Source organism: Natator depressus, chromosome 6 (genome assembly GCF_965152275.1).
Source record: "Natator depressus isolate rNatDep1 chromosome 6, rNatDep2.hap1, whole genome shotgun sequence".
Taxonomy (NCBI): Eukaryota; Metazoa; Chordata; order Testudines; family Cheloniidae; genus Natator; species Natator depressus.
The window spans coordinates 125,209,200-125,313,981 of NC_134239.1; the positions used below are offsets into that span (position 1 = coordinate 125,209,200).

The 104,782-nt window shown below is 46.9% G+C and overlaps 2 protein-coding genes and 1 long non-coding RNA gene across 4 annotated transcripts; 2 read left to right on the top strand and 1 right to left on the bottom strand.

Annotated features, from left to right (window-relative positions):
• The first annotated feature begins 336 nt into the window (after positions 1-336).
• PYGL (glycogen phosphorylase L) lies at positions 337-36,062 on the top strand. Of its 2 annotated transcripts, none has more exons than XM_074956543.1 (21): positions 337-492; positions 1,341-1,599; positions 4,649-4,750; positions 7,120-7,198; positions 8,345-8,448; positions 18,129-18,260; positions 20,149-20,260; positions 20,667-20,749; positions 22,054-22,197; positions 22,482-22,574; positions 25,042-25,188; positions 27,627-27,790; positions 28,338-28,452; positions 30,142-30,243; positions 30,331-30,478; positions 30,598-30,656; positions 31,086-31,227; positions 32,274-32,481; positions 33,082-33,216; positions 34,276-34,342; positions 35,129-36,062. In XM_074956543.1, the coding sequence occupies exons 2-21, from the start codon at positions 1,357-1,359 to the stop codon at positions 35,327-35,329; spliced, it is 2,580 nt and encodes an 859-aa protein (XP_074812644.1). In that variant the 5' UTR covers positions 337-492; positions 1,341-1,356; the 3' UTR covers positions 35,330-36,062. The 2 variants fall into 2 exon arrangements, with proteins under 2 accessions (XP_074812644.1, XP_074812643.1); XM_074956542.1 differs by lacking the exon at positions 337-492 and adding an exon at positions 727-853 and having other exon boundaries at positions 35,129-36,061.
• On the bottom strand, positions 35,409-71,269 carry ABHD12B (abhydrolase domain containing 12B). The gene is made up of 13 exons (XM_074956699.1): positions 71,136-71,269; positions 58,051-58,172; positions 54,413-54,512; positions 53,361-53,480; positions 50,894-50,924; positions 50,467-50,512; positions 50,238-50,367; positions 47,082-47,122; positions 46,283-46,362; positions 44,390-44,472; positions 42,065-42,143; positions 39,208-39,332; positions 35,409-36,478 (listed from the first exon to the last, which is right to left on the bottom strand). Exons 1-13 carry the CDS (start codon positions 71,267-71,269, stop codon positions 36,454-36,456), a joined length of 1,116 nt encoding a protein of 371 aa, XP_074812800.1. The 3' UTR covers positions 35,409-36,453.
• A 10,966-nt stretch (positions 71,270-82,235) lies between these two features.
• Positions 82,236-94,608, top strand: LOC141990237 (uncharacterized). Its single transcript, XR_012640114.1, has 3 exons — positions 82,236-82,329; positions 82,438-82,660; positions 94,301-94,608. It is a non-coding gene; the product is annotated as an uncharacterized LOC141990237 (long non-coding RNA).
• The last annotated feature ends 10,174 nt before the right edge of the window (positions 94,609-104,782 follow it).

The following is a 104,782-nucleotide window of genomic DNA, read 5'->3' on the forward strand; positions in this document are numbered from 1 at the left end:
TTCCTTAAATTGTAGCTTTGGGCGAAGATTTGATTTTTAATATTTCAGAACATGGAGATAAATCCCTTCTAAGGCTCTTACAGAGACAGGGTGGGTGAGCGAATATCTTTTATCGCTGCAGCGCTTCTGGTGGCGAGACAAACTTTCCAGCTAGACAGGGCTCTTCTTCAGAACTATACCCCTCTGTTCCTTCCTCTCCTGCTTGGCTACGCTGGCAAGAAGCCCAGGTCAGCAATAATCCAGCCGGCAGTTCTTGTTTTGGAAGAAACACTCCGCTCCTCCACAACGTAGGGCTGATTCACTTTCCTGTGCGCCAGGGAGGCGGTGCACTGACCCGTTTGCAAAGAGCCCCTGGAAGGGAGGGCCTCATAAAGCCGCAAGTTGTTTGTTAATGTCACAGGGAGACAAAAGTCCATAGCCGAGGCTGCTGCAAACCCTATTTTTGCCTTCCCCCTTCAAATCCACCCCCAAAGCCACAGATCAGGCTCACAGGTGAGGCTGAGTCCTTGCAAACAGGCCGCCCTGCCCCGTTTGCAGCCCCGGGGTCCTTCAGCAAACACGCCCCAGAGCCCAGGGTGGGTCTGTGCAGGCGGCTGCGCCCTCCAGGCACCGGCTGGGCGGGTTTCCCTGCCGCCCAGGGCTGCAGCCGGCCCCGGGAGGAGGCTGTTTGCACAGCGCGGGGCTGGCCGCCTGCCGCCTGCCCCCGCCCCCGGGAGAGGAACCCGCCAGCCCCGGCCGGGAGTGGCTGCGAGCGGCGCTGGCCGCAGCCAACCGCGGGCCATAAATACCGGCGGGCGGGGCGCCGCCGCTCCCCGAGCCCCGGCAGACGCGCGAGCAGCCGCCCCGAGAGCGGGTAGGTGGCCGCCGGCCCCGCGCTGAGCATCCCTCCCCGGGGGGCGCCCCCCTCCGCCGCGTCCTGCGGGGAGCGCTGGGACCCGCCCCCCCCCAGGCGGGAAAGGGGTTCCCCTCCCTGCCCCCCTGCGCGCCCCACAGCCCTCACCCTGGTTATGGATAGGGGCGCAGGGGGTCGCCCTCCCCCCAACCACCCTGCGTGCACCCATTGGAGGGGGCTGAGGGTCCCCCCCACTCACCATCCAGCCCTGCCCTGTGCATGCGACCCTTTTCTATACCTGGGTGCTCCCCCTTTCTCCCCCATTTATAGGCGGGGGGGGTCCCCTCCCCGGATCACCCTCCCTTCCCCAGTGGGGTGGCGAGGGGTCCTGTCTCCAGCCCCCGGGGGGTGGGGGAGAAGCACCCTGGGCCCCCTTTCCCTGCCAGCTGTGTGTACCCCAGGGAGGGGAGGAGCCCGTGCTGAGCGTGCATCCTGCCCCCCCGCGCAGTCCCGGGCCCAGGGAGATGTCGCGCCCGCTGACCGACCAGGAGAAGAGAAAGCAGATCAGCATCCGCGGGATCGTGGGCGTGGAGAACGTGGCCGAGCTGAAGAAGGGCTTCAACCGGCACCTGCACTTCACCCTGGTCAAGGACCGCAATGTGGCCACCCCCCGCGACTACTACTTCGCCCTGGCGCACACTGTGCGCGACCACCTGGTGGGCAGGTGGATCCGCACCCAGCAGTATTACTACGAGAAGGACCCCAAGGTGAGCTGGGGAGGCACCACGTCGGGGGTGGGGCTGCACTGGGTCTGCTGGCGGCTGGCGGGTAGGTCCCCCAGGTACAGGGAACCCAGTCCAGGATCACCAGGGGTACACAAGCCCCAGATGTGCACCAGGGAGGGCTGCTCAGTAGGTGGGAAGCTAAGGGCCAAGGGGAGCATAGTGGTGTGCAAGGCACAGTGGGGAGGGGGAAGGCACTGTGAGTTTGGGACCACTTCCTTGGGCAGGTCCCCAAGCGGGGACATAGCTGTATAAATCCTGCAAGTTATGGGAAGGGTGAGTAGCTTCTGACTCAAGATCAGGAGTAACTTGTATAGTGGGGGTGCTGAGAGCCATCGAACCAAACTGCAAAACCTGTATAGGACGGCAACCACTTCAAGCTGGGGATGCTGCCACAGCTCTTGGTCCCGCACCTATGCTCAAGACCCTCCCAAGGTTCAGGAGTGGGGAGGCTACTTCATGTCTGGCATGGGGAAGCCCTGACTAGATGCTGGAGATTGGGAGGAGACGTTACTTTCCCATCTTAAACTCCTCATGAGCAAACCTTGCTAAATCTCCCCTTGCTCTTGCTTTGCATTCAGCTGGAACTAGGTGTTTTTAGAGGGAGACGTGTCTGCTTCCTCATTTGTCCCTGATTCCAGGAACTGGGTTTAAACAAACTAGGCCACTTTAACTTGTTTTGCTAGTTGAACAAAACTTGGCTGCAAACACCAATATCCAATGCTTGGAAAGAAAGTGTTTGCTGTATTGTACTGCAGCGTTTCTTCCTGTGTATTCCTGCCCCCTTTTGTATTGTCCAGTGGGTCTGGCCGACCAACAAATATCCGGAAACCCTTTTAGCGTAAATTAGTTTAAGGGATCAAAAAGGTCAGAGTCAGCTCAAAATAAAAGCAAAACTAATTGGCAGTGACAGAACTTCAAAGCTGTACGTGCTTTACTACTAGAGTTTAAAACTTCCTTTGAGCCTGTTAGGAATACTTTACATGAGCTATTGCAAAAGTATAAGGAGCCTCTTTTTATGACTCTGTGAAAGTGCCATGTTAGCCGTCCTTCACAATTGTTTATATATAACTCTCACTTTCTTCTATTGCTCTGAACTTCAACTGAAGAAGACAGTCAAGCCAAAGTACACCTTTCTTACTCCCTGGCTGTATTTCTTAACTCTGATCCTTATAATGTGGCAATAAGAAACCAAAAAGTGCAGAACACGTGTAATCAAAATTTAAAAGGTAATAGACAACTGTCATATCTCAAGAGACTTGTGTAGTGCTTCCTGTGGTCTGCAGCACTGTGCATACAGACTGCATTTTTTCTAGGAAAACCCAGGCCCTGTAATTCAAAATTTTCTAGAGTGGATACATGTACTTCATGGAGACCCAGGGACTTTAGGTACTTGTGGGAACTAGGAGCATTGTAGTGGAGGAGGTTGAGAACGCATGTATCACATGACCAGGTGTGAAATGTCCATCCTCTGAACCCTCAGGCTCCTCTGAGAAGGAAGTGGGACTGAAGTAAAAAGCTCAAGCAGTCTCAAGTGAATTGGCTTAACATTCCTCTAGGGTCATTGCTTGTCCACTTTGGTTTATATTGAACACAGAACTGTGCTTGCTAGTGGATTAAACAGTAATCCTGTTTGTGACATCATTTGAAAGCCCCTCCCAATCTATCAAGTCTAATTACTTATCACAAGGCTGACCCCACCTTTCTCAGCCAATGATGATTTCTCATATGTCTGCTTTTCGACAAGCGCCTTTGCGCTCTTTCCCACACTGTGGCTTACATGTGGAAGGGACCTCCCCCTCCCCCGTCAACATTCACAAAGCTGCCACCTTCTCCTCTTCTAAATCCCTCCTTAAACCCAACCTCTGCTGTGATGCCCACAGATCACTAGCAGGCATTGGCTCGAGTGGCATGTAGCAGTGACCACTGTGACCATTTATGCAAATGTACTTGTCTTTACTGGTACCTTCCCTCCCACCTGTTACATATTGTTACAGTCCTAGATTGTGAGCTCTCTGGGGCAGGGCAACAAGTCTTTCTTTGAGTCATTTGTGCACCACCTAGCGCAGTAGAGCCATGATCCCTGACTAGAGTCTCTTAGCACTACTGCAATAAAAACAATAATCCTTGGAGGAAATTAAATTTCAGGGAACAAAGACTTGTATTATTTAGAATATTTGCATCAAGGGAGATTCTATCTAGATGTTTTGTTCAGGAAGCAGGAGTAGCTCTTGAAAGCACTCTGTGCATCAGAGTCAGGGCAGTTGTTTGGAGTTTTTAAAGCCTGGTTTAATCTGAAATGTCTGCTTCATTTACATTTTAACTCGGTTTCATAAATAGACATAGGGCCACATGCTGCCCCTGATCTGAACATGCATCTCTCCCATTGATGCAATGAAACTGTCGGTCACAGGTTAAGGCTCTTGGAGGAGTTCTGATCTCTTGTTCAAACAAAACTCAACCTCTTCCACCCTGGACCTCTCCTCTCCCTGTGTGAGCATTAATTGTTTAAAACTAGCAGTGAGGGTGTAGAACACAGGGTTGGAGGTAGTTAGGCCTTTCCTCCATCTTGTTGCATGGCATACTTTATAATTTTTTTTCCCAGCATCCGCCCTATTTCCAGCCTTTCCTTTAGTTACATGTACAGCACATAAGGCCTGAAGCAGTCTGTCTGCAGACTCAGGAAGAGAGTGCTGCATGGGGTTATCGCTACAATCCTAAAGGCTGAAAACACCTTTTTTTAAAAAGTGAAATCAGAAATCAGTGGGTTAGGATCCCTCACCCCCTGCCCAAAGTGGCTTATGAATTTTTAAAGCCATGTTTATTTTAAATCAAGGCATCAGCTAATAATCAGGATTTTCTACTCGAGGTGTTACCTTAACAAAGACTTAAGAGTCCTCTTGATGATATAAGCTGGTTTTATTACTCTTGGATTTAGAAGATGCCAAAATAATGTTTCCAGATCTTGAACGTTTTTGAGGAGACTGTTTCTACATGTTTCAGTAAGATTTGCTTTCATTTTTCTTTGTTTCAGAGAGTTTACTATCTCTCTCTGGAATTTTATATGGGCCGTACCTTACAGAACACCATGATAAACCTTGGATTGCAGAATGCTTGTGATGAGGCAATTTATCAGGTAAGTGTGTCTATATTGTGGTTTAGCGGAGTAATATTTAGTCATTAGGGGTTTTTGTTTTGTTTTTGGCACCGGGGTGGGGAGGGGTGGAGGGGGAGAATATTGTAGACCAAGAAGTCAATTGATAGACACAGTCCTAAATGGCCAAAGTAAAGGTCTTGGAAGAATGTTATCTGACTGGGTGTTCAGTGGGTGTTGGCTACATAAGGAAATTCCTATGCTTTTGGCACTATTGGTTGACAGGATGTTACTGAATTTGCAAAATTTCAGCATTAGAATAAACCTCTTGGTGTAAAATTCGACTTCCCCTTTTCACAGGAACAGAAAAATTACTTGTCACTGCTGTTTGAGGCTTGTGGGCTGGTCACAGAGTCAGTGGTGTATAATAGTTACTTTGTAGCTAACGAGCATATATGTAAACTGTTAAGTGCTCTCTAAATCCAGAGTCACTCATGATTGTTCAGTAAAATGGAGGCATGCTGTACATTGATTTATCACTAGCAGAGCTTCAAACCTTAACATTAAATTAGTCCATGTTTTGAGCATAATATTCCAAGACTTTGGGCCAAGTTCCTCCCTGGTGTAAGGAGGCATAACTCCATCCGCGCCAGTGGACCAAGGTTATCGTGGTCACTCATGGCTTGGCTTTGCTCCACCATTCATCGTTGTACAACCGCCACTGTTGTTCCAAAGTTTTGAAAGTGGCTTTATTCCATTCTGCCCTTTGCTGCCCTTGTACTCTCGTTAACAGTATGCTCTCTAGTGCATAGCATTTTTAAGCAGTTACACAGCAGGAGGGATATTCTTCAAACAAATGGCTCTCCTTTTGAAACACGTTTATTTCTGAATTTTTCACTTATACTGCACTCTTTCACAATACAAAGAGAATAGCAGTAAGGTGAGGGACTTGTTTTCGAAGAGGAATGTGTTTAGATTCTTTGTTCAAATACATCTTATGCTAATATACCTCCTGGAGTTACTGGAATGTACTGTTCTGGTTGATTGGAGAAGATATTATTTAAATGTGTTTTTTGTTACATGGATGGTAGGGCCTGTAAGGTTTTATTCTGAGAAATTTTCAGCCGTGGTATTTGATGATTGTTGGTATGAACTGAGTAATAATGATTTTATAAAATATTCTTTGGGTTTTTTCAATACCTAAAAATTAATAATTTAACTAGCAGTAGGTGCTAACTTACATGGATTTTCTGTAGTATCTAAAGAAGTCTTTGTAAAATGTAATGCTGAAATATAACTGTACTCTAGTGCAAATGCTAGGTCCCTGCCCCATATATTGGTAGGCCTAGTTTCATGTGGCATAAACGTCTTTCAGAGTTTTCATACAGAGTACAGCATTTTCAAAAATTTTCTATACGTGGGCACAGCAACTATCTACCCAAAAATGCCTAGCAAAATTCAGTGTTAGAATTCATTTCCAGTGTCCCAAAACTTCTTCGTGGTATGTACCATGAGTTGAGCTGTTACCTTGTTGGGTATAAGCAATGCAGGATCAAATTTAGTCTGTATTTGGATGGGAAACCTTCACAAAAATTGTAAAGTGGTATAGTGTATGTGACACATACTGCCAGAAATAAAGCAATGCCACAGCCAGGTGTGAGGGGGCACTGTGCTTCTGGGGGCACTGTCTTTTGAATGAGATCTAAGACCAATGTCCTGACAGCTTAAGAATATTAAAATTCCCTGGCACTCTTTGGAAGAACAGGTGTTAGCCCTGGTATCCTAGCTAACAGCCAATGAAGTATTGATGCTTTTCATACTTAGTTACTCTAGTAGTTTCAGGTGGATCAGCTATTCTTCATTTAACATCCTGAACTCTTGTGTAGTGCTCTTGTTATAGGTGGTTACCATCCTCCAAAAGTAGCTGTGTTTCACTGGTGGGCGAAATGTTTCTCTTCTGTATTGTGAAGTTTTGATGAGCATGTTGGCACCTTCAGGTGAAAGGTGCTATATAAATCAGCTCTTTAGTTCAAGAACAAAAAGTGCAAGTGGGCTGGGGTTGAGGGGCTTATGTTGCTATTGTCCACGGTGCCTGGAAAGGGTAGAGGGCCAAAGGTGCTTTGGGGGAAATTCACTGTCGCAGCTGCAGAGATGAGTCTGGTTAAGCCTGGAATCCAATAAACAAGTTCCTTCTTGAGCACCTGCCTGCCAGGATAGTAACAAGGGATGACGGTGCAGTGCTGAATTAATTGTGTTCAGAGCTCCTTGTAAATGGGTTCTTTCCAATAGCTCTGTTTGCATCTTAACTCCTGTGTTTCTCCTGCTCCCTCGTGGCAGAGTGGTATTGTAAATGTTCATTCTGCCACTCGGTTTGAGAGCACAGAGCTCATCTCTCTTCTGTCTATATTTAGCTAGGGCTGGATATAGAAGAGCTGGAGGACATTGAAGAGGATGCTGGCCTTGGCAACGGAGGTCTTGGAAGACTGGCTGGTAAGTGAGCTTCCAGGACATTATGATTTGAGAACTTGCCAAGCAGTCCAGTACACATTGGGCATTCTTCCCATGAACGCAAGGAGCACTTGTCTACCTGCCTTGTGGTGGTACCTAATTACAAGTGTAAATTAAATGGCCATGCCTTCTTGTAGTATGAACATTGCGGACAATGCTGGTGGTAGGGAAATGAGTTTAATATGCAGGGCACTAATTTGTCCCATCTATGTGATCTCCCTGCCTTTCCCTCACACCCCTCCCCTAATAAAAAAGATGATTTCCTTTCATTCACTGAGCTGTCTGCCAAATAGTTTAAATATAGTCTGTTTCGCTCTTGGACTCAACCTGTCCTCTTCAGTCTGGCCTCTCCTGCACAGAAGCTATCTCCCCTCTTCTACTAGTGCCTGGCTGTAACTTGCAAAATGTTGACTCCAGAAAATAGACACGCTGGCTGAATAATAGGATAACAACTATGCAGATATGACTTTGCTATTTTTGAACCAGTGGCCCTGCAAATGCTGTTTATAGTACAGGACTATTTAGGAGGAAGGTGTGTGTCGGGGGGGGGGGGGGGAGGGAGGGAGGGACGGACTTTGATACTCTTGGCTTATATTAGTGCAGGGCTGCATATGGGTCTGATGGAAAAGAAAGCGGGACTGACTTCCAGACCCCAGTGATGATCCCCCAGTTGCTTGAGTATCAGATCAACCTTGGGCTTCATTGTCTACTCAGAACGCTCTCCAAGGCCAACTGTATCTTGACTTCCATCCACACCTGCTTTCAATCGGTGTTTCTTTAGTCCTCAAAGTACTTGTTTCCCTAGCATGGGAGGTGGTACGTGTGGTGTGCCAGGCATGGAGTTGGAGCCACATACACAAAGGGGGAGGCGGTATGTGGTGTTGTGTGTTATGCAGACAAGGAGTTGGAGCAATGGGAAGATGTGGAATGGAAAAGAGATTAACTGATGGTCTCTAAGCCATGCCTGCATATGTATGCTGCATAAATGTATCATTCAACTTAGCGCGAAGTAGGGAGCTCTGTTTTTTTATATTTGGGCTGCTTTGTAAGCTTGTCACTTTCAGGGGCTGATGAAACCATAATGGGAAATTTCGCTAAATACGTCCCTAAATTGTCTGTCCTTAACAGCCTGCTTTCTTGACTCAATGGCAACACTTGGGCTTGCTGCATACGGGTATGGCATCAGATATGAATATGGAATCTTCAACCAGAAGATCCGAGATGGATGGCAGGTACACCTAAGCCAAACCCTGCTGTTTCCCTCCCCACCTTTTGGAAGCAAAGAATGTGCTTCCTTTAAACACCGACACTGGGGGCATGGGTCACTTGAGACGTTTTGTCCCGTTTATCACATGTTGTCCAAGTCTGAGTACTTTAGATCTCTTGGTTTAGATTAATTTAGGCAGTGAAGCTGCATTTAAGGGAGCCAATACAAGATGCAGCATTCTGTTAACTGGAGAAACATGCCCTGAAAGTCTGAAATTTGAATTTTATTTGGGGGAGGAGGGTGTTCCCAGTCCCCCAGGGAAAATGTAAAAGCTCTTCGAAATCCCTCCCCCTGCAGTTGGCTTATTGATAAGTATGCCTCAAATCCTAAAACAAGAGTTACTCTCCTGCTTGTAAAATGGGGAAAGAGAGGTCATTCCTCCAGCAAAACAAAAACCAAAACTATGTGTGATGGTTAAGTGGGGATTATGTTGCCTCTTTCTTCCATGTCTATGTCAATACAGAGAGAGAATCCTTTCTACCCACCCTTCTGCAGCCACCCACATAATAACTCAATGGACCAAAACCAAAGTGTACCTGCCCTTGTGTTTGTAGCTATTTAACCCGATGCATTGTCAGGCCGCACTCCATGCTGTTACATTAGATGGCTAGTGTATGGGATCTTAAGCCTTGAGGAAAAAAATGCTAAATTTGAAGTTTCTACCTGTTGCAAAAACATGTGCTTAATCTAGAATTATTAAAGTTTCAGCTGCTTAAGAAGGTGAGTTTTCAGGATGTATTTAACGATAGCCAGGGGACAGGCTGGGCTGCTTGGAATTCAGCCTATCAAAATCAAATACACAATACACACTTTTTTTTTTTTCAGACTCATCTAACCAACTTGCTCCTCCAATGATTTCAAAGTGCCTCCCCTTGCTTCCCCCTGACAGTAGAACAATGTTGAAGCCATGGTGTCAATACAAATATCAGCTGCTCGCTGACCACTGGGGCGAACATGAAATTTAATATCCAAATAAACACCACCCAGGCTTCTGGCTTCTTCTTTTTTTTTTTTTAAATACCGGAGTCATTCAGTCACTATTTAAAGCCTAAATGAAGCTACCTTAGATTCCAGCCTGCCCCACCAAAATGTTATAGAACGCAGGGAGCGTGTGGCAGCTTTTAAATCTAGCTTGCTGGGGAGCGTGTGGTTGGTATTACAGTCGTATCTAGGGACCCTGACTGAAATCAGGGCCCGTTGCATTGATTTAGATGAAATATTTGAGCCAGGGTCAAAGGTATTAACATAATCCAGTCATTGTCCAACATGAACTGGTTTAAAACTAGGTTCAGGGTTTGGTATTTGGGGACCTTAGCCTGCTTAGTACCATGGCAAACATGCTATTAAAAATCCTTATAACCTTTTACTAAAGATCAATCACTTGAAATGTCAAGTATTAAATAAGGCTTTCATTTTAACAACATCCCTTGTTTCCTTTAGCTAGAGAGGTGTTTTTTTTTAAAAGAAATAAACCCCTCCCACTTTTGTTCGACAATGTCTTAGATAGTAATAACTGTCCTTTTTGGTGAAGAAACACAAGTTTGTTGAGATGGGCTGGAGCTGTCCTTGCTGTTTAAAGCCCAATCCAGTCTCCTGGAAGACGAGGCAAAACAACCACAAAAGGGAAAAGAAAAGAACAGCCAAGATAGAAAATGCAGCTTCTGTCTCTGACGTTGACTTTCGCTTGCAATCTCCCTGCTGGAAAAACACAGGCCGAGAAGACTTATCAGCCCCTCCAAGAATGGGCAAATATGTTTATGGCATTGCTTTTAGTTGCAACTCTGGTCAAATGCTTACAGCAATGTTGTAAAATACGCAGTCTTGGCTGGCTAAGCGAGACTCTTATTAAACAGAAGGCAAGAGGAGAGAGAGGAAAGAAATTAAGGTGGGGAAGGAAAAGGACACACTGAAGGGAAAAGGGGACAAAGTCTCACTTCCCAGGTGGTGGTTGGAATTTAGCCAGTGACAATGTCATCTGGGTCCTTCTGTCGCCTGGTCTGATCAGGACATCTCTCAGGATTAGGACAAAGAAGGTCCAAGGTCCCAGGGGATGGTGTGGGTGGCAGCCATGATAAGGCTTGCTGCAGTGTTTGTTGGCAGACAGCTGCTGCTTTTACTAACTTTCCCCAATAGTCTTCTCTTTGTGAGAACCCTGAAAGGGAGTGGTGGATGGAATACTCCATCCTCTCATTACTTTGTTCACCAAATAGGCCTAATTGAGGACGCACCAGTTTTGGAATATTTTTAACCTTACCAGTTACAATTTTAACACAGTCCTTGAGTGGCATTCGTAAAACCCTTTCTAAATTACATCTGTTTTTCTCTCCTTTTTGCATCGTTCTTTTAAACAATTTTATATAAGAAGTCATTGTGACAATTTATGAACTTTCACTCACTCTTAACAGTTGAGCTCACGGTCAGGATAAATTTGTAGGCCCAGTTATAACAGGCCCCACTGTAATAGGCACTGTATGGAGACGCACCCCGTAAGAGACGGCCCTGCCCTGAAGAGTCTGTCTGCCTTGTATATCTAAAGCTGTAAAGGGTGGCAGAAAGGAAGTACCAGCTCTGTTTTACAGATGGGGAGCTGCAGCACAGAGAGATTGAATGACTTGTTTAAGGTCACAAAAAGTTCATGGCAAAGCCAGGACATGGAGCCAGGTCTCCCGAGTCCCGTCCAGTACCTTAACCACAAAACCCGCCTTCTCTCTGTTACGCAGGGTCGGCCCTAAAAGCATGAAACGCCTTAGTAAATGAAAAATGCAGTTCTGTTTGGACACCAGTATTGTAGGTTGGTAACATTGACTTGTTGGTGCTTGCAGAATACTAATCTGTTTACAGCATATCTTGGCATAGCTGCGTTGCACGGAGAAACAATGGGCCCTTTGAGTTCACCCAGACTAATAGTTTGTTCAGCAGCGACTGACCAGGCTGAGGTGTTCCTGCCTCGCTGCTCTGAAATTATACTCCAGGCTGTCAAAAGACGTTTCCTTGTTGAACTTTGCAGCATTTGAATGATAAACGGCTCGTTGATTTTGCCCGTATTTGAAACCTGTGCGCCCACCGCAGTGAAAGGGCAGCTAGATGCCCATGTGTAGCTGTAAACTGTGGGGTTTGGTTAGGAGTGTGCTGTGGAGGAATGGCACCAAAGGAAGATGCCTAGTTGTGGCACTGCCATGCCAGAGAAGCCATTTGTAGTCCTGGGGCCAAATTGAGCCCTAACATAAAAAGGCATAAATCTCATTGACCTCACTGGAAGCTGCACCCACCCATGCAGGGGTTGAATTTGGTCTCTCATGCTCATTGGGGTAGAATTGGAAGAGTGATAAAGGCAGTGCACCTCTTCCTGGGGCAGGGGAAGAGTTACTTTTACATGGCTGAGGAGCAACATTGACTGACACCCCCCCACCGCCCCCAAACAGAAGAATTGTTGTGACCCAGGGCCACAAGGAGGGAAAGGAGAAGATCCTTGGGGCTCTGGCAGACAGAGAAGCCCCCTCTTTCTCTCCATAAAGGAGAAAGCTGTGGCAGGGAGAAAGGTAGATGCACTTGCAGGGGCAAAATATCAGCGCGCACTAGCCTGAGTGGAAAAGAGGTCATGTAGGTTTGAGATGGAAAGACCTAGGCCAGTCCCACCCATCCCTCAAGAAAGGAGGTTCTTTCCTGGCTTCTGAGCTCAAAGGTGCCCATTCTTAGCAGGGGACAGTTTCAGACCTTTGGGTTACGGGCCCAGGTTTCTGGCTCTTTACAAACTGGGAAAGTCCTCTTTCTTTGACAGGCCTAGCTGTTCTCTGCCATCTGCAGTGCTCCAATCTTTCTATTTCTTGTGTGTTGTCAATAAGCTTTCATCTGGAGCTGTAATCTGAAACTCTCCTTTATTAGCACAAATCTGTGGTATCCAGCTCTTCTAATGGCCCTGGAGGGTGCGTGTGTGTGTATGTGTGTGTTTGTGTGTGTAAATAGATATTTATTTTAAAGTGTAGCCAACATTGCATGTTTGGCATGGGCTCTTATCCGCCCTGCAGTTGATTATACAGAATTCCATCTGACTCATGGAAAGGGAACAGTGACTAATCCTATGAACAGCCAGCCTTCCTCAGCGTGCAGTTTATAACTGCTTTCCTATTAAAGATCTGCTAGTTAAACAGCAGGGCAATGATTTTTCTTCCTCACTCTTTGGTTGCTTTGTCTTAACATGGCCCTGTCCTCTACTCCTATGACCTGTACATAATGGCTGTCTCCTCTATAGCTCTCATTCAGCAGCATTAAGGCGGTGTCTAATCTATAGTCTTCCGTTTAGCAGCACTTCTTCACTGAGGTGCCAACCTGCTTCATTAGCAGGTCTCCAGGATGAGGTTTAAATTCTGATTAAATCTATTCCTGTCTCATCACACTCACAAGATCCAGTTGAGTTAGTTAGCGGACAGGGAACCAATTACCTTGTAAACAGATCTGGTCTTAGACTATTGTAATCATCTTTGTCTGGAAAAAAGCATATTAGAAGGAACGCTTCTCTGTCAATGGTCATCTGCCTCTCATGGAGCTCCAGTGCTCTTATAGCTCTAAAAATACTCTGATATACTTGGAGCTATAAGGTCTTGCATTGTTGTGGAAGACCTGGCTTTCAACACCTTTTTTTAAGCAACTGAGTTGTTGAAATTGGGGAAATCATTAACTGAAGATCTTGCAAATGATAACCAGGGTTCAATGTAGAGATTACAAAACAGAGATGCCCAGGCTAACCCATGATTGTCAACATGAGCAGTTACTGGGATGTTAAAAAAACTTGAAATAAAGTATTTTACTGGTTGGTGTTGCATGAAATTAAACATACAACCATGTAAAGATTTCCTAAGTGTTTCTTATTATAGTCTTTTAGTTTTAATTAAAGTGAACAGAAAAGGTCAGATTATAGTTGCCTGGTGTGGGTATAAGTGTTTTTTTGAATTTTCATGTGCAGTTCCCATAACTGCAAATGCAAGTCAGGCTTTGTGCCGGAGAATGCACAGAATTCTAGATGCGCAGTTTGCACATCAGCTCACAGAGTGTGCATTTTTAATGAAAATCTTCAGGCCTCTGTTCTGACAATCTGTCCCCGAATCTCTGAACAACGTGGCTCTCCAACTCTCCTGTTTATGGATTCTCTCAAAGAAATCAGGCTCTCCAGCTAATGAGCTTGGGAGCTCTTTGTGCATCTACAGATCAGCTGCCAAAAAGCCTCATCCAAGAGCCATGTGAACAAATGATTTCACTAATGGTAATGGAATGTTAACCTGTATATACTGGTCAGCCACTCGGTGGCACAGTGTGTAAAATGCCTTATTTAAACGAACCTCACCCCAACCTGCCTTCCTCAGCATGCGCAGTTTATAACTTCTTTTCTATTAAAAGAGCTGTTTAGTTAAACAGCAGGGCAGTGACATTCGTTCCTCACTCTTTGGTTGCTTTGTCTTAACATGGTCTTGTCCTCTACTCCTATGTATTTTAAAGCATCTTATGATGAACTCACCTGGTGTGTATAAGCAAGCTCTGTAGCCAGGCCATATCTGGTACAGGAACGTGACATGGTGTCCGGAGTAAATTGACAACAGAAATAGAAGGAAAACCGCAACAAAGGTTGCCAGGATCTCATCGATATGCCACTCTTCAATGCCCAAGAGAGCTTTAGCAAGCTGTCACAATGGATAGATTAAGCAGTATTTCACAAGAGTCTGAATTGCACACAACCTCCACAATGAACCTGGAGATGTACAGGTATTATCTTTAATTTGTGCTATGGGGAAGCAAGCAGAGCAGATCTTTAAATCTTTTGAGTTTGTGACTGACTTCAGTACAGATGACCATGAAAGGGTTCTGGCTATGTTTGATGCATACTTTATGGAAGAGCATGTTTTCATCGGAGAATTCAAGAACCAGGGGAAATGTTGAATGTTTCATAAGAGCTCTGCGTACATTGGCTCACAACTGATTTTGGGGAATGCAAAACATGAAAACAATCAGATGGAGGCTGGTTATTGGGTTAACAGAAAGGAAAAACCTCTCACAGCAGTGACGGTTGAAAGGAGAGTCACAGCTATACAGAAAGCAAAGCAGTCTGACCTGCTCAGATAGCAAAACTTCTTAGAGCAACTGAAAAGGAGCTTAGAAACTGTAAACAGACACTTCAGTGTTAAGTTGTCATAAAACCCCTGAGGCAAGGGGAGAGAACTCCCAGGCTAAGAGGGACAAATTCTACAAGCTCTGGGGAAAGTCATATCCCAAGAGATTATGCATGTCCAGCCGGAGGCACACGGTGTAATACATGCTAAATGTCCATATTTCATGCAACTGTTTCGTGCACCAAAGCAGTCAGGGAGTTGGCTCACATTACAGACAATCAAGAGCCATTGTTTCTGGGATCTATCGCTTGTGCTGACATAGAGCCTGCCTGGAGAGTGAAACTGAATGTTCATAGCAAGATTATTGACTTCAAAATTGACTCAGGAACTGACATCACAGTCTTCTCAGAAGGGACTTACAATCAACTTCAACCCCATCTGGTGCCGCTCTGGCTTGCCCTGGAGGTATTCTGAACTGCATGGGCCAGTTCAGCACAAAAACTTACCAAGACAAAAGCTTTGCATTCTGTGTGTGAGTGATCAAAGACAGCGAGGCAACCATGATGGGCCTAGTGAGAAAGATGGAAGAACTCAGTGGGGAATTTGATATTGGACTCTTGAGAGAAGATCTAGTACAAATCAAGTTGAGACCATGCTGAACCATACAGTGTACAAACACCCCTACTAGAGAGACGTTGGAAGAGAGAGCTGCACATTTATGCAAATTCAGAGGACATTATTACCTGGTCAGTGTGGAATATTCTTGAATGACATAACATGTTGCAGTGTCATTGAGAAGCTGAAGTGCACTTTTGCTCACTTCGGTATTCCAGAACAACTGTGATGGACAACAGACCACAATTTACTACAGCAGAATGCAAGTCCTTCTGAACAAGATATGATTTTGATCATATTACTAGCAGCGTACATTAGGCACAAATGAAAGGAGAGGCTGAGAGAGCTGTACAGGCAGCCAAGAAAATTCTACAGCAGGAAGATCCATTCCTTGGTCTTCTGAGTTACAGATTGACACCAACAGAGCCACTGGATATAGTCCAGCACAACTCCTGAGGGGAAGGCAACTCAGATTCTTTTCCAAAGTTGGAACAGTAGTTCTGTCTCCAAAGTGGACAGACATGAAGAGAGTAGCCAAGTTGAATAAAAAGGCTAAAGGTGTTTATGAACACTTCTACAACAGACATTCCTCTGAGAACTGCCAGGTCTAGAATCTGGTGACTGTGTTCATGTCTAATTGAATGGAGAAAATGGATGGACAACTCCAGCTGTTGTAAAGAAAAAGAATTTTGTACCCAGATCATGTGATTGAGAGCAACAATGAAGAGTTCAACAGAAACTGTCAACTTCTACAGTTGGCTCTGCTGATGGTTGAGGAACAAACTCTACAGATGGCCGATGCAGAATAAAAAGGATTCCAAGTGAACCGCAGTCAGTCGTTGCAACTAATGGACAGCCAGATGACCATGTTACATATTCAGGTCCATGTGATTAGAAAACCAGTATGATTTAGAGACAGTTAACGGACTGATACATTGAACAGACTATCTTGCTGTCTTTGAGGTTTACAAGTGTAAATGGTGGGAATGTAGAACTTAGAGGAGAGGGAATGGAATGCTAAAGTGTATGAAACTGTTCGGCTACTGGGTGGCGCTGTGTGTAAAATACCTTATTTAAACATAGCTCAGCCATACCTGGCTGAGCACTAAAGGGTCTTATGCTGATCCCATCTGGTGTGTATAAGCAAGCTCTGTGACCAGTCCATATCTGGTACTGGAACATAATACCAGTGGCACTAGACTGTCCCTTACCTTCCATGGCTGCAGCACCCCTTCAGTTTAAGGCTTCCCAAGATGGCGACCTCTTGGGAGGGCTTCCTTTGAAGTATGACCCATGAGAGGGCCAAGAGGCAGGGTGTGTGCTGAGGATCTGCTTAGTCATAACTTTTTAGGAGCTTATCAAAGGCATGAATGGGAGATGGGGGTCCTCTTTCCACTGGCTTTCGATGAAAGATGGGTGTCTAAGGTCTGCACCTAGAAAATTGGGTCGGTATAACTAGATTGCGCGGGTGTGAAAAATGCACACCCCTGAGTGACACAGTTAAACCAACAAGAAAAGGAGGACTTGTGGCACCTTAGAGACTAACCAATTTATTTGAGCATAAGCTTTCGTGAGCTACAGCCCTCTTCATCGGATGCATTCAGTGGAAAATACAGTGGGGAGATTTATATACCCACAAAACATGAAACGATGGGTGTTACCATAAACCCTGTAACGAGAGAGTGATCACTTAAGGTGAGCTATTATTGTATTGGCCAGAGTTTGCTTCAGTTAAGAGACAGTGGGGGGGTAAAAGTCCTCCCCTATTAAAAAAATATTTTTTTACCAAAATAAAATGTAAAAATAGCTGTTGCTTCCCTTCCTCTTCTCCCATGTCCCAGGTAAGAGCGGTACAAAGACACAGTGTAGAGGCTAAACTGGCATAACTCAGTCTTCCAATTCTTTGAGTCCCAACTGCCATGTCCCTTTCACAGTGGCAAATTGTCCCATTTCTCTAAAAGATGAGTGAGTTCCACTTGTCCGCATATATTGAGTCTACTTATCCTTGATTTTAAGTTTTCAGCATCATGCCAGCGCTATGCAGAATTGTCTTCCACTGTTAACACTGGGAAATAAACCACTTTTTTCTTTGTTTTTGGTTCCATTCTGAAATTAATCAAATGCTGAGCGAAACACACCGCTCCAAGGAATAATCTGAAGGACGAATGTCTTTAAAAATTCCCATCCCCTCCCCCCAAATTTTCTTAGGACTGTGCTCAATATTGATAAAATCATCACTGAACAAAAAAGCAGCCCTATTCTCTCCAGGGATCAGTAACTTCCTTGCAATTCTCCGCGCTGTTTAGGCCTCATCCCAGTATCTAAATCAGAAGCAGGAACTGAGGCATTTTTCTCTGGTTGTCTTTGACCCATCACTGCCCTGAGTCCACTTATTAGATCTCTCTGAAAGGGAAGCGTATGAATAAGTTACTTTTATGTTAATGGGCCTGGCTTCGTAGGGTACATCTACACTGCAAAGAGAAACCTGCGGCAGAGTGAGAGCCCAGGTCAGCTGGTTCAGGCTTGTGGGGCTGGGTCTGCAGGGCTAAAAACAGCAGCTGGTGCCTGGGCCCCAAGACACCCCACCCACCCACACACACTGGATTTGAGTACAGGCTCCAGCCTGAGCCCGAACATCTATGCTGCTATTTTTAGCCCTGCAGCCTGAGGCTCGCAAGCCAGTGTCAGTTGACCCAGGCTCTGAGACTCCCCACCGTGAGTTTTTCTTTGCAGTGTAGACATACCTGAAGGGCTGTACAACTCAATCCAAACACATGGATGTACTCCCTCTATTCCAGGCCCTAAAAATATCACCTCTTTGTTCCCAAATGTTTTTGTTGCATTAGCTCAAACGGTGGCATTTAGCTTGTTTGCTTCACCTTGCACAAGGTGGGGGTAAAAAATATTTCTGTTTAACTATCCCCCCTTCTAGGTGGAAGAAGCCGACGACTGGCTTAGACACGGCAACCCCTGGGAGAAAGCCCGTCCCGAGTACATGCTGCCTGTCCACTTTTATGGAAGAGTGGAACACACCAAGAGTGGACAGAAGTGGGTCGATACACAGGTACTGACGTGAGCTGGGTCACGCACAGGCCTGTTGAAGGAGGAAATGCTTTTTTTTTTTTTTCCCCAAAAAACTAGAAACTGAGTATTTTATCCTGAAAGAAAACTTCCCGCAGTTCCAGTGCAGGAAAGCTGATGTCTGTTGTTCCTTTGCTGTTGTGTAAAGGACACTGTGGCTTGCCAGCAGAGTGGTCTGTTTAGGAAGGATATAAAAGGGGATAAATCTGAGGTGGCGCCCACGTCTTGGTCGCTTATTCCTTTCATAAACTTCAAGGAGGCTCAACATGACAGATCTGTGATTACTCGTGAATTCTATTGCAGCTCTTCTTGGCCCCCCCCTTAACCTGGGATCCTCTTTTGAGTTAAATACAAAGTCTGTGGAAACTGCTACAGAGCTTTGAACGTCCCACCTGCATTTACTGGCCAGTTTAAAGTGGGGCAGTCCTATGGTGGCTGCCTGCCACCAGATGAAGAAGCTGTAAACATCTGGGGGGAGGTGGAGAAGGATATTTCTTTAGAAACTACTGTACATGAAGCTTAAAAGAAATAATCTTATTACTTAATGAAATTAGTAGAAATGGATGAAGTTAGTAAGATTCAGCAGGTTGTAAAGTAGCATTCTTTTATTACTTGTCGGTTTATTTGTATTATCGTAGCGTCCTTCTGCACATTTGTTCAGCTGTTTATGTCCACGGAAATGAACTGACACTCTGTACTGTAGTCAGAAAAGAAGTCTGCAAGATGCAGCACATTTGTGCTGCTGACAGGAAACGAACCATAATCATCTAAGAGACCACAGCTGAGCGAAGGCTGGCCTTGCAAAGAAATACTGCTTTTAACCAAACGTTTCAAAGTGCCTCCTAGCCCTTGCCTTGCAGTCTGGGCTGATACCAGTACTGGGAGTAGGAATGAAAACTTCACCTTCACCCCTGAGCACAAACAACCCTGGCATAATATATAGCCAGCTACTGACGGGCAAACCTCTGACCAGGCCTCTGTGCTGGTAACTGCTCAGCCTGCAGATACCATATGGAGTGTCCCGTGCTGACAGTTCCATCTGTCTGTGTGGAGCTGGCAGGGAAATGGGGGGTTCCCCAGAAACCCCATCTTCAGATCAAAGTCTGAGCAACTTCTCTTTGCAGGCTGGAGGGGATGAGTGCTGATTAGTTTTTCCATAACACTAACACTCCCTCTCTTCCTCCCAACCCCGTGTCCTGAATTATAGCACTTTCCAAAATCTAGATGGTTGCAATGGGTGTATAAGGGCAGGGAGCAATGTTCCTGAGCATGTTTCTAGAATATATTCTACACCCCCCCCTTTTAAGGTGTAAATGAGTGATTCCTATTGCTGGAGTTGGAGACCTAGTTGCAAATTCTCCCTTTTAAGGAGATGTCAGTATTCAACTTGGTTAGCCATAACTTGCTTTTCTAATTCTATTTCTAACAGTTTTGTACATTTCAAGCATATTTTTATGGCCACCTTTTCAGGTTTTTTTAAGTTAGCAAAGAATCCCAACAATGTTCTGAGCAACAGATAATTTTGTATAATTAGCAGTGCCAAACTATTAAGGGCCCGATCCGCAGCCTGTTGAAGTCAGTGGAAAGACACTTACTGATACCATTGGGCTTTGAATTCCATGTCGTTTCAACATACGCTTTCTGTGGGCCTGATCCATTGCTCTTTGAAGTCAGTGGGAATCCTTCTATTCAATTCAGCTGGTTTTGGTCAGGCCCCGTGTGTAGCCTTGACTGACACATCTAGGGGCGTGCTGTGTTTCTGGGAATAGTCGGAATATCGCACAAAGTCACGCTTTAATTCCAGCTTCTTCTCTAAAAAAGACCTCCAAATCTGGCTCACTACAGGTCATACTGTAACCCCTGTGTAATAGGTGGTCCTTGCCTTGCCCTACGATACCCCTGTGCCTGGATACATGAATAACACTGTCAACACCATGCGGCTGTGGTCTGCTCGGGCACCTAATGACTTCAACCTCCGAGACTGTGAGTACCTTTTCTGTGACATATTCGCTTCTGTCCTGAATCTCCCCACATCTGAGGCCGATCGCATGCTCTGGAGTGAGCGGGGAGGAGGAGGGCTGCCAGGGAGAGCAGTGAAATAACATGGATGATAGAATGCTGCTGGGACAAGGACTGGAACTTACTATTTAACCAACTGTAAAGGGAAATTACTGGGGGGAGGCAGTCAAGGAGGAAAGATCCAGTTTGAATAGCCCAGTAACTGGGCCTGCTCCTGACTCGCCTGTTACTTTGACAGTCAAGCTTGTGTTGCTTTATTGTCCGATTACCCCTCTTTCTGTCATTCCTCTGACTGTTAACTGTGCTGTGTGCAACCCCTCAAGCCTCTTGTGCAACGTGTGCTTGCACTGACTCAACCCTTCCCTTGTAGTTAACGTTGGAGATTACATTCAAGCCGTCTTGGACAGAAATTTGGCTGAGAACATATCACGTGTCCTCTATCCGAACGATAATGTAAGTCATCCAAAAATTGCTAAAGGTTTCACTGCTAGAGCCTGTTGCTCGTTCGTTTGATTAATTAGCTAAATCAAAACCTCCTCATGCCCAGACAGGGAAACGGATTAATCCTGCTCTCAGTGTCAGACTACTGGAGCAGAGGGCATATCAGAAAAACACCAACAAAAGAACAGTGAGCGTGTAAACAGTGCCTCCGTGCATTGTGGGAAGCAAACACTGAGCCATTTCAATCAGCATTACTTCATGGTTTTCTTAAGTTAGCCTGACATGAAGCTGGGGTTTCAAACACTGCAGAGGAGTATTTTAAAATATTCATTGCCGGGGGAGCGTGGCCGGGGCGTGTTTCAAAAGCATCTAAGAAATTTAGGAGCACAAGTTCTACTGAAAGCTGTGACTTGTGCTCCTCAATCCATGTGGGCACTCGAAAATACCACCCGAAATTTTAAAGAGAGAAATGAAGTTATGCGTGTTGTAAAAGGCGGTCTTTCATAAACCCTGAATTGTGTGACTAATTTGATCTGACAAGGCCCTTTAAAGAGAGAAATCAACAAATCCGGTTTAAGGAAGACTTCTTAAATCCAAAACCAGTCAGGCTGATGCTCCAGCTGAACTCACGCAAGGTCAAAAAATGGCATGAGGTTAAATTAATTGTTCCTCTAATATTCGTGGGCATCGGGTCACTTTTGTTTGGAAACCTAACATTAGGCCCTGGATTTTGAAAATGTTGGCGTAAGATATGTTTGGCTTCCTATGTAGCTTCCTTCATTGGCAGAACTCCCTTTAACTGCCTCAGCAAGGCAGAGAACTGGCTCCAGCAGGGATGGGATTTGACGTGTCATCCAAGCAAGGCATGCTGGGTGCCCTGCTCATGTATGCCTAGGAGTGTGAAGAGTTACTTCCTGCTTCAGTTCAGCACAAGGAGTCAGTAGCTACAGGTTAAACCAATCACAGGGATTATAACACTGAAAAGAATCCTTACAAATGAACTTTCTTCTCGTCCTTTTCTGCCTTTTTCCTTCAGCGATTTCACTCACTGAAAGCAAGGGAAAACAAACTGGACAGCTTCCTTCTTTCTAGTCAGGTTCGGTTTTTCATTCTCATGCATTGGCACAATGCTGCAATGTTGAAGTTGCAAATGCTGCTGGGGAAATACCAAAACCAAAAAGTAATACGCTGCTGTAAGGTTAGAGCAACCCAGATCAATTTAAGCTCAAACCAACTGAGAATTAAACCCTTCTTGTATTGCACCTGTCCCTTAACTGTTCAGGTTATGTAGCATTCCTGTCTGTTCTTGTTTGTAGTTTTTCGAAGGCAAAGAGTTGCGTCTGAAGCAGGAGTACTTCGTCGTGGCTGCCACCCTCCAGGATATCATCCGACGTTTCAAAGCATCCAAATTTGGAAGCACAGAAAGCGTTCGAACTATATTTGATTCTTTTCCAGATCAGGTAAACGTTATGGGATAATGGCCAAGTGAAGTCTGTAATGATTGAGTTTGAAAGCATGCTTTCCACTTCCTCATAAATGTTTTGGTTGTGAAGACCAAGTGATTCTCTCAGGATCTGATATGGTATTTCCTAGACTAAGAACTCACTTTCAAACCCACCCAGCTTCAAAGGAGGGAACAAATCAGTGGAAAGGTAGCACATTTGACATGTCTCGAAGCAGATCGCTGTGGGGCAAAATGAAGGATTACAGGTTTGGTTGCTTGAATTTTGTATTATTTTTATAGGTAGCGATTCAGCTGAATGACACTCATCCTGCACTGGCCATTCCCGAATTGATGAGGGTTTTTGTGGACATTGAAAAACTGCCATGGACTAAGGTTTGGAAAATCATCTCTGTGGTTTTTCTGTGATCGAGAATACCAAACGTTGCAAATGTAGTCTTGCTAAAGAGCAGCTGTCTAGATAATCCCTTACCTTTCTCATGGCATATGATAGAATATTGACAAGACTCTTGGATTTACCCCTGTAATCTAGCTACACTGTGATCAAGACCACAAAGTTGAAGAAAGTGATAGGTAGCAGGCCTTGTCAGGACAGCTTTAGGGACTTATGGAGGCCAATTTTAAACTTGTGATACGCACAGTTATATCTTTAAGTTATAAAACCTTTTGTGAGGTTTCTGTTGTTCAAAAATGGATCTGTTCAGAAATCAATAAAACAAATTACACCTCTACCCCGATATAACGCGGTCCTCGGCCGCCAAAAAATCTTGTGTCATAGGCGAAACTGTGTTATATCGAACTTGCATTGGCCTCGAACATTTCCATTATTAATAGTCACTTCCTGTCCCCTGACTGCCCCGACGCTTATCCACAGCCTCGCCCCATGACAGGCCCCCCGGGACTCCCATGCCCTATCCAACCTGCCCCCCCCCGGTCCCCTGACTGCCCCTATCCACACCCCTGCCTGGTGACAGGCCCCCTGGGACTCCTACGCCCAATTCAACGCCCCCATCTCTTACCGCCCCTCCCCCAGAACCTCCAAACCATCCAACCCCCCCTTCTCCCTGTCTGCCCCCCGAGACCCTCGGCCCCTTAGCCAACCCCTCGGCCCGGCACCCTCAGCATGTCGGAGCCAGACACGCTGAAGCACTGATCCGCCGGAGCACGCAGCCCTGCCCCCCAGAGCGCTGCGTTATCACGTCCTATCCCAATTCGCGTTATATCGGGGTAGAGGTGTACTACTGAAGAGGTCAATCTGCTCCATGCATAGCCCTACATTTTCAAAAGTCTGCTAACACTTTTGCATGTGTCAACATCAGATAGATAGATAGATAGATAGATATTATATATACATATACACACCTTTATTATTATTTTATATATAATATAAAAATAATATGCACAAGTTGGGTTGCATACACACAAGTGCATACACAAATCCTCACACGGTGCTTGCTCAGTGGGTTTGCACACATGCCAGTCAGATGTTCACCGATCTGTATATATTCTTTATACGTACTCTTGTTGCACTTGTAAGCTAACTGACTACCAACCATTTGGAAACTGAATCCTTTCCTGTGCAGCACAAAGCCATCGATGCAGAGATGCTCATTCCGTAATATGGGCACAGCCTGTTAAATAGAGACGATAGTCCTGTGTGCTTCTCTAAACAAAGGCTCACTGTTGTAATGATGATTGTCTGACATTTATGTGGCAAGGATTTGTAAACGTGCTAAAACTTCTTAGATAAAAATAAGTAGCTAAAAGTAGCTATCAGGACACACTACCTTTCTCATGCAGGATATGGAACAGCAGCTGTCTGTAACAACTTCATCAATAATCTGCATCTTTAGAGCAGTAACTAAGCTAGGATTTATGGAACCAATAACTAGCAGCCACAGACTGTAATGTTCTGTTTGACCAGTACAATCTGGAACTCCTATATAAGAGTTTAATAAAATTCCAACATAAAAAAAGTTCACCATTCCATATCAGAATCCATGGGAGTTTGTTTAAAAAGCCTGTTTCTTCTGATCTGAAAGAAACAAGCAGAGCATTAAGGATCTGTAAAATCTGAGTCTTCCTGCTGGAAGCGCCTATTGCAAGGAATGAAATTTCCCTTTATTCAACAATGTTCTTGTTTGTCAGAAAGGCCTGTTTCCTCATAGGTTATGAAGGAGACAATTGGAGTGACCAGCATAGATTGACAAGTTGTTTATTGGTATTAGTCATCCAAGAGGCCCCAAACGAGAACATAGCCCTGTTGTGCCAGGTGCTGTACATTTACCTAGTAAGAGCTGTCCGTTTACACAGAGGAGACACAGGAGGTGGCATCATCCCCACTTTACAGATGGCGAATGCAGATACAGGGCTTGTCTACACTTGAAATGTTACTGCTGCAGCCGCACCACTGTAGGCACTACCCACGCCAATGGGGGGGGTTCTCCAGTCGCTGTATTTAATCCACCTCCCTGAGAGGGGTCTGTCTACATGGCAGGTGAGGGGATTTAGGTCGGCTTAACTCTACCACTCATAGGTGTGGATTTTTCACACACACACACACACCCCCCCACCCCCCCCCCGGTGATGTAGTTAAACTGATTTTAGTGTAGGCCAGGCTGCAGAGATTAAATTACTTTCCAGCTAAGCTTCAGGGAGTCTGCAGCAGACCCAGCCCCCAGGCACATACACCCCTACCCCCGCCTCGTGAGAGGACAATTTGTATCCCAGAAGTGGGTCTGAGTAAAGTTCTGTCAGAGTGGGTAGCACGTGGGTGTTGTACAGGTTTGGGGCGTCCTTGGCTTTACTCTTTTAACCGTTAACCCCCTCTATTAAATGCCAGGCCTGGGATATCACCAAGCAGACCTTTGCCTACACAAACCACACGGTGCTCCCTGAAGCTCTAGAGCGTTGGCCGGTTGATCTTGTGGAGAAGCTGCTCCCGAGACATCTGCAAATAATTTACGAAATAAACCAGAGGCATCTGGACGTAAGTAACTTGAAATGAAAGGGGCACTCGCTCAGTGCCGAACACATCCTGCTGTGGGACGGGAAAGGAAGCATCCGGTATCTTTCTGTGCTGTGCCGGGGCGTGGTGGTTGTAATGGGCTGGCTTCTCTCTGACATGGAATCTGCATGTGTGGTTGTGGGGATCTGTGCTGAATTTCTTTTTCAACAGAGGGTAGGGAAAAGAAGGGGGTCCTTGACATAAGGATTGGGCTAAACCACAGGCAATCCTTTTTTGTGCTTCCTCTTTATCCCATACTGGCTGTTTGATCTATCGATTTTTAACAAGAAGTCCCTCTGAGAAACAAAGTTGTTTTCCTCCTGAAATATTAAGCTCACTCTAGAGAAGATGGAGTGTAAAATAAACAAGGGAGGGCTTAAATCTCAAGGACATTAAGGTCTCTTTGCACTCTGGCAGCACAAAGGGGCCTTAGTGTAAATGTGAAACCAAGCCAGGATGCAGATTAGCAAAATTTCTCTCTACTCCTGCCTCTTCCCCCTACTGCTGTATCAGTGGCCCTATAAGAAAGCTCAGAGTAGGGGGGGAAATCAAACACTAAATTCGTTCCTAAAGGAGAAACTGGTGAATCAAACCACTTTGCCAGTGCGTAAAGATGCTTTGCCCAGACACACAGAATATTTATTTATGGGAGCAGGGGAGACCGGATAATGCTGATTTTGTGGAGCATTGGATTTACCAGAGAGGGCAGAAACAAGTACTTGCAGATGTCAATGATCCAAACTCTTCACAAGGCTTCAAATGCAGCAACTGATGGGGAGGAGAGGAGAGAGGAACAAAACCGCTAGAATGGCAGTGTAACAGAGCACCGCAGCGCCTCCTGCTGGTTGACTTAGGAATTAGCTCTTTCAGTGGTGCACCTTCTCTTGTGGTGTCTCGTTCTGTTACTTTCTCGGTCTCCACCGTCCTCACAGTCGAACCCATGTCACTCCCGGACCGCGGCATCCGCTGCTGGACACTGCCCTCTGACCGTGCCCGCTCCGCTGGCTCTCTTCCCACCCCTTCTGGGGGACTGGCAGCTTCAGATTCTACCACTTGCCTCAGTGGCTAGCCCCTTCCTCCAAGGGCAAACTGCAGTCTGGCTTAGCCACTCTCATCACTGGCAAATGAGGGGAAACGGGAGACCCAGGCCCGTCTGTTACTCTGGGCCCTGACCCAGGGACCCTCTAGCGGCAGCCACTTACTGCCCCCCCTCAAACTCTCCTCTACTGCCTGCTTCCCTGGGCCACTTCCCATCGCCACAGCACCTTCTCTGCCCCTTTGTGTCAGGGCCTCAGAGCAGCAGTTGTCTGCCTAGAGCTGTCCTGTCCTGTCCTGTCCTGTCCTGTCCTGTCTGCTTCTCCCTTCACCCACCAGGGAGAGACTGCACTCCTCTCTGCCCTGCAGCCTTCTTATAGGGCCCAGCCCGGCCCTGATAGGCTGCTTTCAAGCCTCCACTTGATTGGCTGGGGCTCTGCACAGCCTCTCTGGCTTGCTTTAACCCCTTTCATGCCAGAGTGGGGCAGCTACCCTGCTGCAGGCAGCAACAGAGCTCAAAGCAGAATTCAGTTGTGCCGCCATCCGGGCTGCCGGGAACGCGGTGCTGTTAGAGCTCATGTAGAGGATGATACAGTGCGGCTGTTCCTAACAAGGCCCATTACACTGCTTCATCTGGGATGTGCAGCGCACGCTCCGGAGTGGGTCGGCCCTATAGAACGCCTTATTGTTCTGTTCTGGGACTTCTGATGCTGTTGGTCCCATTGTCCATTTCTCTGATGCCTTAGGCCTGGCCCCCCCTCAGTGACCCATGATTCACAGCAGCAGCGCCGCTGGCTGGCTGTAGCTAACCTTAGAGAGACAAGGTGGATGAGGTAATAGCTTTTATTGGACCAGCTTCTCTCCGTGAAAGGGAGAAGCTTTCGAGCTTACACAGAACTCATCAGGTCAAGTATACTTAATCCTGTTTTATACTAGGTGGCTGTTCTTATTTGTGGACAGGGATGGCTTTTTTTGTTCTGGTTATTTTGGGATTGATTGAGTTGTAGCGTGACTGACCTTATTGATGCTCGAACGTATCCACGATCTAGTTGCTGTGGATCTTTTTTCTTAAAAATCATTATTGCACATTTTTGAATTTGTCATCTGGACGATACTTGAATCCCAAATCTGTTTTCCAAAATTTAGATCTATTCCCATATCAAAACTGAAGCTGTTCTTTATAACCTGAATTTTACAAAGGCTTCAGATGGCCCCAGAGACCTACGTAGGATTGGGTTTTACCATATAGCAGTCCAGCATTGATCAGACCCCAGATGCTATTAGGGCAGAGGGTGTGCTTTCCCTCTGCTGGCTAAGAGAGCAGCTGATCTTAATGCCCGATTATAGATATCAAATTTATGACTGGTCTTTATCCCATCTCACAGAAAGTTGCAGCCCTGTTTCCTAATGATCTTGACCGTCTGAGAAGAATGTCCCTGATTGAAGAAGGAGGAGTCAAGAGAATCAACATGGCCCATCTCTGCATCATTGGCTCGCATGCTGTTAATGGCGTAGCAAAGATCCACTCTGATATCGTGAAGACTCAGGTGTAAGTTACAAAAACAATAAATGTGGCTGATGGCAATGGATGAATTGCAAAGTACAGCAGTGCCTGACCCTGTCCAGTAAGATGTCTGAAATCAAGACTGGAGTACAACTAAGTAAAATTCTTATAAAATGGAAAACAGGCGTGGTCTGAGTCAGGATCAAATCAGCACAGTGCAGAGCAGGAGCGCAGATCATTTGTGACGGATGCCGAGAGCAAGCCAGGATTAGCAATTGTTACATTTATTTATGAATGAATGTTAATGTAATAGAAATGGGCTGTAAAATTAGCCTATTTCCCCCTTAATTCCCCACCATTGCAATTCCCACTTGTAATGGTGCAGGAAGGGAGATTCTGACAGTAAGCAACTAGCCCAGAGCCATACAGTGAGTCACCCATTGTCCAAGCTGGGAGTAGAATTTGCAATCTTGTGCTCTAAACACTAGACAACGCTGCCTATATGCATGGATGCCCACTCGGATAACGGCTTCGCACTGAGCATGGAAGAATAGCCTCTCAGAATAAGACCATTACCTTGTCCTTGTCCTAGATTCAAGGACTTTGCTGACCTGGAACCAGAGAAGTTTCAGAATAAGACCAATGGAATCACCCCCAGGCGCTGGCTCTTGCTTTGCAACCCAGGACTAGCAGAGCTCATAGCAGAGGTAACTACAGCACCTCTGTTTGTGCATGTCCTGGGGGCACGTGGGAAAGAGGGCTTGGGCACGGTGTTAAAATGGTAACCGGCTCTTTCTCAAGTGAGGCACGGCTTTGGGAGTGCTCTCTGCACCCTCACGGAACACAGCAGCTGGATGCCTCTGCATCAGGGAGGACTGCTCAGGATGCATCTCTCTCGGGGGGGGGGGGGGGGGTTGGTTTCCCCATGGGGGCAGCACTAGATCCAAGAGCTGGAAACATAGGCACTGACTTCCCCTCTGCCCTGTGGGTGCTCGACCCCCTCTCCTCCATCCTGCCCCCGGACCACCCTTGCCCTGCCCCAATTCCACCCCCAAGCCCCTGCCCCGCCTCTTTACCGCCTCCTCCCCCTCCGTCCCGGAAAGTCCTAAGCGCCGCCAAACATCTGTTAGGGGGCGGGAAGTGCTGGGAGGGGGAGGAGTGGGTACATGGCATGCTCAGGGGAGGAGGAGGCCAGGTGGGGGCGGGGGGAGCTTGGCTGCCGGTGGGGGCGGAGCACCTGCTAATTTTTCCCCGTGAGTGCTCCAGCCCCGCAGCACCCACGGAGTCGGTGCCTATGGCTGGAAATAAAGGAAAAAGCAGCAGCTCCCCTCCAGTTCCACCCGCTGGACACCCTGTCCCCCCTCATCTTCCAGCCCCAGACAGTGAAGCAGAGGCTGAGGGTCTCTTTCAAGGCTGGCATTTGGGGGGAGAGAATTTGTATTGGAAACTGCTTTATTCAGACTGTTTTCTCCCGGCCTGGAATATCTCTGTGTTCCTGGCTGGGAAAACTGCCCAGACTGCCTTCAAAAGCCTGCTTAAAATACTGGTCCCCCATCTCATGAGAAGCTATCAAGGGACTTCCTGTGTCTCTCTTTGAGAGTATTCCTGCCCCCACTCTGCCCTGTACAGTAGCGTCCCCGTGAGCCAGAGAGTGAGTGAGTGCAGGGTGCTCCCACCTTGTTCACTAATGCTGCAGCCAGAGGGAGCAGTGAAAGTGTTTTTTAAAAGACTCCTTAAGATATTTTTTTTATTATTTTTGAGCTTTGGAGAATTGAAAACCACCTTGAGTTTCTTACTCCTTTTCTCTTTGTAGGTGGTACAAGGGCATGCACAGGACTTGGGCCCCGGTACACTTTCCCCAAAGGGAAATAGCTGTGCCTTTCAAAATACTGCTACAGGTTGACAAGCCCAGCATTCAAAAATGTCTGAGGGTCTGCCTTTTAACTCCCATTTGGAGGGACCTCTTAAGAGCAGGGACCTATTGGAATAAACCCTAGTTAGGAGAGTCCAAAATCCCAAGCCACTCAAGCCCAGATCCTAGGCTCTTGACCACGTGACTAGAGAAGCCAAGTTGGCAAATGTGTTCTGAAACTCTCTGTGGGAGAGGGATTGCGGGGGGCTTGACTTTGGACCTCTGACCTCTAACTCTTTCAATTTAAAACTGGCCAACCTTTTCCAAACATTGTTTGTCATTTTAGTTTTCAGCCTGTTGAGTTAAAATTTCTTGAACAAAAGTGCTGTCTATAGAAAATATTGATCTCTCCTGAAGTTAGAACACCCTGGGTTCTGTATCCGTCTGCCTGGACTGAGCTAAATTTGCACCATCTGTGTAAAAAGGCTATTCAGTAACTCTAGAGATGAACGTATTGAATTACTTAATTTTATTCTTATTACAGAAAATAGGAGAGGACTATGTGAAAGATCTAAGTCAGCTGATAAAGCTGCATAAGTTTGTTAATGACGATATCTTCATTCGGGAGGTTTCCAAAGTGAAACAGGTAAGGGATTAGGGAATCTCTGGACAAGCCATGGGATGGTGTGAACTCCGTTGTGTGCAATAATGCCCTTTTTTAACTGCTCCGCAGGAGAATAAAGTCAAGTTTGCCCAGTTCTTGGAGAAGGAATACAAAGTGAAGATTAACCCTTCCTCCATGTTCGATGTGCATGTGAAGAGAATCCATGAATACAAGCGTCAGCTCATGAACTGCCTGCACGTTATCACCCTGTACAACCGTAAGTCACTCACCTGGTCTTTCTGAAGGGGAGAATCTGACCCGGGCAAGCGCGGATAGGTACTGAAAGTCTGCAACACCTGTTCTGAAAACGTTAGGTAATTTCACATTTCCTTTTAGGCATAAAGAGAGATCCTATGAAGCCATTTGTGCCTAGGACAGTTGTTATTGGAGGCAAAGTAAGTTAATCCCACTGGGCTTTGTGTAAGAGGGGGGGTGGTTTGACACTTCATGGGGGAGACTTTCAAAAGCACTTAAGGGATTTAGGAGCATAAAAGTCCCACTCCCTTTTAATGGGATTTTCACCTTTGGAAAAATCTACTTCTTATGGTAGCATCTGAAAGGTTTCAGCCAAGTCAGCGACCCACTGAACTTGGCAAAGCACAAACCTAGAATAATTGACAGTTCCTGCCCCAGAGAGTTTACAGTCAAAATGACAAGATAACTGGTGGACGCAAGAAACAAGCGGGCTGGGGTATGGAGGGGAAAAAGACAAGGTAACAAGGGTGTTCCAACAAACTAGCTGTGTGAGCAAAATGGCAGTCAAAGAATGTGGGTGTACAATTATTAACAGCCTTGCTAGTCTTCAGCCTGTGGCTCTTTTCTAGGCTGCTCCCGGATACCACATGGCTAAAATGATCATCAAACTCATTACAGCTGTGGGTCATGTGGTGAACAATGACCCTGTGGTTGGAAACAAGTTGAAAGTCATCTTTCTGGAGAACTACCGAGTGTCCCTGGCTGAAAAAGGTAAAGTGCTCAGGGCCGTGGGAGAGGCTGCACGCGCAGTATGGTTTGGAGGAGGACGTAACTGCCATTACAATAAAGCTGCCAAGTAATTTTAGATCAGCCTGTCTAATTGGGTGCAGAGTTAAGATTTTTCTTCCCTACCTAGAGCTTGTACACTCTGCTGCTTATATGTAGACCCACGAGCCGAAGCACAGCTGGAAGGGTTAACAGCAGTTTCCCTTTCAGAGTGAGCGAGAGTGTGGGTATGTTCTTCCACTTTGTTACCTGGATTGACAAGCTACTACTTCACCGCTTTTTCTGTGCGTGTGCAGGTGCGTGCGTGCTTTAAAACAAAACAAGGTTCTCCTGTGGAGCTTACAACTGTAGTTTGTCTCTCATAGCTGTGTCAACACTGCAAGAGCTCTTGAGAGAGAGTTGGATCTTCTAGAGTTGGGTTGTCTTGAAAATTCCTTCTCTGTGCACACTGTGGTGGTAAAATAAACCAGCAATTCAAACAGCAAGAATAAGTCTCCTAAACACAAACACTGCCTAAGAACTGCAGAGGAGAATGGTCTCTGATCTAGAGTTCTCCAAGCAGTGTGCAATCTTACCTGGTATAAGTTGTTTTTTTATGATGATTTAGGAATGAAGCTATGGCCAGAATTCTAAGGCCCTGATCCTGCAAGAGGATCTATGCAGACCTCTGTATGGATTCAGCGTTCTATCTACACAGAGCCAGTTGTAGGATCAGGAGCCTAAGTTTGAAAACATGTATTCTGAAGGATGGATTTAAAAAGTGTCCATGTCGATTAGGAAGCTGCAACAGGCTGGTATGTCCTGCCAGTGTCTTTTTAAAGCCAGGTCCCAATCTGCAGCCAACTTTTCAATCAGTATAAATCCCTAGAACTAGGAGCCAACACAACACCAATCCGAGGATGCTAATGGATGCTGCTCTTAAACTGGGCAGTGATGCCAAGGATGGATTCCTGTTTAGACTTTAAATTGACTCTCCTGGAATTAGGAACGAAGCCAGTAATTATGAACCTCTTAATGAATTTTATTGGCAGTGATTCCAGCGACCGACCTGTCTGAACAGATTTCCACAGCAGGCACTGAAGCATCTGGTACAGGAAACATGAAATTCATGCTGAATGGAGCCCTGACCATTGGGACCATGGATGGAGCAAATGTTGAAATGGCAGAGGAGGCTGGAGAAGAGAACTTGTTCATCTTTGGCATGAGGATCCAGGATGTTGCAGAGCTGGACAAGAAAGGGTGAGGTTCTTGTATAGCATTACATGAAGGAGAGCTTTGAGGGAGGGGGGGGAAAAAAAACAAGCCAGTCCCCTGGGCTGGGCCTTTATACCAATGAAGCTTTGAATCACACTGCTGGCCAACAGCTCCAAAACTTGTCTCTCTCATCAGCAGCAGTTGATCCAATAATAGGTATTACCTCACCCACCTTGTGTGTGTCATATCCTGATCCAACATGACTACAATCACTCTGAACTTCAGCCTTTGTGCATTCAGATTGCTGCTTGGCTTGCAAGCCCAGCCTTGGAGGGTAGCTTTGCTCAAAGAAGGGGCATTGCTGTAATCCAGCCTTGGAGGCTGCATAGGCATGGGTTTACCTTGGCAAGGAACAAAGCCATTAGGAAGTGGTGCAACTTCTGAATACCATGCAGGTGGAAAGAGCTGCCCTTAAAGGGCTGTGGCATCAGAAGGACTACAGCAGTAGAGGGCACCAGAGCACCGGACTAGTGAATTAACTGTGGCAGTAGGTGAAATTAGCTTCAGGATTCATCACTGTTAAATTGTTAGAACAAATAGATGTTTAAAATGGCTTGTTAAACATCTTCCCCCTCTGCACCTCAGGTACAATGCTCAGGAATACTATGACAAGCTTCCTGAATTGAAGCAGGCCATTGATCAGATCAAGAGTGGCTTCTTCTCTCCAATGCAACCTGACCTTTTCAATGAAGTGACCAACATGCTGTTCCACCATGACAGGTAGGAACCACCTCTGAGGCAGGAGATGGCTTAGTGGTATCAGCATTCAGTTCAAAATACCTGTGTTCCCTGGCACCAAGTAGAGACCCCAGCAGGGTCCATTTAGGTCTTCATCCTTCCAAAGGGGGGGGGGGGGGGGGCAGGGAAGGTGTTTTTTGATGTGGCTTGAGGAACTGAAGTCCAGTCTCCTCCATTCAGTCCATGGCACTTATCAGTTTGCTGCAGTATATTTAGCCAAAACTCTTTGGAGCACAGATTTGCAATGTACTGGCTGCCACTTATCTTCCTTACTGTCACGCTCTCCCCCCGAGGTGACTGTATTTCAGAGTGCTATACTGATGAAAAAGCAATTTAGGATCCTTTGGGGGTGAAAGGCTCTCTCTCCAATTCTAACATTTTAGAACTGATATAGAATTGATTTTTAGCAGTTTTTTTTATATTCCTATTGGGAACATAAAACTGATATATTTGGGCACAAGCCTTTGTCACAAGTGTATGCAGATGATGTTCCTGTGCTGTGAGGTTTCTTAAATAGCCTTTTTGAATGGTACAGCCTGTATTTCTCCTAGAATATGAACAGTAACCAGGATGTCACTTGCTGCTCTTTCCCTATTTCAGGCCAGGAGGAGGGTGTTTTGTCTCTTGCAGTGCTTGGACTAAAAGCTCTCTGTGACAGAGAATGTTGTACCTATTATGTGGGCAGCTACTTTGAAATTGTAGGCACTATGGGAGTACATAATGTTAGCTCCCATGACATCTCGTCTTCCTTGAATGTCTGGTGTACCATTGTCTCAGTTGGTCTGTACTATCCCTCTTTCCATTGACAACTCGATACAGGCCAGGATGGGGGTTAGTTCTAGGCAAACAAGTTGAAGACTTTCAAACAGGTCAGGAATACATGTTTTGTGAAGTATTTCCCCGTTTGTGTCAATTCTCAGCTCTAAAGAGGGCAGATCACTGAGCATTAGTTTTTTATTTATTAGTTAGCTGTCACCCAGGTATTTAAAATGTCTGTAGGAGCAGGGTGAGTGACTTGCACTTTTTTCTTTGCTCTAATAGGTTTAAAGTATTTGCAGATTATGAGGCATATGTCAAATGCCAAGACAAAGTCAGCCAGCTGTATATGGTAAGAATGGGACAGGAACAATCCAGGGTGGGCTGGAATGGGGTTGGATCCCTACTGCAAGTTAGAACATCTTGAAAGCTGCTCTTAACTTGTTCCAGGGCATATTGGGTTAATCTGGTAAATCCCCTGCTATAACCCACTGTATCTACTGGTTTGGGTGAGGTAGATCTAGCCCACTGCATCTATCTGTAGAGACTTACCAGTTATTGAATATAATGGCAGATTGAGCGCTGATTTTTTTAGAGCTTAACTGAGGATAGTGACCTGACTTCTGCCTGTCTCCCATCAGTTGGGTGGCTGAGGGAGCAAGAAACTTGCAATCTGCTGGAGGCTATAGCCTGCTTGGGGGCCCTGCTCTGCAAATTGCTCACTAAGATCTCCATTAGCAAAAATGTATTTGAGCCAATTGGCTCTTCAGAAAGCTGGCATTGTTCACTATGCGCTCAAGCAGAGCAGCTGATCCTGAGCAGTGTGCAAAGCTTTGTGTCCAAATACTTAAATATGAAAGTGACCTTCAGGCATGTCTTCACTGGAAGAGGATCATGTAGGCCAGCAACTTGGAGAGGTTTGGTTGGCACAGCACAAGTTTTTCTAAAATTGCCCTTACTCAAACTTTAGACACTTTCCCTGTTGGGTACTATAGTAATGCTGCTGTTCCCTTCAAGGCTGGTGTCTAACCATAGTCCTAGATAGGAGTTTACCAGTCCTTTCAGGCACTTGGTAGAACAGATACAATTCCTGCAAGGACTATCAGCATTCATGTGATGTGATCTGGTCTATCCACAGAACGCTAAGGAGTGGACCAAACTAGTTATTAGAAACATAGCTGCCTCTGGGAAGTTCTCCAGTGACAGGACCATTAAGGAATATGCCCGGGATATCTGGAATGTGGAGCCTTCTGACACAAAGATTCCTCCACCTAATGAACCAAGGGATGTGGCTGATGACAAGAATTCCAGTTGTACAACTGAAAAGCTGAAAATGTAGTTCTGAGAAGACTCTGCTGTGCAAGCTGTCTCTAGTAAGGATGTGGTGTAAGCATTGTTACATACATACATTCCCATAATGGTTTAGTGGATATCTTTTTATTGTCTTTCAGGTTTCTGAGTCAAGGTGTTAGGAATGTTCAAATACAACTGCTTGCTTTCAGGGCTGGAATAAAAGTGCCAATTGAAATATCCACTGCACTCACTGTGGTTTACTTAAGCCTAAAGTCAGAACCTGGGATTGCTTGTGTAGACTCAGCCTGGTGATTTTACTGTACCTGTCCTCAAGGCAGATGTTACATAAAATGTCACAAGGGAAGTAGGGGGAGGAAGGAAGGAAACTAGGCCTAACTAGACACAAGTAGTAATAGGCTTCCTCAGGAGCAAGGGTGATAGTTTACAGCAAGGGAGGTTTTGGTCAGTTTTTCCTTCTACTGAAACAAAGCCTATTACTAAGTGTTGTAACTGCAGGGGGCACAGAACACTGCCCTTAACTGCTACCTTTCCTCAAGACTGAGCATGCACAGTTCTAACCTTTGATCACTTTCTGTTCTCCCATGGGTTCTAATTTCCTAAAGAACTGGACTTAGCACTGAGGCAGCCTCAGCAGGAGTATTAAGAGCAGGATAATTACCTCCCCACCTTAATACAAACACTCAGATCCTTTCCAGCCTGCCACTGGACAGCCCTCTATGAACACTGGCCTCATCCCTACCCCATAGTCATACTCCAGATATTAAGCACCCTGTTCCTACTAAGGTGTTAAGATAAAGTCCAATTCTGTGCTGACTAGTAACTTGACTACACAATTTGGAGTTTCACAGATGTGATGTCTGTAAAAATAGCCATAAAGGGGCTTATCACTTCAAAAACTGCTTACATTTAGTGCAGCCCTTAGTTTTAAGCTCTTAAGTTGTGTAAACTCTTTGTCCTACCTGGGTACAGCTTAGGGCAGGGGGAAGCTATTTTGCCAGTAGCAGGTCTGTCTACACAAATGTAGAGAGTCCATTTGCTGATTAAAATCAAATCAACTTTCTAGTGTAGTTTTGTTGAAAGTCTCTGCCACAATGTGGCTGCAGCTGCAAGTGTGCCCATGGTGACTCACATACATTGCAGTAGCTGGTATCACTTGATGTTCTTCAGGAAGTCTCTGCAACAAAACAAGTGTAACATTAAACTATCCCATTCTACTGGCTAAATGTTTAATATGTATCTTCCCCTGAAAGAAGGTAAGTTAAAGACCAGATAAACTTGTCCTGTATTAGTATACCACAGGGTCTTGTTCTGCAGGCCTCTTAAGGACTGTGATCATTAGATGCTGGGCTGAGTACTCCAGTAACTATTGAATTGACCCTCAAAAGGAAGCAGCAGCCAGTGCCTCTGTAATAACCTATGAAGGGCTGAGGGCTCCTGATAAAGTGTTGCAAGAGCTAGGTACTCACTATACTAGGGATTCCCACACTTGTACACACAGCCCCCAGAGATCTCAGATGCAGGATACAGGGGAGAAAGTAGATTCATTGCATTTTCAGAGTAGGTCTTCCAGCTGAAGCTTTAAAACTGAATGTTAAACACCAATACTTACTTCAACATGTACCTATGTGAACACAGATACTGCACTCTAAAATACTCCTAGGGAAATTCTGCACATTGTCAACATAAGACTATATAATCATGCATTTCAATTTTGGTAGTTTTTCAAAATACCAGTCAGCAAGTATGTTTAACAATACAGGAGTAGAGATTAAAAAACCACCTCTGACAACCCAGTTCTGCCTGCCCTCCCCCCTGGCAGAGGGAGAAACAGCCTGATGCTGGGTCCCAAGCTGATTAGGAGTTTCCTGCACACCCCCCTCCTTCCTTCAGGGCAGGTGGAGAACTATGGATGCCCAGAACATACTGTAGAAGGAAGTGTGTGTGTGGTGACTCACTTAACATAGTTAAGATGCATTTTTCAGGAACATATGTGAAATAAAGCAAATCCAATTTCCCCATAAGAATTAATGTAAATTTGGGGGGGGGGTTAGGTTCCAGACAAACTTTCACCAGACAAGACAAATCTACACTAAGTTTTAAACAATTGTAAACTGTTTATACACAGCAATGAATGATGTGAAGCTTGGTTGAGGTGGAGGAGTCAGAGGGTGGGATATTTCCTAGGGAATGTCTTGCTGCTAAATGATGAACTAGCACTTGGCTGAGCCCTCAAGGGTTAATACACTTAACATTGCCTCACACTCTACAAGGCAGCACAGAGGAAACAATAGATACAGGGCAATATCTGCAAACACTTCCCTGCAAAAACTGAACATGATGAGCCCCCACTATCCTGCTGGAGCACACTACTCCCTCCTCCTGACAGCGCACACACAGCTAAAGGTGCCAACTTTCTAAAGTGCTGCAAGGGTGTATGCATGAGGCAGGCAGGCAGGCATTGCCCCTTTAAGCAGCTCAGACAGGAAGCAACAGCTTCCAGCAAGCTGCCCTGTCCCCTCCTCTGCTTTGTGGAGAGAGGGTATAGAGCAGGGGGGACATCTTGATATCAGCCCCCCTCTCCCCTGCAGGAAGCTCCCAGGAGAGGGCAGGGCAGGAGCAGCACAGCAGAACTGCTACTGGGCAGCTGCTGAGCCACATACCTTGGCTTACAGGGAAGTTGGGGGATTGGTTCTAATCCTAGGGTGACCAGATGTCCCAATTTTGGGGTGTCCTATATAGGTTCCTTTTACACCCCACCCCCCTCCCACTGGTCACCCTATCTAATCCAGTGGACAAAGCAGGCAGATGCCAAACATAAGGGAGCACTGTGTAACTTTAAATGAGCACGTTCCCTAAACAATCAGCTATGAAACAACACTAACCTGCACAACGTTAAGTGAGGAGTTACCGTATTTGCAAGATGGACTCTGCCAGGTCCAGCAGCCCCTAGTGGTAGCCCTCAGCTCCCTACTGGGATTGTGTGCACACAACTTAATTGCTGTGCAAATTCTACATTGTGCAGAATTGCCCCATAAAGTAGTAAGTGAAATATGGACAGATGCAAAGAGCAGCTCATGTTAACACAGCAATGAGAAGGATAAGGGGTATATAGTAAGAATAGACTAGTTTAGCTGACCAATAGCACAGTTGTATGTCACAGGGAAGAATGATTGCTGTGCTTTCCCAGGGAAGCCAGAGGACTCTTCCCAGCAGAGTGACCAGGATCTATACTGAGGGTGAGGAAAAGCAACAGGCCCCTTGACTAGCATAAGCCCTTGACCAAGGGTAAATTTTCAGAGCATCTTTTACGATAGATTTGACTGGGGAAGAGGTAGCAGCATTATCCCCACTTGTTAAAAAAAAACAGAAGCAAAGGGTAAAAGTATCTTGCAAGCAGCAGCCCACCTCCCAGAGCTTGGAACAGACCACCAGTCTCCTCCTGAATTGCCCCATGCTTCCCCCTCAGCAACAAGAATTGATGCTGCTAAGGCTGGGAAGAGTTTGAGTTACCATGGCAGGCAGAGCTGCTAGCAGGTGCTACAGACTCTTGCTTCCCAATAGTCACTCATGCAGATGTCCAAGTCCCCATCAGTTGAACTAGTGCTTGGAGACTAGCTCTGTGGCTGAATAGGAAGTTAATCGCACAGCCCTGTGAACTAGCCTATCCAGCTCTAGGGCTAAGGTCAAAGCCCTGGCCGAGTCACTGCTTTGCTCACCTGTTAAGGGTGCCAGTTGCAAACCCCCTTCTACGTCCACAGCTAGACAGCAGCTGCTAACTAGTTGGGTACAGACCTGGGCAGGCTTTTCAGCTGAGAGGGACACTTGCCCTTACCCACCCCACAGAACAAGCTACTTTATAAACAAGCTAATTTGACAGCAGAGTCACCTGCTGGCATTACTTACTTCACAATGTGTGGCAGTTCTGGATCCGAACAGATGTTTTCATGGGCTAAGCCCAGCTTCTCTGGAAAGGCAACAAACTTGACCTTGTCTTTGTTCTCATAGGAGTGGAGAGCAATCTCAACAAGCTAGGATGGTGGGGGTGGGGGGAGGAGAAGAGAGAGAGAGAGAGAATCTTCTACATGTCATTTAGACTTTTAGAGTACAGTTAAGTGAATTCTAATGGCTTCTCTCTGTAGGTAGTTTACATGGCCCTCTTCACCACAGTATGAGCACTTAATGGCTTCATTAATGCCCCTGTAGCCTAGGGCAGTGCTGTTAACCCCATCTCTCTGATGGGGCAGAAGGATGGGATCAGGCAGGTCACTTACCCAAGACCACCACCGCCTGACCTTGGGCATTGAGGCTAGGTCACTTGAAAATCCAGTGCTTTATCCACTAGACCTGCTTCTCTTCCTTAACCACCACCTAGCCCACTGCTGATCCAGTTTCATGCACATAGAGGTACACTCACTTCTCCCCAAAAGTAGCTAATATTAAGGGGAAAACAGCACTGAAGGCCCCAACAAGAATTCTTTAGCATGCAGAAGCCTTGTTAGTTTTACTTGACCTACAAAGGTTTGGATATGGTCATTGAGCTGGAATATCAGGGCGATTCCTTTGATAGGCACGCCATAATTCCTTCCCATTGAATCAATCAATTCATACACTTCCATGTACTGCAGCAGTGATTACTCAGCTCACAGAACACTTGGCATGCTGGCTTTTTGAACACTGCTGTCACATCAGGCTTAAGTTCATGAACTTGATTGCTTTAGACTAAGGCTGTCAGACAATTAAGAATGGCAATTAATCAAGATTAAAAGTAGTTGCTATTAATTGCACTGTTAAATAGAATACCAATTTAACTCAGCAGAGACGTACATCCTCCGGAATGGTAGCTGCAGCATGAAGAGGCCCAAGTATCTTGCAACCCGAGTACTACAATGCCATGTGAATGCTGCTTCTCGCTTTCAGGTGATATTGTAAATAAGTTAGCAGTGTCTCCCATAAACGTAAACAAACTTGTCTGTCTTAGCAATTGGCTGAAGCAGGACTGAGTGGACTTGTAGGCTCTAAAGTTTTGCATTGTTTTGAGTGCAGTTGTGTAAAAAGAAAAAGCCATGCATAAATTGCACTTTCACAATAAAAATTGCACTATAGCACTTGTGTGAGGTGAATTGAAAAATACTATTTTTCACAGTACAAATATTTGCAATTAAAAATATGAAGTGAGACCTGTACACGTCCTAGTGTGTTGTAACTGAAATCCATGTATTTGAAAGTGTAGAAACACATCCAAAATATAAATTTAAAGTTAACAGTACAATTAAAACTGCAAGTAATCAGTTAATTTGTTTGGAGTTAAATCACTGGCGTTCACTGCCGTTGCTAGCCCTACTAGTATTCCTTTCCATTTTCCCAACCATCGTGCAACAATCGGGTTCCTTTCTGCAAGGTACTTCAAGAAAAAACGCACCCACCTCCATGAAGACTAGCACCTTAACATTCTATCGGGGTGAATATCAAGCTTAAAGACAAACCAAGTAGATCAAAAGGTTCCTCTATAGCCATGAAATCAATGAAAGGTCTTTCAGAACTCACAGTAGAGACAAGAGAAAGGCCCAGACAGTTACTCACTGCTGCGGCAGCCTGGATGCCCTTCTTTACACGGAGTCTGGTTAACAGTGCTCCAGCCCTGCCTTATGACTCGATCCTAGAGCTGACACGCTCACTCCGAGGCAGGATCTCTCTGAACTAGTCTGCCTGCCTAAGGGTCCAGGTCTAGGCACAACTGTTCAGGCCATGGCAGTTGTTTCTAGGCTGGAGTCAGCTGGATAATGGGAATGTTCAGTAGTACAGGGAAGCAGCAAGACCTGCCTCCAGGGTACTCGTCATGAGGGGAATTAAGGGATGTTGAAGGGGAAGTGGTGGCTATAGCCTAGCAGTGGGGGCTGGTAGCAGTTCATACACACAAGGCACTTACTCAAGTTCCCTGCAAGCTGCGTGGTCACCCTGCGGCCTACTTAGCACCACGCAGGCGCTCAGGGAACCTGCCCAGGGACCTGCTGCAGGAGGGGTGCCCCTCCCCCAGCCATGGGGGCTCGGGGAGGGGCACCCCTCCTGCAGCCCCATAGGTGCCTCCCTGGCCCAGGTGCTGCTGCAAGGAGAGAGAGCTGGGAGGGGAAGTAGTCTCTTCCCCACTGTAGCCCCTGAGCACCCCCTCATCCCTAGCCCCACCCCAGAGCCTGCATCCCCAGCTGGAGCCCTCACCCCTGCACCCAACCCTGAGCCCCTCATCTCCAGCCCACAACCCCTGAACCCAGCCCTGAGCCCCTCATCCCCAGCCCCACCCCCCCCAGACAGAGCCCTCCCACACTCTAAACCCCTTGGCCCCACCACATGAGTTTTATGTGCTCCAGTATGAAGGCGATGTGTCTTTTTGGTGCACATAACAAAATTCATTCTGCACATGGGTGGGAAAAAAAATCTATGGGAACACTACTTACACCCATGGGAGATACTGCTCTGTTGTGCTGAAAGGGCTGCACTCCCCACCCCCTTCCCGCCCCCCCACATAAAAACCTCTGTGTTGCATGGAATTTTTATGCATGGTGTTAAACACAGCACATACAAAGTCAATGTAGATTCTTCTCAGTGAGCGGCATACAAAGGAATCTACAATTATACATGATGCCACTGCTGGTAACAGGGCCCGTTTGTAAAACAGAACGGTCTCAGACTTCCTTTGGCCTCACCTTTCCCCAATAACCTAACAGCATAGAGAGGTAGAGTTGGCTTTAATCATGAGAAAAGTTACCTTTCTACCCAGGTGCATGGGCAAGACAGGGTCATCTTCTGAATGCAAAATCAAAAGGGGACTGGACAGCACTTTAACACTAAGGGGAAAAAATAGAGCCTGTTAAAGAAACACAGCTTCTGGTTATTTAACCTAGTGCTTACTAACAAGGGCCAGTGTTAGGATCAAAGTTTTGTTAGTAATATTGGTTTGAGGGGTCTCTCCCAGCCCAAAGTGCTATGCTGTTTAGCTACAGTTTGTACCTTTAAGATTTAAGAGGAGAGAGCACTGAGTTTTTAAAGGCAGACAGGAGCAGAACATTATGTGCACAAAGAGCATAGAAACATCTGAATTTCAGGACACTGCAGATGCCAGAAATACCCTCCCCCCTACACACATTAGACAAATGCTGAAGACTAGAAGTCCTAAATACTATCCCCTCTTTGTAATCACTTGGAATAATGGACTTTACACTCAAATCACTGGTGATGCTGCTTGCAGCAAAAGTCAAAGTGACAGCTCTGCAGCAGTTTGGTGGAGGAGTGAGTTCCTACCTCTTCTCAAGATAGTGGACGTCCAGGGGCTGGATAGGTGAGCTCCCCCTATGATGTGTAGGGTGTGCCAGTCTCGAGATGGCCAGTTCATGCTTTGTAGCGTACATATGACAGGGACTCCATGGTAGGAAGAAAGCCTTAATATAGTCACTAGTCCTAGTGTGAAATATTTCTCAGTAGATCAGTCCTCTGTCTCCACCAAACACTTGGCTATGGAAGCAAGGCTGAAAATATGCCTGGCCTAAATTGGTTTATTCTGCTTGACTGGGACAGATGTCATGCTTGTAGCTTCCCTACTCACCCAAACACTTGAGCGGAGAATCTCTGAACGCGCAAGGCTTTCGACACACCTGTGGCTCCGTTTGTCTCATTTGTGAATCGTGCCCAACTCCCATAGATTGGAGTTTCTCACAAAAGCTTCTGCTTTAAAGATTTCTATTCCAAGTGTAACATAAGTTCAGGGCATGTGCCCACATGACAAACAGTTGTTTCTGGCTCAGGGGAAATCAGTTTTCAATTGGAGGGTAAGTGCTTTGACTGACCATCGCTACTAGTGGGACCATCCATTTGAAGTACGTCAGGTTTCAGAATGCACACACAGGTGAACAGGGACGATGCTCTAAGCTAAGGCTTCAGGCTGCCTACTACCCAGCAGCTACGCCTGCTTCAAAGCACACCAGGGAACGGTGTGTGTGTTTTACATCCACGCTTAGTTTGTGGCAAGTGGGGGTGTAGACAAGGCCTTAATGTCAACCAAGGCAGTGTTGTCTCCCTATTTATATTTTCGAGATTTCCTTTACATGCAGGAGAGCTGGACAATTTTTGTAGTGAGAATGGAGATTCCAGGGCAAGGGGATGACTCTCAGGGGCATGCAACTGCAGAACAAAGCCCCGGTGCCTTATTTTATGTGCACTATATCCCTAAACAAGTTAGGGTTCCTCTATGCAATACTCATGAGTTAAGCCGCAGCAGAAAGAAGGCAAGGGAGAGGAGATACATTTAAGTCAGAGGGAGAGAGACAAAGGAAGGTGGCTCCTGGCTGCAGAGAAGGCTCTAGCATCAGGTGGGGCATGACTGCAGAGAGCCAGATCTCAGAGTGAGTTGCAGGCAGAAGGTGGCAAAGGTGAGTTGCACCAAGGCCACAGAATGTTTTGTAAAAGAGGGTGTGTCCTGCTATTGCCAGCGGCCCCAAACCAAAGACGTAAGGAGAGAGACAGCAAGGGAGGAACAGCAGGGAAATGGTAAATAGCTAGAGAGGGTGGAAGAGAACTGCCCTCCTGGTCTCACTTCCTACTGCAGCCATTGTCGGAGCGTGAAAGAACAGAGCCTCTTCTGCGTACAGCTGAGTAATACAGCAAAGCAACAGAAGGCCTACCTGTCTTACACCCACCCCGCGCTATCTGCCGCCCTGCTGTTTGGGCAGAGAGAGAGAGAGAGAGAGAGAGGGGCAAACTCAGATGAGGGACAATAGGACTGAACTTGTCTAAACAGTAACATCTGCAGTCATTTTGTAGGTGACAAAAGCACACGTTTTAGGGGGCAGAAGTCTCTCAGAAAGCTAGTTACTGACATGGGCTAATTTTGATGGGAAAAGAGAGTGTTGTATGAAAAATCTAGCTTCCAAGAGGCTGAGCCTCTCAGTGCCGCCAGTCTCAGCGATTCCTCCACTGTACAGAAGATGGGTTGTAATGTAACCAGAAACAGGACTTTGTTCATAGCAGCTAGCCAGTCCAGCAAGATGACAAGTATTCATGCTTCAAGCAGAACAGTAGGTCCAGAAACGTTACTCACTTCTCATCATTACGGAAAAATATGTCACCCAACGCCATTGAGTCAAGGATTAAGTACTCAAATCCTGGGAATTTACGGTAGATCTATTAAAGAAAGAGGGAGAATTCAATGCAATACTGGGCTAGATGGACCTTTGGTCTGACCCGTATGGCCGTTCTTACGTTCTAACATTAGGGACCCTGTTGTACCTCTTAACTGTCTAGTTTTGCAGGGCATTCAGTTTGTCCCCCTGCATAGTCCCACCCAAGGGATGGGTCCATACTTCACATACATACAGCTTTTTCATTAGAGTAAAACTGAACATGAACAAACTCACCCAAGTATTTACCCTGCCATCGCTATGTAGCACTGACCAGCATTTGACATGTGCTGTTTCTTCAGCACTCATGACAGCTCTGTCAACAAGGGCTTCCCCCTCCCCACCACAACTGAGAAGGTCACTGGTTTTAAAGCCCACTCTCTGGGAACAGAACATCTCCGTTCCAAGTTACGCCTAAAACAGGAGGCCAGGCATGGTGTATCCCGGTGCTGTAGATCTCTTGACCAAATGACAACAACATTTACCCCTCCCAAATCACACTAATTCATTAACAGTAAATGAGATTCTAGCGGGACCCAATTGTGCCAGGTGCTGTACACACAGAACAATTAAGGCTAAGAAATCATCCAGGATTAGTATAAATCCTGTGCAGAGCTGAAGTTCTAGGGCAGCATGCAGGGGTTTGACACATCTCAGAGCACTTCCCAAAGTTAGGAATGTGTTATTGCCATGTTACGGCCAGGCACAGATTAAGTGATTTGCCGGTAGTTACACAGCATGGCAGTGGGACCAGAACCCAGGTCAACTTGTGCCTGTTCCACTGAGATGCAATCCTTCACGCTAAGGAAAGGCAGAATTTCCATCGACAGACTGTGTAAAGCAGCCTGACCATTCGAAGGTCCCCCCCTTCACATGCATTATCACCAGCTTTGATTAACTCCCCCTCCCTTACCTGCATGGAGAACGTTTATAAGACAACTGTTCAGGACCAGAAAGACACAAATTAGTGTCCGCCTCCCTGAGCGGCACCAAAGGCCTGGAAGTGGGGTTACTGTGTCATGTGTACCAAGAGTGAGGCTGGCTTGCATTCTGGGGTGAGCTTGCAGCCCAGGAAGGGGAGGAGTTCCTTAAAGACTGACCCACCTCTGCACTCTAATCCCAGGCAGCTCTGGTAACTGGAGAGGACACCAGATAACTTGGACGGCTCTGGGAGCCCATCTCGGTTACAGCAGCCTCCCCAGGTTGCCCTACAGGCCCCAGCACTGCCGAGAATCTCTGCAGCACTGTGGATTGTAGTCCTACCCCTGACATGCTCCACCCACCAACATGCCCCCACGCCCAGCATGCACCCTAGGCCAGGGCTCGCAAGGCAGCCTTATGGGCTTTCTTCCATGGTCACTGCATCATGTGAATGCCTCCCCAGCCCCTTTACACCACTCCAGGCATTTTACCATGTGGGGCCAGAGCAGGGGGAGGGTCTAATTCTTAATCTTTTGTCCCTTGTTGATTTGCAGGCCAAGAGATACAGTGTTTGGAGGCTGTGGAATACGGTATCATCTCCAATAGGACAGCAGCTTTAGAGCCCACACAAGTTCATGGTGTCCAGAGATTGATTTCATCCCAGAGATAGCCTATTACCAAGGACCTTCCCAGATAAGACTGCCATTGCGTTTCCCACTGCTGAACACTGGTTGATAGCCAGGAGCTACACCAGGTGTCAGACATCTAAATAATGCTCCCTCCCCAGTCCTGCAAGGGAGACGTAGCCGGGCTACTTAGAAAAATCTCACTGGCAACATGCACTTGCTTTCCATGTGCAGCTACTCTAGGATACAGAGAGTCTATGGCCTTACTCTGGTAATGGGGATATGAGCTGCTGCCTCCCGAATGTTGGTGAATGAGGATTCCAGAACGATCAAGTCCACCTGGATGCCTTGGAAAGCGTAAGGAGGTACGAAATGATCAGTTAGGCTTTGGACCATTCGACATCCTTCTTGCTGCCTCCATGCCTCTCACCTGCGTTCCCCCCCACCCCACCCAAAAACCATGCATGAATTAGCAAGTCCAGTATATGAAAGCCAGGTGTTCTCATGTGCTGAGCATCTGTATTACTCTCCCCCTCACACATACAGTGCAAAATTAGGAGATTAGAAACAGTCCCTTGTTCTGCCACTATTCCGAGACTGTGCCTAATGACTGATCCAAAGGTTGCTGGAGTCTTTCCAGTGACTGCAATGAGCTCTGGATCAGGCTCAATCAGCTGGATACTTGGCAAATTAAAGAGGCTGGACAGCAACTTCAAGTTACTGCAGTTTCTAGGTCTGCCCTGCATGGCACTTGGCAGCTGCTGTCTGCTTCCTTGGCACTGTCCAACTCCCCTCCTATGGAGGGGAGTTCCAACAGGTGCAGAGCCAGCTCCCTAGGCCACCCACCCTGCATCCCGCAGCACCCCAAAAATGCCGGAAGCACAGTGCACTTCAGCAGTCCCCAGCTGACAGCCCTTTGGAGCTGAACCTAGCTGATGTGGTGTAGACAAGACCTTAGGTTGCGCTAAATTTGGCCGTGGCCACAGCGAGCTGTGACTGACTCTTGCTCCTCTCAGCTCCACCCAGCTGATGGGCCAACCCCCGGTTATAAACATTTCAGAATTACCTTTTTCTTCAAGCAGTTTCCTTGCAACATTTGTTGCTACTCTGTAAGAAAGGAGCGATGAGTCAGTGATTATGAGGGCAGTGCATTTTAAAAGGAGATGCATCAATTAAGGCCAGAACAGACCATTGGGTTCATCTCACTTGATCCCCTGTATAACACAGCCCAATGGACTCCAATTCCTGCTTCAAGTCCAACAGCAGTGATTAAAATGGGATTTCTTTCAGAAAGATCCAATCTTGACTTAAGTATTTCCAGGGATGGAGAATCCATCACAACCCTTGGTAAATTGTTCCAATGGTTAATTAACAACAAGGGTAAGAATTTGCTCCTTATTTCTAGTCTAAATTTCTCTCTGATCGACTGGAGAGCCCTCTGTGATCAGATTTCTGTTCCCCATGTAGCTACTTTTAGACTAATCAAGACCTTTTCTTTGTTAAGTTAAATAAATTGAGCTCCTTGAGACTATAGCTATCAGGCAGGTTTTCCCCAATCCTTTAATCATTCTTGTGGCTCTTCTCTGAACACTCTCCAGTTTCTCAACATCCTTCTTTAATTGTTGACACCAGAGCTGGACACTATATTCCAGCAGTGGTCACAGCAGTGCCAGATACAGAAGTAAAATAACCTCTGCTCCTATTTGAGATTCCCCTGTTTATACATTAGCATTTTTGGCCACTGCATTGTACTGGGAGCTCATGTTCAGCTTGCATATCCACCATGACCCTTCTTCCCCCCCGCCTTTCTGAGTCTCTGCTTTCCAGGATAGAGTCCCCCCGCCTATAACTATGGCCTACATTCTTTGTTCCTAGATGGTAGGACTTCACATTTGGTTGTACTGTAACATGTTTGCTTATGGCTGCCCAGTTTACCAGGTGATCCCGATCGTTCTGTATCAGTGACCTATACTCTTCAGTATTTACCACTCCCCCAGTCTTTGGGTCACTAGCAAGCTTTGTCATTTTATTTTCTTCCAGGTCATTGATAGAAATAAGTAGGGCCAAGAACCAATCTCTGCAGAATCCCACTTAAAAAAAAATACCCGCTCAAAAATAATTCCCCATTTGCAATTACATTGACATGTACCAGCTAGCCAGTTTAATCCATTTTGTATGTGCCCATGTTGATTTTGTACCTTTCTAGTTTCTTAAAGAAGATGTCATATGGTACCAAATCAAATGCCTCACAAAAGTCTAAGTATCCCAGCATCATTACCTTTGACAACTACAGTTGCGAGAAATAGTTTGCAGAAATCTATTTGCCCTAAACCCATGTTGATTGGCATTAATTATTTTACCTTCTTTTAATTCATTATTAACAGAATCCCATATGAGCCATTCCACACGTTTTGCCCAGGACTGATGTCAAGCTGACAGGCCTATTGTTACCCAGATCATCCGGTTTACTCCTTAAAATGTTGGCACAACTTTAGCATTCTTCCAGTCCTCTGGGCCAGGACATTACAGGAGGATCCTGGGAACTACAGGCCAGTCAGCCTCACCTCAGTCCCTGGAAAAATCATGGAGCAGGTCCTCAAAGAATCAATCCTGAAGCACTTACATGAGAGGAAAGTGATCAGGAACAGTCAGCATGGATTCACCAAGGGAAGGTCATGCCTGACTAATCTAATCGCCTTTTATGATGAGATTACTGGTTCTGTGGATGAAGGGAAAGCAGTGGATGTATTGTTTCTTGACTTTAGCAAAGCTTTTGACACGGTCTCCCACAGTATTCTTGTCAGCAAGTTAAGGAAGTATGGGCTAGATGAATGCACTATAAGGTGGGTAGAAAGCTGGCTAGATTGTCGGGCTCAACGGGTAGTGATCAATGGCTCCATGTCTAGTTGGCAGCCGGTGTCAAGTGGAGTGCCCCAGGGGTCGGTCCTGGGGCCGGTTTTGTTCAATATCTTCATAAATGATCTGGAGGATGGTGTGGATTGCACTCTCAGCAAATTTGCAGATGATACTAAACTGGGAGGAGTGGTAGATACGCTGGAGGGGAGGGATAGGATACAGAAGGACCTAGACAAATTGGAGGATTGGGCCAAAAGAAATCTGATGAGGTTCAATAAGGATAAGTGCAGGGTCCTGCACTTAGGATGGAAGAATCCAATGCACCGCTACAGACTAGGGACCGAATGGCTAGGCAGCAGTTCTGCGGAAAAGGACCTAGGGGTGACAGTGGACGAGAAGCTGGATATGAGTCAACAGTGTGCCCTTGTTGCCAAGAAGGCCAATGGCATTTTGGGATGTATAAGTAGGGGCATAGTGAGCAGATCGAGGGATGTGATCGTTCCCCTCTATTCGACACTGGTGAGGCCTCATCTGGAGTACTGTGTCCAGTTTTGGGCCCCACACTACAAGAAGGATGTGGATAAATTGGAGAGAGTCCAGCGAAGGGCAACAAAAATGATTAGGGGTCTAGAGCACATGACTTATGAAGAGAGGCTGAGGGAGCTGGGATTGTTTAGTCTGCAGAAGAGAAGAATGAGGGGGGATTTGATAGCTGCTTTCAACTACCTGAAAGGGGGTTCCAAAGAGGATGGCTCTAGACTGTTCTCAATGGTAGCAGATGACAGAACGAGGAGTAATGGTCTCAAGTTGCAATGGGGGAGGTTTAGATTGGATATTAGGAAAAACTTTTTCACTAAGAGGGTGGTGAAACACTGGAATGCGTTACCTAGGGAGGTGGTAGAATCTCCTTCCTTAGAGGTTTTTAAGGTCAGGCTTGACAAAGCCCTGGCTGGGATGATTTAACTGGGAATTGGTCCTGCTTCGAGCAGGGGGTTGGACTAGATGACCTTCTGGGGTCCCTTCCAACCCTGATATTCTATGATTCTATGATTACTCCTCTGTTAGAGGGTCTATGGAGTTCAGTGCCTTAGAAGTCATTGAAGTGTGACAGTTTCCTACTATAAACAAGGCCTAATAGGAGAAATAGGGGATTGAACAGGATTTTCCTTTATTAAAAAGGAAGTTTTAGCTGTAGCAGAGATCAGAGGAGAGAGAGGATTACATGGGCATTATATGTTTGCAATTAAAACCCAGCCTGGTATTTTAGGTTATATAGCAACTACACATTTGTCCAGCAACACAAGGGATGCTTCACTACAATCCCTAGACTCCACATCCTTTGGCCAGTCTCTGGTACCACACTTACCCACTACCCAAGGAGTGTCCCCAGATGAGCACTCTGCTATTTCCACTCCGGGCTTTTACCCAGTCATAGAGGTACATGACATCTGTAGTAAATCCAGTCTCACTTGGATAGCCGCTAGAGTCCCCATACCCTGGGAGGCAGCAGATTAGGGGGTTAAAACATGAAGAAAAAAAATTTTAATAAATGGAGAGACAGCTTTGTTTGGTGTTTTTTGTTTTGTTAAGTTTACCTCTGTAGTCAAGAGCCAGTATATGGAAGCCTGCACCACTCATCACCTGTTCAAGAAATCAAGCAATGTTACACTCCAAATGACAGACTAGGGCAGCCAATGTATTTATTGTTCAAAACTCAGAGCTAGTGTACGGGCTTGAAGAACCATCCTACAGTGGTGCATCCCCAATCCATGGAAAGAAAGGATTGGTACCCACTAGATTCTACTTGCCCTACTCCTAGCCATCACTCAGATGTGTGCAGTTGGCTTGCTTGTGTAAAAAACAAAAACAAGCAAGATTTGGCCCTACCAAATCTTTGTTGGTGACATACACTACCCTGGGAAGCGAGATAACAAGCAGTGTTCTGGGATACCATCTGAGCGAGTACACCCCACACACTGGTCTGTGGGAGTCTCCATACCCACTCGTATCGGTCTGACCTACCTTCATCAAGGAAACTCGGTGCCCTGAAGCCCTGTAGGAGAGTTAAAAAAAAAAAAAAAAAAAAAAAAAAACACCACGCTTTAACAAGGATTCATTGATTCGAATAACAAGTCCTCTTTACCAGGGGCAGCCAGATGATAGGCAAAAGGAAGAAATGAAGATTCTTTAAAGACAACAGGAAGCTGAAGTGCTCTTTAATCCATTTTAAAAATGGATTAGTCTGTGCACTGTGGCCCTGTACTAGAGGACAGTTTTAAATCGGAGCACCATGTAGGAACCAACAGTTTGCAGCTGGCCCCTTCAACAGATCAGTTGGCCTCGACTTTCATTGCCTCAGCCCCAGGATGTTTTATTCACCTTCAGTTAGGCCCAGAATGGGTGTACTGGCCTCTAGAGTACGACACGTGCAACCTTAACAGATGAGTTTAGAACATTTCTCCAATATTTCAAGTGCAAGTTATTTTATAGCAGAATTTTTTCATATTGATTAGCAGTCAAGGGTTTGGGTTGGGTTTTTTTTTGTTTTTTTTGGGGGGTGGGGGGCAGTGTGTTGAGACAGCCACTACGAGATTTGGGAGTAAAGACATAGCTTTACCAAGCACCAGGAAGCTAATAAACGGCCTAATATTTTAGCACCCAAGATGCTATAAAAATTGATCATCACTAAGACTTAAAGTGAGAGCCAGCGAGATGGAAGCCGTGGCACTCTATTTCAGTGCACGAACACCAACTTTGGAGCACACAGACGTATGGCCAAAGTCCACAGTTGCTGAAATACCAGAAAGAAACAAAAAAGGAGGCTCTGGCTATTTCCTGTTTAAAACCGGTCTGCCTCAAGGGAGAAGCAATTTAGATCAATAACTTATTTTCAGACTCAGCCAGATAAAGAGCATCCTTTAAAAGAAATCCAACACAGTGCGCCAGGGGTGGCCAACCTGAGCCTGAGAAGGAGCCAGAATTTACCGATGTACATTGCCAAAGAGCCCCAGTAATACATCAGCAGCCCCCGATCAGCCCCCCCCCAGCTCCCAGTGCCTCCCGCCCACCAGCAGTCCTGCCAATCAGCACCTCCCCCTCCCTCCCGAATCAGCCATTTTGTGGTGTGCAGGAGGCTCTGGGGGAGAGGGGGAGGAGCGAGGGCAGGGCAGGCTGAGGAGGAGGAGGGCAGGAAGGGGTGGAGTGGGGGCAGCGCCTGTGGCAGAGCCAGGGGTTGAGCAGTGAGCGCCCCCCGGCACATTGGAAAGTTGGCGCCTGTCACTCCAGCCCCAGAGTTGGTGCCTAGACAAGGAGCCGCCGAGTAACTTCCGAAGAGCCGCATGTGGCTCTGGGGGAGACACAGGTTGGCCACCCCACAGCATTCATTTTACAGCCATTCTAAGGGGCTAGGAGGATGGCTCCTCAAGGCTGGCTATGATGGGGCTAACAGAACATTTAGGCAGCAGTTCAGGGTATGACAGCAATACACAAGGTGGGGCAAATCCTGACCTGACTCTCTCCATGAGATCAGTAGGTTCTGCAGGTCCAGTCAGGGCAGGACTCGGTCGGGAAGGAGGCTCCAGGCATAGAGGGAGGCATGAAAGGAGAAGGCACAAGGTGGATGTAGGTGAAGGACTGAATGAGCAATTTGGACTGAGCAAAGGGGGGAACGAAAGGAGACAGGAGCAAAGAGACAGGAAGGAGCTAAGTTGCAGCAGGCTGCAAAGGGGAGAATGGGGAGCCTGACAGAAATGGAAGGACCAGGGAGTCAAGTGAAGGGATTTTAGGAAAGGCTAGACTTGGTCATAGCATCAGGCCAGGCAAAGGATCACCACAGTAGTATTTTGGAAAGCTTGGCAGGAAGGCCAGAAGGAGACGGACAGGAGTCAAGGCAAGAGACAATCAAGGCCTGGAATAGAGCTTTGCAGTGGAAACAGGAGAGGCCATGCAGACAGAACTGGCAGGCTTGAGCGTGTGATGTGGGGAGTAGACGCAGAGGTGAGTCAAAGAGGGAGGATGGAGAAGTTGTGCATAGTAATGGCAAAAGGACAGGCAGACACTTCAGTAAGACATGCTGAATTGACAGGATTCTCTTTATAGGAAAAAGAACTGTTCCTAAGCCTTTCTATTGTGGAAGCTGCACTGGGCTAGGTATTCTACAAACAGCTCCTGCCCCCAAGGGCTTACAACCTAGTAGGCATAAGAAGTGGTTGAGACACAAGCTGGGGAGGAGTGGGTACCAAACAGTATTATAAGCCACATCATAAAAAACCATTAAAAAGCCAGGAACAAGTCTGCTGTCTCTCCATAAGAAAGGTCACTGTCAGCAGAGCTGGGGGGGGGGGGGAGGGGGGAGGACGACTTCCAGAGTTTACAGCCAAACTATTTCTGTCTCCAGCTGGAGACAACAGATGTGACTGACACAAGCAACACAATGTACCCAACATAATATAGAACAACCTACAAATATAGCATTATTCATGTTAATCACCTGTTACCTCCATTGCCATGGAGATAAATTATAACGGGATTATTGTCTGCAAGACTTTCTTCATACCAGCTGTGGTCCTTCCCTTGAGCTTCTATCCCCCTGCTGCCAGGCAAAACATGCCTAAAGAATCAAGAGTGTGCAATTAACAAGCCTGCTCAAGTGCATCTGGATATTCCATTACTGATCAGAGGAGACATGCTACTGTTTCATGGATCAGACACTGGGAAGATGAATAACTGCATTTAGTTAATGGTCTTCAAAAACCAGGCAGGCACAGCCTCTTTCGTTAGGTAGAGTCCAGCCATTTCTCTGTCCACTGCTCTACATGGAATACCCTTCACAAAGGAAAAACAATTGAGAGACCAAATACTGTTTTTAATTCAGCAGAATATAATGCAGCATCATTTCTGTTTTAAAAATAGCTACATATTCTCATCACAGTCCAGTAGCCAGGAACAGATCCACTGTGACAGATGAAGGGCTCTGGACACAACTGCTGGTAGACAGCATACAGGAATAACTGGGGAAAATACTGAACATCCAATGGAGGGAGCAATGCGCACGCTGCTCTGCAGCACACCATTGCTAGCTGACCCAGCTTGACATTCAAGGCAGATTTTCACTACTGTGCCCATGGACTTTGTACCTGCACCTTGGTGTACATGGGCAGGTGGTGAAATAGCAGGCTGTGCATGCCTACACAGATCTGGTCAAAGAAGGGTCAAGCCCTTTGCATCCAGATACAGCTGCTGTTTTTATTGTTCACTACTACAAAGGAAGTTCTGGAGACCTGCAAGCTCTTACTTTGCTTCATCACTAAAAACGTACAGCTTTATGCAGAATGTAAGAATAAGTTTTAGCTGGAGAATCTAAAAAGTTTAAGTAGTGACAGATTTTTACATTGCATGCCACATGGTATCCAGGTGTCAACTACTAGTATAGTTTGAGGTTTGAAATTCTTAGACATTAGACCTCAGCTGGGTATATTAGAGTTCAAACACTTTCCTTTTGCCAGTCCATGAGAATCTGAATGGATCTGGTTGTCTACTCACCAGACGCCGATGGTAACCTCTGGTTCGGTTGTGAGATAGAAGTTTACAGTATGGTTCAGCAGCAATTCAGGCTTCCCAAAGTCCACAAAGGGAAATGCCACTGAGAAAGACAAGTCACAAAATGCTAAGTGGCATGTTCTCCCCGTACAGTGCAGTAATCATCCTATTGATAGCTAGTAGGATTAGCTCATGTCCAGAGTCACAAACCGAGTAGAGTCTCACTGGATTCCGAGGAAGAGGTTTCATGTTATTGCAAGAAAACCCAATTCCTGACCTATCATGGGTGGAATCTTCTGCACTTAGCTAACTCCTCCCCCTGATGTCAAAGGGCTTTTCACCTTTGGCTTCAATGAGAGCCTAGGCAGACCTGTGTCAAGCAGTTCTGAAATCTTTCCCCTTCAAGTGTATATTATACATAGCACTTCCACATAGAGAAGTGATTGTACATATTTATACTACCTCTGCTAGCCAGCCTACCCACCTTCTTGGAACGAGAACTGCCGTGAACAAGATCCTTGGCAGAAAAATGTCTCTTATTGTCAACTCACAGTAATGGACCGAAAGTACCAGGCATCCCAATCCCCAAGCCAACATGAAACTGAACATTAACTAGCCAGATAGGTACAGGATGATGAATCCTTCACGCAAAAGACGACGAAAGGAGGAAAGTGACTGGAACAGAGTCCCTTAATAGGCATCCTGGCATCACAGGCTGATCTCAACACTGGAGTCCTGCTTCTCCTCCCAGCCAAGTCTTTCTATTGACTTTATGGGACCTGGACCAGGCCCCAGGAGATTCAGCATCTGGTTCCAGTTCTGCCATTGATTCTGTGTGGTCCTAGACCACTTACATTTGGGGAAACTGAGGCACATGTGAGGTAAGATGGGTATAAATACCTACCTACCTTCCTTCATGGGGATATTTGAAGATTAGAGAATGTTTGTAAGCCACTTTGAACATAGGCGCTGGAGCGCCCACAGGGAAAAAGTTAGTGGGTGCTCTGCACCCACTGGCAGCCAAGCTCCCCCTGCCCCCACTTCGCCTCCTCCTCCCCAGAGCATGCCGCATCCCCACTCTTCCACCTACCTCCCAGCACTTGCTGCCTGGCTGCTGCCAAACAGCTGTTTGGCAGCATTAGCAAGCTCCAGGAGGGAGGGGGAGGAGCAGGAATGTGGTGCACTCAGGGGAGGAGGCAGGGAAAAGGCAGGAATTTGGGGAAGGAGTTGGAATAGGAGCAGGGAGGGGGGTGAAGTTGGGGTGAGAACTTTGGAAGAGGGGTTGGAAGGGGCAGGGCCTCATGGAAGGGGTGGAGTGGGGGCGGGGCCAAGCACCCACAGGAAAGAGGGGAAGTCAGCACTTATGCCTTTGAAGGTGTAAGGCCAAATTCAGATCTCATGCAAATGGGTAAAAAACTCCCCTTACATCAGTGGAATTGAACCCACTTACAGCAGGTACTGGAGTACAATATTATCTCAGAGGGTTAATATTGTTCTTTGCATATCCTCATTGATTTCTGGGCTTCTACTACACAAAAAACAGTGAGGACTTTACTGTAAAGAAATTGAATTCTTCACCGGGCCTTGCTATTCCTCTTGCTACATGATAGCATATTAATGCAAAATAGTTGCAAAGTGATGGTACATTGTTTATTTGTGCTATTAGAATCATAGATTAGGGTTGGAAGGGACCTCAGGAGGTATCTAGTCCAACCCCCTGCTCAAAGCAGGGCCAACTAAATCATCCCAACCAGGGCTTTGTCAAGCCAGGCCTTAAAAACCTCTAAGGAAAGAGATTCTACCACCTCCCTAGGTAACCCATTCCAGTGCTTCACCACCCTCCTAGTGAAATAGTGTTCCCTAATATCCAATCTAGCCCTCCCCCACTGCAACCAGAGACCATTGCTCCTTGTTTGGTCATCTGCCACCACTGAGAACAGCCAATCCCCACTTCAAGTAATTGAAGGCTGCTATCAAATCCCCCCTCACTCTTCTCTTCTGCAGAAGAAACAAGCCCAGTTCCCTCAGCCTCTCCTCATAAGTCATGTGGTCTAGTCCCCTAATCCTTTTCATTGCTCTCGGCTGGACTCTCTCCAATTGGTCCACATTCCTTCTGTAGTGGGGGCCCAAAACTGGACGCAGTATTCCAGCTGTGGCCTCACCAGTGCCGAAAGAGGGGAATCATCACTTCCCTCCATCTGCTGGCAATGCTCCTACTAATGCAGCCCAATATGGGGTGAGCCTTCTTGGCAACAAGGGCACACTGCTGACTCATATCCAGCTTCTCGTCCACTGTAATCCCCAGGTCCTTTCCTGCAGAACTGCCGCTTAGCCAGTCGGTCCCCAGCCTGTAGCAGTGCATGGGATTCTTCCGTACACACTTACACCTGTGGGAATTCTGTACCACGGCACACGCTCAGAATTCAAGTCGCCTGCAGATTTTTTCCCCCCCCTCCACAGAAAATACTTTGTTAGAGAGGCACTGCAGTTATGCCTTTTGGCCACCAGGAGCTGCTGTGGCACCACGACAGCAGATAGCTCCCTGTAGCAGCCAATGGAGAGGAGAAGAGGTGGCATTCTTTACAGTGCCCTGCCCAGGGCGGGGGGGACCAGGTGAAGAGACATGGGGGGGGGGGGGAAGAAGAGAGAAAAAAAGACAGAATGGGGCACAGGGCTGTGTGGGGGGGGGGTCACAGACTGGGGTTCAGAAGGATGGGAATGGGGGTGCCTGACTGAATGGGAAAGGCTAGGGGGCAGCCAGGGTCTGCATGGGGGGGCTCCCCAACAATCCTTCCTCCCCCTCAGAAAATTAAAAACAAACAGTTCCATAGGTCTCCCACTCATACCCAGCCACTCTCCAAGTTCACTCCCAGGCTCCTTCCCAGCTCCCCCCTCCCCCAGCTTCTCTGTTACCCCTGATTTCCCCCCCCAAGCCTTTGCACTGCTTCTGTGCTGCAAATACAGTTCTGTATTGTAGTTTAAAGGAATTACTCAAAGTTCTGTATTCATGTGTCTAGTAAGGATCTATTTGTCAAAAACATGTTTTGATGTCTGTATTGTTACAAAAAACTTGCTGACTGGTATTTTGAAATAAATTACCAAAATAATTGAAACTGACATGATTATATGGTGTTATTTTGACAAATAAAATAATGCAGAATTTAAAAAAAAATAGTGTACAGATTTTAATATTTTAGCACAGAATTCCCCCAGGAGTAACAAATATATTGCCACCAGGAAGATCAGGCCAATTAAGGATCTCCCTTTGTCCCTTGCCTTCATCATCCGCAGAGGTTATCCTCACTCAGCAACCCCACTGCATTTCTCATCCCACCAAACCAGCTGCACCGCAGAAAGGTAGTCAGTCACTCTACCCCTCACACCACCACACTGCTTCAGGTTTACAGAGAGGTTTTTATTTCACATCCCAGAAATCTCATGAATTAGCCAGAACCCCCCGAATAGTTAAGTCTTAGCCCTTTGATCACTTCCATGTGTCGCTTGGTCCTAGTAAAGCAACACGTAAACGTTTGCTCACCAGCTGCCCCCCCCTTCTGCTCTTTGATAAACCAATAGAGCAAGAAATGCAATGAGTTCCACGTAATTTCTGATCCACACAAGTAAGTGGGAGGAATACTTACCAATGTTGAGAAAGACAAACTTGGCCAACAGCGCAGGAAAGAGACGTATAAGGAATGGTATGGAAACATAAATAATGAAGAGATGCAGAATTAGGGTTCTGAATAACCAGAATGGCCAACTCCTGTAAGACATAAATCCCATTGATATACATTACTTTAAGAAAATATTTAGCGTTAGTTTAGGTTTATGAGTCTTTACATAGGACTTGTGCGGGGAGGGGCTGGGTCAAGTCTCTAGCTTATGGACATGATTAAAACAAGGACCTAGAGTTTTGCAGGGGTGGGTTTTCTTCCGCAGCAGCAGGAAAGTTAAGATTCTTGCAAAAAGTTATTTTAAAAGAAGTCACTTCCCTGTCAGGCACTAGAGGCCTAAGACCACCAATTGCTGGATTTGCTGTAGTAGTGCTCAGCAGTGCTGCTGCCTGCAGAGACTCGAGTTGACCCTGTCTTTTGTATTCTATGCGAAGTCTGGAAAATGATCCTCAGGTACTTCAAGAGGAGCACGAACAAGCTGGAGCACTTCTTTGGTGTGCAGAAGGCAGCATGTGTAAAGGGATTTCCCTATTCCCATCACTGATGCTCAACAGCCTCTTCAATCTTTCTAAAGCCTTCTTTTGTGAGGCAAGAGAGGCAAATAGGCAAGTCCAGATTAGTGCGCCAGCGGGTAGCTTCAGGAGTGGCTTGATGTAAATGGGAGATGCCACGGCAAGTGATCAAAGCAGACACTGACTTTCAGCATGGTCCACTGTTTGCCAGGGAGTGTCCACAGTCATACTGTGTTGTCTCCTCTTCCAAGAGAGGAGAGTGGGGACAGCAGCTGCCATGCAATGTTCTAAAATGGTCCAGTACAGAGGACTGTCTCCAGGGTACATTGAAGTACGGAAGTTCCTTTGTGGGATTGGCAATCAGGTGTGTGGGAAATTCACATTATCCCAGAATTCTTTCCAGTGAGCCTCAGGATTGAATGAGAGCACTTTAAGAACTTTAGCCAGATCTTCCCCCCCCCCCCCCCCAAAAAAAAAAAAAAAAAAAAAGCCAGTGAGGTTTCAGGCATGCCTTTGGCAGATTCTGGAAGTCTTCATGAATTGGTAAACTCAGGTTGGCCATGGTTCAGTTGTATGTCTCTCTCCCTGGATTTGGGAGCAGGGGAAAGTGGGAAATGTGTGCCAGAGTGCACAACTCTTGAACAGGTGTGGATTTGAATGTTCCTGTTAGGATTCTCATCATGGCATTAAACTGCATGTCCAGAGATTTGATACATGAGCTTCCCACCCAGACTGGTAAACAATAGTCAGAGGTTGAGTATACTAGGGATAGAATTGCTTTTCAGAGTGTGTGCGCACATGCTGTGCCTAAGTTTTCAGACAAGGCTAGTCCTTGCTTTTACCTTTTTACACGTCTTTTCTGGCAGGGCTTTAGAAGTCAAGTTTCTAAACCTCAATGTTAAGTAACACACAATTCTCTCCACTGCACACGCTACTCGTTTTTAAGCCTTATTGCTTTCCAGGAGGCAAGATGCAATAAGTATTTGCTGTTTGAGATAGTTGGGCTGACCTAGGTTCTTTCCACCCCACCATGTTGTGGGAGGAAAAGAATCTTAATAAAATGCTACTCGATTCATGTAGGCTCATGTGTATCCTTCAAAATTTCAGAGTATTTTGATAGATTACAAATGTGCACACAGTTTGGACCTTTAACGACTAAAAATATATATAAAGAATCCTACAAAGTGTGGAAACATGGATGAATTGCTAAGGAGGAGTTCAAAAGAATAGCACAAGCATGCAGGGACAAAGTCAGGAAGGCTAAGGCACAAAGTTACACTTAGCAAGGGCCAAAAAAGGAAATAAAGGGTTCTAGAACTACATTAAGAGCAAGATGAAAAAAAGTTTAGGTCCTCTACTTAGAGGGAAAGCGCTAATAAATGATGAAATCTCCTTTGCTCAGTCTTCACTAAAAAGGCTAATGGAGACCAGATATTCAACACAATATTAACAAGGGGAAAAAGGAAGACAAGCCAACATAGGGAAAGAATATGTTAAAAAAAGTATCTAAGATAAGTTAGATGTATTCAAGTCAGCACAGCTGGATGAAATTCATTTAAGGGTACTTAAGGAACTAGCTGAAAATCTTGGAACTGCTAGAAATTATCTTTGAGAACTCATGAAGGATAGACAAAGGCCCCAGAAGACTGGAGAAGGGCAAAGATTGTAAAGAAAGGTACTAAGGGGAACAAAGCAGACCCAGGGAATTATAGACCAGTCAGCCTAACTTTGATACCTGGAAAGATATTGTACAAAACTGATTAATAGTTTGTAAGCACCTAGAGAACAAGTATAAACATGTTAGTATTAATGTTGCCACTGTTAGATAACCGCAAAAAATCTTGTACAAAAAGTGCATCAGGTAAGGTGTCAATGGCAAAGTTATGATTTGGAGTGTGATTATCCCATTTATAATCTTGTATCATCTTTGTATCTAAAGATATGAATATTGGCTATGTACCAGTACTTCAAAAAGGTGTGTCCCCTGGGGTAACACCCACCAGGTAATTTACATCCTATCTGGCCAGCACATTGTGAAGGAGCTATTTAAGTTGATGGCCCATTAAACACTTAGCTTGTGCAATGGGTCATAGAAGATGCTTATCTCCACCCAGTGAGCCTTCCTGTGGACACTTGAGCCAAAATATGGGTAATGGCTGCTCCTGTGAGTCAAAACATGCAAGGGCATATGACTTGCTCACGTGACCCCGGACTCCATCTTTTGCCTGTAATTTTTCCCCCACAAATTAAGACTGCGAGCTTTCCCTCCAGCTTGGGAGAAAGTAGAAAAGACCTTAGAGGCATCTGCATTTTGCCTCTTTCCTGCTCTGATCTGAGGATCTACCCTAAAAGTAGCCTTCCAATCAATGGACTGAGGACCTTCCAATCTTTTGAATGTTACCAGAGACTTTACAAGCCAGCAATTTATTCCACCACTGCTTCAAATGTGATACAAGAACTTTGCAATGTTTGTATGTATAGGATTTCTTTGACCATTTTGACCTTTTTTTGGTAAGAGAAAAGATATTAGATACTAAAGGATTGGCAGCAGCATGATTATTGGGTAAGACCTGAGTTATATATTGACCTGGCTATGTGGTGGATCTTTTGAGATCAGAATTTCCTTCTCTGAAAGGATTATTTGCCTAGTGGGGGGAGGGGGAGAAAGCTGTGAATGGGATAAATCTGGATTTTAGGAAGGCTTTTCACAGTCCCACATGACATTCTCAAAAGCAGACTAGGAAAATGTGATCTAGATGAAAGGACTACATGAAAGAGTGACAATCAGTGGTTTGCTGTGAAACTGGGAGGACATATCTAGTGGGGTCCTGCAGTGGTCAGTCTTTTCATTATTGACTTGGATAATGGAGTGGAAACGACACTTATCTGTGGAGGACACCAAGCTGGGAGGGGTCGCTAGCACTCTGGAGGACAGGAAGAGAATTCAAAGTGACCTTGACAAGTCAGAGTATTGACTTTACCCTTGTTGATTTCAGACTAAGGTAAATGCAGAGTACTACACTTAGGAAGGAAAGACCAAATGCACAAACTACAACACAGGGACTAAGTGGCTAGGTGGTAGTATGCTGAAGAGAATGGGGTGGGAGGTTATAGTGGATCACAAGTTGAATGAGTCTGATGCAGTTGTGAAAAAAGCTAAAATTCTGGGCTGTAACAAAAAGGAGTGTAGCAAGGCATGGAGGTCATTTGTCCCACTCTACGTGGCACTGGTGAGGCCTCAGGTGAAGTGCTGTGTCCGGTTCTGAGAGAGTCAAGAGAAGAGCAACGAACATGATAAAAGGTTTAGAAAATCCAACCTATGAGGAAAGGTTAAGAAAGGGGTATGGTTAGTCTTGAGAAATGAAGACTGGGGCGGGGGCTGATATTTGAAGACTATGTTGAGGGCCTTTATGAGAGGATGGAGAACAGCTGTTCTCCATGTCCCCTAAATGTAGGGCAAGTAGTAATCACATTAATCTGCAGCAAGGGAGATTTAGGTTAGATACCAGGAAAAATTTTTTACGGCCTGATCTACACTTCAAAGTTTGGGCAACATAAGCCGTGTTAGGTCTATTTAATAATGTGTCTACACTACCGCATCCCTTCCGCTGTCCTAAATGGCCTGTAGACTTCTGTACTCCACCTCCACAAGAGGTGTAGCACTTGATTGGACATCCACGGGTCAACACGGGGATAGCATAGACACTGTGTTGTCTCATTTGACTGACTTGCCCTCCAGGAAGTGTCCCACAGTGCTCTGCTGTCACCACTCTGGAGAGCACTTTCAACTCTACTGCACATCAGCCAGGTATACAGGAAAAAGCAGTTCCCTGGGCTTTAACAGGGGAGCTTTAGAATTTTCATTTCCTGTTTGATCAGTGTGAGGAGCTCGCCAGCACAACTGATCATGGAGACTCAAGGCTGCACACGTGCTCCAGCATGGAGTACATAGGGAGGTGGTAGAAAGAATCTGTGGAGGCAGAGCTCCGATCCTGCAGAAGAAACACCGCCATCTGTGCCAAGATTGTATGGGGGAGAAGGGCTATACCGGGGACATGCAGCAACGCTGCACGAAAATAAAGGAGCTTTGGCAAGCGTACCAGAAGACAAGGGAGGTGAAAGGTCGTTCTGGTTTGCCTCATAAATGTGGCACTTCTATGAGGAGCTGCATGATATTTTTGCTGGCGACCCCACCACTACCCCAAAACGCTCTGTGGAGACCTCCCAGGAGCCTTAGGCGACCTCAAGCGACAATGAGGAGGACATTGTTGACAAGGAGGTGGTGAAGCAGGCAAGTGGTGGATCCATTCTCCAACAGCCAAGAACTGTTTAACCCTGGAGCCCATCCCTTCAGAGGACCAGTTGGTGGGAGAGCATTATGCCGGGGAAGGCACCTCTGGTGAGCCCACCTTTCTGGTCAAACTGTAGGGGTTACATGCTATTTTTTATGTTTAATCTGAACAAAAAAGGAGGTGTAGTGGGTATCAATGGCCACTCCAGTTATGCAGAAGGTGCTCTCTGGAGAAGATTGTTTATGTGCATAGCGATGGCCTGGGAATCCTCCATGGAGAGCTCCAGGAAGCTTTCATGGAGGTACTCTGCAATCCTTGGCAGAAGGTTTCTGGGAAGGAATGCCTTATTTCGTCCACCACAGGAGGGACACTTTCCCTCGCCACTCCAGTATTAACTCTGCTGGCACTGCAGCACAAGGACCAGGTCTGTACCCGGACGCTTGCAGCATCTTCTGCCTTGCCGTCTGTTACCCTCAGAAGAGGGTTATCGCATATGGTTACCTAGGGGAAATGGGGGAAGTTTTCAATTCTAGCCCTTAAACTGCAAACAATCCATCTGTTAGGTAAAATCTGGATCACAACCACAATGTCCCGAACGTGCTATGGTTGGAAAGGATCACTGTGTATTGCAACCAGCATTTTAAAAAAGGGGGGCAGCTTCTTGTGTCTCCCTCCCCTGTGCTACTTTTGTAAAAACGATTTGGGGGACTTTATGCTGGTGCTTGTCCTCAATCTCCATCCAGGCTGATGAGGGGAAAAGGGGTTTTTTCCTTAAGTTCTAACCAGTGATCCTAAGGATGTCTTCACAAAAGCAGCAGCACAAAACCTCTCGTCCATGCCTTGTAGCTTTACTCACCACGGCTGGAGCAGCAAACCAACTCTTCCTGTAGCCAGCGGTTGTGATTATGTGGTGGCTTGCAATGAAGTGCATTGAGGGGTGTTTTTTATAAAAAGAATTAACCTTGCACCAGAAACACTGCGTGCACAGTCAAGGCTATCCTTAAAAACAAGGAGGAGTCTGGTGGCACCTTAGGGGCTAACAGATTTATTGGGGCATAAGCTTTTGTTGGTAAAAAACCACTTCAGATGCATGGAGTGAAAATTACAGATCAAGCATGAATATACCAATGCTACCCTTGTGCTTTGTATTCCTTGGAGCTGAAACCTTGTCCGTCAGTGCCTCTTCCACACCAGAGACTTTCCCAGATTAGGAGAAAAGATGATTCAGGAGGACATGTTCAATGAGTTAATGCGCACCTCCAACATTGAGAAGACAGAGCTCAGAAAATGGAGGATTACAGTGTCCGAGGACATGGACCAGGAGGACAGGAGACCATGCAGGGAACAAGAGCATGCCACGCAGGAAGAGATGCTGCAGATTATGAAGGAGCAATCAGACATGTTGAGGCATCTGGTTGAGGTTCAAGAAAGGCAGCTGAACACTAGAGTCCCTCTGCGGCCCATGCTGAACCTGCTGCCACTGTTGCCAAGTTCCACATCCTCCTCTCCCAGATGTCCTATGAGGCCAGGGGAGGTGTGTTTGGGGGGGTGATGTTGGTATCCCTTTCACTCAACACCAGGGGAGGTTACAAGGACCAGAAGGCACCCATTCGTGCACCTTTTGATTGTTATTTCAGTGCAGCTGTAAGCAAGCTTTCCTTGTTTCTCCCTTCACAGTGTTATCTTACATTGTTTTATGCACACAAACAGCAAAAAAAAGTAACTGGATTGAGGAGAAAAGATCTTTATTCATTCAACACACGGTGATTGGTGGGGGTGGAGTTTACAGAGGAGAAAATGCGATGGAGAGGAAAGTTTGGCAAGGAACACAGATAAGTGTCACATTATTCTGACTCAGTTGCTGAAACAAAGCCTCATGGAGACAGAGCCCCTCGATGTGCTCTTCTCGTTGCCTGGCAACCAATTTTGAGCAGCCAGAAATCAGGGCAATCTGCTGGAAACTTTTCTCCCTTTGTTTCAGATATTATGGAGCACACAGCAATAACAATGGGGATATTGCTTTCACTAAGGTCTAACCTAGTAAGCAAACACCGCCAACTACCTTTTAAACGTCCAAAGGCACATTTCACCACCAGTCTGCACTTGCTCAGCTGATGGTTGAACTGGTCCTTACTGCTGTCCAGGCTGCCTGTGTACGGCTTCATGAGCCATGGGAGCAAGGGGTAGGCTGGGACTCCCAAGCATTTCAACATCACTAATGGTTATTTTGCAGTCTGGAAAGAAGGTCCCTGCTTGCAGCTTTCTGAATAGACCTGTGTTCCTAAAGATGTGCATGTCATGCACCTTTCCTGACCATCCCACGCTGATGTCGGTGAAACAGCCCATGATCCACCAGCGCTTGCAATACCATGGAGACGTACCCCTTTCGGTTTATGTACTCTTTGGCAAGGTGGTCTGGTGCCAAGATAGGGATATGCGTTCCATCTATCGCCCTACCGCAGTTAGGAAACCGCACGGCAGCAAAACCATCCACTATGTCCTGCACATTGCCCAGAGTCACTACCCTTCTTAGGAGAAGTCTGCTAATGGCCCTGGCAACTTGGATTACAACAGATCCCACGGTAGATTTATCCATTCCAAATTGATGCCCCACTGACCGGTAGCAGTCTGGTGTTGCAAGCTTCCACAGAGCTAACGCCACTCGCTTCTCAGCTGTCGGAGCAGCTCTCATTTTAGTATTGCTGCACTTCAGGGCTGGGGAAAGCTTGTCACACAGTTCCTGGAAAGTGGCCTTATGCATTCGAAAGTTCTGCAACCACTGCTGGTCATCTCACAGCTGCATAACAATGCAGTCCCACCAGTTAGTGTTTGTTTCCCAAGCCCAGACGTGGCACTCAACCGTGTCAAGGTGATCCATGACTGCTGCCAGCAATTGCCAATTACTCTGTTCTGGGGCACACAAGCAGCCCTGCTGGAAGACATCATTCCCCACGGCAGCTCCTGTATTGGCTGTGTAAATACTGCAGGATAAGGCGTGAGGTGTTTGTAATGCTCACAACAACAGTGTAGAGCTGAGTTCATGCTATAGCAGCTGCATGGGTAACCCAGGCTTATGAAAAAAAGGTGCAAAAAAGGCTTTGTTTGTCTGCTGTTGATTGGAGGGAAAGGAGGGAAGTGCATCATGGGAGGCTAATGCCATGTTCTCATAACCACCCCCGCAAATGTTTTGGTCCCATAAAGCATTGCAAGCCCAACCCAAAATTCCACTTGGCTACATGAACTGTGGGATAGCTACCCACAGTGCAGTGCTCTGTGCGGCAATGCAAGCCTTGCTAGTGAGGATGCACTCCTCTGACACAATGAGTGTCGTGTGGACACACAAGATTGATTTGCTTCAATCGGAGGCTTGATGTCAACTACACTATAAAGTTAAGTTGACTTTATGCAAGACATGGCTTAACCGTAGGGATAGTTAAGGACTGAACAGGCTTCCAAGGGAAGTTTTGGAATCCCCATCATTGGAGGATATGAAAAACAGGTTAGACAAACTGTCAGGGATGGTCTATGTCCATGGCTTTCAACCTTTCCAGACTACTGTACCCCTTTCAGGAGTTTAATTGGTCTTGCATACCCCCAAGTTTCACCTCACTTAAAAACTACTTGCTTACAAAAAAAACAAAAATACAAAAGTTGTACAGCACAGTATTACTGAAAAATTGCTTACATATGCATTTTTATCATAGAATTATAGATCAATTGGAATATAAATAGTGTACTTACATTTCAGTAGATAGAGCAGTATAACGAAGTCATTGTCTGTACAAAATTTTAGTTTTTACCCACTTCGCTAGTGCTTTTTATGTAGTCTGTTGTAAAACTAGGCAAATATCTAGATGAGTTGATGTACCCCCTGGAAGTCCTCCGAGTATCCCCAGGGGCACATGTACCCCTGGTTGAGAACCACTGGTCTATGTATACCTGGTCCTGCCTCACAGCAGAGAGCTGGATTAGATGCCCCCTTTAAATCCCCTCCAGCCCTACAATTCTATGAGACAAAAAGAAGATGGGTACAGACCAACAGGGGAGTACAAGGAAACAGTGAGATAACATTGGCAATAGGTAGCAGTCACAATATACCAGTAGCTTAATAGTCATTTTTTGCAGGCCTCACAGCATAGGAGAGTTTTGAAGAGGGATTTGAAGGAGATTAGGGAGGTTGCTTTGTGGATGTTCATGGGGAGCTCCTTCCACATTTGAGGGGCAGCCAAGGAGAAACCAGGAAGGGACTTACTTGAAAGCTTAATGAGTGGGCAGCACAGACTGACATCATGGGCCAATCGGAGCCAAGCACTGACCGCTCAATAGCGAATGACAGATTATAGGAAGGGTGGGGACTGGGCAGAGGGCCTTGGAAGTAGAGAAGAACCTTATGTTTGATGCGCTAGAGAAGGAATGCGCAAACAGTGATTTGCCCAAGCTGATGCACCCTCTCTATGCTTCAATCTCTCAGAAGGGGATAAACACAGCCTGTCTTGCATAGGCACCGGAGGAAAAATAGTGGGGTGGAGCAGGGGTCAGCTACCTCCATGCTACTCAAAAATGGCACCTATGCAGTACACAGTGAGCTGCGGGCCCCATTTGAAAAGCAGCACTCTTCTTTAGAAAGAATTTGAGCATGCTGTGAGAAAACATGGATTACTGCTCAAGCCATTGCAACTGCAGTCACTCTATGCATGCAACACCCAGACGCTGAAGAGAGCCTGGAAGCACCTAGTAATTGCTTCAGCTTTGTCAGTTGTAGCTTTGTGTTGCACTAACCTACCTCTGAAATGTATTAATACCCAAAAGAGGATGAAAACACCAAGAACTACAGGAGATTTTCCAGAGTCAGTCCCAGGTTGGGAGAGAAAGTTCACACGATCTCTGGGGAAATGAGGAATCTTGCAAGCGAATGATGCAACTGTTGAGTCAGGTAAAAAGGACTTCCCACACACACCCAGTCATACACTAACAGGAATTATTCAAAACTTTCCCAGAAGATGCTGTTCTTGTTGGGATGTGGCTCTAGCCTTTGAGGGCACTGTCCAAACACGTTCAGACACCCCAGCAACATGACAGGATACTCATCGGAAAGCAAGCTAGCTATTTGCCAGTGTGAGCCTAGCTCTGTTGCTGCTGTCCATTGAGATTGCCAGAGCATGAATATCTCAGAGGCCACAGGAGGTTTTTAACTTCAAACCAGAGCTCTGTTGGAGGAAGGACACTGATGTGGAGTGCTATGGAAAGGGAGGAAGAGAGCTAGATGTTGGAGTATAAAGGGCCAGCATCTTCAGTTCACGTAAGCTAGAGACGCTCAGCTGGAGTCATTGCAGTTACACCAGCCTAGGATATGGCTCAGAGTAGAAGACAGTTGAGTTAAAAGGGGTACAAATTCACTGTACATCTAAAAAACAGGGCAGATTTTCCAGAAAGCAAGACAGCATAAGCTTGTGTCAGTGCATAAGAGGAGACACAGAGGAAGAAAGCCAAGGAAGAAGGGGATAGTGCTGGGAAAGTAATATGGCAGGAAAGATATCAGAAGTGGGGTAAATGCTGTGGATGGAAGAAGAGTTTTTATAGAAGAAATTGAAACATTAATAACCACACTTGAACAAGACAGAAGCTTTTGACCAAATGTTCTGACCAGCTTCATGGTAGGCTGAATGATGCCAGTTATTGCTACCCTAATGAGGGTATTAGTCATTATTAGGTAATTGTTGATGCTTGGCTAAGGCCTGAACCTACAAACGCATCTATGACATTTCGGGTCACAATATTAAAGCCAAGTTCTTTCTATCCCATCCTTCACTTTGTGCAGCCTCCTGGTGAAGTCAGAGGTGTGAGAGCAGAATTCAGCCAGGCACCAAGGAGTTTATCATCTAGAGCAGGAATGGATCTCCGATAGGAATGGGGGAAAACTTGCTTAAGAAAGTAGCTGGATGGGAAGTGAATTAACATTTTAATGCATTATATGGAAGATGCTTTTGTTTTAGCCTGAGAATGCTTTTCTTTTTATAGAAAGAAGAAACATGTGCCACAGAGTTTAATAAAAATTGAATTATTCAGCAGATCTGTACTGGGATAAAGGGTCTGTCGTGACCCTCAGTACTTCAAGGGAGCCCATATGCTACCACTATTTGTGCTGTATTTGGTGTGTGACTGGGCAAGGGGACTTCAAGTCTCCTTTACTGTCAGTTTGCCACTTTTCACAAGCACTAGATACCAAGGAGGCAAGAAATTATAAGCCACTGCATTTGATCCAAGCAAAATCATGGCAATTCAGTCTATTTTAAGGTTTTATGATCCTAGACATTCATGTAGACTCTCAGATAAACAACTCTGAAGAAGGTACAGTCATACGATGAGACTTTACACAGAATGCTGAATTAGAAGGCCTAGCTCTCCACATGTTGGTGCCACACAACCAAGACAATTCTTGTCCTGAAAACTCTACAACATAAGAGACTCCCAAGGCAATTCAATCTAGAGGGTAGAACCACTGGCAGGAAAATGACTAACTGAGGACTTATTTACATTGAAATCGAAAGTGAGAATGTGTTTTAATAAGTTCTCTAGAAGACAGAGCAGGAAAAATCTAGGAAACGGTCTCTTGTCATTCCCTTTTCCTGGCCTATGTTGACCCAGACCTTAGACTAAGCTCCTGGAGCATAAACCATACTGTGTGTTTATTCAGTGCCAAGCACATCTTGGCAACTACTAATCAAAAATAATAAGGTCTGCACAACATACATCAGAAAAACAAGCAGAATATTGGATGCACTGGCAGCTCAGAACAGTCATGAGAATTGCTCAACACAGACGCTATGAAGAGTCATCTTAGAGGAGATTGATTGTGCTACTGTGGCTAGATTTTGGATAAGAGTTTATCAACCTATTCTGATCTCTACAGAGATGAAACAATAATTAAAGGTAGGGTGGGAGGTGATTAATTTATGCAGAAAGGCTAGAAAAAAAAACAGGATGGAATTTGTAGTAGATGGGAGAAGAGCCAATTGAGCTCCAAATGGATGAATACTAAGGAGGATTGTGAAAGGAGAAGCAAAAGCTCTTTCACATCTGTTAACCCAAGGATTCAGAAGAAAGTGGTAATTTTAATTCCTTCTTTAGGGTTCCCAGTAGAAGTATCTAGCATAGTCTATGTTCATAATTTAAGCAAACATCAGCAGCAATTGGTTATTATTTGGGGTCAGACAACAAGCTCTAACCCGCCTTTCAAATCTGCAATGCTCCTCTGAGCAATTTGTACCCACTGTAAAGTTTTTAAATATGTAGAGAGAGAGCACGCTTGTGTTTTATTAAGCAAAACTGAAATTGGCATGGGGGGGAGGGGGCAGCACACAATACACTGGAAGCCAAGCTTTTAAAAAGGGCGGATACCTGTGCATAAAGCGACCCCCATGTACACCAGCAGGTGCAGCTACCCAGGGCCAGGCTTAGGGAAAATGGTACCCTGGGTGAGTTTGTATTTTTGCACCCCTGATCCCCATGGCACCTTTTCCATTGCCCCTGGGGGCACCTCACCCCTCCTGCTCCCCCAAGAGGGTGACTAGATAGCAAGTGTGAAAAATCAGGACAAGGAATAAAACAAAGCCCTGACTATCAGGACTGTCCCTATTCTCAGGGCCTCTGGTCATCCTAGCCCCCAACACTCAGCTCCTGCACCCACAAGGGGAAACTGACTTGCTGGCTCCCCCCAACGCTGCTCCTCCACACCCCAAGGAGGCCGGGCTTGGGGAGCGAGGAACCACATCAGGGCTCCCTGCGTCCAGGTCACGGTCCCCAGGGGGGCTGGGTAAGGGGAGAGCAGCGGCTCCCGATGCTCAGCAGCCCAGCCGGGCACAGTGACCCGGCTGCGCCCAGAGCTCGGGGCTGCTCTTCGCTCCCCCGCTCACAGCCCCCCAGTGGGGGGCCCAAGCAGGGGCTGCACACCACCGCTCCCCCCCCCGTTCCCCCTCTGGGAGGAAGCAGGGCGACACCTGGGCACCCCCCAGCAGCACCCCCCTGCCAGCGGGGAGCAGCTTGACACGACCCGCCTTGCATCACTTCACTTGGAGCAGGGCTGGGAGCAGAGGAGACCCCGGGGGGGAGGGGCAGGTGCACATGGGGAGGGGGGGGACCGGCCCAAGAGCGCGAGGGAGACACCCCCACAGGGGGCACGCGGCGGCGGCGGCGGGAGGGGGGGGAGAAGGAGAAGAGACGCCCCCTCCCCCAGCGGAACGGGACTTACCGCCTGGGCCGCGGGGAGCCCCCAGGGGGGTCTCCAGCCCCGCCCGGCGAAGCCTGGGCCGCGGGACCCTCCCCCGGCGGCGGCGGCGGCGGCGGCGGCGGCGGCGCGACCCCCCGCTCGCTGCGCCGCTTCATCCTCAACTCTGCGCCGGGCAGCGGCGCCGGCTGCCTTATCTGCGGGGGGGGGGCGGGGCCAGGCCGGCTCGGACCCGCCCCCTCCGCCCCAGCACCGGCCAGGAAGGCGGGGCTAAACCCCGCTTAGCCCCGCCCCTCCCTGTGCCCCGCCCCCCGGCTGCCGCTCGGGGCTGGGGTGTAGGATTAGCTGGGATGGGGCCTCCGCTGCCCCACCCGCTGCGGGGCCAGGGCAGCTCTGGCTCCCTGGCCTTCCCTGTCCTCTCTCTGCTGCATGGGCTGGGGCAGCAAGCTAGGGGCTGTGTGCCCCCTCTCTGCAGCAGGGGCTGGGGGAGCAGGGTCAGTCACAAGAAATGGCCCCACCAGGGGCGCCAGCTGCGGGGGTAGGCAGGGGTGAAAGTGGGCCAGTACGGCGTACTGGTAAGAAGCCGGTTCCGGTCCGTACCCAGCTGCCACAGCAAAGGACCCTCCTTACAGCGCTGCTGCTAACGTCGCCGCCGCTTCCCCCCCACCACCACATCCGCGGCCCTGCCGGTAAGGAGGCCGATGGAGGGGGGCAAAGGGTCAGCTACCCCAGGGCCAACAATTTAAGAGGGCCCAGGGCTCCTGGCCGCTGCTGCAGTGGCCAGAGTCCTGGGCCCTTCAAATCACCGCAGGAGCCCCGGGCGGCGTGAGCCAGGCAGCGCGGATGGACTGGCTGAGGGAGGCTGACCCCCAGCCCCACCCCTTCCAGGGGTCCGGAGCCAGGCTCCCGTCCCGGTAAGTGTTTAATATTACTTTCACCTCAGGGGACAGGGGAGGGCAGTTGTTGTATTCAAGAGCTAGTAACAAAGAATATACATTAAAATTGTAAACCTAACCAGTGTCCCTTAAGTGACTTGATACTAGATGTGAGAACATGTAAGGATTAGAGCTGAGTGGGTCTAATATTTATTTAATCCTCTTTTTTTATATAGGAATTAGATACAGTGCTCTATCAGCTAATTTCTAAGTTATTATCTGGGAAAAAAACCCTCGAGTTTTCAGATGCCTAAGTAGCCCCTGGAATCCTGGTTAAAGTTGCCCCCTCCCCCACCAAAATCTAAAATGGTGTTCCTATGGCCCCCATGTCTGCCCAAGCAGCATTTCGTCAAAGCACGTGAGTCAGCCAGTTACACAGAAACGCAAAAGCAAAATTCATGCACACCGAGCTCCTCCGCTAATGATACAACTGGGAAAGGAGCTGGGTCTCTAGGTACATTTGCTACACAACGTTTTACAACAGATTGGGTTGTGAAATGGACATTTGGATCACTCGTTTTCAGTGTCACAACCAAAACTGGAGCAGAGGGTAGTGTAAACACAACCAGCATCTATAAATAGATGGGTGACCAGCATGGTTAAAAATAAAAATTAAGCTTGATTTTTCACTGGAGTCACAAAATGAACAATACGGCACTGCCGGTCTGGATGTGTGCTTGGGCTAAAGAGCACTCTGGAAATGTAGGGAAACTAAGGAGTATAACTTGGCTAGCAAACACTGTGGAATTATAACAGCTTGATACCATGTTTAATTACCTGGGATTCATTACAGATATTATCTACCACGTTGAGCTAAATCCCTGTATATTGCCAAAATATATGCACTAGGTAAAGACGCTGAGGGTACATCTACGCAGCTATCAGGAGGTGTGATTGCAGCAGAGGCAGACATGCCTGAAGTGAGCTAGCTTTGCTGTAGCTAGACCAGTGGTCCTCAACCTGCGGCCCATGGGTCACTTGCTGCCCAGTCAGCACAGTGCTGCGGCCCATGTGACATCCTCAGGGCCATACAGGTAGTACTGGATGCAGCCCATATAACACATACGCGACCCACAATAGTAAATAGGTTGAGAACCACTGAGCTAGATGAAAGCCAGCTCAGGCTTGCAGTGTCAACATACCCTGAGTCACTTAACAGTACTATCACTGTAATAAAACCAAACAAGCTAAGAATCCAAAAGATTTTTAATAAGACGTGCACATGTGAATGGTCACTTGAATAGCTGAGGAGATAATGTCTAGACTTTACAATGGAGAAATCGTTTTAGTTTTTGATAGAAACCAAGGATTTGAGCTGATCTGGCTAGATACAAGGGGAATTGAAGGTGCAGAGTTTTGCATTTTAGGTATCAAGTCAGACCTACCCAAGAGAGTAGAGTCAACTAAACAAAGAAATTAAAAACCCCAATACCATGGGCGGCGGGTATCATAGGCCAGAGGAAGCTAAGCCTCTCCTAACCCAGGCCTTGGCCCCACCCACACTCTGCCCTGAGACCCTCCCCTCACTTCCCCTGTCCCCTGAAGCCGGCAGGGGCTCAGCCTGGGCCAGGGCTCGGTTGGCCAGCAGCCAGGGGCAGCCCAGGGCAGCTCGGCCAGAGGCGGCTTGAGCCAGCCAGCCGGGGCAGCTCAGGCTGGCCCGGGGGTTGGGCTGGTGCTTGGAGCCGGCTGGTGGCCCACGGGTTAGGCCGGTGCTCAGGGCCAGGTGGAGGCCCAGGGATCAAGGTGGCCAGTGCGGCTGGGATGGGCTGGCTGGCAGCCCATGGCTCAGGGCAGCTGGAACAGATGGGCCAGTGCTCGGGGTGTTTTGGCCAAGCCACGGTGGGGCTTGGGGTTCTGGCGGGCGAGGGGGGCGGAAGGGGTGGGGTAGGGGCAGGGCCTCCGGAACCGGGGTCTAGTCTCCCCAAAGGGGTGGGGGGTTCACATGCTGCCCATGCCCAGTACTGAGGCCTTACAATGATTCCTGGGCCTGTTAATATCTCTAGTCTGTCGAAAGGGAATTAGAGGACAGTACAGAATGGTACTGGGATGACAGAAGAAAAGCTTTGAGTAGTTTAAAAGCTGCCATGGAAGTGTCTGTACTGAAATATTTTGGGATTCATAAAAGAGCCTAATACCTCAGTCAATACAGCTTCACATGTGTTTGGGGCAGTCCTCCGGCAAGATGATCAGTTAGTGGCACTAGCTAAAATTCAGAAGAACTATGCTCAGATGGCAAAAGAAAAGTTAATGTCTTCGGTTGTGAGCAGTGTCATAAGTATGTTTTTGGGTAGAAGTCAATGGAGATGGGAAAGAAACCACAGACCTTTTCAAGCAATATCACAGAAACCACAGGGCAAAGCACTTCTGGACTTTAGAAAGTGATCATAAAGTAGCAGAGGTCTGATCAAGTGGAAATTCTTATCATGCACATGCTTTCAAATACAAATAGTTGTGACCAACTCTAGTTATAATACCAATCAGCATCTATTATTTGAGGATATAACACAGTTGTCCAGAAGGATCTGAATAACTTCCATGTAAAATCAATAGTAATGGTATATTAATAGTATGAGGTCAGAAATGGTAATCTGAATATGGAGAATTATAAGATCAGAACCCATGAATCCTATTCTGGTCAGGGGAAGATAGGATATCCAACTGTGAAATATGCAATAAATACAGGAAACAGAATGTAAAAGCCACTGAAATCACTTGAAATTGTAAAAATCTACTTGACTCTGGTACAACACATGGTTACAGGTTTTGGAATTAGAGCAAATTAAATACACCAATAAAGATAAAAAGTTGACAAAGCACAAATGGATCTTTTAATGGTAACAAATAAAGGCTGTGAATAAGATTTTGTTAATACTGGTGTGCTCAGTTCATAGGATCATAGAACTGTAGGGCTAGAAGAGAGATAATCAAGTCCAGTCCCCTGTGCTGAGGCAGGACCAGGTACACCTAGACCATCTGTCTTGTTTTGGGGTGCAATTCTGACTAGTAAGGGGTTGTCTCACCACTTGTCCTGTAACCAAGTGCCTTAAAATGCTCTCCTGCTGTCGCTCCCTGTCTGGACGCACCCAGCCAGCATTCAAGCACACACTGAGTGTCTGTGTGTTAAGCAGCCCTGGTTCAGCAACTCGGACTCCAGCAGCCTGCTTGTTATACCATAGCCACACTCTGGTCTCCACCAGCCTTAGTTACTACTAGCCAAGAGACCCCAACACACGCCCAGTCCTGAATTTCCCCAAAACTGCCCTGGCGTGTCCAGCCCTCTCTTGGAACACTCTGGGAAGTAAATGAGGCTCATTTGCTCCTTTAGAGAGACAAAAGCACGTTCGAGCTTATTAACATAACTGGGGTAAATACACCCTTCCCTTCAAGCACACCACTGGGCTGGTTTATTGAAAAAATAAAACAAGTTTATTAAGAAAAGGGCATAGGGTAAGAGATTCCAAATAGAAGGAATACAGTTAGAAAGGATTACAAACAAACAAAAGTAAACATATGCTTTCTAATGGCTAAGATCTAACTTAATGAGCTACAGTCTTTGGTGAGGTAACTACTTTGAACAATCTTCCAGTCCGAGAGATTTCAACCCCCTTGACTGCAGGACCCGTATTTCTCTGCTTGCAAGAGCTCTGCCCCCTGTGTCTGTCTAGTGACTAATGCCAAGATGGCTTCTTCTCTCACACACTTTCCCAAACTCACGGTTTTGTCCCCAGGCTCAGGATGTCTTCATGATGTTCTTCCCTTCCTCGGGATTTCCCATTCCCCCTGCTGATTCATATGTAAATGGGGCTTCAATTGTTTTGATTTCACAATGCTACCTTCCCTCCTGGGGGGAAAATTTGTTTTTCTTTGGGTTTGGTCACAGCCAAATATCATTGAGTATGCATATTGCCTCGTATAGTGTAATACACACATTTCACAATGATATGAAACACCAGTGTGGTTCATACATACTCAATACACTTTTACTGATATTGTATACAAGCAGTTGATTCAATTGCTTATCCTTTGAGATTCAGACCCCTGCAAGAGGATATTTCCTAGGTTGATGGTTTTGTTTACCTTTTACGTAAATGTCCTTAATTGTCTCTACCTGAGGACCAGTCTGGTCAGACAAATAAATACATATTCCTTTGTCTAGGGCACACTGGGCTTATGCATTGCTTGCCAAACACAATTTAAGCACATATCTGTAACTCTTTGTACGCACTGTGCACATGCAGCATGCAAGAATATTAATGATCACTGAGTTATTAATTTTCCAGTGATATCTTTCATGCCACCTTTTGGGTATATATCAGGACAACAGTGTATTAGGTGTAATGAAAATGTCAGGCCTGATAAGAGTAGTGAGGCACAAATGGGCTTCTGCGTCACACCATTCGTGACAGGTGTTTGTCTAACCTGTCTAAGCAGGTTCTCTAAGCAGAGAATCCACAACCTCCCTTGGATGCCTATTCTAGAACTTAACTAACCTTATAATTAAATAGTTTTTCCTAATATCTAACCTAAGTCTCCCTTGCTGCAGATTAAACTGATTACTTCTTGTTCTACCCTCAGTGGACATGGAGAACAACTGATCACCATCCCCTTTATATAGGGTGACCAGATAGCAACTGTGAAAAAACGGGACGGGGGTGGGGGTTAATAGGTGCCTATACAAGAAAAAGTCCCAAAAAATGGGACTGTCCCTTTAAAAATGGGACATCTGGTCACACTACCTTTATATCAGGTCCCACATCAATCTGCTTTACTCAAGACTAAACATGCCCAAGATTGTTTTTTTTTAACCTTTCCTCATAGCTCAGGTTATCTACATTTTTATAAATTTTTTTGCTCTCCTGTGACCGCTCTCAAATTTGTCCACATCTTTCTTAAAGTGTGGTGCCCAGAATTAGATGCAATACTCCAGGTGAGACCTCCCCAAGGCTGAGTAGAGTGGGACAATTACCTCCCATGTCTTACATACAACACTCCTGTTAATACATCCCAGAATGATATTAGCCTTTTTTTGCAACTGCATCACCATTGTTGACTCATATTCAGTTTGTGATCCGCTGTCACCCCAGATCCTTTTCAGCAGTACTACTCACCACTGTTATTTTGTAGTTATGCATTTGATTTTTCCTGGCTAAGTATAGCGCTTTGCATGTGTTTTTACTGAATTTCATCTTGTTGATTTCAGACCAGTTCTCCAGTTTGTCAAGGTCGTTTTGAATTCTGATCCTGTCCTCCAAAATGCTTACAGCCCCTCCCAGCTTGGTGTCATCCACAGACTTTATAAGCGTACTCTCCACTCCATTATCCAAATCATTAATGAAAATATTGACTAATACTGGACCCAAGACAGACCTTTGTGTAACCCCACTAGATACATCCTCCCAGTTTGACAGTGAACCATTGATAACTATTCTTTGAATACGATCTTCTAATCACTTTTGCACCCACTGTCACATTCTGGGGTGCAGTCCAGACCAGCGAGAGGTTGTGTCACCGCGTACCCTGCAACCCTGGATGCCTAAAAATGCTTTGTTCTTATAGCTCCCAACTTGGGTCACTCGCAATCAGCCTACCAGTATGCAGGTCTCACCTGATTGTCTGTGCATAGCCACAGCCCTGGTCCAGCAGCTGTAACCCCAGCAACCTCTCAGCAGCACATCAGCCACAGTCTGGCTTCCAGGAGCTTTGGCTACTACTTGCAGGGTGACCCCAGCACTCTCCCAATCCTGAATTTTCCCCCCAAAATGGGTTCTGCACTGTTCCGCCCTCTCCTGGGCAGTTCAGATAGTAGAGGTCCAGTTTACCTGTAAGGCGCCAATATACAACGGTTTACTACTTTAGCTAAAGTTATCAAACAATCCCGTTTAAACACAACAATGGATTAGTTTTGATTAAAGAATAAAACAAGTTTATTTAACTACAAAGAGATATCTTTTAAGTGAGGACAAGTATAAGGTATTAAAGTCAGAAATGGTTACAAGGGAAATAAAGATAAAATGCTTCCTAGTAGCTAAAACTTAACAAACTAGACTTGGTTCAATGTAAAATCCTTACCACGTGTTCCCAGCAACAGGGCTAATCAAATTCTCAAGTCATAACCCCTCCCAGACTCCAAAGGCTGGTTCCTTTGTCTTCATAAGTGAATGAGAGAGAAGAAAGAAAGAAAGAAAGAAAAAGAAAATCTGGGGTGGTTTTGCCCATCACTTGTGTAGTCCAGTCACCCTTTGAAATGAATTTGCCAGAAGGTTCCCCTTAGATATATTTCCTTCCAACTGTGAGGATAGAGATACAGAGTATCGTGGTGTAAGAGGTTCCATGTTGTTTGTTAAATGCAGATCAATCTGTCCCTGCCCCCGTCTGTTGCCATAGAATGGCCACTTGACCAGTGATTGCCAATCAACTTTGATGACACCTGGCTAGAGGTGTTCATTTGTCCTTTGTCTTTGAGGAACAGGCTTACACCCTCCCCCAGACCCTTCGTCTGGTAAACACATTACAGTCATAATTTCAGCTTATGTTCATAACTTTACATATAATGTTGCTACACACATTTCACCAGGATATTACTGACCGCCAAGTTATTAGTTTTCCAATGACACCTCACAAGGCATATTTTATACAAAGATTATTACAGTAGTGAGTAGGGTATGATTAGTGCGTGTGTTCGGTCACACCCAGCTTATAGTAAATTCATCTAGGATACATTTCCCTACTTTACTTATGAGAACATCATGTTGGGCTGTGTCAAAAGCCTTACTAAAATCACAACATATCCCACCTACAGTTTCCCCACTATCCACTAGGCTAGTAACCCTGTCAAAGACGGAAATTAGATTGGGTTGGCATGATCTGTCCTTGACAAATCCATGTTGGCTATTCCTTATCACCCTACTATCCTCTAGATGCTTACAAATTGATTATTTAATAAATTTATTCATGTGTCTTTCCAGGTATCAAAGTTAGGCTGGCTGGTCTATAATTCCCCGGGTCGTCTTTGTTCTCCTTTTAAAGGTAGGTATTGTATTTGTCCTTGTCCAGGCCTCTGGGACTTCACCCATCATCCATGAAATCTCAATGATAATTGCTAACAGTTCCAAGATTGCTTCAGATAGTTCCTTAAGTACCCTAGAGTGAATTTCATCAGGCAGTATTGACTTTAATACATTTAATGAAATTTTCTAAACATTCTTTGACCTGTTCTCTCCCTATTTGGGCCCGTGTTCATTCTCTCTTGTTGTTAATATTAGTTGTGTGAAGCATCTTGTCACACTTTAACTTTTTCCTAAAGACTGAAGCAAATAAGTATTAAACACCCCAGCTTTGATGTAATCTGTTATTAGCTCTCCTTCCCTGCTAAGTAGAGGACCTACACTTTCTTTCATCTTTCTCTTGCTCTTAATGTATTTATAGAACCTTTTATTGCCTTTTAAGTCCCTTGCTAACTATAATTTATTTTTTGCCTTAGCCTTTCTTATTTTCTGCCAACATGCTTGTGCTATTCTTTTGTACTCATCTGTGATGTTGAATGATTGAAATATGACCATTTATATAATTAATATTGCCACTGTTAAACAATTGCAACAAAACTTGCACAAAGTATATCATGTAAGGTGTCAATGGAAAAGTTATGGTTAGCTGAAGATGATTATCCTGTTTAAATCTATGTACCATCACTGTATCTGAAGTGATGAAAATTGGCTATACATCTGTATCCCAAATGTGTTTGTTCCTGGGGTAACACCCACCAGGTAAAATCTATATTGAAGCCAGACAGCTTTGTGTTGATGGTCCATCAAAGGCAATTAACTCTCACAATGGGCCATAGACGAAGCTTGTCCCACCAGGTGAGCCTTCCTGTGGACGCCCCAGGCAGAATATGGGTAATGGCTGCCCCCGTGAGTCAGCAAGCCACATAAGGCCATGTGACTTGCTCATGTGATCCTTGACTCCATCTTGTGCCTGTAATTTTCCACAAATGGAGACTGTGAGCTTTGTCTGAAACATAAAATTTCCAGGCACATGGCAAAGGGTATGAAAGACCCTGGAAACATCTCCATCTTGTCAAGTATCGGGGGTAGCCGTGTTAGTCTGTATCCACAAAAACAATGAGGAGTCTGGTGGCACCTTAAAGACTAACAGATTTATTTGGGCATAAGCTTTCGTGGATAAAAAACCCACTTCTTCAGATGCATGGAGTGAAAATTACAGATGCAGGCATTATTATACATGAAGAGAAAGGAGTTACCTTACAAGTGGAGAACCAGTGTTGACAGGGCCAATTCAGTCAGGGTGGATGTGGTCCACTCCCCGTAATTGATGAGGAGGTGTCAATACCAAGAGAGGGAAAGCTGCTTTTATAGTGAGTCAGCCACTCCCAGTCCCTATTCAAGCCCAAATTAATGGTGTGAAATTTGCAAATGAATTTTAGTTTTGCAGTGTCTCTTTGAAGTCTGTTTTTGAAGTTTTTTTGTTGCAGGCTGGCTACTTTTAAGTCTGTTATAGAATGTCCATGGAGATTGAAGTGTTCTCCTACTGGCTTTTGTATGTTACCATTCCTGATGTCTGATTTGTGTCCATTTATTCTTTTACGTAGAGACTGTCCAGTTTGGCCAATGTACATGGCAGAGGGGCATTGCTGGCACATGATGGTATGTATCACATTGGTAGATGTGCAGGTGAATGAGTCCCTGATGGTGTGGCTCATGTGCTTGGGTCCTCCGATGGTGTCGCTAGAGTAGATATGGGGACAGAGTAGGCAACGGGGTTTGTTACAGGGATTGATTCCTGGATTAGTGTTTCTGTGGTGTGGTGTGTAGTTGCTGGTATTTGCTTCAGGTTGGGGGGCTGTCTGTAAGAGAGGCCTGGCCTGCCTCCCAAGGTCTGTGAGAGTGAGGAATTGTCCTTCAGGATAGGTTGCAGATCGTTGATGTGCTGGAGAGGTTTTAGCTGGGAGTCTGTATGTGATGGCCAGTGGTGTTCTATTCTTTTCCTTGTTGGGCCTGTCCTGTAGTAGGTGACTTCTGGGTACCCGTCTCACTCTGTCAATCTGTTTCCTCACTTCCCAGGTGGGTATTGTAGTTGTAAGAATGCTTGATAGAGATCTTGTAGGTGTTTGACTCTGTCAGAGGGATCGGAGCAAATTCGGTTGTATCTTAGGGTTTGGCTGTAGACAATGGATCGTGTAATGTGTCCTGGATGAAAGCTGGAGGCATGTAGGTAAGTGTAGCGGTCAGTAGGTTTCAGGTATAGGGTGGTGTTTATGTGACCATCACTTATTTGCACTGTAGTGTCCAGGAAGTGGATCTCTTGTGTGGACTGGTCCAGATAGAGGTTGATGGTGGGGTGGAAATTGTTGAAATCCAGGTGGAATTCTTCAAGGGCCTCCTTCCCATTGGTCCAGATGATGAAGATGTTATCAATGTAGCGCAAGTAGAGGAGGGGCGTTAGGGGACGAGAGCTGAGGAAGCGTTGTTCTAAGGCAGCCATAAAAATGTTGGCATACTGTGGGGCCATGTGGGTACCCATAGCAGTGCCGCTGACTTGAAGGTATAAGTTGTCCCCAAATCTGGAATGGTTGTGGGTGAGGACAAAGTCACAAAGCTCAGCCACCAGGTGTGCCATGGTCTCATCAGGGATACTGTTCCTGTCAGCTTGTGTGGAATATTGGTGTAAAGAGCTTCTACATCCATGGTGGCCAGGATGGTGTTTTCTGGAAGATCACCAATGCATTGTAGTTTCCTCAGGAAGCCAGTGGTGTCTCGAAGATAGCTAGGAGTGCTGGTAGCGTAGGGTCTGAGGAGAGAGTCCATCTTGTCTCTTTTCTGCTCTGATTATCTGGACTATGGATTTACAACTCTAAGAAACATTCTAATCTATGGACTGAGGACCTTCCAATCTTTTGGAAATTACCAAAGACTTTACAAGCTAGCAGTTTGTAACATCATTGCTACTGCTACCACTGAGATAAGAACTTTGCAATGATTGTATGTATATGATCTATTAACCATTTTAACTCTCTTCTTCTTTTCTTTATAAATAAGTCTTTAGATTTTAGCTATTAATGGATTGGCTACAGCATGATTATTGGGTAAGATCTGAGTTACATATTGACCTGGCCATATGGCTGATCTCTTGAGATCAGAAGATCCCTTGGTTTGATGAAATTACTTTTCAGTAAACACTTGTCATAAAGTTCAGAGTCTGGGTGGTGAAATAAGTGCTGGAATGCCTAAAGAGACTGCAGTCTGGACTTCTTGTTAACCAGTGAGGTGAGACAGAAGTTTACTTTTGTTTCTGGCTTGATATCTCTAATGGTAGAATAACCAACAGTTTGGGGTGAGTCTGCCCTATTTCTTAGCAGTTTGTCCTGAATCTAGGTTTGCCAGGTGTCCGGTTTTCGACTGGAACATCAGGTTGAAAAGGGAGCCTGGCAGCGTCTGGTCAGCAGAGTTGGCTGCTGTAACCTGCCTCCACCACTTTGGGGCGGGGGAACCAGGAAGAGCAGCAGCTGTGGCTGGAGCTACATGGAGGAGCTTCTCTCTGCTCAATTGCTGATGCCTGACAGAGAGCAGTGTCTGGCTTCTGGACGGGCTCCAAGAGGTAGGTGCCGCCACCTGGGGGGGATCCTGTTTACCCCCTGTTCTGCCCCACCATGCCCCAATTGCCCTGGCCCTGGCCCCTTGCCACGGGGACTGGCACCCCCCCCGCCCCACCCTATTGGGCAGGGTCTGTGTTAGCTCCTCCCCAGCCTGGCTCTGCAGCCAGTAGGTGAGTCCCAGAAGAGTGGGGAGTGAGCAACGGGCGGGGGGGATGGAGAGCGTGCGACAGAGGGAGGGGGAGAGGAGTGAGCAGGGGCAGGGCCTCTGGGGAAGAGGCAGGACAGGGGGTGGGGCAAGTGTGTTAGAAAGTTGGCAACCCTGCCTGAACCTGGTATCCTCAGTTCTGACCCACTGTGGCATGGTGACGTCATCCTTAGCAATTTGTCCGTGTTACCACTTTTTGATCTTCAGGTCATGAAAGAGCTCCTGATGGAGTCATCCTGGTCTCTTACCATTCTTCCTATCTGTCCTCCCCATTGGGAAAGGTTGCTCTTGTGCCTTTAATATTGTCTCTCAGAGAAATTGCCAGGTCTCCTGAACTCCTTTTTCCCCTGAAATTTTCTTCCAGGGGACCTCACCTACCAGTTCTCTGAGTTCATTAAAGTCTGCTTTTTTGAAGTCCATTGTTCTTATTCTGCTGCTTTCACTCCATTCCAAGAGCTCATGTATGTTAATTTTTTTTTTAAAAGTCACGTGCGAGTCCTGCTCCCCCTGGGTCCCAGGTTGATGCGGATCTACTTGAATTAAAAGGGAAAGTTTACCTCTAGTGAACTGCTACTGAGCGTGGGTTTTTTTAACCAAGCTGTTGCACAACACACTGAGTAACCATGTGATAACACATTGTCAATTGCAGTTTGCTCACCATGGGATTCCAGATGAATTAATAACTTAGAAGGTCCCACAACCCACGATTAGCAAGTGATTTCTTCCAGCAATTCTCTTGGAAATATCAGTTCAGTCACACCAACATTAAGCACTTACCATGCTCGGTCAAAAGGGTTACCAGAAAAATCAGTACAAAGTAGCAAATAAATGATAAAAGAAAGCCCAAGTGGATTCCTGGGGTCCGTACTTAGCCTTATTAGACCACCTCAACACACCTCACAGTGCTCTGTTAGAATCACCAGTGCCGAGACAGAAGGACAAAAACCTTAGTGTCACCATCTAACAAGCTATTGAGCCAAAGCCCCTCAAGTAGCTGAACAAGAGTTGTACCTAAAGAAACTAAACAGGTGAAACACTGTGATACGGAAACCAAATAGGCACTGCAGATACAAGTGGGAGGAGATGTTAGGTTCCAAACAAAGTGCCAAGATAATAACTATACCATGGGCAGCAAGATTATAGCTCATCAACTACCGTGAGAGTTAACCTGACAGGAGGAACAGAAAACGGCTAAACAAAACCAGAGGCTCCTTGGAGTCTAATCCAAGGTGCACTGAAGACAGTAAAATTATTTCGATAGAGTTTAAGGGGCTCTGAGTCAGGCCCTAGGTCTCTGTTTCTTGAGGACATCCAGATAGTGGAAGCACGCTGCACAGACAATAATTAACACATGCTCGTCCAATCACTGACCATTAAAATAAATGCACAAATCAGGAGCCGCAAACACAGGCTCCATGTGGCAGATCCGCCTCAGTGGTCAAACAGGCCAGGGCAGAAGGGGAGCAAGAAAGGGGTTAAATGGCCAGAAAGCTGTAGAGGCTCAGAGATAGTAATGATGGGCAGATGTCCAATCAGAGACAGAACGACCCTGCCATCTGTTGGGAGGTTCAGGTCATCATCAACCGTGATCTACAACCTCTGTGTCTCCATTTGTGTGTTCTGTTAACTAGCAGTGTTAGTTTGTGGCTGTTATCTTTAGTTGCTATTATGTTTTATTTGCATTGGATTTTCAAAAATGAAAAAAAAAAGGGTGTGTGTGTGTGTGTGTGTGTGTGTGTGTGTGTGTGAAAGAAGATAGCAAATATTGAGTCCTGTCATCTGAGCAGCATATAATCTTTAGTACTCCTCTTCCATGCCAGGTGATTGGAGCCAAGAATTAAATTTCAGTCTCTCACCAGCATTTCTGTGTGTCACATCTTTATTACAGTATTTGTTGGCAGAACTTCAAGGGCAGGGCTTTTATTGGTGTCTTGCGCCATTCAATATGGTCTCTCCCTATACAGCTAACTCTTTTTGTAGAGATTGCTCCCACACTTTGCTTTGCTGTCGTGAAATGGGCTGAATTAAACTACGGAACAATTTTAGCAGTAGTCTTATTGGGGTGTAATATTTCAACAGTTGGTGGTTTTCTTGCAGTGGTTTTATAACCAGCTGGAAACTACCTCTTCCACGTAACATATAGTTCAGGTTCTTTGTTAAATAAGTTTTTAGTTTGTTTTGTTATCATGGGGCTTTTTCTGAAGCATCCTGGATTTGACCATTCCTCAGGTTGACTTGTTAGATTCATGAGCTGCAGCATGTCCCCTATCAAGTGTAAGGTCCTTCAGAAGCTATCTTGAGTAGGTGATAGTAATTATGTAGCAGGGGATTTATCTCAGAGTCCTGAATTTGGCAACTGCTTTTTGAAGTAAGTCATGTGGTGTATACATGGAAAAGAGGTAGGGTTGAGGCAACAACCCTACGCTGGAGGGTAGGGATAGGATACAGAGGGACCTAGACAAATTAGAGGATTGGGCCAAAAGAAATCTGATGAGGTTCATCAAGGACAAGTGCAGAGTCCTGCACTTAGGATGGAAGAACCGCATGCACTGCTACAGACTAGGGACCGAATGGCTCGGCAGCAGTTCTGCAGAAAAGGACCTAGGGGTTACAGTGGACGAGAAGCTGGATATGAGTCAACAGTGTGCCCTTGTTGCCAAGAAGGCCAATGGCATTTTGGGATGTATATGTAGGGGCATTGCCAGCAGATCAAGGGACGTGATCATTCCCCTCTATTCGACATTGGTGAGGCCTCATCTGGAGAACGGTGTCCAGTTTTGGGCCCCACACCACAAGAAGGATGTGGATAAACTGGAGAGAGTCCAGCGAAGGGCAACAAAAATGATTAGGGGACTGGAACACATGACTTATGAGGAGAGGCTGAGGGAACTGGGATTGTTTAGTCTACGGAAGAGAAGAATGAGGGGGGATTTGATAGCTGCTTTCAACTACCTGAAAGGGGGTTCCAAAGAGGATCTAGACTGTTCTCAGTGGCAGCTGATGACAGAACAAGGAGTAATGGTCTCAAGTTGCAGTGGGGGAGGTTTAGGTTGGATATTAGGAAAAACTTTTTCACTAGGGGGGTGGTGAAACACTGGAAAGGGTTACCTAGGGAGGTGGTGGAATCTCCTTCCTTAGATATTTTTAAGGTCAGGCTTGACAAAGCCCTGGCTGGGATGATTTAGTTGGGGATCAGTCCTGCTTTGAGCAGGGGATTGGACTAGATGACCTCCTGAGGTCCCTTCCAACCCTGATATTCTATGATTCTAACACACCCCTGCCTTACTGCTCTTTCTTTGCCTGAAGGTGTCAGCATGTTGTTTATATTTACATGACAGATGCTGGGTTGGCAATGATTTAAATGACTACATGCCACATTTTTCCACTTTGTCCCAGTTTAAGTTTCAGTCCAGAAAGAATAAAATGCTTTTGCTCAGATCATAAAGCAGGCAGATCTCTTGCCCCAGTTGGTATTTTGTCTGCAATTATTCAGCGGGGTCTGGAGATTAACCACGTTTTTTAAAAATGACTAGTGATTTTGGGTGCCTCCAGTTTTTGGATGCGCAACTTGAGACATTTTAAAGGGCCTGATTTTAAGAGAGTGGGTGATCAGCACTTTTGGAAAATCAGGAAATACTAAGGGATCTCAAGTTGGGTACCCAGGAACAGAGGCACCCAAAACCTGTAGTCTATGCCAGAGCTAGTGATTCATTCTAGAGAAGGAATCAAATGTAGCTGTCTCATATTACACCGTTAATACAGTAACTGCTCACTTAACGTTATAGTTATGTTCCTGAAAAATGTGACTTTAAGCGAAACGATGTTAAGCGAATCCAGTTTCAGCATAAGAATTAATGTAAATGGGCGGGGGTTAGGTTCCAGGGAATTTTCTTTTCCAGACAAAAGGCATTATATACATTTTAAACAAGCAATTTAATACAGATATAAGTTTTAAACAATTTTAAAGAAACAATTTAATACTACAATTATCATTGCTGAGTATGAAGCAATGGGAGGTGCCCCTGCCTTACCCCACACAGGCACAGCCCACTGGCACTGGAGACAATGAGGCAGGCAAGAAGGCTGAAGGTGCTGTAGGCTAGGAGAAGCACGTTGCACAGCAGCAGCTGCAGCTTCCCCAACTGTGCAAGCACCAGGGGCGGGGGGCTCAACTCCCGCTTCCCCTTCCCCCAAGTCCCCACCTTAACCCGCCTCTTCTTCCCTCCCTCCCCCTTTACTCTGCATGCTGCGTCCTCACTCCTCCCCCTTCCTCCCCTGCCTCCTGCCTGCGGCAATCAGTTGGTTTGTGGCATTCAGGAGGGAGGGGGGAGGAGTGAGGATGCAGCGCACAGGCTCCCCCTCCCTCCCCTGCCTCCTGAATGCCGCAATCCAGCTGATTGCCACGGGTAGGAGGCGGGGGGAGGAGGGGGAAGGTGCTGATCCGCAGGATCTGCTGTTGGGCAGGAGGCGCTGTAGGGCGGGGGTGTAGGGGAGCTGATAGGGGGCTGCCAGCTGTGGACAAAGCAGGCAGCCAAACGACGTTCTAGCAGAGCGTTGCACAACTTTAAACGAGCATGTTCTGTAATGGAGCAGGGACGTAAGATCGAAACAACATTAAGTGAGAGGACATTAAGAGGGGAGTTACTGTAGTCAGATACTAGCTGAAGTATTCTCTTACTGAGGACACGGCAGACTAGTTCACTGATGCACCTGCTAACACATGAACTTCTACAGATGTTTCAATCATAGAATCATAGAATAACAGAGTTGGAAGGGACCTCTGGAGGCCATCTAGTCCAACCCCCTGCCCAGAGCAGGACCAATCCCAACTAAATCATCCCAGCCAGGGCTTTGTCAAGCCTGACCTTAAAAACTTCTAAGGAAGGGGATTCCACCACTTCCCTAGGTAACGCATTCCAGTGTTTCACCACCCTCCTAGTGAAAAAGTTTTTCCTAATATCCAACCTAAACCTCCCCCACTGCAACTTGAGACCATTACTCCTTGTCCTGTCATCTGCTATCACTGAGAATAGTCTGGATCCATCCTCTTTGGATCCACTTTTCAGGTAGTTGAAAGCAGCTATCAAATCCCCCCTCATTCTTCTCTTCCATAGACTAAACAATCCCAGTTCCCTCAGCCTCTCCTCATAAGTCATGTGTTCCAGTCCCCTAATCATTTTTGTTGCCCTTCGCTGGACTCTCTCCAGTTTATCCACATCCTTCTTGTAGTGTGGGGCCCAAAACTGGACACAGTACTCCAGATGAGGCCTCACCAATGTCGAATAGAGGGGAACGATCACGTCCCTCGATCTGCTGGCAATGCCCCTTCTTATACACCCCAAAATGCCATTGGCCTTCTTGGCAACAAGGGCACACTGTTGACTCATATCCAGCTTCTCGTCCACTGTCACCCCTAGGTCCTTTTCTGCAGAACTGCTGCCTAGCCATTCGGTCCCTAGTCTGTAGCGGTGCATTGGATTCTTCCATCCTAAGTGCAGGACTCTGCACTTGTCCTTGTTGAACCTCATCAGATTTCTTTTGGCCCAATCCTCCAATTTATCTAGGTCCCTGTGTATCCTATCCCTACCCTCCAGCGTATCTACCACTCCTCCCAGTTTAGTGTCATCCGCAAACTTGCTGAGGGTGCAATCCACACCATCCTCCAGATCATTAATGAAGATATTGAACAAAACCGGCCCCAGGACCGACCCTTGGGGCACTCCGCTAGATACCGGCTGCCAACGAGACATGGAGCCATTGATCACTACCCGTTGAGCCCGACAATCTAGCTGACTTTCTACCCACCTTGTAGTGCATCCATCCAGCCCATACTTCTTTAACTTGCTGACAAGAATACTGTGGGAGACCGTGTCTAAAGCTTTGCTAAAGTCGAGGAATAACACGTCCACTGCTTTCCCTTCATCCACAGAACCAGTTATCTCATCATAGAAGGCAATTAGATTAGTCAGGCATGACTTTCCCTTGGTGAATCCATGCTGACTGTTCCTGATCACTTTCCTCTCATCTAAGTGCTTCAGAATTGATTCCTTGAGGACATGCTCCATGATTTTTCCAGGGACTGAGGTGAAGCTGACTGGCCTGTAGTTCCCAGGATCATCCTTCTTCCCTTTTTTAAAGATGGGCACTACGTTAGCCTTTTTCCAATCTTCCGGGACTTCCCCCAATCGCCATGAGTTTTCAAAGATAATGGCCAATGGCTATGCAATCACATCCGCCAATTCCTTTAGCACTCTCGGATGCAACGCATCCGGCCCCATGGACTTGTGCACGTCCAGTTTTTCTAAATAGTCCCGAACCACTTCTTCCTTCACAGAGGGCTGGCCACCTCCTCCCCATGCTGTGCTGCCCAGTGCAGTAGTCTGGGAACTGACCTTGTTCGTGAAGACAGAGGCAAAAAAAGCATTGAGTACATTAGCTTTTTCCACAACCTCTGTCACTAGGTTGCCTCCCTCATTTAGTAAGGGGCCCACACTTTCCTTGGCTTTCTTCTTATTGCCAACATACCTGAAGAAACCCTTCTTGTTACTCTTAACATCCCTCGCTAGCTGTAACTCCAGATGTCCATTGCTAGATGTTTATATTTGGATTGAGAGCATCTCCATTGTTATGGTTTAGGGTCCCAATCCAGCACCTACTAAAGTCAATGGAAAAACTCCTGTTGATGTCAATGGGAGTTGGATCAGCAATGAGTTAATTAGTCCTGCTGAGTCTGACTATATCTCAAAAGTGACCAGACTTGGGAAAGAATCTGAACTGGTGTTGTAAGACTTCCTGGTAATGCACATAGCATCCCGCCTGAACTTTGTCTGGATTAGAAGAAGTCTTAAAGTTTTTTATTTCTGGATGTTTTCTTTGCTTTCTTGTGTTATGAGTGCAGAAGCTGAAAATATTTAATGGCATATATACTGCTTTTGATCTTATGTGACACTTATTTATATAGTGTCTGTCCAGATTTTACCATTCTGAATTGCTAGATGTTTATATTTGATTTCCTCCCGCACCCCAGATGTGACAGCTGCTTTCCATTACCTCTTTTGGTTCTGTGATGATGGCTTTTCCTTCCATGTGGTGTGACAGCTTTTGATGAGGGGGCCTGATCCTGATCTCACTGAAGCCTTTAATTTGTAATGTGATATTATGTGTCCACACAATTATTGAAGAGCTGGGACTATTTGCCTATTTACCTACGTTCCTTTCACTGCTCATTTTCAAACTATTACATGCTTATATTCTGCAAACAAAAGTCCCTTGTGACATTCATACTAGCCAGCTTAAAGTTCAAAGATTTGTCTGAAATTACATGTTTAAAACAATATGAGGCCATATCAAGTTTAAGCAGTAGAATTGAAATAGTCCCCTTGTACTAGGACCTAGTGGGAGACCGTCCCCACCCCAGAGAGTTTACACAATCTAATAGATAGTGGCAGTAAGAGGATTGTAGGGGGAAAACGAGGGGAACTGACGTGCGTAAGGTCACCCAGCCTGCAATAGTACACAGGTCACTAGGTCACATGGTCTCTGCAGGGAAATTCACCAGAGTCTACAGCTCTGTTTCCATCACCTACATGTGATGCTTACAAGCTCCTGGGGGGCTCGGCTTCCTTTATCTCTCTCTGCCATAAGCTCAGCTTCTTTCTAGAGCTGACATTGCCCAACAGAACTTTGGACTGATTTCCTCTTCCCTGTACCTTGGACTATCCTGCAGCCATTTGCCCACTTCCCTTTGCCCTCTTGTGTCTCTAGGAAATGCCCTGCCTTGGGGCCATACGGACATCACACGGCCTGCATGCTCATGCCAAAGAAACAGGCTGGCGTTTGTCAGCAGGTCTTTCTACATAGTCAGATTAACTGTAGGAAGTTAACTGTAGTTAACTGCCTTAACTGTAGGAAGCTGAACTGTCAAGCTGTTTTTAGCTAGAGGGCCCTGTAGAGGTTAGACACTGTAAACTGGCAATCTCACTGAACAGAGCAGATGCTGCCAGCCACATGCATTTCTCAGAGGAGAAGGTTCATGACCTGAAATCAAAACAAGGGAACACAAACCACAAGTAGTAACATGAAACTCTCCTCCTCAAGGGTCCAATCCCTTGCTGTGTCCAGGAGTGTACAGCCCTGCTTTCCCACAAGTGGTGGCTTCTCTGTCTCCTAAATTGCCAGTCCACAGTCCTTCTCCAGAGCCAAGCAGCTGTTGTTAATCCCTCATCGTTGTCAGAGCTGGTCTTTCGGTCTCCCTGGAGAATCATGAAAGAAATAGCAGGTCCCAAGCCCTTGTCCTTGTGAAGCCAGCCTTGAGAACGTAAAGCAGGGTAAACTGACACCTACTCGATAATCCCGACCAACCAAAAGAGGAGAGAATAAAATCACTTTTAAAAAAGTCCAAACCGAAAACCAGAGTTTCCCCAAGATGAGATTTTACCCCATAAAGTGAGATGTTCCAGAGACTTCATGAAGTCCACTAGCAGCTTCACTCTTGCTATGGATTATATAAGGAACATGCTCAGATATGACAGTGATGGGCAGCAATATAAAACCCTAAATTAAATAAACTGATCGCTAGAGTTGAAAGAAGTGAGCAGCTGAGCTCCCCTCCTGTATGTAAAGTTAGCCAGTGAAGTGGGGCGGGCGTCCCAGAGAACTGTCTCACCAGCCTTCCCCGAAAATACGTCAGCTGGTACCACGCTTAATGGGGACACTATGGTGGATAGAGAGAGGTGATGTTTTTGACAGCGGGAGGGTGGTAGCAAAGGATGGCTTCCTGGCTGGCTGGATCTGTTCACTGGGAATAGGAAGTGCCCCACACTCACTGTACAAATGATAGTTTAAAATGTCAGACCAGATTTGCAAACCTGGGAGCCTCAAATTAGGTTCTTAATACAATGGTTTGGTTTTCAGATGTGCTGAGTGCTGACAGCGCCCATTGAAGTCAATGGAAACTGGGATTTTTAGCACCTCTGTTTGCAAGCAGAACAATTATTCATTAACAAGCCTGTAAAGCCAGAATCACAATTCTGCTCCCTTCGCTCCACAAGTAGATCTCCCTGTGGATCCAGATACGGCAAAACTGGGTGCCACACTGACTAGGGCAGCTGGGAAAACCCACCCATCCCTCCAGGAGAAATTTCAAATGAAAAACCTTTGTTGGGAGTTTTCCAGTTGAAACGTTTCAGTTTTCGCAAGCCGATTCCATACAGAAATTGTCATTCTCTTTAGACTTCAACTGTTTTGATGTTTCAGTTTAAACAAAGTTGCATTGAAACTAAAATTTTGGTTTCCAGTTAACATTTGGACTTAAAATGTCAGTTTTGTTTGGCTGGGGAACACTTCTGGTTCTGACTAGACTATTTGGGGCGGGGGGGGGGGCGGGGCTGCGGGAAACTTTCCTCCAAAAATATTCCATCCAGCTCCAGTCATGATGTGAAGACAGATATTTATGTTCTCTCTAAGCTGCAACCAGTCAAAGGGCAAACTGCCCTTCTACAGACATACACCTTAGATGGGACAATCGTTAAATAGTTTTGCTTAATTATAACCTGTTTTCTACACATAAATCGCAGGCACAAGTTCTGAAGGAGATTTAACTATGTGTCAAGTTTGAAGGGAGGGTAACATGGGTGGCGGGTGACCCCCACTTCGGGGAGGCTAGACCCTGGCCCCACCCCTTCTGCCTGAGGCTGCGGCCCCCACAGCCTGCCGGAGCCCCGAGTGCCCCCCCCTGCAGCCGGAGCTTTTAGCCCACCCCCTGCGGCCGGAGGCGCCCCTGAGTGGCCCACCCCCTGGGCCGGCCCAAGCTGCCCCAGACATGCTGGCTGGCCCCGACCCCTGGGCTGGCCTGAGTACCAGCCCGAGCCACCCCTGGCCACGGGTCCAAACCCCAAGCCACCGGCTGGAGCTAAGCCCCCACCAGCTTCAAGGGAGAAGAGGAGCGAGGGAGGGGCCATGGCCTGGGTTAGGGGAGCTTAGCCTCCCCTGGCCTTCAGTACCCGCTGCCCATGGGTGGCAACAAGCTGTTTGAGCTGGAGGAACAAAAACAAACAATAGACCCAAGCAGGGGCACAACCAGAGTTTTTCTAAGGAGGGGGCTTGGAGTCTCCTTCTCCTGCCCTGTGCCCAGCCCCCGCAGACCCCCCAACGGCCTCCCTTAGCCCCAAGCTCTCTCCCCCGGCACCCAGCCCCAAGCTCGCCTCGGTCACTCCCTCTTACCCAGTCCTGAGGTGCCTCCGGCTACCTCTGCACCCAGCCCTGCCCTGCCCTCTCCTCCCGGCACCCAGCTATGGACACACGCCCCTCCTGCTGCCCCCTATCACCCCCCGTTCTTCCCACCCCACACCCAGCCCTGTGCTCTCCCCCCACTGCCCCGCATCACCCCCCCTTCTTCCCACCTACACCCAGTCCTGTGCTCTCCCCCCACTGCCCCGCATCACCCCCTGTTCTTCCCACCCCACACCCAGTCCTGTGCTCTCCCCCCTCACTGCCCCGCACTCACCCCACCTTCTTCCCACCCCACACCCAGTCCTGTTTTCTCCCCCCTCACTGCCCCGCATCACCCCCTGTTCTTCCCACCCCACACCAGACCTGTGCTCTTCCCCCCACATTGCCCCACATCACCCCCGCTTCTTCCCACCCCACACCAGACCTGTGCTCTTCCCCCCACATTGCCCCTCATCACCCCCGCTTCTTCCCACCCCACACGCAGCCCTGTGCTCTCCTCCCACTACCCCGCATTATCCCCTGGTCTTCCCACCCCACACCCAGCCCTGTGCTCTCCCCCCACTGCCCCATACTCACCCCCCCTTCTTCTCACCCCACACCCAGCCCTGTGCTCTTCCCCCCTCACCGCCCCGCATCACCCCCCGTTCTTCCCACCCCACACCCAGCCCTGTGCTCTTCCCCCCTCACCACCCCGCATCACCCCCCTTCTTCCCACCCCACACCCAGCCCTGTGCTCTCCCCCCTCACTGCCCCGCACTCACCTGCTCCCCCATTCTTCCTGCCCCACGCTCAGCCCCAAGCTCTTTCCCAGAGAGGTGGTCAGCACCATCCCTCCCCCCCGTCCCCTCCGGACCAAACTGTTCTGGGAACGCCATGCCCCAACCCCCTTCTGCATCGTTGCTTCCCCAGGAAGCACCGAAAGCCCCTCTCCAAACCTCCCACCCCGCAGGGACTGGCGTCTCTGTGCCCAGGGGCGCTGAAAGGTCTGTAAAAGTGGAGAGGTCACCACTCCAATTTGGCCCAGTCGCTCCTCCCCTGGGGCAGCCGGGCCACTTTTCCAGCTCGTCAGAGGGTGGGGCCTGGGCCCAAGTCATCATTCTCACCCCCTGGTGATTCGAATGGCCTCGCACTCGAAAATAATCCTGCAAATTTTTTTTCACACTTCGCGTAATTCCTTCCCCCCCCCCCCCCGCTTTTTTCTTCCCAGTCACCCTGGCGATTTGTTAGCCAAGGTCCTGAGGCGGAGGGAGGACAAAAGCCGGGCTGGTCATGGAACGAGGACGCAGGCTTAACTGTGGCGCCATTACCGCCGTGTAGGCGCAGCTGTGCCGTCTGGGAGCTGGCGGTGGGAGCCCACAGCTCCGTCGAGTGGGCTGGAAAAAGAAACATCTTCAGGACAGTTTGTGTTTCCATGTGTCGGGTTTGCTGTCGGTGAGTCAGAAGGGTGCAGCTGAACCTGGCCGGATCCTCCGCCGGTGTAAATCCGTACAGCTCCGCTGAAGGAGACGGAGAAGCTGGGCCAGGCAAGTGATTCCAACAAGCAACAGCCTATGCCCAGGACACCGCAGTGGGAAGCAGGAGTCCCATGGGACAGAGTGCAGGGGCAAGTCCAGGTCCCCAGGAAGCCAGGCGTTAACGTCTGGCTCCTGGAACGGGTGCCAGGCTGGGGAAAGGGCTAAGGGAAAGCAGGACTTGACGTGTAGCTACTGAGGCTTCAAGGGATTCTTGGGTTGTGTCACTTTTGGCTGATTTGGGTGGATTTATGGGATCGAGGGTCCTTCCTGCTGAGGGCTCTGGCTGGTCTGCACTGGGTCATTTCTGCTGAGTCTCCCCACACGCTCACTGCCCATTGGCTGTGTCAGGGAGGATGCAGGTTTCCGGCCCTGTTGCTGCGAGATCCCCAGGGAGGATTTGCAGAACCGGGGACAAGCTGTCGAAGGGCCTGAGGGAGCAGGACTAAGTGAGATCGATAGAGCGCCTTCTGACTAACCCAGCGTGGGCGAGTCTCTGCCTATCCCACAGCAAGCCTGTCCCGAGGCTCCTGCATTCAGCATCGCCCTGTGCAGAAGGCCAGGGACTCTGCAACTGTTACCCGCACATTTAGGGCATGCACCTTTCCCCAGTTCCTAGGGCTCAAGGCGTAACTTGGTTGATTTAGGCACCCCCATCCTTTCCCAGTTCCTAGGGCTCTGGGGGAAAATCACCTACCCTTACCCAGTTCCTAGGGCTTCAGGGCCACCCATACCCAATTCCTAGGGCTCAGGGCATAATCTTCTGTGAGTTTATTGGGACTTTTACCAGTGAAAGAGCCTTACACAGTAATATCCTTAACCTCTATTTATTAACAGTCACCAAAACAGAACGTACACACTAAGCATACTATGGTCACCATTCCCAATAAGGCCGATGAACTTTTCCTGTTGGCCCGTCAGGATCAGGTCATCCAGGGACTCCAGCTTCTGCACAGTGTCATTGGCAGAGCGTTGAGGTCTGGCACCTCTGATCTTGGGTCTGTGTCCTGGAGCTGGTTCCAAAGAACTTCCTTTGGGACCCCAGTTTATCTTGTGAAACTGGAGTCCTGCTTAGCTCTACCTTAACCAATCATTTTACTAAGATATTACAAAATAATTCTTTGACCAATCCTAACATCACTGTGTTTGTCTCTCTTTGAAATGTATAGCAAATCATCTGAGAATGATGGAAAACAGGCAATTGCCTTATGTTAACCTTTGTAGATAAATACACATGATGCTTAGGAAATGGGTCCACTTCAAAGTTCCCATGAGTGCCTATTGTTCGCCGAAGGACTCCGAGCTGTCACAAGAAGGCCTGAAACAGTAGAAAGATGTCTTGGGTCCCAATTCTTTTTATCTCAGAGCTGCTTAAGCTTCATCAGGGGAAGTTTGAGTCACAAGATTGAGATCCTAGTCCTAAACTGGAAAGCCCTGAATATGATATTGGACATTGGACTGTAACCTGTGGGCTAAATTCTAAAAGAACTCTTTGCAACTACAAAGCTCACCATCTCTGCTATGAATTTGAATCTCAAGAATTGTAGTCAAGTCTGTATGTATACTGATCTTTTAACCTATACTCTCTCTCTTTTCTTTTTTAATAAATTTTAGTTTAGTTAATAAGAATTGGCTGTAAGCGTGTATTTGGGTAAGATCTAGAATATTCATTAACCTGGGAGGTAATGTGTCTGATCCTTTGGGATTGGGAGAACTTTTTTATATGGTGAATAAGATTTTCACTAATCCTCATCATAGTTGACTTGGGTGTATCGGTGGAGGCTTGAGTCTGGGTGGCTTTAAGGGAACTGTGTTGCTGGCTTCTGGGTAACCAGTGAGGTATTATAGAAGCTGTTTTGTGCTGACTTGGTAAATCTAAGTATTGGAATATCCACCAGCTTTGGGGATTGTCTGCCCCGTTCTTTGCGGTTCACCCTAACTGAGTGACCTCCCCTGGGACCCCGGTCACAGCTTCCAAGGGAGGTTGTGGAATCCCCGTCATCGGAGGTTTTTAAGAACAGGTCGGACAAGCACCTGTCAGGGATGGTCTAGGTTCACTCGGTCCTGCCTCAGTGCAGGGGGATGGACCAGATGACCTCTCAAGGTCCCTTCCAGCCTATGTTTCTCAAATTCCCCAGAGAGTCTGCGGCTGTCTCCGCTTGCAGGTGGGCTTGAAGGGGAGACGTCTTTTGGCTCTGCAGCTGTGCGAGTCCGTGACAAGTAAAACCTTCCTGTGAATGTTGCACTTGCTGCTCCTTGGCTTCTTTCCACAGGGGTCACTGAGCACAAATGGGAGCGGTTAGAGTTTAACTAGACAAACCACAGACGCCAAGAGGCAGCAAGAGACAGAAGCCCACCTGCAGCATGTCTGCTCTGCTGCATTGCAAGTTTAAAGCCCGTCTAGCGAGCCAACTGAATGTAAGTGGCATTAGTATCCCCGGAGGCCACAGAGCCACTTTGAGCCTTCGGTACAGAAACAAATGCACACCACAATATTAGCAGCTCAGGCTTCACTTAAATGGCTGACACTTGATGACAATCACTAATATTAGCAGCGGGTCCTCTCAAAGGACAGGGTTTATAACCAGAAACCAAAGCAAGTTAGCATAAAAGCAAAAAAGAGAGTAACAGAACTCACCTGCCTGGAGTCTGACCCTGTCCTAGGATGCTGCACTCCCACAGGCCATATCTCCTGTCACCCAAGCAGTCAGTATATAGACCTCCTGCCACACCCCTGCACAATGTATAATATTCAGGTGGAAGGGAAGGGAAAGGAAGGAAAGGGAAGGGAAGGGGAGGGGAAGCTGAGCTGAAGTTAAACCTCTGTTCACCAGCAGGCAGCCAGAGTTCGTGCCGGTTCCATCGAAGAGAGAATCATAGAATCATAGAATCATAGAATATCAGGGTTGGAAGGGACCCCAGAAGGTCATCTAGTCCAACCCCCTGCTCGAAGCAGGACCAATTCCCAGTTAAATCATCCCAGCCAGGGCTTTGTCAAGCCTGACCTTAAAAACCTCTAAGGAAGGAGATTCTACCACCTCCCTAGGTAACGCATTCCAGTGTTTCACCACCCTCTTAGTGAAAAAGTTTTTCCTAATATCCAATCTAAACCTCCCCCATTGCAACTTGAGACCATTACTCCTCGTTCTGTCATCTGCTACCATTGAGAACAGTCTAGAGCCATCCTCTTTGGAACCCCCTTTCAGGTAGTTGAAAGCAGCTATCAAATCCCCCCTCATTCTTCTCTTCTGCAGACTAAACAATCCCAGCTCCCTCAGCCTCTCTTCATAAGTCATGTGCTCTAGACCCCTAATCATTTTTGTTGCCCTTCGCTGGACTCTCTCCAATTTATCCACATCCTTCTTGTAGTGTGGGGCCCAAAACTGGACACAGTACTCCAGATGAGGCCTCACCAGTGTCGAATAGAGGGGAACGATCACATCCCTCGATCTGCTCGCTATGCCCCTACTTATACATCCCAAAATGCCATTGGCCTTCTTGGCAACAAGGGCACACTGTTGACTCATATCCAGCTTCTCGTCCACTGTCACCCCTAGGTCCTTTTCCGCAGAACTGCTGCCTAGCCATTCGGTCCCTAGTCTGTAGCGGTGCATTGGATTCTTCCATCCTAAGTGCAGGACCCTGCACTTATCCTTATTGAACCTCATCAGATTTCTTTTGGCCCAATCCTCCAATTTGTCTAGGTCCTTCTGTATCCTATCCCTCCCCTCCAGCGTATCTACCACTCCTCCCAGTTTAGTATCATCTGCAAATTTGCTGAGAGTGCAATCCACACCATCCTCCAGATCATTTATGAAGATATTGAACAAAACCGGCCCCAGGACCGACCCCTGGGGCACTCCACTTGACACCGGCTGCCAACTAGACATGGAGCCATTGATCACTACCCGTTGAGCCCGACAATCTAGCCAGCTTTCTACCCACCTTATAGTGCATTCATCTAGCCCATACTTCCTTAACTTGCTGACAAGAATACTGTGGGAGACCGTGTCAAAAGCTTTGCTAAAGTCAAGAAACAATACATCCACTGCTTTCCCTTCATCCACAGAACCAGTAATCTCATCATAAAAGGCGATTAGATTAGTCAGGCATGACCTTCCCTTGGTGAATCCATGCTGACTGTTCCTGATCACTTTCCTCTCATGTAAGTGCTTCAGGATTGATTCTTTGAGGACCTGCTCCATGATTTTTCCAGGGACTGAGGTGAGGCTGACTGGCCTGTAGTTCCCAGGATCCTCCTCCTTCCCTTTTTTAAAGATTGGCACTACATTAGCCTTTTTCCAGTCATCCGGGACTTCCCCCGTTCGCCACGAGTTTTCAAAGATAATGGCCAAGGGCTCTGCAATCACAGCCGCCAATTCCTTCAGCACTCTCGGGTGTAACTCGTCCGGCCCCATGGACTTGTGCACGTCCAGCTTTTCTAAATAGTCCCTAACCACCTCTATCTCCACAGAGGGCTGGCCATCTCTTCCCCATTCTGTGATGCCCAGCGCAGCAGTCTGGGAGCTGACCTTGTTAGTGAAAACAGAGGCAAAAAAAGCATTGAGTACATTAGCTTTTTCCACATCCTCTGTCACTAGGTTGCCTCCCTCATTCAGTAAGGGGCCCACACTTTCCTTGGCTTTCTTCTTGTTGCCAACATACCTGAAGAAACCCTTCTTGTTACTCTTGACATCTCTTGCTAGCTGCAGCTCCAGGTGCGATTTGGCCCTCCTTATATCTTTCCTACATGCCCGAGCAATATTTTTATACTCTTCCCTGGTCATATGTCCAACCTTCCACTTCTTGTAAGCTTCTTTTTTATGTTTAAGATCCGCTAGGATTTCACCATTAAGCCAAGCTGGTCGCTTGCCATGTTTACTATTCTTTCGACTCATCGGGATGGTTTGTCCCTGTAACCTCAACAGGGATTCCTTGAAATACAGCCAGCTCTCCTGGACTCCCTTCCCCTTCATGATAGTCCCCCAGGGGATCCTACCCATCCGTTCCCTGAGGGAGTCGAAGTCTGCTTTCCTGAAGTCCAGGGTCCGTATCCTGCTGCTTACCTTTCTTCCCTTTGCTTTGAGTCTGGGCCGGATTTTTTGCAAATCTCATATAATGACCACATTTCGGGTTGCCAACCCTCCCGGTTTCGCCAGGAGTCTCCTGGAATCTCGACTGCAGCCAAACCGGGAGATTTTAGGAACTAACGTCTGGTGGCACAGCAGGGTTCCCTTACCTGCCTTGGCTCCACGCTGCTCCCGTCCCTCTTGCCTCCTGGGAGGGTGGGGTGTGACTGGGGGTCTCCACGCACTGCCCTACCCCATGCTCTGACTCCGCAGCTCCCGTTGGCCAGGAACTGCAGCCAATGGGAGCTGAGGGGGTGGTGCCTGCGGGCAGCAGCGTGCGGAGACCCCCTACCCCCAGCCCCCGCCAAGAAGCCGCTGCCAGAGGGATGTGCAAGTCACTTTCAGGAGCCACCCAAGGGAAGCGCTGCCCCTACCACCCCTCCCACACCCCAACCCCCTGCCCCAGCCCAGAGCCTGAACCCCCTCCTGCACCCCAACCTCCTGCTCCAGCCCACAGCTCGCACCCAAACTCCCTCCCAGAGCCCGCACCCCCTCCTGTACCCAAACTCCCTCCTAGAGCCCGCACCACTGATCCCTTCCCACACCCCAACCTCCTGCCCCAGCCCACAGTCTGCACGCAAACTCCCTCCCAGAGCCCGAACCCCTCACCCCCCTCCTACACCCCAACCCCCTCCCCCAGCCCAGATCCTGCACCCCCTCCTGCACCCCAACCTCCTGCCCCAGCCCACAGCCTGCACCCAAACTCCCTCCCAGAGCCTGCACCCCGCACCCCCCCGCATCCAAACTCCCTCCCAGAGCCCACACACCTCCACATCCAAACTCCCTCCCAGAGCCTGCACCCCCTCCTGTACCCAAACTCCCTCCCACAGCCCAAACCCCTCACCCCCCTCATACACCCCAACCCCCTCCCCCAGCCCAGAGCCTGCACCCCCTCCTGCACCCCAACCTCCTGCCCCAGTCCACAGCCTGCACCTAAACTCCCTCCCAGAGCCCGCACCCTGCACCCCCTCCCGCACCCAAACTCCCCCAAAGAAGGGGTGGGGCAAGGGTCTTTGGGTTTGTGCAATTAGACAGTTGGCAACCCTAACCACATTTCAGATGATGATGTTACTGAAAGTATCAAACTCTCTCCAGTGACATGTTCTGTTAGCTATGAAAGAAGCGCCATCTTAGCTCGGGGGGACCGTGTATTCACTAAACCCTGGCATGACTTTGCAGAGGCCTGATCTTGGCAAGGCTGGCTGTTGAAGCCCCTATAATCAACCTTTGCACAATTATGCAGTACCTGCATAGGACCAATCTGTGCACTAGGAACTCCCTCTCATGCCTGCAGCGTGGGGACAAGAAATGCAGCTCTTCCATTTTCTGATGCTGAATATTTACTGGAGGCACTTAAACAACACAAAACTCCAAAAGCCAGTTAGGCAACATGTATGATTCATAACCGGCCTGTTAACTGCGGAGAACATGAGCCAGTGCTCCCAAGGCGTTCTTTTAAAATATGCACAGCTACCGCTGAACTTCATAGTCTCAGTCTCAAGGGTTGAAAACCAATCAGATTGGCTCAAAAATCGTGAGAGTTTAAAAGAATACATTTTGGGTCCTTTGGATTTGCCTTCGGTTTTTGGAGCCTTTAAGAGTCACATTTTCAAGCCATCGGCAAGGCTAGAAACTTCCTTTGTTTTTTAAATGAGAGCTGAGATTCTTGTGTAATCACATGAATCCGGGAGCTGGAGCTTCAAGAAAATACGAGCTATCAGGAGGCGAGTGATAAAATTGTGAGAACTGGCAACACTGTAGCAGCTTTTAAGACCAATGGAGTCATTGGGATCATCTAGTCTGATCTCCTGCAGAACCCGGGGCAGAGAATGTCACCCGATGATTTCTGCATCCAGCCCAATAGCTTGTGGTAAATCAGATCAAATTATTAACCCTACCTTTTCTTTGTGTAAATAGTGATGTGACGTAAGAGGCTGCTAACAAAATGGAACTCAGATTCCCTGGAGAAAGTTCAAACTCATTATAAACAGCAGAGCTGTAGCTTGTAGGCCAAATTCACCCCGCTGTAAGCAAGGTCACATCCAGTGACATCACCCACTTACAACACATTAACATTTGGCCCTCATACTCTAATTCCCCTTTTCTATATCCCTCCTATACCCTGTTCCACAGACACTCGGAGCTGCAAAATTAGCCTAATTCTCTTAGTAAAATGGCAGATTGTTGCAAAAATATACATAGGACTGATTTTACTGGGTGATAGACAGCCTCAGGCCAGTGTCAGTTGCCTGTCGGCAAGTATCAGCTGGTGTAAATGACATGCTAAGGGCGGGGCTATAGCAGGAAAAGCAACCCTTTATCGTACACCCTCCAGAACTGTAAATTGCCTTTCCTGTTGTAATCCTGCCTGTCTGCTCCCCGGCATGTACATTACACCAGTTTACCAATGTGTGCTCTAAATTACACCCCCAGTGGGTGACACCACGCCTGAGTTTGGCCCATAATCCCAGCAACCAATGGCAATAGTCTCTTCTCTGCCTCCATGAAGAGAGAGGAGCCTAGACCGCTGAATCCTGGTTGATGGCGCAAGGAAGGAAGGACAGATTAGTACCATCCCCCCCACCTTCAGCTTCATGGTATGCTGCGGGAGCCCCTCCATTGGGTGTGTGTGTGTGCTGGAAATCTGGGAGGGAATGGAAGCTCTCTGAAGAAAGATGTCCTGGCCCAGCCCTGCACAGCTCGCCGGGGCGCAGGGGGCAGTTCCCAGACAGTGGCTATGTGGCTCCTTTCGGTGTCTTTGCAGAGACAGGGGACCGCTGTGGAGTTGGGGTGATCCACTGCTTTTGGGGGCAAAGCCTCCCACCCATCACGCAGTGAGGAGAAATAGGAGCCAACCCCTGCCACCCAAAGAAGGATGAGGAGGAGGCTCCCAGGCCACATCCTCAGCGGGTGTAAAGTGCCATCGCTCCATTGACTTCAATGCATTCAGAGTTATACTGATTTACACCCACTGAGGATCTGGCCCAGACAGTTTCCTACCTGCTACGTGGGGAGAACATGTAGGGGGATGCATGTCGGTAGGCATAAGCTTCAAGTTGCATTATTCATGTTTAACGTAGGATGGCAGCAGCGAGCCAAGGAGCTAGAATTAATCCTGGACAGAATAATGGTTCATTTGAGCTGTACTAGGGTTAGTCTTGTTCTAAATCTTTTGCTGTGGTTGGTTGTTAGAAATGAGGAGAAAGCCCCTGGGTGGCTATTTATCGCGCTTTGTTTCCATGACCTCACTTTTGATTCCTGCTTTTTTGTCCCCATTTATTTCTTGCTGATTTCACTCACTTTATGTAACTATTTTCTCATTCTTATCTCTTCGCCGCCTTTGTCGTCTCCAGTTAGACAAGAAGAGGTTTTATTTCCTGAGAGTGCAGGGAAACCCTTCCCCAGCCTCCCGGGAGGGAGGGAGGCTGAGATCTGTGTACTCCCACCAGGCACAGAAGGCAAGTGATATTCAGAGATTAAGCTGCAGAGTGGAACAAAGCCATCTATTGTCCGGGGTGCATTTGGAATGAAGTGTCACATGACAGCAAGGTCACTTCTGAGGGTTTTCTACGCACAGGAAATAGGCAAAAATAAAATAGGAATCTCTCTGTCAAATGCTGTTTGCATCTAAGTTTGTGACCATTTGCTTTCTATTTCACCCAGGCAATCAAACACACACACACACACACACACACACACGTTCAAAAGATCTGGCCTGATTTTTCAGTCACTGTATACAATGAGTAATTCCCAGACTTGCTGCTCAGATGCAATACCTCGGAAATCAAGCCCAAAATCTGACACAAGGACGTGTGGTTTCTTTAGCTTGCGGAGGGTGTATCTTTCATTGCATGTAAACAAAAAAAATTGTTTTTAACAAAAGCGGTCAGGCTGTTTTCAAAAATCTAGGGGTATGAAAACCCTGTGTTCCAACAAAGAGCTACATTGCAAAGCTATTGTCTGTGACAGAGGAAGCCTTGAATCTTCAGAATCATGATACAGTGTAGTTATTTTCTGGAAATTGACTCTAAAATAGCACCATGGGGTTCAATGTTTAGCAATTCTTCACGACTTCTGTTGCACCTGCTTTCCTTGTCCAGGTGGAAAGATGGCTTTTCCCAACTGCCAGCCCTGCAACCTGAGCCTGGAATGTGATAATCAAGCTGGCTCTTACCAGCTTGTGACTCATCCCCTGTAAAAGTACATTTTAAAAAAGTCTGTAACTGCAACTTAGTTAGTAATTCAGTTGCTGATGCGTGAGCCAGCCTAGAATCCAGCTCACTCTCCCAGAGCTGAGCTGGCACTGCTGGGCTAAGAGGAGAGAAAAGCAAGAAGGTGTTATTCTTGTCACCAAAGAAAGCAGGCAGGATTCTGGACATACACTGGGAGCAGAGCTGTTGGCTGTGAAGGTGTCATTTTACACGGACTTTTTTCTGACCATATAACTGTACTTTAATGCTGCTCCATACACCCACCAGTAGGGACTGAGCAAAGCCCAGATCTGGCAATCAGGAGCCTAAATACCTTTGGGGATCTGAGCCCTTTGTCCTTTGAATTTAAGACTGGGACTAATAGCAACCTGAGCGATCTGTTCTTCTCCTGCCTACACGGGCTCTGCATGTGCTGCTCTGTCACTTCCAGGCCGCAGCTGCCCAAGGAAAATGACCTGCTGCTGACAAGAGTTATTAGCACACCGTCCCCAGGGGCTCCCCCTTGGCTGACAGTGAAAGCAGTGTAGGGACAATAGTCCGTCCAGCGCCATTCCAGGACGTGTGAATGGGCCCAGTGCTGACCTACTGAAAGTGGCCTCTGATTCTGGGAGCTTCCCATGTTGGGTGCCAGAATGCCGGGCATCCAACACTGCCGGTCCAGCCCAGGGCAGCTGCAGGTGCTCGTCACTTCTGAGACGTTGAGTGGGAGACAGGAACACCCAGAAGAAAAGGTCAAGCTTGGAAATGTGGCTGCGAGCCCCTTAGGGCAAGGCTGTCGCGGTCTGGTCTGGCCAGCGTGTTGTACCTGCTGTGAAGCACCTGTAGCGAGGGGGCGTGG

What these genes read in the sequence shown, in the direction of transcription:
- PYGL (XM_074956543.1), top strand. Translation starts at nt 1,357, where the DNA reads ATGTCGCGCCCGCTGACCGACCAGGAGAAGAGAAAGCAGATCAGCATC. An exon ending in AGGTTTCCAAAGTGAAACAG is followed by an intron (nt 30,244 to 30,330) that starts GTAAGGGATTAG and finishes ACTGCTCCGCAG; the next exon opens with GAGAATAAAGTCAAGTTTGC. An exon ending in GCAGAGCTGGACAAGAAAGG is followed by an intron (nt 32,482 to 33,081) that starts GTGAGGTTCTTG and finishes TCTGCACCTCAG; the next exon opens with GTACAATGCTCAGGAATACT.
- ABHD12B (XM_074956699.1), bottom strand. Translation starts at nt 71,269, where the DNA reads ATGAAGCGGCGCAGCGAGCGGGGGGTCGCGCCGCCGCCGCCGCCGCCG. An exon ending in ACCGAGTTTCCTTGATGAAG is followed by an intron (nt 50,513 to 50,893) that starts GTAGGTCAGACC and finishes TTTCTTGAACAG; the next exon opens with GTGATGAGTGGTGCAGGCTT. An exon ending in TTTTTCCGTAATGATGAGAA is followed by an intron (nt 42,144 to 44,389) that starts GTGAGTAACGTT and finishes TTTTCCCCTTAG; the next exon opens with TGTTAAAGTGCTGTCCAGTC.